General features: G+C 39.9%; 1 protein-coding gene across 1 annotated transcript; it reads left to right on the plus strand.

Moving 5' to 3' along the window:
* Window positions 1-936: 936 nt before the first annotated feature.
* On the plus strand, window positions 937-65,236 carry BARD1 (BRCA1 associated RING domain 1). The gene is made up of 11 exons (XM_037163572.2): window positions 937-1,209; window positions 12,608-12,664; window positions 17,724-17,872; window positions 27,458-28,419; window positions 37,268-37,348; window positions 38,989-39,161; window positions 46,613-46,721; window positions 53,037-53,169; window positions 53,687-53,779; window positions 61,915-62,012; window positions 62,994-65,236. The coding sequence occupies exons 1-11, from the start codon at window positions 1,067-1,069 to the stop codon at window positions 63,324-63,326; spliced, it is 2,331 nt and encodes a 776-aa protein (XP_037019467.2). The 5' UTR covers window positions 937-1,066; the 3' UTR covers window positions 63,327-65,236.
* The last annotated feature ends 68,315 nt before the right edge of the window (window positions 65,237-133,551 follow it).

Raw genomic sequence — 133,551 nt, forward strand, 5'->3', positions numbered from 1 at the left:
GGCTCTGCAAGACATGGCTTAACAAAATTCATAATCAAGGATTAACTTCTTGGCTACATTTGAGTTAAAAAATTTTTTTTTTGCTTAGTTTAAGGTGTTATCATAGGTCAGTCCAAATACCCTGTGAGATTTTATTTAGTTCAATTTATTTTGCATCTATGAACCAAGTATTTATTTGCAAATGTTTTAGATGGTTACAGTGTAGCCTGAAGCTTGGAGGGGACGTGTGTGGACACAGGTAGGCTATGGGAACAGGCCAGGCGAGGATGATACGATTGGGTCTGTTGTAGAGTGAAGATGGAGAGAAGTCCTAGATTTGACAGTAAGTTAAGCGGGGAAAAATTGCAAGGACTTTGGCAATGAATTGGATGTGAAGGGTGGAGTCCTTCTTATCCAATAAGATATCTTATCTTAATAACATCTTATTAAATGTTATCTGTAAACTACGGCCATCAGTGAAAGATCCTCAAGAGGGTAGACACATTCTTTGACAGACAAAAAGCCGGGGTAGGGTGGAGAAAAAGGTTACTTTCTTAGGAATAGAGAGAGTGGCACTTTCAGTGTTAGGAGCATAACTTTTCCAAGCTCAACAGTAGCTGAAACAGCATTCCTTACAGGTAACGTTCAGCTAAACGTTTCTCAGTTTGTAATTTTTCATCGGTGAAGTTCAGTTGAGGGTGCCAACACTGCTCCAGGAACGCAGGAAAGCAAGGGCTTTTTCATTGCCACAATCTTATTCATTTATTTATTTTTGCCTTTATCCCTCCGGGAGAGAGAGGGCGTCCCCTGAGCCAGCCTTCTTTCCCCGTCCCAGAGGCCCCGCCCACCGAGCCTTACCATTTGCAGTCGCGGCCCCGCCCCCCCGGCCCCGCGCGCCTGGAATTTGGCGGGTTTCCTGCCCCTGCCCCGCCCACACCGCGCGCCCCGCCCCCAGGCGTCCTGCGGATTCCGACGCGGGAATCGCTGGTGTCAGGGGTCGGGGTCACAGGCCAGCGGCGTCTCGGTCGTTGCCCAGGTCCGCTCAGCTTCCCGCTGTCCGAAGAGGTTTTCCTGCGAAGGCAGGGCGATGCCGGAGAACCGGCAGCTGAGGGTCCGCTCCGGGAACCAGCTTCGCCCCGCGTCCACCATGGAGCCGGCGGCTGGCGGGGATTGGGCCCACAGCCGCGCCGCGCTCGACCGGCTGGAGAAGCTGCTGCGCTGCTCGCGTTGGTGAGGATGGATCCTTGAGGGGGCTGCCGCGAGGGCAGCGGCGTGGCGGGGGTCTCCCCAGTGTTGGGGGTGGTGGTGAATCTCTCCAAACCTCCGCTTTCCTACTTCCGTTCCCGTCCCGCAGTCGCGTAGACGAGCGGAGTTTGTACCTGCCGAGGCATCTGGTGTGAGTTCCATACCCTGGCTCTCATTCACGTTTCTATGTGGCGTTGTGCCCTTATTTATTTATTTATTTATTTTTGGCAGCAAACCCAACAAAGATGGTAGTTCTCAAACTTTAGCGGGCGACTGAATCGCCTGAAGCCGTGGTTAGACTTGCGTCTCCCTGGCCCCGCCTCCCGCTCTTGAATCCGCAGGGCTCGGGTGGGGCTAAGGCGGGGCTAAGGTTTCCGCACATCTGTCAGTGTAGTCCTGACGAGCTAATTCCAGGATCTGGCGCGAAGTTTGAAACCGCTGTCACTCTTTACTGAGCTGGCGTCTTTGATCTTTTCTCCACAGCAGCTTTTTTTTGGGGGGGGGGCAGGGAGGGAGTCAGTTTTGGGGACTCTTGCTGAAGATGGCGGTGTGATGAATACTGACATTCTAGTTGTCACTCAATTTCAAATTTCCCTGATTTGGTCAAAAGACTGGCTTGGGGCTCCAGCTCTTACAGATGCTACTTACTATCCTTTTGTGCTTTTTATTTGCCTTCATGCTGTTACATCAGGTGAGTCCTCTTAGTCCAAGGTTTTGATTCCATCTGAGGACATCATTTTCATGGTTGGTACCCCTTGTTTCTCCTTTTCCAGTAGGTCTTCCTGGTATAGAAACTAGGAAGGCTTATAAAACCCAAGAAGGGCTGGTCTCACTTTTCATTTCTTCCAAAAGCATTTATTGAGCACCTGCTATGTGCACAGCCCAGGATTTCAGCGTCAGTGTTGCTGTGGCAGGTTTTCTCTCTTTGTAGCTCTCCCAACCATATTTCCTTTTCAGATTTTATTATTGTTATTATTCTTGCCTCTGACTTCCAACTTGCAGAATTAAGTTATACATAGAGAATAAATAATGCAGCAGCTTTTTCTTTAAACATGAAAAGCTCTTAATTGTCAGAGTTTTGCACTTATATTTTAAGACCTTTGACGAGCATGGTATGGTTGCACTCCTTAGAAAAGTGGCACTTTTGCTACAGTGAGTGTATGACGATATCCTGAATTGTATGTGTTTTCCCCTCGCACAGGGGTTATCCAACAGAGAATAAGTTTAGAGCTGGCCTCTGCTGGTTGCTATAAAAGGAGCAATTTTGGTCATACCCGCATCGCCAGTTTAAGAGAAGTTGGACATTCAGATGATACATTTCTGTATGGGAGGCACTAGGGCAGCAACATGGTGTTTCTCTTGGACTGTGCAGTCAGGCTGCCTGATTTCAGGTTCCAGCTTTGACACTGTGGAATGGCCCCAGTCATTCAACTTCTCTGTGCCTCTGTATCCCCATCTGAGTGATGGAAGTGCTCGTTAGTAAGTTTTCAAAAAGTTACTGAGCACCTACAAAGAGCCAGGCATGTTCCAGGCATTTGGTACTCATTAGTGAACAGAGTGGGAAAATAACTCCAACCTTTATTAAGGTAAAATTCTATGAGAGGGAAGCACCAAATGAAATTACACATGTAAAATGTTAAGTGTGGTGGTTGTCAGAGAATAAGTGATAAGTAAGAGGTATCTTAAAGCATAATCTGCTTGCTGAATGGTTCGGGGGAAACGAGAGGTGACATATGAATGAATAATCTATAGGTTGTCCTGAAATCTAATAAAGCCAGTTTTACTTTTTATCCCCTAGCAAATATTTTTCCAGTTTTTAACAGAAGTGAGTAGACAATAAGAACCACAGGACTGAAAGTAGACATCAGTAGCTAGGCCTGGATTTTCAGTACAACTCATCCCTTCATTGGAGAATGATGCTGAACTCCAGTGATTAAAAAAGAAAAGTTAATATCTGAACCACTGATGGATTGACTAAATCTCAACAATTTCTTTGCGTGCATATTTTAACATGGGGCTCTTCAAACTTTTTCTGTAAAGGGTCATATAGTAAATATGTTAGGTTTTGCTGGCAACAGTCTCTTATTCTTTCATTTGTTTTTTACAACTGTGAAGAACATAAAAACGTAAAACATTTTTAGCTCAAGGGCTGTACAAAAACAGCCTACTGGCTTGATTCGGCACTTCAGCAATGTTTTGTCAAACTCTGTTTTAACAGAAGTTTAAAAATAGTTTTTGGGTTTGATATTAAATGATTTTGTGTTCCTCCCTTGGTATCGCTGCATGCTTGGCGCTGCCTCTAGCGAATAAAGCCTGATCGGCTGCTTCTTACCCATAGGGAAAAAACACATTCTTTTCACCTATGCCTTTGCCTAGTAGCTGCATGACAGCATTTACTCAAAAGGAGCAACTCAAGATGGTCTGCATCTAACTTTTGCCACCCACCATTTGAAGCAATGTTATATTATTAGAAATTGCATGTCAGTGTGTCCTTTTACAGAGTTTCAAAGCTCTGCCCTGTGGGCCAGTGATTACCCCATTACCCTCACATTCAGCTTGCAGCAAGCATCATTTGCTGGTGAGGGTAGATTGGCTACATTACAGAGCATCCTTTCTTAACCTTTAGCATAAGTATGGCTCCAAGGTGAAGCTGATTAAATTGTTCAGATGCAACATTTGTGTTAGGTCCACGCCTCACAACCAGACAGAAGAAGCTATTTAAAGATTTGGAAAAATGAGACAGGAAGTCTGTATCATTTGAGAGGCTGGCAGAAAGCAGAGTAGTATGTTCCTGAAAGAAGCAGGAAATGATAATAGGAGCTGCAGTGCAAAAGCTCAGGTGTCCTATGGTACTGTTTTGTGAATTAAAATAGGAACCTTGACATTTATTGTTGGGATGGGTTGGCACGTATGGTAATTTTAGCTTGGAGTTCTAGCACCTTTTAAATCAACTTGTAGTAAAATCAAAAAGTAATCTTGTAATTTTCAGGATACATGATTTTATTTTTCTGAATTATCTCTTGTCATTTACTAGGCGATCAGGTTTTGAGGTAGCATAATTTAGTTGTTAAGAGCATGGGTTTTGAACCTTGGGTTCAAATCCTTAGTGATGTCAGACAGATTAGTTCTTTGTTTACTTCTTTTTCATCATCACCAAAATGAATTAGTAGTTTGTACTGCATAAGGTGGTTGTGGGAATTAAATGAGTCAATACCTATGAGGTACTTAGAGTAATGCCTATTAGGTTCTAAGAGCCCTAGGAGTGTGTAAAGTAGAGGATAGATTTCCTGACTCCAGCAGTCAGTTTTTGCCTTTTCAGGAGTTCCCATAGTTCGGAGGCGATTCTATAGGCTCCTGATCCTTAAGTGAGGTAATTATCCCTTTCATTTTGCTCTGGTGCTGGTTATTTATTAGGGCAAGAAACAATCACTGAAGCACTGTATTAATGAGGATATGGTGAGACATTTTCTACTCTTAAGGAGCATATGCTTAATAATACTAAGGGACAAAATGTTTACACAGTTTGGGGGAAATTATGATGGAGGCCAAGGGGATGCCAAGTGGAGAGAGACAGTGGAGGAAAGAGACAGTGGAGGAAAGTTTCATGGGCTTCTGAATTGGACCTTGGGTAGATTTTTATAAACAGTCAAGTAGGGGATTATTAGCAAATAATATGCTAAAAAGAATTGTAGAATAAAAATGAAGCGAGTCACGTGGGGAGAGAATTAAGGCAGGGTCAAATCACAGAGTGATTAGTAGCCTAACGGACTGTTCATTTGGGTCAGATGCAGGCACACCTTCGCTTCACAGATGTTGCATTTCTTTACAAATCGAAGGCAAGACAAGACCCCCTCCCCCCCAACATCAGCGAAAAGATTACGACTCGATTCATTATGATAGTCAGTTTATTGAGGTGGTCTGGGACCAAACCTGCAACACCTTGCAGGGGTATGCCTGTTGCTTCTTTCAAGGAGAGCATCTCATGTCGCCTTCCTGAGACTTAGTGTCATTCTCTGTAAAATGAGGAAGGTGGGTAAATTGATTTTTGAGGCTCCCTCCAGTTCCCAGATCCCAGAATTATTAGGTTTATTGAATGCTGTTTAAAATTTTTTATTGACATTTAACATACATACAGAAAAGGGCACGCATCATTGGTGTTCAGTATGTATCATATAGCCCTTCAAATTGTGGGATTAATTTACTTAATTTTGGGATTCTTTGATTGAGGCCTCATCTGCACATAGGTGGTAATTGAAGTCATTCTTTTGGAAGTGGGCAGGGAAGATAGTATAAAGACAGGTACCTAGGTCTGAGCCTTGAAGCTCAACATTTAAACATCAGGTGGGGTGGGTGAAGTCCAGCAGTTACTTAATGTACTCTTTTGCTTGGAAGAAAAGGGAATAGAAAACAGAGTAACCAAAACTGTTTGAGCTGGGGTATACATAATATTCTCTGTGGCTTATGTATCTGTCTCACTTGGCAGATTCTGTTACAATTAGTCATTAATAGAGAGAATTCTGTTGTCTCTTTGATTTTTGGGATATTCGACACATTGAGTTATTTAGTAGTTACTGACGCTGAACAATTAGGAGTGTTTTCTTATTTTCTCCATGTGATTTGCTTGAACATGGCATATTAAAACTATCACAGGTGGGCACAGGTAACCAGGTTCTTGGTGATCGGGACAAAGATTTGAACCGAACACCCAGAGTTTATAGCAGAGAACATGGTAACAGGCCAACTCCAAGCAGAGATTGACCTCAAGGGCTGAAAGGACTCTATTCTTACAGGGTGGATCCTTCCTGGCTAGTTTTGGCAGGCTTTTACTGTGACAGGTAGTTGTAAAGCTACTGCACATGTGGTCTCCCTTGGTTTTCCTGGATTGGCTGCCAGGGCAGGGGGTCCCACAGTGTTACCTAGTTGACCCCTTCTTCTCCTGGGGTCCCCCTGTACTAGGTTCACCTTTCCCTTCACCAGAGAATTACAGGTCTCTGTGTTAGAGACTGGTAAAAAGGAAAGGGATTATTTATTCCAGTTATTCAGACCTAAGAGTAATGACTTAATGTCTTCATCAAAATCCCAAAGTCCCTTAAAACATCCACAAACATACACAGTCCTTCTTTCCCTCCTTTGCCCAGTCCAAGGTACCGCATCTCAGGAAAAGAAATAGAAAGCTGTGTGGTGGTTCTCTGCTAAAGCTGCATGATGATTCTTCTCATGACTGTGGAGGTGGGGGGAATCCCCTCACTCTGGCCAAAGCCCCATGGATTTCTCTGCTAAAGCTACATGGTGATTCTCCGTCACATGGCTGCGAGAGTCCCTAGTCTGGCCAAAATTGCATGGTTCTCTCTTCAATGGCTCCCAGGTCTGCGTTTAAATCTCTGTGCCAGTCTTCCTTTGCAGTTCCATTTCCAACTCCTCCCACAATCGGCTACACCCGCTAGGACTCCCATATCCTCCCAGCTTTACTGGGCTGCCTTAGTGAGTCTGGGCAGGTGTGGCCCCATGGTTTGGAGCCAATCATCTCCAAGCTCTCACACAGGTGCTGTAACAAGGGCTGGGGAGTTGCCTCCTAGTTACATCTTGAGTGGAAGTCAGTCTATTCTCCCTGGCTCAAAGCATGGCCACAGCTATTTAACATATCTATGAAACCAATTAAAGGGTATAGATCTGTTAAATGACCATTCTAGAGGTTAGCTGCAAAACCATTGCTATGCAAAAAGCTCAATGGCCCTGCCCCATGTATCCCATCCCCCCAGCTCAGACTTGTGGGGGTGAGGACATCTCATGTTTTTAATATTTCCTGGACACCCTGAGTTTTGAACCCCATTACAAATCCTTCTTTTGGGGGCCCCCAGGGTGTGCCCTCCTACATAACTGTACAGAATAGAATGTTTCCAGGTCATTATCCATACACCTTTCCTGTTAATAACTGTTTATTCTCATAAACATAAACACAGCAAATTGTTTAAGTGGCTTGGAGAACCTGTTCATCTGGGTGTTAAATATGCTGTTCCACTTTAAAAATACCTTGGGGATTTTCTGAACTACAAGAGCACTGTGGTAGCTGTCTGGCCCAGTATTAAACAGCAGTCAGTATTTCATGGAAGCTTAGGGAGCCATTCAGTTAGGAAATAAGTCCGCCTTGTAATTGCAACTTAATTGACTTTCCTGTTTTTCTTTGCAAAGAAAATTTTATATCTAATAGGACCTTTGAAAAAAATAGTTTATTCTTACTATTAGTTGATCCCTAAGTTATAATCCTCTCACTTCACTATCTTTTCAAACCAACTACATGTAAAGTAACAGAAGTATGACTGCAGATGGGAATTTTTAAGGTACAGAAATCCTGTTACCATGCAAATGCCTTTTCTTATTTTTCTGGATTTCTTTCTTTCTAATAGATGATATTCTTCTTGATATATATGTATATCAAGCAAAAAAATAGGTGAAGGATCAAATGGAGTTGTTAATATACAAGGGTGGGCAAAAGTAGGTTTACAGTCTCGAGTGACATTCTTTTGAGTTAATAAAGCTGTTGTAAGGATAACTTGCAATGGCTGTCCTATGAACAACTGTCAACCTACTTTTGCCCACCCCACATATGCATTTGTGTGTATAGTCTTCCATTTGGTTCTTTCACTTTATTGAAATCCTGCTGTTCACATAGCACCATGCTAGGTAGGTAACACTGTGTTGAGGAAACTCAGAAAAAAGGAAAGTCAAGGTATCCTGTATGGAGGACTGCAGTCTGTTTTGAGACTGAAAAACAGGGGGAATCAGGCAGATCAAAGAGAGAACAGTCTGGGACTTCCAAGGAGAAGTAGGCAATTCACAGGCAGATGAAAAAGAGCAAACGGGTAAACAAATTCTGGGCCACCCAGAAGAGATGGGAAACAGGAGGAAGTTAAATAAAAGAGGGTTTGCTAGATTTCTTTCTGTCTGCCACATCGAATTTATATTATGATGGTAGGGTGATGCTTCCTTTCTTTAAGCAGGTTTTTCTATCTGACTTCCTTCACGCAGGTGAGGAGGAGAGTCAAAGGTTCTGAGTCTTTTGTTACTTAAGAACCAGCTTAAAATCAATATCCCACAAGGCATATGGTTCCCCTCAAGCTCTTTCATTAACATTCCTTTGAAGATGGCTCTCCCCTTTCCAGCTTTGGCTATACCACTTCTCCTTAGTCCTTCCCCCAATACACAGGCAAGTACTGTTCAGTCATTCTCCCAGTGTCTTTTCACACCTCTTTAACAGCAACAAAAAATATGTTGTGGTTCATACAGTAATAGGTGCAACTGATCAGTTTTTCATAGATGTTTAGATTTATTGCTAATTACACTGTAGCATTTTATAGGGTGGAGGGTACGAGCTATATAGATAAGTGGTGACAGTCATCGTAGGAAGGAAATTTAAGTTTAGAAACAGAAGAATTAATGCATTGAGTCAGATATTGTCAGAGAAAGCCAGAGAATGCTGTAGGCTTTATCCTGGGGGTAGGCTGACATTGATAGATAGGAAAAGAAGTAGCTTAAGAAGTGCTGAAATAGGGAGATAAATAAGATAATTAAAACTCAGTGGAAGGAAAGGTTTCAGGAAAGAATGGGATGTAAATGTTTTTGCGCAGAGATGACGAGGATTGGAAATGCTTTGGAGAGCGGTTTCAACAGTGGGAAGTTAGGGCTAGCAAGGTGAGGAGAGGAACTTAGCCAGTAAAGAATTATCGGCTCCCCTTTTAAAGAATTATCTGTTCAAGGAAGTGGAGAGCTGGGGCAGAAGGTAGAGTGGGAGGCATGGTCAAAAAATTTTTTTTTAGGTTGAAGGAGAGATTATCTGTGTATGTTTAGATGCAGATGGGAGAAGGTGACTATAATGAGAATAGAATACTTTAGGAGCCAGAGAAATTATGGGCTCTAGGGACAACTAGAACAGCTCATTTTAAGAAGGAAGATGACTGAAGGAGATCTTTTCATCTCTACCTGGAAGGAAGGGTAAGATTATGGGTGAAGAGGCAGAAATGAGTCTAGGTGGTGAAAAGCTCATACCATTTGGCTCCAGTTAGGTTAACAGATTTAGGAGCATGGAGATTATTTTGAATATCTATCCATTTGTTTTTTTTTTAACTCACAGTAGATCTAATATATCACTTTGATAGAGGTACAAAAGTAAAGAAGCTACCACATAAATTTATAGAGATATATTTGTATCATTCTGTTTATGATCATTTTTCATACATAGCCTGAGAGCTGGTGAAGAGGGAGTGGACTATGGGGCCCATGTAGCATCATAGATTTGCATACCTGAGTGTCCAAGGGGCTATGGAAGTAGGGTGGTGGTAAACGTGCCTCTGAAGTATTGGGTTGGCTAAAAAGTTTGTTAAGTTTTTTTTGGTAAGATGGCTGTAGTAGCACTAGTTGTCTTTAACTTCATTTGAAATGATTTTGTTGGAGTGTTTTGTGTCAGCTGTCGTAACAGGGTGCATTTAAAAAAACTTGGTGAATTTTTGCGTAGCCATTTTAAAAACTTTGAAGAAAATACGCAACGTTTTGAGCATACTATGCTTTATTATTTCAATAAAGGTAAAAATGCAAGTGAAACATAAAAAAAGGTATGTGCAGTATATGGAGAAGGTGCTGTGATTGAACCAGTCAAAAGTGGTTAGAAATTTTCTGCAGGAGATTTCTTGCTGGACAATCTTGCTGGACAATGCTTCACAGATGGATAGACCAGTTGAAGTGGGGGGTGATCAAATTGATACATTAATTGAGAAGTCAATTAATTATACCACATGGGAGATAGCCAACATATTCAAAATACCCAAATCGATAGTTATTGGTGAAAATGAAAAATGTGCCTTTGATTTTATGTAAAAAAAACGTACAGACTTTTTGGCCAACTCTAGTTTACTCTGTGGTCTAGGCTGGCTGTAGGGTTCAAGAAGCTAGAGAGTTGAATGGAGTTCTTTCCTGGTAGAGTGCAACCTGAAGGTGGAGATTTGGTCAGGGTGATGGAATCGAAGAGCTAGAGGATACTGTCCTGGGAGGATGTGAGATCGCAGAGGCAGAGCTTCTAACGAAGTAGAATTCAACACACTTGATTGGGAGATGGAGTAGGTTAGGTCAAAATGCACAAAAATTAAAGCAGCAGCATACACATTGTGTTACTGGTGAAAATGAGTTCTTTCGTAGTTCCAAGAGAAAAGAGTTTCAAAGGACACAGGTGTGGAAAAGTTTAAAGGTGGTGGCAAGATTTTATTGGGGTTAGGGGAAGTAACAGACTCTTTGGGACGCAGTGGTCGCGCAGGCTCTAGGCCCTGAAGCTTTCCTTAAGCCTTGTATTTTCTTGGGCTCAGTAATGAGTATGGTGCCATTCAGCTACCCGATCCAACGTCCTGATTATTCCTGGGTTCTGCGCCCTGTATCCAATCTGGTTATTTTTCTGGTTTTGCTCAGGCTAGGCTCCGCCCCTTTGTGTTGCCATTTTGATCTTTACTGCCTTGTCCAAAAGTAGAAACATCTCCCCGTGCGCCATCTTGACTTTTGACCACAGGTCATTTTCTGTTACGTCATCTGGATTCTACTGCGCATGTGCCAGCAGAGGAATTTGCCCTTCTCCCACCGATGCCCAGTACAAGGCCAGGCCAGCATTGCCCTTGGGGAGATTTCCTGACTGTTCTGTGGATTAAATTCCCTTCTTGATTAAATCCCCTCGTCCTGAGCAGTCCCCTGGAGTGTATGAACGAGTTTCTAAATGCCATAGCATTCAAGTAAGCTTAATGGAATGCTGTCTTAATATCTGATTCAGCGTCCCAGTTTATTAAGTTTAATATCTGATTTCCTTTGCTCTCTCCCTTATTAATAATTATCTAATTACCTATGCTAACAATTGTACTAGAAATCGTCTTAATTGCCAGAATTACAAAATTGTGTGGTAATGACCTCACAAGTCATTACCACTGTATTCCATGTGGCATGATAGAAAAATCAGATATTGTGAGTTTTTAAAAAGTAATGGGTTTTATAATGTCAGTAAGCACCATTTTTGGTAACTTCTGTTTTGTTTTTGAAAATTTTTTATCCTTATCCCATAACATTTTTTCACTGCTTTTTTTTTTTTTTTTGAAAGAGAAAGAAACGTCAGTGTGAGGGAAACATTTATTGGTTGCTTTCTTGTACATGCCCTGACCAGGACGGAACCCACAACCTCTGTATGTGCCCTGACTGGGAATTGAACCTACAACCTTTTTGTTTATGGTGCAACACTCCAACTAACTGAGCCATACAGTCCAGGACTGCATAATGTATTTTTAGCACTCTTTCTGAAAGCCGAATTTCACTTTTAAGTTTCAGTCTATTAAAATGTTCAATGTGATATATTTGGTCTTATAAGAAATGTTAAAATTGTTTTTATTGATATGTGGTATGTCTAAGTTAACCATTGTTTTTATTGCTGTGTGGTAATTGAATAATAATGGTGTAAATATCTAAAGATCTTAGGATTAGCATAGTAAACCAAGTACAAAAAAACTGTTATCCTTTAAAATCTTCTGTTTGCTCTTGCTATGTTATGCCCTCGGAATATAATGACTGGGTGTGTGTTCATTAGTGCCATTACCTTCTTAGGATTATCAGTTACACCCAGTCTTTCAGTGGACAGCACTGGGAATTGTGTTTCTGTCTCACTTCGCACAGTGCTGTGGGTCTCATTCAGTCTGCAGAGTGATTGTCAGCCTGATGTTTCCTGTTAGCTCTTGCTTGAGAATAAAACAGTTGACTTCCTGTGAACTGAAAGAATGGCTGTATTTTTGACAAGGTGCCTATAAAAGTAGGGGGCTACTTAACAATAGACAGAATCAATGTTTTGTTATGGGTTCTTACACAGAAGGTGATCAGATGACCTGATTTTCCTGGGACAGGTCTGATTAGACCTGCTCCAGCTTCCTATTCAGTTATCACTCCTCTTCACTCTCAGAAATGCTGTCACTTGGAAGATACATTATATGGTCATTCAGCTCAGGGTCTCATTTTGAAATTTAGGATTTACATTTTGAATCATTAGGTGGAGATGTATCTTAGTAAGAAGCAGCCTGTGGTTGGTTTTGCCTATTGAAAGAAGTTTGAAATGGTTGAATAAAGCTACTGCTTTCTATGACTTTCCCTCTATAATGTTATTAAAAGTGTTACAATTTGTACAGAATTTGGTAGTCAGTATTTGAATTCAGCTGGTATGATACAATATTTACCCAGGATGGATACATCCTTAATATCTTCTGCTTTGAGAAAAGAAAGAAATATGGTAGTGTTAGGCCTTGGATTTAGGAAATGTTGGGTATAAATGTTCATCTATCAGTGACTAAGTTTTGGTTGTTTTCCTTTCTTCAAACAGCAACAATATTCTGAGAGAGCCTGTGTGTTTAGGAGGATGTGAGCACATCTTCTGTAGGTGAGTAGTTATGGCTTGATATATGTTATATTGATACATACGTAGCAACAATGATTTCTTACTAGTAACAGTCATGTAATCATATTGATAATATTTCTTATATTTGTGTCACTGCCTTAGACTGCAAAGTAACTTACTGTACATTATCTCATTTTGACCCTTATAATTGTCTTAATTTACAAATGAGAAAAATCAAAGCTTAAAGAGGATGAGTTGATCAAAGTTATAAAGTTTAATAAGCAACTTTGCTATATATATTTTTAATATTTTATTTATTTATTTTTGGAGAGAGGGGAAGGGAAGGAGAAAGAGTGGGAGAAACATCAATGTGTGGTTGCCTCTCTTGAGTCCCCTGCTGGGAACTGGCCTGCAACCCAGGCATGTGCCCTGACTGGGAATCGAACCGCGATACTCTGGTTCGCAGGCCCGCGCTCAATCCACTGAGCTACGCCAGCCAGGGCCTTTTTATTTTTTATTTTTTTAAACTTTGCTATATTTATTATGTAATTCAGATATGTCTCTCTCTCTCTTTTTTTTTTTTTTGTTCCAGTTAGTTTTGAGTGTAGACTTTCCAAATTACAGTTGCTGTGTTAGTTCCCTAGGGCTGCCATAACAAAGCATCAAAAACTGGGCAGCTTAGAACAGCAGAAATTTATTGTGTCTCCTTCCTGGATGCTAGAAATCTTGAGAGCAAGGTGTCAGCAGGGTTTGTTCTTCTGAGGGCTGTGAGGGAGACTTTGTTCTGCTCGTGTTTCCTGCTTTCTGGGGCAGAAGCCGGCTTCTGGCAGTCTTTGGCATTCCTTGGCTTGTGGACGCATCACTGTGGTCTTAGCCTTCATGTTCACATGGTGTTCTCCCGTGTGCATGTTTGTTTCTACGTTTCCCCTCTTCATAAATATACCAGTTGTATTGGATTAGGGCTCACCCTGCTGGTCTCATCTTAACATGACTCTCTGCAAAGACCCAATTTTCAAATAAGATCACACTCATAGGTGCTAGAAGTAAAATGTTTTGGGGGACACAATTGAAGCTACAACAGTTATTGTGAAATTATATCCATGTAGTAATATGAAAGCTGTGGCTCATAGACTAGAACATGAGATTTTCATTTCATTCTGTTTCTTATTCAGGAGAAGTCAGTTTAAGGACTGAAAGTCTTAGTTTAATTGTCTTTGAACAGGGTTAATATAACCTCCTTTCAGTCAGTCTTTTCATTAGTTCAAGTTATGACTGAATTTCTCTGGCATGAGTAAACTGCAATGTGAAGTTTAAGCACACAGGAAAACAATTGACTATGTGACATAAGTTGGTTGGGGTGGTGGGGGAAGCAGCTATGCTTGGGATCCCAATTTTGTTTCTAGGAACAGTTCTGTTACATGGGGGATCTCTGGCAGGAGGATGAGGTAGGGAATAGTACCTGTCACCTACCCGGTACCTCCATTTGGATGATGAAAGGGATTTCAGATTTGATACATTCGGAGCAGATCTGTTGACCATCCCTGTAAGCAGTCCCTGCCTCAGTGATCTCTGTAGTAGTGAGTGCCCTGCTGACGCAGAGTTGGTCAAGACAGAAACCGCGAGTCGTGTCTGATTGCTCTTTTCTGCCTTACCCCGCATCTGCACGTTCTGTCAGTTGCACCCCGAATCTTGAATTTCTCACTTCTCTTTCTCTCTGTTTACTACTGTTTACACTTTGGTCCAAGCCATCATCATAGTATCTCTCCACAAACTATTGTTATAAGTTCATAACTGGTTCCCTTCCCCACTTTCCTCTTACTTGTCAGTGATCTTTTAAAAATGTAAATCACATCCATACCCATTGTCCTCCTTAAGACCTTTCAACCGCTTCCTATTGTGATTAGAATGAAATCCAAACTCCGCACTAAGGTCCACAAAACCCTGGACAAGACCTAGTTTCTGCCCGCCTCTTGGACTGCACTTCTGTCTGGCTCACCTGTTCCAGCCATGTCCTTTAAGTTCCTGTGACAGCAAACTCACTCCTGCCCCAGGACTTTTGCACATGCTATTTCTTTTACCTGGAATGTACTTTCATTAAATTTGGGTGAGGCTAACTTCATCAGTTACAATGTCACGTTTTCCAAAAGGCCTCCCCTTATGAAAGGATACCTGCTCTGTTTCCACTCTGTAGCAAGCAGATTTCATTGTTTCAGCTGATGCACTCCCTGTGACAACACTGCTGGAACACAACAGACTGTTACAAGATTACATATAAAGTGTGTGTGTTACTAAGGGGGTGGTGAGAGATCCATAACAATGTTTAATTGGATTCTAAAGGGGTCTGAGACTTAAAATGGCCAATGAAAGGTTAAGAGAGTCAGGAGAACACCTTAGAAGAGAAAATGGTCATCTCTAGATGACAAATGTAGGAAAGAAACAATTCAGTACAGTTGTGGTTCATTTTGATTCTTTGATGCCAAGAATTAGGTAGCTGTTTGTATTTTTTGCAGATTTGGAGTTGTATAAAACTGATGAACAATGTCATAAATACCTTGCAGTTTAAAAGATTTTTTTTTATATATTCCAGTCCAGCTGAAACATACAAGTCAAGGAAGGTGCTTTTCGGAGAGGTGCAGCTTTTTTTATCATTGAAAGTGTTGTGTAGCTTCAAGTTAACTATATGCCAACTCCTTATAAAAGTAGTACACTACTTAATCACTTTGAGAAATAAGTCACTTAAGGCATAGCAGGGGTTTCAGACATTTTGGTTTCACACCACTTTATAGTCTTAAAAATTAAGGACCCTAAAGTGCTTGTGAGAGTTTGTGTGTGTGTGTGTGTGTGTATTTACCATATAAAACAGGTTTTAAAAATACTAAATCATTTAAAAACAACAATAATAAGCCCATTGCATACTAACACAAATAACACTTTTTAAGTAAAAATAACTTTTACAAAACAAAGAAAAAATAGTGAGAGGAATGGCACTATTTTACAGTTTTGTAGATTCTCATATCTGCTTATATGTTTAGTCTGTTGTGATACCTAGTTTTGATTGAACTGTGAAGAAAATCTGATCTTACATGTATCTGTTTTTGGAAAAAGTATAATAAGATAATCTGAATATTCTCCTTTGGTACTTATATCACTTCTTGGCAAGTGAGAGTTTCTTAAATTTGTAACAGTGTGGAATCTAAAACCATGTCAATGGGTTTCTTATTCTGTTAAATTCCATTGGTTTAATGCTGTACTTGGAATGATTCTTTTATCCAAGCATGATTTTATGATATCGCACATTGGTCATTTGGGAAATACTGGCTCACCCAGTGACACAGGTTTACTGAGAAATGACACGTCCCCAGAACGCTGGGTTAGTGTGTATAAAAATTTGAGAACAGTTATGAGATGGACATTATATTGTAGAATAGATGAAATAGACAGGTCTGGGTGCTGGTGTGCTGCTGGGTAGGTCTTTAACTGGGTCTCATTTTCTTAATCCAAAAATAAGATAACATTTTTATTAATTATTGATTGTTTTTTAGAGCTAGGGAGAGACACATCGATTTTGTTGTTCCATTTAGATGCATTTATTGGTGAAATTTTTTTTGTCTTTATATTTTATTTTAGAGAGAGGGGTAGGGAGGGAGGAAGAGGGAGAGAAACAGTGATGTGAAAGAGACATTGATTGGTTGCCTTCCCTACACACCCTGATTGGGAATGAACTCACTACCCAGGCATGTGCCCCGAACAGGAATCAAACTTGTAACCTTTTGGTTTGTGGAATGACACCCAACAAACTGAGCAACACTGGCTGGTGCCATTGGTTGATTCTTGCGTGTGCCCTGACCAGGGATTGAGTCTGCATTTTTGGTTTATCAGGATGACACTCCAACCAACTGACCTACCTGGCCAGAGTGGTAATGGTTTTTGATGAGTGGATTTGACTGTTTTTCACTAGTGTTCCTCAAATAATTAAATACTACACAACATTTGACTTAAATCTTCTGAGGAATTAGTTTACATACTTTATATGATCAGGTTCCAGGTGAAGAGTTCTTAACTCTGAGCAAACAAACTCAAAAAAGTTTCTTTAAAGAAAGGAATTTTACATGTATTGTACCCAGTGATCTGGACGGCCTCTGCCAGCCCCAGTATAGTTTATAGATTCACTGGACAACATCGTTGAGTTACTTTGATTCAGAAATCATGCTAGGATCTAGGGATACAAAGATTAGAGATGCCATAGGCGGTTTCTAAAGGGAGCTCATGTTGTAAGAATCCTCTGCACTAAATGAGTAGGACACATGCAAAGCAATAGAGTGTTTGGGGGAAATGAGGCTTTTCTGGCCATTGCATTAAGCAGTCCTGCTAGAGCCTGTCTGGTGAGGCTGAGGAAAGTGGATCTATGGGTTTCTTGTTTTGGAATTCACAGATAGGCTTCAGAGGAGGTTGTGACCCTCCCTTCCCCTCACCTTTTTTTACAAGAACTTGTGTGTGTCTTCATCAGATTTGCAAAGGGTTTTAACCTGCATAGTTAGGAAAACCCTTCTAATTATGAGACTAACTCCTGGGTAGATAATCCAAGGGAATTTAATTGAATCTACGGTCATAGAAGTACTTGAAAGAACCAAAGATCTTTTCTCAAAAACTACTAAGCTTTTAGACACTTGTCCAAAAACAAAACAAAAAAAATTCCTTTTCCTGTGGTAATTGTAGGTAGTTCATGAAGCACAGTGTTAAGGTTAAGGATAGGGAGGTTGAGATGCATGGCTGTTATTTATTAAGTTGTAAATATGTTTTTTTATGTCTTCTTCTGTGCTCTTGCCCTTTAGAAGTTTTAGATTTATTTGCAGGGAAAAGTTATGCAGACTAATAACATCTGGCTACATAGTCTCTTCTTTGCAAATAACCTGAGCAACATTAGATTTTGTGTGTGTATCACACTAAAAAACACTATAAAAAATGTTTGTAATTGCCCATTGTTAGAACAACCTTTTCTTCATTTACTTCTGCTTCAAACACTGTTTATACTTACTTTTTAGAATTCAGATTCTGCTGATTGCGTTGATAATTATACCATGTATTGTTAATCTTTTTTAAGTGACTGTGTGAGTGACTGCTTCGGAACCACGTGTCCAGTGTGTAGTACCCCAGCCTGGATACAGGATGTGAAGATAAACAGACAGTTGGACAACATTATTCAGCTTTGTAGTAAGCTTCGCAATTTGCTACATGAGAATGAGCTTTCAGGTGAGAAATTTCAACTGTCTCTTAGTTACGTAACTGATGAATTCGTATTGATTGTGTAAAATGTGTAAAGATGTATCAGGAATTCTGAATGACATATTTCAGTTTTTCAGATTTATAGTGTTTGGAATCATTTTGAGTGACACATGCCTTCCATACAATTAAGTCTGATTCCCATTTTCATAGACAAGAAACCAAGGTTCGGAGGTCAAATGATCTTGCTAAGGTCACACACAGTCAGCACCAAGAGCAGGAGGACCAGAGCCCACGTTTCCACTGGTGGCCCAGAGACTTTCTCACCACCTGCACTGCCTGCCTTTTCAGTTGTGACAATTTTTGTGTAATGTACATAGAGAATAATGATTTTGTCCTTATTTAGTGATTTTGCCCTAAACTCACGTAAATGCACTTTTACAAGAGAGAATACACCTTCTTCCATGGCGCACGCTTTGAAAGAGCAAAAATCTAATATTTATCTTTTTTTATTTAAATGGGGGTTAATGTTTTCCAAATTGTTCTTAGACTCTGCATATTAACTGTGTGTCTTCCTATTGTGCTTTCTGCTGAGAACTAATTAGCTGTGGAACATAAAGTGTTTTGAAGCTTTATAATTAGATTTTGGAATTGTCCTTTTATTGACCAGATCACGTCAATTTAACTTGTGTTTCTATGTAGGAGAACCGTTTCTTGACTGGCTGGAAGCCACTAATGATTGGTATAGTGCATATAAAAGGGCTGGACTTCTGTTTTAAAATCTTTTGATCTTAGTTTTCCAATATGGTATCAACTGTTAAAGGATTAAGTGATTGGAGAAAATGAAGACATAAGTGGAACCCTTTGTCTTATTCACCACATCCATATTTTTAAGAAGAATTAAAATCATAATTATCTATAAAAAGTTTTCATCTACTTATCTAATTATTATATTAGACTCCATTCTGTTATGATAAAATTGCTATAGTGCTAGAAGTTTTACTGATTTTCAGATGGAATTATACACATACACATTTTTAAAAGTACTTACCTTTTTGAAAAAAATACTGTTTTGTAAATCTCATTAGAGCACAATGAGGAAAAGTTTTATTATTAAGTTCATCTGTTCCTTTCTTTCTTACTCAGAGACAGTGCTAATAGTGTTTATTTCCTAATGAAGGAGATTACTGTGTGATCTGGTCCCCGCCCCCTCCCTGTCACATTGATTAAAGCACCAGGTGTTAATCAAGGGTCCCTGCATCTTTGGCAGTGATGGGGGTGGAGGGGGAGGGTCAGTGAACCTCTTGAGTTAATTGTACAACACGAAAGATGCTCATGTCTCCGTGACAGTGGTTTTCATGATATCCTTACAGATGATGTGCGGTCTGTTAGGAATGTTGGCGAAATGAGGGAATTTGGGGTGTTTCTGCGAGATTTGTGTCCTGTCAGGATGTTAGGACTGGATTCTTCTCCAGTTGCTGTGCAGTGATTATTAGTGGTAATATAGTGGTACTAGCTTGCTAGCGCTCCCAGAGCGAAGGAGCACACCATAAACTGGGTGGCTGAAACAATAGAAAGTCTTATCTCACAGTTCTGCAGGCTAGAGTCCACAGTCAAGATGTTGGTGAGGCTGCTTCCTTCAGGGTCTGTGAGGGCTGAGTGTGTTCCAGGCCTCTCTCCCCACCTGGTGGATGGTGGTGTTGCTGTTCGCCTGGCATTCTCCTTGTCCTGTTTGGGTCAGATTTCCACTTCTAAAAAGGACACTGTTCATACTGCATCAGAATCCCTCCCTGCTCATCTCACTGATTACATCTATAATGACCCTGTTTCCAAAGAGGGTCACATCCCGAGGTGCTGTGGGTGGGACTCCTATGTATGAATTTTAGGAAGGACACAGTTTAAACCATAACAAGTCATGTGACATTTGTAATGGTGAAAGAAGGGAAGTGGAGTAGTTCTTGATGAGTAGTAAATTGTGGCGGACTGAGGCACCTGGTAGGTGCCGTGGGTGCAAAGAAGAATAAGGTGGATGACTTCTCCAGAAATTTTACTGTAGTCAGTGAGGTTTGAATCCTCATTATGGTGTTGAAATGCCTCAATATTTCATCATCAAAAAATTTTTTAGGAAAATTATTGTTTGGAACAAGTCTTCGTATGGGATCAGAGGCCCTTTAGAATGCCATCTTTCTCATCTAAGAGTAAAGATGGAGTTTGGGGAGAGAATTCTGGTGATTCACTTTGTGGCTATTTTGTATTTGTTTTCCTTATTATATAATAAGCAATTACTTTATCCCTTAGCAGACTGGAGTAGTGCTGGCCTTAAAACATTAATTTTTTTTAAATTTTATTTATTTATCTTTAGAGGGGAAGGGAAGGAGAGAGGGAGAAAAACCTCAATGTATGGTTGCCTTTCATGCATCCCCTGCTGGGAACTGGCCTGCAGGGAACCAGCCAGCAACCCCGGTATGTGCCCTGACTGGGAATCGAACCTCGATTGTCTAGTTCGCAGGCCCGCGCTCAACCCACTGAGCTACACCAGCCAGGGCAAAACATTAATTATTTTAAGATGATTTGAAATGTCACAGTTTGGATAATATATAATCAGAATTTCCGGAGCTGGGAGGTTATCTTTAATCCCTTTATTCTGTAGTTGAGGGAATTGAGGACCTAGGTTAAGCAAAGTTCTCAGTTGTACGAGTTAGTGTCTTGCTTTTTGTTTGTCTTTTAGCACGTTGCTTTTGTGAGAAGTGTCGGTGCTCATTATGTTTACTGAATTGAGTTGGAGAAGAAGTAGCAGTGCTAAGATTTCATTCATAGCCCAGAGACTAAATGTAATTAAAACAAAACAGTTTTAAAACAGATTCTTAGGTTTTGACAGTTCACTTTATAATGGTAAGATCCTCCTTTGCTACTTTCACAGAAGTTGAGAAATGTAAGTTCTATCTACAATATAAATTTTTAATCCAGATCTCATTGCCATGGTGCAGAGCTCTTCCTACTCACTGTGAATTGCATTGTCAGCAGCGTTTTCTCCCAGTGTGCCTCCAGACAAACTGGCCTGGAAGGACGTTTGAGATTTTTGAAAGTGTTTCTGTATAGTTTACCTATTCAATATATTTTATGTGGTACCTTTATGTTAGTTTATCCAGCAAGTACTTCTAAAACAAGTGATATAAGGTGAATGAGTAGAGAGAAATAATAGTTGGATCAAATAATGGTTGACCTCCTTTATAATGAGGAAACTGGAGATGATCTCATAAAATAAAGGTATTAGATTAAGTGATTCCTAAGGTCTAGCTCCAGAATTGTATGATTAAATAGTCAAGTGTTGAAGATGAATTGAGAGCAATGGTTAGACATCCCCCATTTCAGTATTTTTTTAAAGCTGTAGTTCACAATTTATCTTCCAAGTGAACCATGTTATTTCCATTTACTATAAAATATGTAATTACTGTAATTAAGGTGGATAATTAGGAAGAACTTGTCAAGTCATGGACATAGTATGTGGTATATACAGGAGATAAAGAAGCCTGATTTACAGTAATACTTTCTAAAATGAGCTTCTAAATAGTTGCACAGATTTCCCTCGGTTCAGTGTGTTTTAAAAGGAAGAGACGGTCATAAATTTTCCTGACAACCATTTATGGATAATTTTGCCGTATTCTTTATAACATAATTTGCTTTCTTCTATTGGAGTTAAATTTAAGTTTTTATTTTCTCTTGGCTCCATCATATTAAATCAGACCTTGCAGGTGCTGGTCAAGTTCTGCAAAATATATGTTGGTGTTGCTGACATTAAAAAAATTGTGATTATGCTTTCATTGAATCACAGTTTTATTTTCTGGTTTGAGGGAGAGATGCTGGTCTTTCTGTGGCGAATTATATAGTGTTTCACATATGCTGTGACTTTTATAATAGGTGAAGATGAGCATTTGAATAGCTGTGTTGCTTTTATTATTATTATTTTTTTAGATAGAACTGAGCACTTCTTAGCTTACAGAATAATCATTCTTCAGTGAGGGCGTTAATGTTGCACAGATGGTAGCAAAGTACTTTCCTTTGATTTTTTTTAATAGGGGGCTAGTTTGTCAAAGAGATTTCTCAACTTCTGTTGTGAAACCTATAATGGAGGATAATTTGAAAGGCACACAATGTACATCATTATACTCCTTTGATGTAGATTAATGATAGCTAAATCACATTTCTAATTGCCTCCCTTTTCTATAGTTTATTATTCAATTTTAAGAATAAACTTGGCTAAGCAGCTCCTTGGCAACATGTGCACCTCTGATCCTGGACAGTCTGTGGAGCACTACGAAATGTTTCAGCTCAGAGAACCGAGTCCCCTTAGATGCCATCATTGTGGAATTGACTATGGAGAGGAAGGACCAGTGTTTTTCCTCCTGAATTGAATATGGTAATTTACCATGCTTACAAGCACTCACCCATTAAAACTGTTGTAGCTGTTAATAGTGTGGTTTACTTCCAACAGTGGGGGTGGTTTTGCTTTTTATAGTCTTAGCTGAGATGTGCTGTGTAAAATTCAGAATTTACAACATGTTTGTTGTTGTGGCCCTTGCTTAGTTAGGACAATATGTACAATTAAAATATTCTTGACTACATTTAGTATTATTGGATGACTAGTGAAATTACTGTGTACCTATAAATTGTGTGGATATATGCTGTTGACTGCTTTTTAAGAAATATGTACACCTGAGTGAAATTTTAGATTGAATGTGTTGCTGCTACTTACAAGCCTTAAATTTTTGTTAAACACCTAATTCTGTATTTTCTAAGTTTTATAAGATCAAGGACTTCAGTATTTGACTTTTTGGTTGAAAATATCATTATCTATATTGAAATTAAAAAAAATTGTAAATAAAAAAAATACAAATTTTTACAGACTACCAGAGGATAAACCTTTAGTCTTTATAACCCTCAGTCTTTCTTAAAACGTAATCCTGGTAACATTTCATTTCGACCTTTCCTCTAGACTTGAGATTATATCAGAAATGACTTAGTTTGAAATCTACTTACCACTGCAAAGGGAGACCTTGTTGAATTTAGACATTAAATCTCTGTGTGAGTTGATGTACCTCATTCTGTTTGTTATGATTTGCAGGAGTTGAAGGTCAGCTACGACATCAAAGGATGTGGAAGGGTCGGTCCTTCTTCAGACACACACTTGCTTTCCCCGGGTTTATCAGTTACCACTGTCTTCCCAGTGCAGTTCTTCCATTTTTCCCCCAGGAGTAAGGGACGACTCCTTCGGAGTGGAGTGCAGTTTGACTGAATTCCTTTGCTAGGCAGGGTCATGTCTTCGTAATTTTTGCTGAGATAAATAATAATTTTTTGTTTTTCAAAATGCACTATTTTTTCTTTTTTTTAAACCTGTCTAAAGTACTGTCTTGGCAGATCTATTTATAACGATAGTACTTTTATACTCAAGAAACATGAGGTAGAAGAATAGAAGATTCGATTTTGAGCTTTAGAGAAGTTTTGAGATTTTACTTTACTAACTTTCTAGTGTGTTATTAACTTTGAATGGATAAAATAATAAAACAGTGTTTGGTGTGAAGAAAAAAGTCTGTGTAACACCTTGGTCATGTAAGACATGCATATTTCCTGAACAGTGGGTGTTGCCAGTCCTTAGGGGTAAGACCCCAGGGCTTTCTTCTTACAGTGACTTAATTTTAGAACTTGGTTCGTTAAAATGTTTCCTTAGATCCTGTAATGTAAGAAAAGCTTCACACAAACTTCTTTGCATCTTGAATAGGGAGTAACCTCTGAGGAGAAAAACAAAACGTAATTCAGGTACTGAATTTTGTCGTATGTAATTTAGTGCTTCCTTGTATTATGCACACCCATGATTTGGGCCCAGACTTTCAGGAAGAAACTTTATTTTTAATTTTTTAATTCAGTTCTTTATTTGCTTATATTTAGACACTTGTTTTTTGTATTATAAAGGAATGCTAGCATTTATTTTTGAACATATTATGGTATGAGAAATTTTACTGTAACATAATTACAAAACACAAGAACAGATACATATTATAGTACAAGGAATTTTGTGTTACAAATACAAATAATTACAAAACACAAGAACAGATACAAGGTATTTCAGGTTGTACTCATGTATAATGCGCATCTTTTTCCTTCAAAAATGTGGGCAAAGAATGTGCATTGCACATGGCGAAAATACGGGTAGTTTCCTTTTTTCTTTTTCGTTTTTCTTTCTTTCTTTCTTTCTTTTTTTAAAGCATAGAGCACAGAAAACATGTCCTCAGTGTCCCAGTGAGGGAGACTGTTATGACATTGTTCATGTGGAGCCCGTGACATTACTGGTCAGTCACCGTTCAACCTGCAAGGTGGTGTGCTGGTGGCTCCCCTGCCTTTCCAGGTTTTGCTTCTGCGCCTGAAACGGCCTTTTGATACCCAGTTACTGTGGAGAGAGGAGCGCTGGGTTGTGAGTTAGGAGACTCCCGTCCACCTCCCACTTTCAGTTTTCATCCCTCATCTTTAAACCAACAGAATTGGACGAGTGATTCTTAAGATAACTTTTAGCCCTTGAAGTGAATTCTAACCTCCCTTGTATAAATACTCATCCCGATTTAAGGAAGGATATAAAATAATTTATTTATCAGTTCTCCGAATATTAAGTATATGTTCACCACTGTGCTCGTGGCCTGGGTTGGTTTTACCTGTCTGTAAGGGGAGAATTTGAAGGAATATTTTTAAAAGCAAAATGTATGAGCTTAGAGGCAAAAACAAAGTAGAAGAACTTGAAAGGGTCACTTGTTGGAATGAACGTGGAGTGCTGGTGGGACAGTTCTCTCGCCGGCGGTTTCTTGAGCATCTGTTAATGGGCAAGACTGGTAGGTCTAAAATACGGTGCATACAGAGATTTTAACGCGCAGTGCAGGCAAGGAGAACTCACTTCTGTGCGTCTCCTCAGCTCTTGCACTGCCACGCCACGGCACCGCTTCACTGCGGACACCAGGTGTGGGCTTTAACACACAGTGAGCCATTCAGTGACACCAGCCGGTGTCCTGTAGTTTGACTCAATTTGGACCCCGTCCACCTCGAGATGGCATCAGATCTCACAGACTGTCCTCCCCCTGACCCCACAACCTTCTTGGGCTGATTAATTTGCTAGAGTAACTCACAGAGCTCAGGAAAATACTGTACTTACTCCATAACTGGCTCATTACAAACGGATTTGATTTGGGCAGAACCAGATGGAAGAGATGCACAGGACGAGGTGCATGGGGAGGGGTGTAGAGCTTCCATGGCCTCTCCGGGCACATCACTCTCCCAGCACCTTCACCTGTTCACCAGCTCGGGAGCTCTGAGCACATCCTTTAGGTTTTTGTAGAGGCTTTCACACATCGGTGCCATTGGTTAAATCATTGGCCATTGGTGATTGACTCAACCTCTAGCTGCTCTCCCCTCTCGGAGGTCAGGGGGTGGGACTGAAAGTTCTTGCCCTCTGATTGTGGTTGCTTCCTCTTACCCCAGTTTTGTTTTCATTTGTTTAATTTATGTAATAAATATATGAGAACATTCTTTTTTTTGGTAGCTGATAACACATGGTATAGAGTGTATAGGGTAAACGTGAAAAAATTTCTCTCTACGGTTTTCCCTTAACCAGAAAGCATAGGTTCCTTTCTTTTTCAGAAGGACTGTTTTTGTCGTTTAACCATCTCATTTTATTTTCTGAATTTATGGAAAACTTGAATATAAATGCAATAGAATTTTTAAAATATAAATGGGATTTTGCCACACTTAGACAGACATGTCTTCAAAGTCTTCACATGTTAGTTAATTATGTAACAGCTAAGAGTTTGTAGTATAAATGCCCCATCGTTAACTCACCCAGCTGATGAACGCTGACTTTTTTCCTCATTTATGCTACTACAAACATCACCATGATTAACATTCTTACACATCTCTGGCAGGCACATGCATGAATATTTTGTATGTTTTATAAGATAGATTACTAGAGGTGAAATTCCTTTGTGAAAGGGTATACACATTTAAAATTTGCAAATATTTTATCATATTTTCTTTGAAATACCTGGATTTGATTTGCAAATTTTTTAGCAGGTTTGCGTCTTTGATCATAAGTGACAAAGGTCTCAATGTGGGTTCTTTCACATGCAGTGAGCTTGGGAAATTGAATGTTTTTGTAATAAGCAGAAATTGGCTTACTTTCCTGTCCCCCGTTCCGCCCCCTCCCCGCAAGGAGATACTACCACACCTGTTGTAGTTGCTTGCTGCAGACACTCCTGAGAAGTGGCCTGGATGAGGAGCAGGCAGGGCCCCGCCTCCTTGGTACTCCATGTGAGGATGTGCAGGGATGGTCAGGGCCCTGGCAGGGCCTCTCTCTGGTCACCTGTATCGATGTTCTCTGGGTGCATTCAGTGGTGTAAGCCAGACACATGGATATCACCCTTGTCACCTCCTTCCCCTTGTGTTCTTTTATCACCAAATCCTGTGAATTTTAGCTCCTAAATATTTTTCAATAATTCTACTTTTTTTTCCTATCACCACCTCCCTAGTCTCTTATCTTTTACTTATGCCTCTTAACATTTGACCTCTTAACATTTATTCTTGCGTCTACTCTTGCCTTCTTCCGGTCTGTTTTCCTACACTCGAGCCAAGAGGGATCTTTTAAAAACACAGAGGTAGTCTTGCCACCTGACTTAATTTAAGTAAGACGTTTTACTCGTTTTCTGTTGCTCTTAGCATAGGTATCGAAGTCTTTAACATTGCCAGCAGGCCTTTTCATGGCCTGGTTATAGCCCATTTTTATAGTCTCATCATTATACCACTTTATTCCTTGGTCTCTGCAAGGCAGGTATACTGGCTGTGGTTAGTTCCTTAAATATTTAAACATATTGTAAGCCCTACTGCATCTTTAAACGTTTTATCATCTTTCCTTGCCTCTTAGTTTAGTTAATAGTCTTTTAGATTATGTGTCTGGTACTTTTTACCGTATCTACTGCTACAATCCTTGCTAAAGCCACTAGGATCTTAATCTTGGATGATAGCCATGTAATGGTCACTGCGTGCCCTCCCCCTTTCCTTTTCTAGAGTTCTTCCTTTGCGTAACAGCCAGAGTGATCATTTATTCTGAAGTGGAAAGCCTTCTTTCCCTTCCCTGAATTGAGGCTCAGTGAGATGCAGCTTGCTTTACCTGAATTGTAAGCTCTCACTCATTTATTCAGCAAACTTATTGAGCATATGTACCGGACACTATATGCACTGGGTCTTTGGCAGAGGAGGGATGTAAATATTTGCCTTTAGAGAGCTTGTATTTCGATGGGAAGGGAGAGACAAGACACAAAAAACGTAAGTACGAGTGAAATAAGTAGGAGGGGAGGATTTGTAAGTTTAATCGGGAGGTTAGGCATAAGGGATAGTCTTAAAAAAAAAGACATTTGAGCAATGACCAAAAGTTGGTGAGAGAATGAGCCATGCAGTTGTTTGGGGACGAGTTTTCTAGTAAAAGATGTAATACATTTTAGGAAAACCATAGACAAAATTTGGGGGGAGCTCAAGATGAGAGAGATTAAGTTCATGTAACAGATTTCTTTCCCTTTTTTCTACCAGATTTAAAAGAAGATACATCCAGGAAAAGTTTATTTAATGATGCAGAAAGTAAGAAGAATTCGATAAAAATGTGGTTTAGTCCACGAAGTAAGAAGGTCAGATATGTTGTAAGTAAAGTTTCAGTGCGAACTGAACCTCAAAAGATAAATGATGAAAATGCTCAGCAGGCCTCCGCATATGAATATGTTTCTGCAAGTCCTCCAGTGGATGTATCTGTGAGGGCTAAGAAGTCTGCCACAAGATCTGGAAAAAGACAGAAAAAGAGAATTTTAACCAAAATCAACCAAGAATGGAATTTAGAGGCAGACAGAAAAGATGGTGAACTTGACTCCAAAGGGGAATCTAAGGAAAAGCTGGTATCTTTCTGTATGCAACCAACCATTATTGCCAGTCCTCAGAGAAACGGTGAAATAGACTTACTAGCCAGTGGCTCTGTAGTGGAAGACGAATGTTTTGGGAATTTAACCGAAGTCTCTTTACCGCTGGCTGAGCATATAGAGTCTCCAGAAATTGAGAGCAGGGATGAAGTAGCAACTCCTGAGAAGAGTCCCTGTGAGAATGACCTTGCACCTAAGAAATCCGTGCCCAGAGGTCATAAAGGAAAACGGCGTCGAGGGAGACCGTCCAGTCCCGTGTCTAAGAGATGCAGGAGCAGCACTGCCAGCGCCAGAGGAGGTGCTGTGAAGCAGACGGTGCTCTCAGGAAACATGCCGACTCCTGGCTCTTCCTTGCCTCCTCCAAGGAAACGGAGAGCTGGTGATGCAGCAAGGCGGAAAACCAGTGACGCGCTGGAGGAGTCCATCAGCTCCTCGCCGGGCACGCCGCCTTCCACGCTGAACAGTGCAGGTCACGGACGGATGCTGTCCAGCCCCTCGGCCATGAAGCTGCTGCCTGGTAGTAACCTTACGGCTGTGAAGAGAAATCATAAGGGGGAGACTTTGCTCCATATTGCTTCAATTAAGGTAGGAAGCTTACTTTGAAGTACAGTTTCAGAAAGAGACCAGGTATTAAACAGTGCCTTTGGTGTTTGTGAAAAATGAGACCAGTTTACTAGGATAATTAATCCACCACAGGTGCGATAGCCTTAAAGCGTGAACAAGAAGTAAAATTCGTAGGGACAACATGCCCGTCTCAGTGACAGCAGTGGCCCCTGGGCTCCAGGAACATGATCTCGCAGCAGAAAACCCGTGTTTTAATATTTTAGCCTCTACTCTGGGAAGTGCTTTCATTTTTGTCTGTTCCATAATGGTTTTGTTCAGTTTTCACCATATCGTTTTATGAATGTAGATAATTGCCAAGTTACTGCTGGAAACATGTCTAGGAAAAGAGTTAGGGGCATTGTGAGAGGTGGCAAGCTTCTGTCAACTTGACACTCCTGGGGGCCACTGGCGGAATTCGCGAGGTTGAAAGATGTGAGCGGTGACCGGCTGCGGCACTGGGCTGTGAGAAATGGCTCCTGTGGCTGCTCACCACAAAGGAGCTTCTCTGTGCCCCGCGGCCGGCAGTTCCTTTTACTGGCCCGGTCACTGAAGCTCAATATCTTTATCGGTTCAGCATCTGGGGTGCGGCAGTGCTCCTTCTGTGGGACCCGGCTGGTTTGGGGAGTGGGAGGGGCTTGGACTTTGAAACTGACCCAGGTGCTGCAGGTGTAGGGAGCAGTCGGTGCCATAGCTTCACAGACTGTTAGAAAATGTGACCTGGCAGAGTTTAGTGCCAAAGTAAAGTAGGTTTGGGGATCTTCCTCTACATTCTTGGGGCAATCCTTGGGTCTTTGGTATGGATGGGGAACTTGGGAAGTCTGGAAGGAACCAACCCCTTCATGAGGTTGGGGACGTAAAACCTGTAGGATGGACGTGGAGTGGACGTCCATCGAGTCCAGGGAACCCGGTGTTTTTGTGTGGAGAAGGGGAAGAGCACAAAAGGGAATTTCTCCCAACTGTTAGTGTTTTGTTACTTTCCTTGCTTTAACTTCCAATAAATGATGGATGTAGAATACTCTGTATCTGATGCACGTAGGGGGAGAACCTGAAGTGTGACCACGTGTTCAGAATTACATGTCCTTTGGACAACTTGAATTTTCAGTTAGCTCTAGTTACATTTTTATTTTTGCAAAGCATATTTAAAGAAACTCAGCCTATATATATTTTTGTCTTTGTTATAATATTTATATGCATACTATATACACACGAGCTGTTATAAATCTTAACATTATAATGTTATTAATGCTTCATAGACATAAGTAGCCGGCATACTAATAATTATTTTCTGTCCATTTTTCTGAATAATACATAAGAACGTGGCTGCTTTCGTTTTTACACTTTGCTTTCTGAGAATTACTCTCAGACCACCAGGTAAGCATCCACTTAACACTGGCAGAGAGTTTTCTTTTAACCGTAAGAATAATTCATCTTCGTGAATAAGGGTCTCTAGGACCTAGGGCCTGGGCCATGGTTTGGCAAACTGTTGCCAAAAAGAGCAATTAGAGTAAATGTTTCCAGCTTCTCAGGTCAACTCTAACGACTGTTTGACTCGGCTGCGGGTGCAAGAGCAGCCAACGGACACAACGTTAAACTGATAAAACTTTACCTACAAAATCAAGTGCCTGGCCCGCAGGCCACGGTTTGCCTTCCCTTGGCTGAGGTCATGGAAAAAAGCAACTATAGAATCTTAAAACAGGAAAAACAGTGGCATGAGGCTGCTTGTGAATTTTCTCTACAGATCGTTTCATACAAGTTTCGTCAGGTTGTTATGCTACTGAGGGTCTTGCCAGCAGTTGTTAGAGTTGCCTATTTTGATTCTCTTACTTTTTAAAAAATATTTTATTTATGTTTAGAGGGGAAGGGAAGGAGAGAGGGAGAGAAATGTCAATGTGTGGTTGCCTTTTGTGCATCCCCTGCTGGGAACTGGCCTGCAACCCAGGCACGTGCCCTGACTGGGGATCGAACCGAGGTTGTTTGGTTCGCAGGCCCGCACTCAATCCACTGAGCTACACCAGCCAGGGCACTTAATCAAATGCCCTTATTGTCATTATTTGGTGGATTCTGATACAGTACACTTACGAAAAACTTAATTGATTTTTTTTAACTGACCATGTCTGATTGAATTTTATTTTTTAAAATTTTAAATATATTTTATTAATTATGCCATTACAGTTGTTCTGTTCCCCCCTTCATTCCCCTCCACCCTGCACACCCCCTCCCCCACCATTCCCCCCTTTAGTTTATGACCACATGTCTCAAGTTCTTTAGATTCTATATTTCCCCTACTATTCATGCCCTCCCCTTTATCTATTTCCTACCTACCATCTATGCTACTTATTTTCTGTACCTTCTCCCCCCTTCTCCTCCTCCCACTCCCCTGTTGCTAACCCTCCATGTGATCTTCATTTCTATGGTTCTGCTCCTGATCTAGCTGTCCTCTTAGTTTGCTTTTGTTTTAGGTGTGGTTCTTAATAACTGTGAGTTTGCTGTCCTTTTCACTGTTCATCTTTTTTATCTTCTTTTTCTTAGGTAAGTCCCTTTAACATTTCATATAATAAGGGCTTGGTGATGATGAACTTCTTGAATTTGATAAACTTAATAGATTTTTATTGCTTTAAATCACTATTTAACAACACTGTCTCTTTAAAAAATTTGTTATGAGTTGAATGTACACTCCTCATCCACCTTGATTTTAATAGAACAAATACTTGAAAGAAACTTGGTGGGTTTATTTGTGTATTTTTCTTTTTATAAATAATATTTATTTCATTTTTACCCTAATTTTTTTACTTGAAGGTGAATATGAATAATTTGTACTAGGAAACCGAATATTGCAGTTCTGCCATTTTAATTCATGATTTTCACCCGACTTGAGAAAAGGATTAGAGGGGACTCTGAAGTTAAAACTACTGTAAAATGAACAGGGAAAGGGGACAGAGCTTCTGCAGCTGAGTAATGAATGTAGATTTGATGACCTTTCAGACAGCCAAAGCAAATAAGGGGAAGTACCAGGGTTTTTGCTGTCAAAGGTAGATTTTTGTCGTCGTTGTTTATGGCTGTTATTTTTCCTTAAAGTGTCTCGGCAGCCTGGTGTTTTTCCACATTTCCACTGTCCCCTCAGATTGGAAGAGGCACAGTCACATGGTGCACTGGAGGGCAGAGGACCCTGCAGCAGTCTGCGTGTCCCCTCGGGCTAGGCAGCTCCCTTTGCCGCAGTGACCTTTACAGAATGATCTCTGACCTTGGAACCATTGTTGACTAAACTTATCAGTGTCTTGATTCAAACCTACCTCTAGGCATCTTTGTTGGCCACACCTTTCCAATAGCTACCACCCCAGTGGAAGCTACTTGGCTTTTCTTGCCTTGACCACCCGTGTTGATTTCCTTTTGGCTGTCACAACAAATTCCTGCAAACTTAGTGACTTAAAATGGACAAAATTGTTTTCTTAGGTCAGAAATCTGATATGGGTCTTACCAGGCTGAAGTCAGTTGGTCAGCTGTGTAACTTTCTGGAGGCTCCATGCGAGAGTCCATTGTTTATTTGATTTGTTCCAAGGAACTGCATGTTCCCTGTGGTTTTAAGATCGAGATCCTATTTTCTTCTTGTAGCTAAGGAGCTTTCTTAGGTTCTGGAGACTGTCACAGCTCCTTTGTGCCTCTCTCTCTTCCTCTGTCTTCAAAGCCAGCAACAGAGAGTGGAGTCCTGGCATCATCTTCCTGGCCTAGCCAGGAAATGTACTCTGCCTTTGCAGACTCCCATGGTGACACCCGGCCACCCTGACAGTGCAGGAGAACCTCTCCTTTGTAGGATCAGGACCCTTCATCTCACTGCGAAGTCCCTTTGGTCATGTAAGGTAACATGCAAGTTCTGGGGATTGGGCCATAGACAGTTTTTTTTTGGGGGGGGGATGGTCATTATTCCAACCACACCACAAAGCATTTTCTTGCCCCGCTTATTTGCATTCAGCCCTGTGTTTGACAGCCATGGTAATCTGCCTGAGTTAGAACTTGTCGTTTCTCTGCTGCCCACCAGTCACTCCCTGGCCCACTTGAAATGAAATCCACAGGCCTTTTCATGTCTGCACAGCACTGTGAGCCCTCCTTCTTTGGGTTTCTGTTCAACTGCCACTCCTACAGAGAGACCTTTTCTACCTTCTCTAAAATAGCAGCCCTTGCCAAACCCTCAGCTTGTTTTGTCTTTCTCCCTGTAACTATTATTTCCTGACAGTATTGTAGATTTCTTTGTTTTCTCTCTTTAGAGAACAGGAATTCTCTTTGTTCATTTTTACATCTTCAGCATCTAGAACACTGCCTGGCACATAATAGGATGATATTTGTTGAATAAATGAGTGAATTTTCCACTCAGCCACCATCTGAACCCCATCTGCTGTCACACTGAACTTTAACCTTTTCAATTATTCAGAAGCATTCAGCACTTTCATGTGTTCTTTTCTCTGCCTCTTACGGCCCTCTGCAGCCTTCTCTTTTCTGTCCTGGTCTGTTGTACCTCAAAGCTGAGCTCACATCTTAAGTTTTTTCCTTCCAGAATTCCCAGCATTAGTTTCTTCTCCATGGGGACATTATTTTGTGTGCGCTTACATTCACTTAGCTTGCTGATTATAATGTGACTCTTCAATTAAATTTTGTGGTTATCCAGTATATATTCTTCACTTAAAATTTAATTTCAGAATATGAATAACAACTTCATGTTTCAGAAATGAAAACTGAAGGACTTACATTGGAAAGCCCCACTTCCATTTCTGCCCCAGCCAGTACTGCCGACAAGTCCTTCCTGCTAACGCCCTTTCTTATCTTCTCGAGTATGTTTTGTGAATTTATGCAGATAAGCAGATGGCTCCATATTAGTACACACTTTAGTACATATTTATGCTAGCATAGCTTTCCATGAGTTTTCATTATTTAACCTATTTCCTTACTGATGGATGCCCGTTTTTCTTTCTTTTGCTTTTATAAACAATACAATCTTTGTATTGTATTGCAATCTTTGTATTGTAAGCATTCTTTGTTTCATATGTGAGCAGGTATGTCTTTACGGTAAATTGCTGGAAGTGGGTCTTCTGGATTAATATAAAACACCTGTTATCTTATTTACCATGGCAATGGAAGGATCTTAGGAAACATCCAAATTGCCTAAATATTCAGGCTGCCAGAATGTAGGTTGATCTTCAACAGGTGCTGTCTGGACTGTCAGTTCTCGTGTCCTTTTCCCCTCAGGGTCATGGGTACACAGGCCAGCTGGGTAGTTTTTAGTTTGGGGGATATTCAGCATCACTTGAATGAAACCTGCACAGGACTGTTCTTAAATATCTTGACTGTACTTTTATTTTGTTACACTCTAGGGGTGTTGTGAACATTCTCCTTTAACCAGAACAAAAGTTGAGGACTGTTAGGCTCTTATTCCATATGTTTCTCTTGGAGTGTGCATGTTACCTATGGTTAAAATGCTACTAAGAATATATTATAAATGAGAGATTTTATGAGAAAGCATTATGACTAAGTAGAAACTAAGATATATACTCTATTCTTCTGATTTAATGAAAAAATACCTCAGTATTTGACATTTCTCTACACATAAAGAAAATTTTGATTTGTTACTCAATTATGTCACCTTTGCTGGAGAATTTGTAGGTGCTGGGAAAAGCCTCCCAAAGTTCTCTAGTATAGATACTTAAAATGGTAATGATCACTCACAATTCGTGTCACGGAAGTGGATGTATTATGAAGTACAAGAAAGGCTTGAAGTTGACATGTCATATGATGTATTTACTATGCAGACATAACAGAATATTTTGAAGGCAACTTACAAGGCATGATGTGCTTAACATGACCAAGGCGACGAGGCTCTCCTGGGTGGAGAGGAAATCCTTGGTGAGGAGCTTCCTTCAGGGTCTGACTTTGTAATGCATTAGACTTTAAGGCAGTCATGTTGCATTGTGTGTGCAGTTGCATTATTGTGCGTCCTCCATACTAGCTTCCTGAAACAGCAGTGAAGGACTCAAAAGCAAACCGGCATCTGTGATACTTTCAAGATTTGAATTTCTAGAACACCTCTGGAGTCAGTACCCATTTTCCTCTCTGTCACCCTCTACCTTTGTAACACCAGGAACTGATGTTATCAAGACTGGTTGTCAGAATCATCTGTGGAATATTTTATTTGGTAAACTCTGGTTCGGGAAAGGTTTAATATATTTTAGAGTTCCATTCCAGATGACTAGATTTTCTTTTTAATGACATTTAGTTGTTAAAAGAAGTTTTAGGTACTTGGTCAGTTCATGTATGTGGAAAGCTTAGCCATTTGGGGTAACTTATTATTATTACTATTGCACTTAACCGTAATGTCCTATACTACTTTTATAAAGATGTTAATTAGTAGTATTTTGGAATAGTAATAGCTAACCTTTATAATATGGACAAAGTTTTGTTTGTGTGTGTGTTTGTTTTTAGAATGTTGACTTATTTGATAGCGTGTGCAAGAATGTGTGAAGAGTCCTTTGAAGGAAAGGTTAGCAGTAGGAAAATTCAAGGAGCCACACATACTTCCTTATTTTCAGCCTTTAAGGTGTTACTTCAAAATATCAAATTCATATAAAATTTCTTATAAGCCTTGGTAAATACTTTCCTCAGATGACTTTTTGCTGTGGTTTTTTAAAAAATCTCAATTTGTTTTTAAGTTGTGACTAGCGTAAAAGTGAGTGCTTATTACTCAGAAAATATTCTATTACAGAAGAAAGTAATTTAAAGAAATCAGAAGCAGAAGTTAATTTATTTCCTGGAAACTGCATATTGGTTCAAGCTTACCCAGTTACTGTGGACCCTATGTAATTACCGTAATTTTGTGTATGTGCATGACATTAAATTTACATAAAGGAGAAGGGTGAAAATATGACAGACTTTTAAGTGCTAGGGAAGAGAAAGCAGGTTGGGTATTAAAAGCAGTTTGCAAGTCAGCTGTACAGTTCAGGGCAGTCTAGGGGCGCACTGCTCACAAAAGACACCTCTAACACTAAGAAGAGGTTACAGGAAGGAACGGTACTGCTGTCTAGCAGCCTTATGGGACATTCTTCTCTCAGTCTCTGAATTGTCACGATGTTCCTGTGGGACTCTTCCCATGTGATCTTCCATTCCACAGTCGTGTTTACATTATTTTGTAGGCTTCTTTATGTGAATATGGTTTAATGACGGCCATGTAATTATGGAACTTTTTTTAGAAGGATTTTTGTCCACCTGTGTTTACTTTCATGTCAAAGGTTGGGAATGTGTATGGTTATGGCTGTTCATCTGCCCCTAATTGTTTTAAAAAATTTGTATTTTGACAGGTTTTTCTGAGCTCATTTAGAATTGAATTGAATATTAAAGCTAAAGTTGCTAAATACATGTTAACTTGCACAAGAAATACAGAATTTGCACCCCTCAAGAACTATGGAAAATGCTTCTTATTTGACCTGCTGTAGCATTTGATTTGGAGCATACCATCTTTATTTTGTAGGCACATTGAATACTCGAGGTCATTTTGTTAATTAGGAACATAGAAAAATGTATGTTGCACGTGGGTTTGTTTTTTAGAGAACTAAGCAAGCTACTGTTTTAGGATATTCTGTGTTTGAGCCCTGGCTGGTGGCTTGGTTGGTCGGAGTGTCGTTCCCTACACCCAAAGGGTGTAGGTCCACTCCTCCGTTAGGGCCCTGTGTCCAGGTTGCTTGGGTCCCGTTGGGGCGCGTGTAGGAGGCAGCCACTTGGTGTTGCTCACATTCTGTTCCTCCCTCCCTTCGCCTCTCCCTTCCTCGTTCTCTAAAATCAGTAAACATATCCTCGAGTGAGGATTTTTAAAAAGTTAGAAACTAATAATACTGTATTAAGAGCTCTTAATGACTCAACATTATCAACCTATAGAGGATAAAAACGCACTTCAGAAGAGTATCAGGGCTGGGAGTGGGAGAGGAGAGAGTTCATTCTCCCCAAGGAAGTGCTTCACAAGACACAACATTGTTGTAGACAACTTGTCAAATAGAACTTTTAACGTTTATTTTTCAGAGAAATCTCTATTAGTTACTTTTGGAGAAAATAAGCCTTGCTTCTACCTAGAAATATATCTTAGAGTAAATAAGGTGAATAAAAGCTAAATTAGGGTTTTAAGATTAAGGCAACAGTTTTTGGCAGTTTTAACTCGTTTCACTGAGCAGTCTTCATCCTTCACTTTAATTTTGTTTTCGACAATACTCAGAAACCATTTTCATGTATGCTCAAAGAGGATGTATTTTACAAATGAAAAGACTTTAAAAACTGTATTATGATCAGGTGATCTGTGGCTAGTGTGCTTTATTTGGTATTTTGAAATGAATTTCAGTAAGGGTTGTTCATTGCAGAGATTTTTGTACTCTGTTCAGGGATGAACCATCTGAGTTCCAGGACTTGGTACCTCAAAACAGTTAATTCATACAAAACTTACCGTTATTAACTCATGAACAGTAAGCATGAGAGAAAAAGATTTATTTTATCTTAAAGAAGCAGAATCTTTAAAAAAAAAAACCACTAAACAGCCCTGACTGGTGTAGCTCAGTGGATTGAGTGCGGGCCTAGGAACCAAACAACCATGGTTCAATTCCCAGTCTCAGGGCACAGGCCTGGGTTGCAGGCCAGTTCCCAGCAGGAGACACACAAGAGGCAACCATACATTGATATCTCTCTCCCTCTCTCCTTCCCTTCCCCTCTAAAGATAAATAAATAAAATAAAACAACCCACAAAACATCTCATTATTTTATTATTCTCCTTGATGATTTTCAATTTTTCTCTTTTTTGTTCTTATACTAGGGTGACATACCTTCTGTTGCATACCTCTTGCAAAATGGAAGCGACCCGAATGTTAAAGACCACGCTGGATGGACGCCATTGGTAGTTTTCTGTTTGTTTGTGTTTTATTCCCCTTCTGTTTATGTGTTACAGTTGTGATAGTTTATAGTTATGTAGTTATCTATGTATCTATGTAACTATGTAGTTATTCTCTGCCATGTATACACTCTTTTTAATCTGAAAATTGGATTTTCACCAAGTAAGAGAAAATAATTATTTTTCATGTAGCTCATCAGTTGTGGTAGGCACGAAGTGAAGTACCTTTTGTGACTGCCTTTAGATTTCAGAAACCCATTGTACCACACCCTACTGCTGAGTTTAGCAAAAGTGTGGAGCGGTAACTGCTGCGACCAACATCGGGCTTTATTCTGCAGTATTGTGTGTAATCGGAAACATTTCGTGGACCAGAGAGGTCAGAGGAACTGGGTGGGATAGGAATGTATCACAAGGCAGTGAGTGATTCGTACCGAGGGTCTGCCTCAGCCTCACTCATGCCCTATCCAATTCCAAATATGTAGAGGCAGTGATACTTTGCTTCATTAATCATTTTTAGAAGTCTTTGCTTATTATTGCTAATACGCAGCATGAAGAATAGTCTGGAAAAAGAATGGCACAAATACATGGGGACAAGTGCTGTATGGGCAAGTTACATTAGGAGAGTAAGCATGTGACTTGAATACAGCCTTAGATGTGTCAACAAGTAAGTGGATGCCTTTATCCTGGGAACTGCAAACTCACGGGAATTGGGGGATCCTCATTAGGCCAGGAGCAAAAAAGCTGTAAAGTGACTTCTCTTTGCCAAGTTTAAGCTGGGAGGGTTTGGGATCAGTCTTTGTTGTTTGGACTCTATGACCTGGCTAACCTTTTCAAAGTTGTTTTTCTTTTTTAAGCTACTAAGGCAAAATGTAGTAAAAGCTGGCGAGTGATTTAGAGGACCTGATGCCTAATTTGGATTCTTTTCTCCTAGAAATAAGATCTGTAGATGCTTTGTACATATCACCTATTGTGAATTGAATAGCACAGCATGCCGGAGACTTGTCAGATTATAGCAAAGGGGCGTTCTTAGCGTCATTAGACAAAGAAAGACTTGCACGTGAGATATCTTTGAACATTCCATAGTTACCGGCCATGCCATTCATTCCGTAAGCCCTTTTGAGGATCTGTTCCATGTATTTCTGTCATCATTGACACCAGGCACACAGTAATCTGTGTATGTGCGGGAACACCACCTACCTCACGGCCATCCACCCGATTTAGCAAATTCTATTCAGCCTTGGAGAATTTCAAATTTTATGCATGATTTGGTGTTTAAATACTTTCTGAGTTTTTCTTTCTTGTTTTAAATTTCTTATTGTAGAATAATTTAGGAGCTACAATAGGTTTAAAGCTACATTTTCTTCTAAAAAAAAGAGCTCTTGACCTAAAGCTCAAATGAAAGACATCTTTTTCGATGAATTGCATAGATCTTAATCATGATGTATCTTATCACAAAGATTATTAATAGTGGCTTTGACTTTGTCAACAACTTATGGCCTGTACAAGTATTTAGGTTAAAGAACCAATGTACTGACTGTGGCTCTTACTCGTTTTTATAAAGTGTGGTTTTATAGTACATTTAGCTTTTTTTATTACGATGATATCCATTGCTCTTCCTCATCACTCTTTTCTTTTTTAAAAATCAGCACGAAGCCTGCAGTCATGGGCACCTGAAGGTGGTGGAGCTGTTACTGCAGCACAAGGCGCTGGTGAACACCACTGGGTATCAGAATGACTCCCCGCTCCACGATGCGGTTAAGAACGGGCACGTGGATGTAGTCAAGCTGCTACTGTCCTATGGAGCTTCCCGGAACGCTGTGTGAGTAGTGCGTCGCGGAGACTTTTGTTCATTGACGTGAGTTCCTAGATCAAGGTCTGGGATGAAGCAAAGAGTTTATTATCCAGTTGATGGCTCACTTCTCCTTCAGAACTAATGTTAGATGTGACCTTTAAATTCTGGATTTACAACCAGCATTCTTGCCCTTTTCATTCATGATACGTATTTGAGGGAAATATGCTCTTTTTATTCAGAAATAGTTATACAATTTATTTTGGAAGCTTTGACTTTCTGTACAAATTTAGCTTTTATATTCTTTAGATTGATGAATACTTTTTAATAAGAAGCATAGAAATAACTACTTTATATTTTTTTCCTAATACTTCTGAGTTGTTTTAAATATTCCATTCCTCTTCTGCTTTTTCTGCATATTTAGAATAACAACAGTTAAAATATGTAAGAATTCAGATGTTAGGCAAGGGCAGTCAAATTATTTCTTTTTCACATCATTCAGATGAAGCTCTGGGTCAATTGCTTCGTGGGCAGCGATGTGTTCGTGGGTCTTGGCTGCTGCATTTTAAAGTGTTATTGTAAAGATTGTCAAGCAAGTGCTGTATGTGGGTTTTATATCTTTAATCTATAACTTGGTTCATGTCTCCTTACATATTATTTTAATCTTTTCAGATAATGAGGTAGTTGAAGTGAAAATACAAGGATCATATCTCTGTGTCCCCATTGCTTCTGTAGGTTTGAGAGGAAGATGCAAAAGGTCAGGCTTGCTCTGGTTACAGAAGCAAATAAATATAAAATGCAGAGTTCCTAGGCTGTAATTTTTATAGTTAACCATATAACACAAATTAATTACGCAGGGATGTATTATACCTTGGTGCTGTTAGTTTCCGTAAGTGTGTTTAATATTCGTGTCATATGTGAAAAGATAATTGGGGCAAAGTCAGGAGATAAATATTCTTAAAAATCTTTCTTTTTGCTTTGCACACACGTTATATTAGATCCATATACAGATACAGACCTAACAGATAAGAACCTCTTGTGGGTGTAGCAAGTGATTTGATAAAACAAATGGTTGCTTGGGTCAGGTGAAATAGAATGGTTTCTATTCTTGGGTTGTTAAATCAGCCATGACTACTTTAATGAATGGGGCACTGGTCAGGGCATTAGGGAATCGAGCTTTTATTTGTGACTCTGTTACTGACTTTATAGCCTCAGGCAGGTTAATTTCTGTGCCTTTGTGTCCTCACCTATAAAACATGGGTGCTGTCTGTTACTTTTCTGTTTCTTCAGAGCATAGTGAGGATTAATGAGCCAAAACACAGAACCTGCCTTGAGGCTTGCACACCACAAGTCTTCACTGCACTGTGAAGCTTGTTAATACACAAGGTGTGGGCAGGAGACAGTGCACCTGCTTTCGCAGGTGCCCTCTCGGGTGGATGTGTTGGTTTCAGTAGGTTTACCTGGTGAAGTGGCAGATAATGAGAAAAAGATTCTTGTGTTCCATACTTCTTTGTTGTATGGGAATATTTCTGTTGATACCTGTTCAAAACTCCCCCGGCTGGCTGTCCTTCCTCCTCACTACCTCCTTTAAACAAACCCCGGTGGCCAGAGTGAACCTGAGACAAGGGCTGCCAGTCCATCAGAGCCATGCTGAGTGAATGCACAATATCAGAGGCTGCTTTTTTTAAAAAAAACAGATATGTAGTTTAGGATTTGGTTCTTCGGTCTGCCATTAGCAAAGTTTTCCTTGGAAGGATGTAGAATTCTTAATTTGAAAATGTTATATGGACCACTGGCCCTTTCAGTTGCCTTACCTTATTTTAAAAAAATGAATCTGCTACAGCAGAGATAAGTTGTTTTATAGCTTTAAAAAAAGTGTTGCTCTTTTGAATTTCTGTGCTTTTTCCTGCTTCACAAGCCAAGCCACTTGAAAGATTAAAACCTATGTGCTGCGATTTCATGGTTGTTCATAAAGGATTTCACTCATGGACAGTCTCCTGCCAGTTGCAAGAGACTTAACATTAGTGAAATGCCTTGTTGCTTATGTGTGTTTGGGATTGAGTGGTGTGTTTGTGCCAAGTTCAGGTTTAAATTTGTCCATCTTTCCCTTCTGCCTTTCAGTAGTGGTCCAGCTCATCACAGGCACAGTTAGTTGTAGGCAAGGACCTAGTATGACACTCTTGAGGGGAAAGGATGTTAAAGGGTTATACTGTATTCCGAATACCAATTTTTTCCTCAGTCTTAGTGACCAAAAAGAGCCCTAGTGAAGAAAAGTTTTCCAGGGACATGTAGTACATACTCTGTCTTTATACTTATACTATACAAATTATCATTGTAAAGCACCCGTGAAGTATATTATGAAGTTGGGGAAAGTGAAGAGGGTCAACACTACACATGTAACTTAATCTTTCAGACATGCAAACCTACCTGGTCATGTTCATGGCTAGCAGTTACTGAGTTTTCAGCTTTCACTATCTGCTAGGCACTGATTTACATGCTTTTTGGTATATAAATTCATTTGGTCCTCACAACAATCCTATAAAGTAGGTTGTATTATTGTTCCCATTTTACAGACAAAGACACAGACAGAATAGGTTAAGTAACTCTTTTCAAGAGTCACACAGCTACGCATTGGCAGAGCTGGGATCTAAATTCAGGCCGTCTGATTCTATGGCCCCGGCTCGTAACGCTTTGTTGATGCCATTCGTCCGTGTGGGGAGCTCGGTGCTCAGGGGGTTTTTTTGCCCTTTGGATAAAGTTCAACTCCAACACCACTCTTTTTTTTCTTTCTTAATCTGACCACAGCTTACATTTCCAGAACACCCCCTTTCCCCTGTGCCTTCTGCCTCTCTCTTCCTCTCCTTCTCTCTCCCTCCCTCCCTCCCTCCCTCTCTTCCCTCTCTCTCCCTCTCTCTCTCTCCCTCCCGCCTCTTTTCTTTGTCTGTCTTTCTTGCTGTTCTCTGTTTCTTTTTTCAGTGTTCTAATTCCCATATTAGCTTCAAGGCCTTTGCACACACTTTCTTCTCTCCTGGGATACTTGTATCCTACTTCTCTACCCCCTTCTTTTCAGTCTCCTTTCATGTCTCAGAAGTTTTACCAGACTTTTTAAGTCCTTCCTATTTATTTCCCCTGCTTTGTCTCACTGAGCTCTGTGAGGACAGAAACTGCCTTTCATCTCGTTCGTTCTTTAGTGAGTGAAACAGTTCTTAGAGGTACTTGTAGAGTAAATATTTGCCAAGCTGGTTACCAAATGATATTTGTAACTCCCCCTATGTGTATATATATGTACTCATTCTGTGTGTTTTAAATAAATACTAATTAAATGATTATTGATAGTCCGGGCATATGTGTGTTATATATATTAACATATACAGTCATTTTTACATAGAACCTATTGACCTCTGTCAGTAGCGATGATTCTCTAATACTTCATAGCAGCATTTGACAGCAAAAACAGTAACTTAGAAACATGTAGGTCTTCTGCCAGGATTTTAACATAGGTTTAAAATCTTCAATCATTATCATTAAAAGTTTTACATGAAATATATTTTCAGAGTTACAATGAAAAATCACAGCTAAAGGAATAGAGCAGGAATACATCAGTGGGGAAAACTGGTAAAGTTTCAGGTGTACTGTATTGTGAAGAAACAGGGAGAAAGCTATCTTTTTGGTTAGTAATTGTGTAAAGTATTTCTGTAACCAGAAGAATATAATTTTTAGGACTTAGTATAGATAAAGCACATTTTCTTTCTTTCTTTTTTTTTTTTTTAGATAAAATATCTGTTCAAATCATTTGCCAATTTTTTTAAAGGATTTTATTTATTTATCTTTAGAGGGGAAGGAGAGAGGGAGAGAAAGAGAAACATCAATGTATGGTTGCCTCTAGTGCTTCCCCTGCTGGGAAATGGCCTGCAAGGAACTGGCCTGCAACCCAGGCATGTGGCCTGACTGGGAATTGAACCGAGATCCTCTGGTTCGCAGGCCTGTGCTCAATCCACTGAGCTACACCAGCCAGGGCTATAAAGCACATTTTCTATGTAATCATTTGGACTTCACTGAATTGTAAGAGGCTTCCTATGATAGGGCATTAAGAGCACTGAGTTGTAAAAAGTGGTGCATGTGACAGGTGTTCATACACTGTTCTGCACGACAGGCGAATTCCTCAGTGAAGATGCTGAACACAGCCTTCGTTCAGTGGGTGTTTCGTTGGTCCATAGAGCTTAACGAATGCTGTGCTTTCTGTGTTCACAGCCACAGCTGCTTTTGTCTTCAGTGTCCGTCGCTTTGTGCCTGATTATTCCACCAGTTTTCCACGTCGTATTTGGTCCTGCGCAGGAACATGCAGTGATTAGACCCTCCAGCCTTAGAGGCTTTCTTCCATTAATTCCATTCATTTCAACAGTCCTGCTGAAATGGTTATACCCTCCACAGGTCCTTCACATTCATCCACCAAATTCCAGTTTCTAGTCTAGGGTTCAAGGCCATTTTGTTTGCTAATTTGTATTCTTTACCTTCTTTGGAATCCATCTCATTTCACCTCATTACTTGTCCTTTGGTTTAAACTTGATCAGTTTTATACTTATCTGTTGAATGAGCATTTGTCCTCAGCAAAGATTACAGCAAGGATAGTATTTTCTAAGTTTTATGTATCTCCCCAAAACACCTAGTGTACATGGTAAGGCTTTAGGTTAAAGTATGCCAGAAAATAGAGAATGTGTTATATTTACGAATATAAAAAACAAACAGTGCATAAGGTCCCCTGGTAACCTTTTCCCTTGAGATTCCTGATGTTTACCCTGAGTCCATGGTGTTGTGGCAGCATATCTAGGGGGAAAACTCCCTTATGCAATAATGGACAATAACTGATACATCACTGCCTTCAGTTAATGAGCAATCACATTGATGGTCCACTGTGCATGTGTCATGTGACTTGACCTCCATATATTAGCTATATTTAAAAAATAAATTTAATTACAGTTTTTTAAACTGATTTTTTGCACAAAGTCTGTAAGCAAAGTATTAGTCCATTCAAATATATCATTATGTGAAAAAAAAGTTTTATGACTTTTTTTGTATCCCCATTATAAAGGATAAATCCTGCATGGGCCTTGTCTTCCTTTGCTTTGGGTTTCTGGAGGTGCCACTTCAGTCTTGTGTCTAATTGCAAATTTTAGTGGTCCACGACACGGCAGAAACATGAGGAGATTTCATAGGCTCCATCGCCCATGGTGCGGGGCTGAGGTTTAACCGGTCGTCTTCCAGAGGGGAGCATCTGTAACCTGCCATCCTCCAGTTCATTAAGAGCACAGGGGACTGGGTTCTAGTGCATTGTGTGCACATGGAAGCCGCCCCTAATCTAAGCAGAGAGACCGTGAGTTTGAAGGCCTGATGAGATAGTAAGCTTTGTGTGGTGAGGACAGTAAATGTAAATCAGAATCCTGCTAGTCATTTTATGAAGCAGTTCTTCAGACAATAAAAGCGCCTTATAAGACCATTGTTCTACTTTAAAGTCCTCTCTAGCTGTTGCTCATGGTAAGTACTGGGAAGTACTTTCATTAACTTTTTTTTTGTTATAGTGGACTTCATTTGTATTCGTGCAACGTAAGTATGCTACAGTTACTATGCCTTGAAGTGCATGTGATTGGGCTCTTATATTTTATTTCTTTGATGTGTAAAATCTATATTTCTCTTTGTTAAAAATTCATTAATGTATATAGTGTTTTTATGGCATGTAGTGCGACTTTTTTCTTTTTAATTCATTTCTGCACATGGTGGGTTAAGACATAGAATGTCTTGGTTTTTTAACTCTCTGATTTCTATTTTTGAATTGTCATACTTACAGAGTATGTCTGTGAAGAAATTGTGTATTTGGTGTATGAGCATGATAATTTAGGGAAAGAAATTGAGAAATATTAAGTACAGTGATGAGATCAGCTATGTCTGAAGTAAGTTGAGATTGTTCTGACTATGTGGGAATTTACTAAGACCCAGGTTCCAGGATGATGGCTCGGGCCAAGGCTGTAAATCAGACAGCTGAAATATAACCGGTTGTAGTATACCTTGTCTGGGAAAAAAAGACTGTTGCCAGAGAGAGGTTACGCATTACTGGACCCGAGCATAAAGGGGAATCCAGGGACAGAAATTTATCAGTGTTTACCCAGCACTGTCCCAGGAAGAAGTGGAGAACAGGACCTGATAATCATGAATGGCAGTCATTAGAGAAACATTTGCTGTGGGTCATTTTTTTTTTTCACTCCACTAGCTTTCCTTTTGTGTTACCATAACAGCTTTTCTCCAAGGTTACTAATGACCTTGTCCCTAAACTCAGTAGATGCTTCTGTCTCTTGCCCAGGTGTCTCATCTGTACGCCCTCCATGCGGCGGCAGAGGTGGTACCTTCCTCCTCCCACTTCCCCTAATGTTTCACTCTTTCCTTCCAGATCTTTTCTTATGCATTCAGTACAGTTGTAAAAACTGGTATTATTCCAAGTTTATCATTGTGTATCCTTTTTCACACATTGCATTTTCATGTGAACTTTAGTGGCCATTACAGGGATATACCATAATCTTAAAAACCATGAAAGATTATGAAAGAAGTGCCCATTTTAGAAAACTTTCTGCCATTGTGTAGTACATTAAAATAATTTTGGAACCATGTGTAAGGAAGTGGAGCAGTAGAAAAGGGTTGTGTAGTTTTTACATTTTACTGATGAATGAAAGACTAATGACGGGCAATAATGAACACTACTGTAATGAACAAGGAAGACACAAGAGTAAGCCAAGTCCAGTGGAACCTTCTCTGTTTTCTCATCAATGAAATAGCAGGGTTGTACTCTGTCTCTAAAGTCTCCTCCAGTGTAATATTCTGTGACTTGTGAATTAGCACAGGGTGAGAAGTCTATATCAGCTTGTTCTCAGAACTGTTCTGGTTTGTTCCTGAGGGCTGTGATTACTACAAATTATAGTGTACATACATGTCAAAGTTCATTTAAAAAATCTCCTGTTTGCTACTCTATTAAATTGTCATGTGGCATTAACTTTCCTTGTAGTGGATCCAAGTACTTGTCTTGTGAACTTATCTAGTTTCTGTATTTGTTTATATAGGTCACAGAGCCTATAATTGCACAGTAAATGACTTATTTGCATTTAAAATATCACATATAGTGATTAATGCTTATAAAGCTATACTGTAAAATGTGAATATGAACACAGTGTGAAAAAATTCATGTGTAAATAACAATATATTCCATTAAAAATATACCCTGTAATGGTCCAGTGTCAAATTAAAATTTCACCTTTTTTCCCTCTGAATTCAGCAGCTTGTGATACTTGATCCTTATGCTTCGTGTGAATTCTGAGTCATTTATTTTAGTAAATTAATATTAAGGAAGTTGAAAAAATTATTTTGCTAGTGCATCTATTTAGTTAGGAACCAAGTCACATATTTTATTTACTTAAACCCATATGTACTTTTTCTACCAGTAACATATTTGGTCTGCGACCTGTGGACTGTACCGAGAGTGAAATTGTGAAATCGCTGTTGCTGCTACCAGAGAAGAATGAATCATCATCAACTAGCCATTGCTCAGTAGTAAGTATGGATTTACCTTTGTGAAATTTATATCTTTTTATTGAAATTGGTTATGAAAGGAGCATAATGGAAAAATTTCCAGTTAGCAAATTGCTTTTATTCACTGAACAGTTGTTGAGTTCTTTCTGTGTGTAGTTATTGTGAATTTGAAGACAATTGGAATAAATGTATCAACAAGTATTTATTGGGGTCCCCCCATATATTAGGCAACATTCATGCACAATAAATATGAAAGATAGCAACTCCTATTCTCAAAGAGGTTACATGCTAGTGAGAGAGAGGAAACAGACTGTAAATTTGTAAGCTAATGTAAATAATTCCAGGAACTTACAGATGAGTGGTGTGACGGAGACTTTGTAGAGTGTAATTCAGTAGAACTAGTGGGCTCCAGAAGAGACACCGCTTTTTATTAAGGTGATTGAGGAGTGCTTCTGAAGAACTGATGTTTGATTTGACACCTGCATGATGAGAGGAGGCAGCCGGTGGATACCAGAGGACAGGTGTTCCAAGCAGAAAGAGCGGCAAGTGAACAGGCCCCTCCGTGGATGAGTTTGTCATGTTTGAAGGTTAGAGAGAAGGTCATTATTACTGGCAACCAGTGAGTGTCTAGGAGTAATGAAAAAACACTGAAAGGCTCTAAAGCAAAGAAGTGACATGACTTAATTTATGCTTTAGAAAGGTCACTCTAACTGCTTTGTAAGAGAGACTGGGGTGGGGGCACAAATGGAGATTACTGATGACTTTTATTGTGCAGGGTAGAGATGCCATGATGACTTGAGTTAAGGTAGCATTGGAAGTTAGGGGAAGTAATGAGGTCTGGTATATATTTTTGAGTGAATGCCAGCAAAATTTTCTGATGGATTATTGATCAAGTGCGGGGAAAGAGTAGAATTGGCATGACTATAGCAATGGAGTAGTTGGGTGTTACTATTTGCTGCTGTGGAGAAGTGTTTAACAGGCAGTTGGAGATGTGAGCCTGAGCTTAGAGAGATAAGAGCTAAAGTGCAGAGAATGCCTGTTCCTTAGAAATCTATAGTTTAGTGGGGAATACAGATGTAAAAATATTTATTACACATGCACTAAATTCATAATAGAAACCATACAGTGTACGGTAGAACCAGGCAGAAGAAAGAAGCTACTAACTTCAGGAGGAATCGGGTTGCTTCATAGAGACGGTGGCACAGAACATGTCTAAGACCTCTGTGAAGCCTTTAAAGGTTAAAGGCTTTAGTGAGGTATCTGATAGAATTCTGTTGGTGTAAAGAATTTTTACAACTCAATAACACAAAAAAACCCAATTTGTTAAAAAAATGGGCAGAGAATCTTAATAGACAGTTTTCCAAAGAGTAATACATGTGGCCAACAGACATGAGAAGATGCTCAGTGTCAGTAATCATTGGGGAAATGCAAATCAGAACTACAGTGAGAATCACACCTGTTAGAATGGCTGTTATCAAGAAGACAAGAAGTAAGTGTTGGTGAAGATGTGGAGAAAAGGGAGCACTTTACCCACTGTTAGTAGGAATGTAAATTGGTACAGCCACTATGGAAAATAGTATGGAGGTTTCTCAAAAATTAAAAACAGAACTGTCATACGATCCAGCAATTCTGCTTCTGGGTATTTATCTGAAGAAAACAAAAACACTAACTTGAAAAGCTATATATCCACACCCTGCATTCATTGCAGCATTATTTATGACATCCAAGCTGTGGAAGCAACCTAAATGTTCATTGGTGGACGGGGCTGGACATTGAGGGTACTATGCTAAGTGAAATAGATAGAGAAAGACAATACTAATACTGTATGATCTCACTTAATGTGGAATCTAAAAGCAGCAAACAAAAATCTCCTACAACCATGTCCTCCAGGATACGGAGAACAGATTGAAAGGGGTTCAGAGAGATTGTAGAAGTTTCCATCACAAGAAAAGAAAGTTTGTAACTTTGTATGGTGATGGATGTTAACTACACTTATTGCGGTGATCATTTTATGTCGAATCATTATGTTGTACACCTGAAGCTAATACAATGTTATATGTCAGTCATATCTTAATTAAAAAAAAAAGAATGTTATTAGCTGTAAATAGCAGAAAACTTTCATTCAAATGCTTAAAGATAATCTCAATATAGGGTAGCTTTCCACTTGGTTAGTTCAGCAGTTAAGTGGCTGCACCCAAAACCCAAATTCTTACTGTCTAAACTTGGCCATCCTCAGCCTCATCCCCACTGATCTCCCCCTAGTGGTCATAGAGTGATTGCAACGCTCAAAGAAGGGTGAAAACCTCTCCCAGAGCCTTCTAGTGAATTTCCCTTATGTCTCTCCGGTCACACAGTTGGTTTTGACACACATCATGGTGGAAGATTGGGATGTTTATAATGTGTAGGAAGTGAGGAATGGATGTTGAGCGGACAACCAGTGTTGCCCACTGCAGTCAGATATATAGGTAAGGATGTCAGTCCCAATATAAAGAACAGCAGCTGAGAGAGACAAGGAAGCATAAAGGCCCTTGGAAATTTGAGAAACTAGAGTTGAGTGTGAGGGGAGCATATGGTGTGTTAAAGAGGAATTGACAGTGAAGAGCTAGGTTGGGATCAGGTTGTGAAAGGCCTTCAGTTCCCCCATGAGGAATTTAGACTTGATTTCCCTGGTTAATGGGGCACTCTTAGTACTTTCTTATTGGACTGGGACAAGACTGAGGCTGGTTGGCAGGAGGCCATTGTGGTGGAGCCCAGGTGTGCCGTGTCAGGGCAGAAGTACAGGTGGGGGTGTGTGATGGGGAGGCTAAGAGGGTTTTAGGGAGAGATGGATGGTGGACTCACTTTATTTAGCAACTGCTCAGATGGGGGAAATGAGAGAAAGGGATATGTGGACACCTAGGACCATTAAGAGAAACTTCTTCTCTAGTAAGGGCAGTGGTAATGAACTAGAAGAGACCCTAGAAATTAGGTTAATTTCCTCATTTTAGAAATGAGAAAGTTGAGACCTAGAAAGGTTGTGATCTACCCAGGGTTAATCAGCCATAAAAACATTTTTTTTAAAATGGATCAGTTAGAACACAAATTATTGAAATCTTAGGTCAGTATTCATTCATTCTAAGCATACTTAACAACTCTAAATTGGCACTTATTTTATTCATTTGAACTTGAACTCTTCTGGCAGAACATAGCATAACTAAGTTGTCATTTGCCAACATCCCTTTTATGTAAAAGCTGGAGAAAGATTATTTTAAATGTGTCAAAATAAAGATATCTTTATGGTATTCTTGGAATCTGAGGCTATTAATGCCGTTCAGAAAAGAGCAGAGTGATTATCCTCCTACCAATTCAACTATCCAGGTACTGTTGTGTCTTTATTAAATGTAGAAAACCTGTGCTCTTTGCATGTCACATGGACATAACCGGTGGATATCATTATTTATTATCTTGATGGGAACTACTTGACAAAGGAAAGAAAAACGAATGATAACAAATTCTAAGTTGAAGGGGTTTTTCTTTATGAGATATCTTAAAATCAGATCTCTGGGATTGGCCTTCCTCCACTCACTCCCAGACTCCACTCAGTCTTTTTCAGTCACATGGGCTTCTTGCTGTTTTTTGAATCCACCAAACATGCCCCACTTGAGGTCCTTAGAGCCAGCTCTTGGCTCTGCCGGGAATAAATGTGAGGAAGCAGATGTCCACATGGCCCCTTACTCTCCAGATCTGACTTCACTGCAGTCCCACCAAAGAGATCCCTGCGCTACAGTATACTGACTAGCATCTTGCAGTGCTGCTTACCTGGTGTTATTTTTATTTCATTGGTTTTCTTCTTCCCCAGCGAGAATATAAACCATCTGAGGGTAGGCACTTGCCTCTTCTGTCTACAGTAGCCCCTTCTCCGTAGTCCCAGCACTGAGAACAGTGCCTGACAAGGAGCGGGTGCTCAGGAGTGTATGTTGAATGGATGAGTGACTACGGAGGGTCCTTCCTAACCTGCGCTTGCCCCTGAAACAAGCGCCAGTGCTTGGGGGCTGAGTCTGCCATCCTTCAAACCAGGGACCTTTAAGCTATCAGGAGGTGTCCTGCAGAAGGGAAGGGATGAGGTGTGGGTGGCATTTGAGTTCCTCTACTTCCCATTTAGAAATTTTAAAGCACTTTTGAATTAGAGAAGCATTCTTTAAGCCAAAGACTTAAAAAGCTGCTCGCTGTGTTCATTTTGTGACTTCTCTGCCCATGATCCCTTTTATCAGCATGTTTATCTTTTTTCTTTCATAGGGTTTTTAAACCCTATTCTTGATACTCATTAAGAATAACTAATTCATCTAAGCAATCATTTCATATCAAATTATCCTTTAAATAAGACTTTAATGCTAGTGTACATAGTATGTAATTGCTATAAAATCAGGGTATTGAACCAGTTGAGATGGTTTTTAAATGTCTTTTGAACCTCGTGGTTCTGAGACTTCTGCTTATTCAACCAGATGTCCCTTACTCCCCTCCCTTCCCCCTGCTCCCCGTCAGACATGGAACCTTGGCAGAGGTTGGATTTATGTTGTTTGTTTTTTAAAAATAGTATTTCTTAACTGAGGAAAATTAGTGCCAGTTTCTGTTTTTTTAGTTCAGATTTAGAGATTGTGATAGCAAAAGGCTTGACCCACTTTGGTGTTCTCCTTGGGTTGGTAGAAATAGTATCATCCTGCATTTAAAATTGATATATTTTCACTCTTATATTTTGTGTAGAAAACTAATGTACCTGAAGTGGAGTTATATAACTTGAGAAGTAATATGTTCCAGTTAGAGCTATTTTATGGCACTTATTTGTATAACTGACAAGAATTATTGAAATACTGTTTTTTAAAATATAACCATCATGTAGTAATTGAACAACCCATAAAGTACACTAGTGTTAACAATGTTTAGTGTAGACAATATTTACACTAAACATCTAACAGTGTTTAGATGTTAAGTGTACATCGTGTTACTCAATGAACAGGAAAGATACGTGGGCGGAGGTGTGGCGTAAATTGGTGTGCACAGTACGTCCCGTGAAAGCATCCTTGTAGCTCGAGCTTAGAGCAGTAAAAGTAATGGAACATTGCAGTTTAAAAAACTTTTATGAAAAATTTAAAAAATGTCTTGTATATATACTTAACACACAGTAGACTCTCATTTAATGTATTTCTAGTGAATGAATTATTGAGATCAATCCATTTATGGATGTAGCCAACAACTTAGATGTGGTATTTTAAGGCATCAGACCAGATAAATGGTCACCACTCTGATAGGTGAAGCGAATAGATAAATGCCTGCTTCCAGGAATCTGCTTGCTGAACTGTTTCACTCCAGTTCTTCAGAGCTTCAGGGTCCCGGTGTCCAGCACACTTACATACTCACACATGGAGGAGGGCCGCTGCGTCTTGTATTTGAAAATCAGTGCAGTGCTATGTTTGGCTTTTTGTTCTTTAGTACAGTTGATTTACCTTTCCCCTCTTCTTTTTGCTCAGTCTTTGTTGTTTGTTTGTTTTTATCAGGAGCTTTCAGCTAACTCTCATTCCAGTTCCGCTTATTAAACATCTGTTGGCTACTACTGGGTACACTATCCTGTTTTTTCTTTTGAATCTTCCATTTCTAATCTCTAATGCTACCCATTGATGACCAATGTATTTTGTCTTTTTTTTTTTGTTCTGTGGTACAGTTCTAAGTCTTTCTATTGAATTGAAAATGCTAGTCCTTGTTCATAGAGCACTTCTTTCCTTTTCATGAGCTGCATTGACTTACTACTGTGGAGAATCTGATATAACTTTTGTATTCTTTTGTTTATTTTCATTTTCTGTTTCAGTGTTAAAAATTTGTTTCTGTCTTTGAGATCACTCTGTTCAGGAAATCTTTGTGTTTTTTGATTTTTCACATAATCTCAGTTTAAATAGACCAAGTTCGAGTTCAACTCTACTAAAGTAAGTTAGCGGACGGGAGATAAGGAATTGATCATTTTAACTGGCTATTTTGGGTTACTTAAAAAAAAAGGCTTATTAATGACAGAATGAAGTTGCAAAACCCCAAAGAGACCCAATTTAGAATCAAGGAAACAAGGTGGCTTGGGTATAAGGAGCTATCCCAAGTAACGTTTTAATTGGGGGCAGTAAAGAAATAGGAAAATAATTATTTAAATAAGTTGATCATTAAGGTTTTGAGTGATGATTCAGTAGAAATTGTTGGGAGTTAGTAGGTAGGGTAAGCTAAGGAATGAAATTCAGGCTTACATCAAGCAAAGGTCAGTTTAATATCCTTCTCTAGTCTTTCAATGTTTTAACACTGGTATTTCTTTTTTGTTAACAGGTGAGTGCTGGTCAGCGTAGAGATGGACCCTGTGTACTCATAGGCAGTGGGCTTTCTTCAGAACAACAGAAAAAGCTCAGTGACCTTGCAACAGTTCTTAAGGTTAAAAAATGTGCTGAGTTTGACAGTACAGGTGAGGATTATTTATTTTTGGTGGGAAAATATTTAAAATAGGTAATTCCTTTGTAGAACTCCATTGGGAAGTGGCTGTATACTTTGAATCTTATAATCTAAAGTATTTCTATAGTTATAAACTACTTACAGCCTTAATTTGATTAGGAAATGTAAAGTTTAAAGCTTTGCCCTTAGTTTAGGATGGAACTATATTGTAGAAGAGCAAATTTATGACTTTGCTAGTGACAAATAAATTTTAGTGCATATAATGCTTTCATTCCTCAGTTTCAATTTGAAAATAAAGGAAAAAATGATTTATGCTAATGTGGTTTTAAGATATTTGTTTTATGATCTGTTTTTTTTGTAGTTGTGCTTAGGCTAGAGAATGATACTAAAAGAAGTTTTATACCTGAGTATAAAAATTGTTTTTGAAGAAAATTCATATAAAGTGTAGACTGGTTATAAAATAGCAGACTAGTTAGAGAATTATTTTGGTTCACATCTCTGTTTCTTCTGCTGCTTTTTTTGTGTCCTAGTAACTCACGTCATTGTTCCTGGTGACACAGTTCAGAGCACCCTCAAATGTATGCTTGGGATTCTCAGTGGATGCTGGGTCCTGAAGTTTGAGTGTAAGTGTTGGGTTAGGGAGAGTCACGAAACGGAGTGAGTAAACTAACTTCCTTTTTTATACTTCACCATTGCCGAGAATTATTTCAAGAATTTATACCAAATTTCTTATCCGGAGTTACACTTCATTTTTCAAAAGCTTGTCATATTAATGGTATCATTTTGATATTCTTGGTAAATGGTGACATATTTGTTCTGGTTTTAAAGTCTTTTTCTATAATACTAACTACTTTAATAAAGCATAAATGGATTATGTTGTAGACTTTTAAGCCCAAGCAGTTCATATCGGTGTTAAATGATACGTTTACCTTTAATAGATGCATATTTTAAATAACACTGCTGTGGAACGAAAGTAGTTTATTGCTTTCCCTCTGTGATGTCTGAGAACTTATGTGAACACCCTTTTGCCTTCTTAGCTAATGTGGTGCATTCTAGGAAGCTGCTGGGAAAGCCTGACAGCTTGTACCACCTGGCTGGGGGCAGCTGTACCGCTGCGGTCCAAATCTCTGCTGAACACATATCCCCATCACCTGCTTCTGGGTCGTGGTCAGCCAGCGCCCCCGTGGGAGCTGCCTTCCACCTTCCCTGCTCTTGTCTGCTTTCTTAACCTTGATTCCCCTGGGGCTTAAAGACAAATAGGAAGAAAACTCACACAGGATTGTCTTCTACTCTTCAGCAGCAAAAGCATCTACTTTGTTACAGTGGCTAAAATAGGACAATGGATTGATTTTTTTTATTAACTAATGGTTTAAAACAGTAAGGGTAGAGACAGAGAGGAGGCTGACAGCTCTTGGGGGCAGGGTGGTGGGAGTTAGGGGTGGAGAGATCGAGGAAAAAGGACTCATGGACGTGGACAGCAGTGTGTGAACCGTGAGGGAGGGGAGTATAAGGGGAACATATGGTAATGGGAAAAAATACAGTGGAAAATAATAAGAATGGTGATGGAAAAGGAATCATAGGAGGAATCTTACGATGATACAGTTTACTATCTTTGATCTTACTAGTGTTTACCTTTTACAAGGCCACACGTGTAGTTAAATGATAAATCTACGTACACACGCACCACACCTCACACACACACAACACGGGTACACATATAACTGAATCTGCTACGTGGAGTGCATCGATGTGAAGTTCTCGCTTTGGGCATTGTGCTGTAATAGCATAAGATGTTAACATGGGCCCCTAGAGGAAGGTGCATGGGACTTCCCTGTATATTTCTTTGCAAATTCCTGTGAAATCTATAACTGTTTCAAATTAAACAGTTAAAGAAAAAGGAAGAGTGCGTATTTTTAATGAAACTTTTTAAGAAGCAAATAATGGATCAGAATTAGTGTTTTAAAACTTCATTTTATGGCTTTGTGCTGTGAAGGCTTATGGTAGAAATGCTTGATTTATTATTAAGATACTCTTAATTTAATCTGTCTTTTGAAGTTGACTTGGTTTGTAAAATTGTTTCCTTTTAGCAGTTGGTATTCATTTCCCTTTTAAGTGTACCTGTCCCCCGTCTCGGGATGCTAGTTCCCACGATGTGTTCCTGTCCAGCCAGGTGGCTGTGAGCAGCAGAGCACTTCCTCTCTTCTTTCTCACCGGGCTCTGTTGTTAGTCTGTCCCGGTCATGATGAGCTCGAAAAGTATGATAAGCAATTTGATAAGCAGCAAGTATGATAACCGTTTATGTCAGAAAAAAAGTTTTCCTTTCTGTCTCACTCTTATTTTTGCAGCTTTTCCCTTTCATATCTGTGGCAGGTCTTACTGGGTCTCAGTGTTTAAAAAACTGATTTAAAATGGTTTCATGATTTTAGATGCTTCTGTACTGAATCTGTGTGAGAAATGTTGCCAGTTGGTTATAGGAAGGAATGGATTTTCATAATAATAAGGTCTCAATAATAAAGAAACCATGTGGGGTTTCCAATATTATGGCATTTACCACTTAATTTTGAGTGTATAGTTCTTCTGAATGTGATGAACTTGCATTTGGTTACGTGTACAGGCTACATGATTCATGTCCATAAAATCTGCCTTCTTTAAGAAATGGACATTTTTGTCAATTTAATGGTTTGGCCATGTCATTTTTATAGAATCACCGATGGACTCAAGCTGACTTAATAGTGTGCTATTTGGTGATTCTCACAGTAGTGAATAACATATTCTAGTATCAGTGGTTCTTTTAGGATAAAGGGTGGATAGAATCTCCCATTGAAGTTCATATCCCCATATTTTCTAATATAGAGTCCAAAGAGAAATTAACATCCTTTGATCTAATAAATTCTGAGAATTTACCCTAAGCAAGTAAAACCAATAAAAGAGAAAGACTATTTCTGTTGTTATTTCTTAATAGCAAGAAGTAGGGAGAATAAACCCAAATATGAGAGAATTAAGAAAAGTTTGAAATGTTTAAAGACATTCTCTGAAAAAACTTAAATTTTTGTATGACTAAGACTGTAGTATTATAAAAACAGGGTTGTTTTAGTTTTAAAATATATAGAACAATTATATCTTTACTTTAAAAATATATAAATGGCCCTAGCTGGTGTAGCTCAGTGGATGGAGCACGGGCCTGCGAATCAAAGGATCTCGGTTTGATTCCCAGTCAGGGCACATGCCTGGGTTGCAGGCCAGTTCCCAGCAGGGGATGCACAGGAGGCAACTATACATTGATATTTCTCTCCCTCTCTCTTTTCCTTCCTCTCTAAAGATAAATAAATAATACATATGTATATACACATATATATGTATATGTATATAAATGTGTGAATGCATACAGCAAAGAAATAGTCAAAAGAAATGGTGGATTAATAAGTAGGTACCTGTTTATTTATAACAGTGTAAGAAACGGTGCCTGTTCAATGAAGTGCAAGTTGTTTAGAAGGCAGTTCAACTTCTCAAATTCTGATAAGGATAACTTTTTCATAGTCTTTTCCAGACAGTAGTCGGGCAGGGCAGTGGGTGCGCCCGTCTCGGTCAGGGGACTTGGACCCCGTGTGTGTGTCTCTTCCATCCGACGGCCAGGTCAGTGGTACCTGTGGTACCTGCCCTGCACACCTAGCAAATGCAAATGCATCTTGATACGTGGTTGTCCTAATGAAGAGACACTCTTCCATAAATATTTGAACTGTAAAGATATGACTGAAAAAGAATACCAAGTATGAGTTTTTTAAATTATTTTTTTGTTTTGTTTTTCCCTCATCATGTACCTCCCTCTGCATGCCCCTTCCACTCCCACCCACCCCTGCAGTCGTCTGCCATGAACGTCGAAGTTATTTTATTAAGAACATTTTCGGACATTAGATCCAGTTTGGTCTTTAACCACATCTGTAAAGAGAATGATTTTTATATTATTACTCATAAATTGTTTTAGAATTGCTATCTAAGTTTTTCCTTAAAAAATTCTATGATACAGTAATATATTTTGTGATGGAATTTGACCTGTTTCTTATATGCATTAAGTAAAACCAGCACAATATACTATCATATGAAGACATACGTTTTTATATATCAATATGTTTATAATTAGAATGCTGGCTTCAACGTATCCAGAAATGACCAGTTGTTAAATGGTATTTATGTAGAATCACGAAATCTAATGGCCTGTGACAGTTCTCTGTGATGTCCCAAATCTGGATGTCTGTGCTGGCGTGATGAGAGCATTTAGCTTTTATTTCCCCTTTTAGCCTTTATTTCATTGTTCTTTCATTCTTTACTATGGAATTTCACAATAATGTGTTTATTTCCTCTTTCTGTTGCCACCCAGTTATTCAGAAATTGATGTGAATGTAAGTTGTTTTTTTCATTTTCTTTTGTCATGGGTTTAATATATTTCCTCTAGTGATTTTCTTTTTTCTAAAGTTCAGTGATATCACATCCTGTTTAACTAAAAAGCCTAAAAGTGAAGCATTTAAAAATAAGTTCTTTTGTTTTTATAATATCAGTGTTGTTTTTTAATAGAGGGAAATTCTTCAATTTTTTTCTAATATGCTGTTGTTTTAAGTTACATAAGTGCCTAGTGTAGATCTAATGACCTTTATGAAGACTTTTCCTTTGGACACAGAGTGATGTTTGATTCCATTTTAATTGTTTTTTGGGACATTTGGTGTTAACTGGGAGTGGTACTTAATTGTGATTTTTGGTGCTGTTTCAGCTCCAAAACTAGATGTTTATGATGGTACGAGTGGAGCATTTAGCTTTCATTTTACTGCTTACAGTAGCTGCAGAAGAATAACACTTCATTAAAACATGGGTTCATTTATTGCTCTAGCTTTTGAAAGAAGTGAGCAAGTTCTGTGGCCTGCCATGGTGGGTAATTTCCCCCTTGGTACGTTTAGCAGATCTTCATGCTGAAGCTTTATTATGGCTTCCTTGTGTTCTATAATCATTTGTGTGTAGCAGTGGATTCAGGAACCTCCCTTTTCCTACTTCATCCCATTTGTATGATTCTTTTTCTCTTCTAAAATGACAAAAAGCTACCAAGCTTAATACAGATCCATGAAGGTCATCGCTTGTTCATGCAGCTAAAATGAAAACACACACCTGTAGTTATATAGGTGTTTATGAGGTAGGGGGTAGAGTAGTTATTGGAGATTTAGAATAAAGAAATGCCTTTCAGTATAGTACAAAGTTCTTTGAAAAAAAATTATTGTAACCCAGAATCTATGAGCTGCTTTAGTATGCAAAGATTCCAGGTTTTGCTGAAGTAGCCAGAGCTACCTTAATGACTTTGAGTTAATAACTTCAAGTTAAGCAGTACTTTGGGAATGGGGCTACTTACCCATATATAAAAAAAAAGTAATACAATCAGGCCAAAGGAAAGCTTACCTGAAATGGTAGACATGATCAGGAATACATCTGGGCTAAAAGAATCTCTTACTTTAATAAGATAAGTAATTCCTCTATTTCTGCACAATGATAGCTTCAGTCAAAATCTTAAAATATAATAAAATGTAAAAAGTAAGGAAGGATATAAAGCATAGTTTTATAAGGATAGTGACACATTTTAAGGTGTATACGTTCTGGCATATGCAGAAATCTGTGTTTACATAAATAGCGTAACTTATTCATGTAAAGTGACTTCAGTTTGGAAATTAATAGCTGAGAAAGCTAACAGGTGGTTGGTCTTGCACATGCTTCCTTCTCCCAAAAAGAATAAGAGTATCTTTGTGCTCAGCTATTTTAGTGGCAGATAATGGAAGAAAAAGGACTTTGTTAAGTACATATGATGACTGTATTTTGGTTAAATTTTAAAAAGTATCTATCGAACAGTGACCTATTTTAAGATATTGATATATGTTACAGTATATATACATCATCCTTTAGATGAGTTTCTGAGTAATGAGTTTCTGAGTAGGAATATTGGGAAAATTCTGGCATTTAACACGGAAATTAGGCTTAAGTATTCTTGTTGCAGGTTAACTTTTATTGGGTAAATAAAACCTTAAAATATTAATCTGTTATTTAGGCAGGTTCATTAGATAATGTTTTGGCTGGGAGATTCTTCCATTTCCTTGATGATGTTAATGTATTGACATTTAAATTGCTGAAAGTTTATTTGAAAGTATTTCATTCTTGTTTTTTTACTCATTTAGTCAGTACAGTTTACCTCGAGAGGTTCACAAAGCGTTGATGTGAATTCGTAATTATCAGAGAAGTCTACTGTGCAGCAGGTCTTCATTATGAAACTCCTGGGGTTCAGATTGGAGTGGCCACTCTGGCAGTGGTTAGGAAATGAAGGCACTGCATGGCCCCACTGGCGACAGAACCCAGTGCATGTTCTCCCCCTTCTCCAAGGGAGCCAGCAGTTTTCGGTTTTTGCCATTTCATATACTCTGGCTAATCTCTTAAAAATTAGGATCCTCCTATTACTCGTATATTAACTAATTATGTGATTTATTGTAAGAGGGTCACAATATATTAAATCTGAGTAGGGAATGCCTTGCATTTACTAAGATGTTTGTTAAAAAATAATAAAGAATAAAGATTACAAAATAATACGTGTCTTCAAACTGTGTGGATATGTGAGTTCTCATTTCACTTGTCATGGAGAAAGTTGCTTAGATCTTTTAGGACTTAGGTTTCCTTTCCTAAGAAAGGAAGAGGCTGATTAGATGCAGCATCAAGGAGTTCCAGCATGGCAAAGGACCAAAGAAGATGACTTGTGTGGTTATGTCCAGCATACCCACTTTATTTTTGTCTTTAAATATGATTTGCGCTTTCCTGTTCATTGCCGTCTCCGCAGCTTCCTACCAGTTTACACCAGGTTCCTCACAGCTGTGTGGAATCAAATCTTTGCAGACATGACACTTGCAGCCCTTGGACTAGCTGTCACCCCAGCCTTTAAGAGATTCTTCGTATTTCCTATGTTATGACAGCAGTTCTAATGGAGCACTTTGTTTTCAGGGGGAAAACACGCTATATTTGCTTATTTAGTTGGTACTTGGTGGCCTAGAGAGCTGGCACATTGTTACTCAGAATAAGAGAATTTCGGAGGAAGGCATTCTTTTTTTTTTTTATGGATACTTCCAGAGTTTCTTTATTCATATATAGAGAAATACTAATAAGTAGATTTCTTTTTTATTTTCCCCTATTTTTTTCAAAAAGTATCACATTTTATATTTTTCAGCACCTAGATTTTTCACTTAAGAGGAAGGCATTCTTCATGCAGCTCAGTAGTGGCTGCCCTTCTGGCTCCTGCCGTCTCATTTCCCCGATGCCGAGCTTACCTTGTGCTTGTGCCAGTTAAAGCTGCATCCTTTTGAGGTACTGAAGTCAGCACATTACCAGGATGGACAGACACCATTTTTGTACGCTTTTTGGACAGTGAATAAAACAATAATGGCTAAGAAGCATAAACATAGCCCGTTGATCTGCTTCTGTAGTTAGACAGTAGCCATTCACTTCCCTCTGTGAACACCGTAGGAGCGCTCAGTGTTGAATCCTTGGCTTTACTGGCTGGCCTATTGACCTGTTCGTTGTCTAAAGATTCTGTCATGAGTGCTCCACAGGTATCATTAGGAAAGGAGGTTTAGACGGGGCTCCGCGCTGGAGGTAAAAAGTAGAAGTAATAGTTTCCGTGTAAAATAATGAGTTTGAAGTAAGTTGGTGATTTAGCCAGACTGCTGATGCTTTGGGGGGTTAGTGTTTACTGTGAAAACAGTACATGATGTAATGTGAACACACTGTTGCTAGTAGGGTACTTTGACCTAGTCACAAATTCTGTGAGTGAATGATTATTAAAAATTATAATATTTGTAAAATATAATTTTTACTACACAAAAAACAGTCATTTTCATAGAACCATGATGTTTATGATAAATTAATGAGAAGAATAGGATTTAGAATAGGATTCAGCATAGCTAACTTGGCCAACTATGATTCTTGTGCTAAGAAATTAAGTGTCACGGGGCAGGGAGTTACAGGTAAGCCAAGTTGGTTTAGTGTGGAACATGCATATGCATTAACAGCCCCAAGTCAAGAAAAAATTCAGTCTCCTGACAAAGCTCTGCTTTTGGAGAGAATGGAGTGTTGAGTTTCTAAAACCTCCTTGTGTGTTCAGCAGCACCTTTGAACATCTCAACTGAAGCACCAAGTCGTTGCTGGAGTGGTGATTTCACTGTGTACCTGTCAAACCCCAAACACGTCTCGGGGTCTGCTTATTGGTGATTTTAACCAGTATTGTGGAGCCCCTGTTCGGCCAGCTGAACTTGGGGCAGTGGACCAGAAACACTTCATGTCAGATTGCGTGTAGTCTAACAGGAGATTAGACATGACTGTGAAAACAAGCATGCAGATGATCACCATTGAAGTTCAGATAGATCACTGTGGGCTCAGCTAAACCAGGGACTGTTTACTCACCTTCATTTTGATAATTTAGGTTCGTATTTGTGAAACGCTGTATTGGTTTTGGTTTTCAGCAAGGAAACACTTTTGTTAGTGTTCAGTACTACTTCATTGCTCAGTCCTCTGAAGAAGAGATTTCTTATGTTTTCTTACATATGAAAAGCTCATTTTATTACATTTGTTTTGGCATAAAGTTTCTATTTAGAAACACTACTCATGAAGAAGAAAAAACAGGTGAATTGCTTACTTTCAATGAGAAAGAAGTAATGCTCACTTGACATTTATTTTGCTTTTTTTTTGTCAGGGGTGAACGCTTGTCTACAAAGCAGAGAATGGGAGCAGGAAGAGAAGTTTGAGGTTCCTGGAGGACCCCAGAGAAGCAGGATCAACAGAGAACAGCTGGTATTTCTCTTTTTTGCTACTTTCATTGTTCTTATTCTGTCTGAATATTATTATCACCATCAGGAAAAACTTCCCTTCAGTGAGTACAGGTGACTGATTAAAATTTTAATTGTACTTATTTCAAACACTTGGTTCTGAGAGATGATCACGATAAGCAGTAAATTCCAGAAGGTGATAATTTCATACCGTTAATGTATTTTTGGCATCTTGAACATTCCCATAAACCTTTCAGAATCTGAGGTGAGTCGTAGTTGCAGGAAGTAACTTGAAAGAAGACTGACAGCTGCTGCTCGGATTTAGTTACCACATGTCTTTACTGCCACAGATTGCAGTTGTGATGGATAACAGTCCATTGTCTTGCTGATGTACATTAGAAATGACAAATTTTCATGCAAGGGGGGTCCGAAACTTTCCATTCATAAAGCACACAGGAGTGTGTTTCATAGGTAATTGGACCCTTAGCCGTGGCTTCATAATGTACTGTGCCCCAAGGAATATGCCTCTGACCACTACAGGCCACACGGCCACTCGGTGGCCCTGACGACCTCCGGCTGGTACTGGCCAGTGTCCTTAATGTGGGCGCACAGGACTAGATGATGGTCCGCAGAGAAGGTGCGACTCCTGCCATCTGAGCCCGTCTCCCTGAAGCATATGTCATATACACAGCAGTCCTGGACCTTCAAGTCCTGTTAAATGTGAATATACCTTCTGACAAAAGAAGTTTGATGAACAGTTCTGGGGTTTTTTTTTGTTTGTTTGTTTTATGCAAAACACCCCTAAAATCTGAGGAGAGTGAAAAGTACCAGAGGTGGTTGAATGGGGAAGTTTAGTACACTTCGTTCCCGCACCTCTTTAACTGCGTAACTGCTCATGACCATAATTCTAATTCCCTCATTTGTATGCAGTGTTCTAAAATATTTTGATCTGCTTTTCACAGGTTTTTTGTAATCTTTTTTTATTTTTAAAAAATTTTTATTTTAGTTGCCAAAGCTGTTTGATGGATGCTACTTCTATTTTGGAGGAATCTTCAAACACCATCCAAAGGACAACCTCATTAAACTCGTCACTGCAGCTGGGGGCCAGATCCTCAATAGGAAGCCCAAACCTGACAGTGACGTGACTCAGAGCATCAACACAGTCGCTTACCACGCCAACCCAGACTCCGATCAGCGCTTCTGCACACAGTATATCATCTACGAGGATCTGTCTAATCATCGCCCAGAGAGGGTCCGGCAGGGCAAAGTGTGGATGGCTCCTTCTAGCTGGTTTATAGACTCTGTGATGTCCTTTGAGCTGCTCCCTCTTGACAGTTAAATACTGCACCAGAGGAGCCTTTCTGATTGAACCTCTGTTCACTGTTTTGATCATTTGCATTTCGATAGACAGACTCATTCATGTATTCTTTCCTGGAATTAAAAATATCTTATGTCAGATTAGGAATTTATTCTGTGTTTACCATTTAAATACTGAGTTTGCATTGAAGGATTTTCTTTTTAAAACTGACATATATTTTGATTCATCATGTCTTTCTACTCAAATTATCAGCTATCAAAGATTAATGAGAGGGTATTGGAATTATTGCTTGATGTACAAGTGGTATCATTAATGCCTCAGCTTTGTAATGTTTTTTGATGAAATAATCTCTACTTGCCACCAGCAAAAATACTTGTCATCCTTTAGTAAACAAAGAATATTATCAAATAACTTATTGTGGGTTTATCGTAATGAAAATAGAGTACCTGGCCTACATGTGTTACCATAGGTATTAAATTCTTCTCTTGTCTACAGTTGTATTTCATTTTACATTGTTTAGTTTTATATTATTTACTTGGATGTCTCCACCTGCGTTTTTATGTCTTATTATTAGGAAATCATGATTGGAACCTTAACATTGTTTTTTGGTTGTAAAAATCAACATTGGTTCGTGGCACATTTTTATCATATACTATTGCTTATTGTGAACTCTCAGTGTGCTGCTGTGTTTACATACATGAATACATACTTCAGGCATTTTCTCTTAACATATTTTAGTGTCTATATTTCTTAAAGGGTCTCATCAGACTCGCAAATTGTCAATAAAATGTTGGTAAATTAGGAGGCAGTCTTTTCTGGTAGACTTTTTGCTACCTATTGCTAAAACAACTTTTTATGGGTTTTAATTTCTTCCTTCATAAAGGTTTTTTTGTTTTGTTTTTAATTTGTAGATTTCTCTGGAGGCAGAAGTTGGGGATTACTTGATTTAGAACAGATTGTATCCAGCTGATACAAAAGGCCGTAACAGTAAGTTTAGAGGGAGGCGAGGGAAGGACGTGCTCAGAACCTCGGGGCAGTGGGCGGGGCACCACCTGAGGGCAGGGAGGGTCCTGGGGCAGCGGCGGCGGAGTGTTCCCCGGCAGATTCCGTCCTTTAAAAACAGTTTTAAAGAAGTCTTAGAAATGGACTGTTCTTCTGAGAGTGAGGACGTGGGCAGGAAGACTCCGTGAGACCTGTCGGTATGGTTACTCCGGGGCCAAAGAGCACAGTGGGATGACCCCTGGCAGAGAGTGCACAGTCTAAAATTAACGGGCATTTCAGCATCTGTTCATCTGAAAGTTTGAGATTCTGCTGGTTCAAAATAAATTTTACTTTAATTTCTCCTTAGATGTGTTACTTTTCCATATCAAGAAATGTATTACAGTAATATACTGCTGACCCTGACCTTCAGGGGCGAATTAACGCTGAGATACTTTCCAGCGGGTAATGTGTTTGTCCCACATTTCATTCTGATGGAGAATGATGAACACCATAGCACCAAGCACGTCCGAGGGGTTAGCTAACGTCTGGGCAAAATGCAAGACTCTGGGATCGGGGCTGTTGTTTTTGATTTATACCTGACTTTTCATCACTTTCTATGAGCTCATTGGTCACATTCCTAGACAGGTCTGTGTCTGTTCCCCTGATCCGAGTCCCTGTTTGGAAGAACACCTTTGGGGGTGTTGCTCGCTTTCATTTATTCCTTTTCTTGGCCTGTCCCCCTCCCTCTTTGTCACATTTTGTGCTCCACTGTTGAGCAGCTTTATTTTGGGTTATTTTAAGTATGTATTTTGACAGCAGTTGATTGATGTCAAGCCCTTGAAACTTGTACTTTATGCATATATACTTGTAATTATTTTCATTTTTCAATCATAGATTCAAGCTTGCTTTTATTTACTAAAACCATTAAAAGTTATTTGTATTTCAGTGTCTTCTACAGAAGTGTTTTATTCTGTGCTCCTGAAGAACGAGACTCAGAAAGACCTGGAGGACTCTTTCAACTGATAAAAACTTACCTTTTTTTAGCTCTAATGCCTTTTAATTATTTTTGGATAGAACTATTTCTAACGTATATGAGATACATTATTTATTACCTTAAATCATTTTTTTTCTGAATACAGTGTAACCGTGATAGTTTGGAGTCGTCATTGCATACAGTTTTGTAGATAAGGGTCACCATTTATTTGATCTGTCTTGCTTTCTTTTGAGCCTGCGTTGTGAAGGTTGCAATTGTGACCTCTCCATAGACGATGGTTATGTTTCGGGAGGTTTGGAGTTTCCTGTAGGAATGAGATGCATCCCATTCCTGTGGGCTGGGGGTGGGGCGGGTCACATTATACACTAGCTGTCACTGCTTCTGGGTTGGTGCAGAAAAAGTCAGCTTTGTGCTCAAGTTCGTGGACCTTTTCACAGTCACAAATGTCTGTTTTGTTCTCTAATCAAAACACATTAAATGGCAGGAAATAATGCTTATTTAATAACCAGAAGCTATTACTTTGATGATGGACCAAAGTATACATTGTAAATTTAATGTATTAGGGGGTGACCCTAAAAAAAACAGAATTATCTTCTGGAGGGCGGGCCCCTTGTAGTGCAGACTTTCTCCCCCTAGGTGAGGAAGTGTTCTAGGAACTCATCAGTGTAGCGGCTGGTGTTGTGAGAGGCTACATTCAGCTTCATTGAACTTTTTTTTTTGAAGACGATGCTTTTGCCGATTGCATATGGGTGATTTACAAGTGCACCTACCCACACCACACTGAGTGTTAAAAATGGACCTGTTCCCCACCCTCCCTGTTTGCCTCATCTCACCCCCAGCAACTCTTGGTTCCCCAAATGAAAAAGTCCTCAAAGGGAAACATTCTGCTGATGTGGAAGAGCTGAAACCAAAAAAGGCAGAAGCACTAAAAGGCATCAAAACTGACGAGTTCAAACACCTTTGAGCAGTGGGGAAAACGTCACAACAGGTGTATTGTATGAAATGGAGGGTACCTTGAAGGTGTCTGAAGTTTAAACATGTAAGAATACCTACACAGTTTTTTATAATAAGTTCTGAGTTTTTTGGAGTCCCGCCCTTGTCCAAGGTCTTTCGTATCCATCCATGTCATATGAAAAAGATTTATTGAAGAAGATACAGGGTTCAAGGAACAATGTTCGTGGGACATGGATGGCTCGGTCCTCTTCAGCATAGGCACCTGCAGACCCCACACAGTTCTGGAGTCGTCAGCAACCGCAGCGCGATGTTCCTTCTGCTCTGGGAGCGGAAGCTGCGGAATGAATTTTGCCACAGCACGTTTCCTGCAAAGGTCCTGTGTCAAAATCTTGGACCGAGTCGTTTTGGAATCCCCAGATCAGCTTCTAGTTTCTGTGCCGTCAGTCTCAGATCTTTGCTGATTGCAGTCCATCCACACACAGCATTCTCAGATGTTCTGCTTTCACAGGCCTTCCAGAATGTGGACCGCTTTCAATAGATTCCTGACCGGTTTTGAAGTGTTTTTGCCACACTTTTTTAAGAAAGATTTTACTTATTTATCTTTAGAGAGGGGAAGGGAGGGAGAAGGGAACACCAATGTGTGGTTGCCTCTTGCATGCCTCTTACTGGCAATCTGGCCTGCAACCCAGGCACATGCCCAGACTGGGAATCGAACCGGCAATCCTTTCATTCACAGGCTGGCACTCAGTCCACTGAGCCACACCAGCCAGGTGTGCCACACTTTTATTTGCACTGCACTCATTGCATTGTCCCTTAAAGCTGTGTGAATCATCTGAATGGTTTTCATGGAGGAATGTTCAAGCTTAATGCATAATTAGATGCAGATTCATTGCTCTACTCGCTCAGTCATTTGCAGTGTGACACCCACATAGTGCACACTGACTAGCACAGTGAAGTCGTCATTGTTCACACATGCACATTCCAGTCCACTCTCCCTGGCTGCCAGGTTACATTGATGTTGCACAAACCATTCTCATTACCAATGGCTGGACTTTTTCCAGACAAACTTTGTGTGTCTTATTAGTTAACTCTTTTTAAAGATAAGCACATCAAAGCAAAACTGAGCAACTGTTTAATTTCTTTCAGTCACCTGGTACTGTATATTTGGCATACTCATGAGTTAGCATTGTTAATTTTTGTGGAGCTTTCTAAGGCATAGGGTGTACCTTTTGATACCTGGGAATTTCTATTGAGTGGTACTGTCAGAGAAGTGGGGCAGACACGATTATTCCAACTGACCTGGCTTAACCCTGTGGAGGTCACTGTGTGGACAGATACATTTGTTACCAGTATGTGCTGAAACGGAGGGGAGGGGATTTTAAATGGCAAATTTGCATTTATTATATTTATGTGATGCATGACTTTTTATTTTCAGTTCCAGTCTAGAAATTATTAAACAAGTATAAAAACAAAATTCTTTGAAATAATGGAAACATAGATACTGTTAAAAATACAATGTCATTAACAATCAGAATCTTCAGAATTCTTCAGAATCAGAATAGTTGGCTTTGCACAGTGTAGCAGTCAATATTGTTATGCTCAAGACATAACACTTCACAACACTTGCAAAAATGTGTTGCTAAGTGACTCGTTTTGGATGCATAGCACCTAACGCATCTTTTCCTGCTTGTTGAGGGAGCCTTATTCACCTCATTAGGATTTTCTTCAATTTGGGTTAGTCACATACAAACGCGTAGCTAATCATGACCTTGAACCTATGCACCCGATCTATGTAACAATATTTAAGAAGAGAGTTTGTATCTCTCAGATCAGCCACGACCTCCACAGGGGTAAAGGGTTGGTAACTAGCTGTCTAGCCCGGAAGCAGGTTCCTTTGGCCCTGGTGCCTGGTGTGCCTGCGCAGGCCATCCTGAGGTCAGCAAACCTACCATCAGGCTTGGAGATTGAATTAAAGACAGGATGGGCACAGCTCCTGTACAGGCTTTGAAGTCAGTGGGCTTGTTGGCCATCTCTTCACTAGTTTATAAAATGAAGAGCCATAGCTATAAAGTGGGGAAACTGCTGTCCATCTCACATGGGCATAAAGATGAACAAAAGCACCAAGCACCTTGCAGACACTCAGAGGATCACCTTCCAATACCTCTGTGAACACGCTGGATCGGAGATGTTTCTAAAAGCAGCTCAGTACAAGTGGCTTCTGGTAGCGTGGCCCATCTTTGTTCTGAATAGTCCTGCCCGACTGCTGGCCGTCCTCTGGTTCTCCCGTGACTGATAGACTTCGCAACCACCAGGAACTGGCCTTGCTGGCTGATTCTCACCTCTGCCTTTTATCTCCACCTGTGAGTGAAGTTGCCTCATCTATGGAGCTGGCCTGCCTGTTTAGTTACAACTTTGTTTAACTTTAGTCTCCTGAGTGCACTTACTCTGGTTACCAAGACTGCTTAGAGGTCTAGGTTAGAAAGTATGGGCCAGACTTGGCGCTGTGTCACGAGCCCTTTGGCCACTTCAGACCTGCTGTACAACTTTGGGATAACCTGACTTTACATATTTATTGAAAAATAGAGGCTGATCATTTCTACGTTTAGTCCATAATTTGTGAGACTTATTTTCATTGTCAATACTACAATTATGCCAAAATAATTCCTATATTTCTGTTGAACAAATAATGTTACCAAAACATTTTGCCATCAGTGAAATATAAAAGCCTTTTCCTAGATTTTACCAATATAGCTATCTTCAAATTTATAAATAACTCTGCTTACAGAAGTATCACATAATTACTGTAGAAGATTTGCAGAGTACAGAAACACAGGGAAGAAAATAACCTCAAAGTCCTGGAATCATAAAGCGACTAATTGCTTTGTCTGGCCTTAAGAGTGTGAAACACGTTGAATGCTACTGAAGGGCATGTGTGCCTCAGTTCTCCACAGTCCCCACTACTCCTTACTGTATAGCCCCTTCTCCTTTGTTTATTTACTTGGGCCTTGGAAATAGTTAAGCCACAAGACTTGCAAAAATATTAACATTGCAAAAACAACTATTAACATTCTTATCTTTTTTCTACTCAAGCACACACAGCTTTTATAACTAAGAAGTAAACCCTGAATAAACTTTTACTGCATAATTTCTCATGTAATTAAATATTTTTATCCATAATTTTCAGTAGTTGCATCCTATCAACAACGTGTTTATTTAGTCAAATCCCTGCTAGTGAATATTTGGATTATTTCTATTATAGATAAAGCTACATAAGCATAGTTCATTACAGCATTTATAATTGCCAAGATGGGGAAGTAGCCCAAGTGTCCATCAGTAAATGATTGGATAAAACTATGGGACATTTACACAATGGAGTACAACTTGGCCTTACAAAATAAGATTTTGCCCTTTGCAACAGCATGGATGGACCTGGAGAACATGACGCCAAGTGAAATAAGCCAGTCAGAGAAGACAAACGCCATGTGATTTCACTCGTATGTGGAACCTAATGAACAAACAACTAATAAGCGGCATAGAGACAGACCCAGATGGAGAGCAGGCAGCCAGCGACGGGGGTGGGAGGGAGGTGGGGGTGGGAGAAATGGGGCAAAAAGGAGAAAGGCCTCATGGGTACAGACAACAGTGTGGTCATTGTGGGGGGCAGTATAAGGAGACTATGGTAATGAGAAAAACAAAAAATGAAAGCAAAAAGCATATAGTAAATTTCGAGTGGGAGATTTTCTTTAAAATGTAATGCTATGTCACCATCTGTCATTAACATTTTTGTAAAATGCAGGGCACGGCATATACATTTAAATGAAGACATAGTTATGCTTAAAATATAAAAATCACAAAATGAGCCTTAATTGATTGCTGTGATTTTCATGAGTTGATGAGACTACAGGTAAGGTTTAAAACATTCCAGATCTCAGGGGTTAGAAACAAACACAGGAAAGTGGGGGTAGGGCTGCGGGTGGAAGGAGTCCTAGGCCTTTGGTAGAGTTGCCAGAGGCTGTTTTGCCTGTGGGGAGATACCGTGCTAAGGTGGGGAACAGGTCCAGATGACTCTACATCACACAGGTTCTTACTGGCGGGGCCTGGATTAAACACACGTGTTCGTTTTGAGCCTCACCCAACCTCAGGCCAACTTGTATTCCATTGTGTAAATGTCCCATAGTTTTATCCAATCGTTTACTGATGGACACTTGGGCTACTTCCCTATCTTGGCAATTATAAATAATGCTGTAATGAACTATGCTTATGTAGCTCTCAGGGGACGTTGCATCTTTAAGTAAATGGAAGTATTTGCCATTCCAGACACTGAGACCTGATTTCCATTTGAATGGACTGAGGGGCTGGCCCAGGACATCTAGAAGGGAGATGGCATTGATCCCACCTGTGCCGGACCCCCCCCCCCCCCGCCGACCTCTGCTTCAGCAGACTTCACTCATTACTTCACCTGTGTTTGAGACCAAAAAGGGTCCTACATTTTTTTATTGTCTCAACCCTTGTCCCCAGTAGCCACAACCTAGTGGTCAAGTCGATATAGCTGATGGATGGGTTTGCTATCATTAAACTGAGCCATGCTTAAAAAACCTAAGTAATCTTTATGTTTGTTGCTGCCCCCAGAGCATAGAAGTTTACCAGAAGTATAAACATGTTTCAGTCAATAATTGTAGCTCAGAACAGAATGATTCTGAGCTGGGAGGACATGCCTTCCTGGGGGGCTGAATAGTTAAAAAAACAAAAAAAGCTCAAAGAGAGGGAGAAGGAATAGGATGGAGGAATATAATTTGAAAGTTTTCTAGATGATTTTTATGCCTGTACTTCCCCCCATGGCAAGGCACTACTTTGGTGTCATTTATTGTCGAAAACTCACTTGTGCCATGGTTGTACCAGGTAGAAATTGTATTTCTGATTTAGGTGCCTGCTGTAACGCAGTGTGCATTTGACTAAATGTTAATCGTATGTGATGTACCCACCGAATCTGGGTACCCAGACACATATCGCTGAAGCTAAGGCATGTGCGTTTGCTATAGAATATGGTGATTGATGTGCCATTACTATTCTCATTGTGGTAACCATTGCCTTTTTCTGCTGAGGTCCTGGTAGTAAATTCCGATTATTTTTCTGGGCTGCGGATGTGGTGGTTAACAAGTATGAGGTTGGGTTTACTTTAAAAGGGAATTAAGACAGTCTGAAGAATTGTGTTGGCCTTTCTTTTCCATATATATGACAGAAGAGCCAAATCTTCTTGTGAAAAAGGCATTTGGTTTTTCCAGTAAGTATCCTCATATTTATAAAAGGCTATGCAGAGATTCCCCAGCAATTATACATAGGCATTTTATCCTTTTCTTTTTAAAAAACACTTCTCTAGATTTACATTTTCAAAGGAGGTTGTACAAGAGTCTGCTGTGATCGCTCACTGATTTGTCCATTGGTTCGTTAAATATTTATTGGGAAGCTCCTGGCTGTCAGGTGATGGTGTTCGCAGGGAGCAACCAAGGTAGGTAACTCATGGCCACAGCCCGTGAGGTGCTGTGAGGTGCTCGGGCTCTACTGGGAGAGCCCAACAAGTAAGCAGGTGATTGCACAGGTATTGTTTTGGGCAAGGCAGGTTCCTGACAGCGGGTCAGGGCATCCTCCGGAAGGCTGCCTCGCCACACAGGACGCACTCGGCAGAGGAATCAAGCAGTGTTTGCTCTGGACACATTCAGGTTATTTTTGAAATGGCATCTAGGATTCATTTTTAGGACCAGAGGACCAGGTAGGTTAATATTTACCTTGATACTCACTAAACATTTTCTGATTCCTTTTGAGTGCTAGATACTTTTAGGTGTGTGTGTGTGGGGGGGGTATGTGTACAAGAATGACATTTTATTAATAGTTTACTAGACGGTTTTTCTTTAATTAGGAAGTCAAGTCAGAAATAGGAAATGCAGCTTGCTTGAGCCATGAATAGGAAATGAGTGTTTTTGCTTTCAATGTTTAATTTGTATAGTTAGCAAATTTAATTTTATCTACTGTTTTTAAATATGCATTTTTTTAATCTCCGTGCTGTATTTTTTAAAAATAAATTCAGATGTAATTATTAGAAGGGAGAGGTATTTTAATGTAAGAAAGGTTTTTTAAATGACTTGCTGGCATTTTAAACATTTCCATATTGTAGCGAAGTAACTTGTGTACCTAGTTTAAAAAGTCAAATGGTGATGGAGGGAGACTTGACTTGGGGTGGTGAACGCACAATACAATATACAGATGACGTGTTATAGAATTGTACACTTGAAACTATACAATTTTATTAAGCAATGTTTCCCCAATATTCAATCAAAATGAAAAAAAGTCAAGTGGTGCTAAAAGATTTAGATTAAAAAGCATCAGTTGCCTGTACTTCTTTCTGTCTCTACTCAAAAGCAATCACTTGTGCTCTGTTGGTAGTTTACTTCATTTGCCTTCTACCTAAGTAGGTATGTGTGTACTGTGCTCTTTGGATCCATCCATCTTTGGCATCTATTGACTTCCTGTTACGATCATGGATCATTTTGGCACCGCGAGATCCCTTCTTTCCTCTGCCCCTTTTCCCAATAGGTGATGTAAATGTTTTTTTTCAGGCTTTTCACTATGAGGACTATGGAAATAGTGTCCATCAGAGTTATTTGAATGATTGCAGTTTCTTTTTTGTACACCTTTTCATTTTTCTTGAATTTTTATGAGTTTTAAAAAATCTATATCTACACTTTTGAACCTATGTCTACATCTTCCACTGCTCTCTGACATCTCTGAAAAGGTCTTGCCATCTCGTTTTTCTCCAAGACAGATCCGTTTGGGCAGCACACTAGCTCCAGGTCTTCCTGGAATCGCCCTCCGGCGGGCCCTCTGCCTCCCTGCTGCAGCGTGGGACACGTGCCAGTGCGCCCGCGACCCCGTTCCCCCCCAGACCCTGCCAGACCCCCTTGCTTTTCTTTGCTGCCAGAGTCCCTGTTGTCTGCTCTACAGCTGTATTTTAATGGGCCATATCCTTCAGGAGCCTCAGGAGAAAGACTACAAACTGTAACTGTTTTGTCTGAAAAATGTTTTTGTTCTGCCATCACCCCCGACTTGGGCTTGGTAAATACTTCCTAGTTAGCAAAATGGGGTTTTCCCCTCAAAGTGGGGTTTTCAGGAATCAGTTGGCTTCCTCCCTGGCTGTGTCCCCTCTGCAGGCACTTGGTTTTGACCTTGCTCCTCTCTACGAAGCCATGTTCACCCATTATATGTTGCGTTGAGGGTTGCATCCGGTTTTTCAGTGTAGTTCTCAGGCAGAGAAAGGGGCTGGCAGTGAAGCATTGCCTTAAACATAGGTACTCATTCTTCTGAAACCAGAAGTTCCTACCTTCTGTGCATAGTTAATAAAACATCTGCTGCTTTGCATTATTTCTGCCACTTAGAAATAATCAGGCACACCCTTGTCTAAAATCATGTAATGTGGTCCTTTGAAAGTAATAAAGTTGGACAAAATAAGGCAGGTTAGTCACGTGGGGCTTGGGGGAACTGCTAACCAAACTTAGTAAATAGTTTTTTTTTCTAAATGAGATTTGAACCCTTGAATGAGGATTTTATTGTTATTTTTATTTTTTAAAAGATTTTTTTTTTAATTTAGAGGGGAAGGAGGGAAAAAGAGGGAGATAAATGTCAACATGAGGGACAAGCATCAGTCAATCCATGTGCCTGACCAGAGGGAACCCATGACCCAGACGTGTGCCCTGACCAGGGATAGATCTGGTGACCTTTCACTTTGCAGAACAGCACCCAGCCAACTGAGCCGCACCAGTCAGGGCTGCGTGATGATTTTTTTAAATGAAGGTATAGCATTCTTTTAAAAAAATATTTTATTTATTTTTAGAGAGAGGGGAAGGGAAGGAGAAAGAGTGGGAGAGAAACATCATGTGTGGTTGCCTCTCATGTGTCCCCTACTGGGGACCTGGCCTGCAACCCAGGCATGTGCCCTGACTGGGAATCGAACCGGCCACCCTTTGCTTCATAGGCCCACACTCAATCCACTGAGCTACACCAGCCAGAGCTGAATGATGCTTATAAATGACTGAACCCTTACCTACCCAGAAAAAAACCACTGAGTTGATCTGCAGTCTTCTTCCTATAACATATCAGTACATTCACAGTGAATTATTCAGCAGACTCTTTTTTCTTCAGGTCGTACTGTTGAGATTTAGAGAAGTAAAGGCAGCGCTCAGGGGAGATCGGCAAAGGTGCAAATGCAAGTCTTCCGGTGTAGGGGGGTGTGATGGGGATGTTAAAGAGCCATCATTAAAAAAGAGCTCTCATCATTAAAACGATGCTACAGAAAGATCAGGACACCTGATGATGACCAATCAGATATTTTGGGGGCGGAAGATCTAGTAGAAAGCCAGTCAGTTTCCTGTGGTTGAGGAAAGAGGGGGAAAGAGCAAACACACTGAAGTATGTAGAATAATTGTTTTACCTTTTTATGTCACACTATAATTTCTTAAGGATTGGCATGTAAGCCAAGCCTCTTCACTGAAAGATAAGCTTTCAGGTTTTGTGGCTTTTCATCTGTAAGAAAATAGTCGTCTAGTTTTCAGTTTACCTCTTCGGTTGTGAGAGTTAGGGGTGGTAAACCACTGAGCTTGTTCTGGGTGGTAAGTGATCTAGACAAATGTATCCGGGTGGTTACTGCTGGGGCATCTGTAAATGTTACATAGTAACTTTTGAAGGAAATGAACTAGTAAAACAAGAAAGGAATTAACTGGACCCGTCCTTGGAGGACTCACCCCACTGAAGTTGTCAGCGTGTGCTGAGTGGCAGGAAACTGAATTAGAGTCTTGGTCCTGAGCCATTTCCTCCTTTTGTTTTGAACCTTTTCCAAAATTTTATTCCTTCATAAATCTCTTCTATTTGTAGGTGAGTATCAGGATCACTAAAAGCAGCTTACTGCTTGTTAAACATGTTACACCACACGCCCGCTAAAAGGCTACAGAGTCGGACCTCAGCGCTTAGCGCTTTCCCATCCTGAGTCTCACCTTTTCCTTTCTTCTCCATTTTATACTTGGGTGTGTGCTTCTCGCCAGTTCTGTCCCCAGATGGTTCCAGTAGGTGCTCCCTGAGTACAAAGACTTCCGTCTCCATCTCTGCCTTCTGTCTTGAACAGAAGACTGATGGCATTGTCTTTGGCCTACCTTTTTCTTTTTAAGTTCTGCTAAACTTCCGTTCACGTAGCTATCGCCCTTCTGCTTTGCTCTGTGTTTCTGCTCCTCCCTGGCCGTCCAATAGCAGGCAGTGCCAGGAGATCTGAGCTCAGATGCTCTCTGTGTTTTTTTTTCTAGCTTTGTCAGAATGGTCTACTTTTACAAAGCCATCAGAAGTTCACCCAATCCAGTGAATGGAACACTAATTGTTTTTCATTTACCCTTTAAGTATTTGTTTTCTTTCTCTCCCTGCCCTCCATCCCTGCAACCCCAAACACACAAATTGGGCTTTTACTTCAATCTTTACTCAGTGTAGCTATCAAAAAGTTACTAAAATGTTCATTCCCAGTTACTGGTGAAAGCCAATGATCCTTTAGCTGTTACTATTTGTTTTTTTTATTTATTTACTTTTAGAGAGGGGGGGAGGGAAGGAGAAAGAGAGGGAGAGAAACATCCGTATGTGGTGGCCAGTGTGTGGTTGCCCACCCCAGGCATGTGCCAGACTAGGAATTGAACCAGCAACTCTCCAGTTCTCAGGCCGGTGCTTGATCCACTAAGCCACACCAGCCAGGGCTGGCTGCTATTATTTAAAAAACAAACAAACAAACAAACAAACAAACAAATCCTGTAACCTAATTTCTACAAGCTCTTTAAAGCTAGGACTGCATAGTGAATGCAGCAGTGACTGTGGCAGTGAATGCTTTCTTGTTGCAGGCCTACCATGATCAGACACAGTTTTCACTGGTTAATGATACATGTTTCCTAATTCTTGCCACAACCTCATTTCCTCATCACTGGGCTTGGAGAGTTGAAGTAGCTGGCGCAGAGTCGAACACTTAGTTTTAGTCCTGCCGAGAGTTGAGTTCAGACAGTGTGACTCAAGAGCCCACACCATCCTGAACCCACAAATGACTCCAGAGAGCTTTGGTGTCAAGAATCAGCCCCCAGAGCTGACTGAAGTGACAAGTCTAAAGGGAATGACCTCTGAAAAGCAGTGTGATGGAGGCAACATGCCATACTGGTTAATAACGGGCTAACTTGAAGTTATAAAAGGTAAGAATGATTGGGGCAGGTAACTTTGAGTCTGGTACTGTTTTCCTCCTCTGTAAAATGGGGACAATGATGTATCAATGGCTCATGACGATGCAATGAGAACATGTAATGTGCTTGGCATACATCGAGGAGCATATACCTGGGGCCAAGCTGAGCAATAGGTCAGTCACATGGACCTGAAAGGCCAAGGCCTACAGTGGGTGGGGGGTTGGGTTACGTTTCTCTAATGTAACATGGAATCTCGAGGCAAGCAGTCCAAGACTGGTGCAGCGGGCCCCTTTCTGCACCTTGCAGCTCTGTTACAACGTGTTCACTAAAGCTCTGGCCAGCATGTCTGCATTTTAAATTAAAAGGAGAGAGCAGAAGAGCTCCCGGATCTATCAGCCACACCCCAAATCTGCTTTCTGGGTCTTCTTGGCCAGAAAGCCACAGGATCCTCCCATCGGCAAAGTGTTGACTCTAACAACAATAAAAATGGAACTGCTGGTGAGGAAGAAGGGACTACCATGTATGTGTGTGTGTGTGTGCGCTTGTCCTTGGTGACTACACGTGTAGTACGGTCTGGAGGAGCAGCAGAAAGAACAAACTAGCATGAAGCTAGGCAGGAGCTGGAGAAGCCACGGCTGTGGCCTGCGGTGCACCTGAGCGGGAGCAGCCTCCTGAGGCCGGAGGGACCAGGCTGGGAGGGAATGAGATGTTCCTGCTAGGCAGGAAGAATGAGCTTGACCCCTGCAAAAGAACGGCATGCGAATCTGAATACATTGATTGATTGCCTCTCACATGTTGCATGCCCCCAACTAGAGACCTGGCCTGCAACCGAGGCATGTGCCCTGACTGGGAATTGAACTGGTGACCTTTTGGTTTGCAGGCCAGTGCTCAATCCACTGAGCCACACCAGTCAGGGCTGGCATGCAAGTCTGTATGTACACATACATATTCATATTCAGGCCTTAAGAAATTAGGAAGTTACCTTAATTGGGTCAAGCCTCTATTTGGGGCTTTAACTCCATGGGGATTAAGTACTTGCTCCCTTATCCTCTGTCCTTGGCCAACCTTCTCATAAATGGTTGTACTCCAGACAATAATGAATGTGGTTTTCTTCCTCAGCCTATCCCCACTCCCAGGGGGAATGCAAACCCAGACCACAACACCAGACCACTTAAGAGATAAAGGGCTAATAGCATTGTTTTCGCTATAGAAGACAAGAGGTCTATGAGGATGATAAGCTTCTCCGGGTGGACTTGGGCCACTCGGGCCATCACAGGGGACCTGTCGTGTCTGGGTTTAATCTGCTTTCAAATCCACTTGTTATGACAAAGGCAAATCGAGTCGCTTTCAGAAGCAAAGCCATTTTGCTCTGAGAGCCAGGTGAGCTGGGTGGGGACCCCTCATCTCATCTGCTGTCCACGACAGCCAGCAGCCCCGGTGTGGAGGGGCCCCCTGAGGTCTCACTGATAAGAGCTTGTGGGGAATACACTGGTGCGGGGACCTCAGACTCTGACCACTGAGTGTCTGTGAGGGCCGTTCCAGAGTTTCTGTCTGGGAGAGGTGCGGTTTGCTGACCTAAACAGTTCTTCGAGGGCGTTCAGACGTTTGCTCTCACGGTGGTCAAGGAGACTGTGGTCAGCAGTGGGGCTAAAACGTGCAGTGGCCCCTGGATGGGAACAGCACAGGGTGCCTGGCAAAGTGCTCAGGTGACGAGGAACTTTGTGTTTCTGCTCTGGCAGCTGGAAGTCACCTCCTGGGTAGTTAAACCACCTCTCCAGAGAAACCAGGCTCATATAAAAGACACACCTCAAATTACGTTTTGACTTTATTTCTTTCATCTCCCCTTGCCTACAACAATAGTGTGATTAATCTGTCAGTTGTTTAGAGTAGGCTATTTTTTAATTTGGCTTATTAAGAGATATTACCCTGTATGCTATTGGCTTATGAAATCATTATAATTCCCATAGCAAACCTGTGTCAAATAAATGGCTGGCAAAGACAAAATCAGTCCTGAGTAGAACTTTGCTACCTTCCAAGGCAAAGCAAAACAAAATAAATACATACTTTTTCTCAGCCATGTAATTAATGGATTAAATGAAAGAATCTTCACAAGTTTCAAAGCGAGATGGATGAAACCAAGAAAAAGACAACCCACTGAGGGACAATGTCCAGGTTCACTGCCAATGGTGAATTTCTTATAATGTTGGGGAATGGTCTAGCTGAAGAAGAGAACTGTGAGTTTCCCTATCTTCCTTAAAATATGAAGGTAATATGATCTTAATATGCCTGTGTTTGAGAGAGGAAAGTGGCCTGTGCACATTTCTTTCGCCTTGGATCTGATAAAATTTATTTTTACCCTTCCATGGAATAGGCCAGTCTTAGAGAAGATTCTTGCATTTTTAGGTACAATGCACCAGTAATCAAAGAAGGCAGAAAAGAGGCAAAATCTGTCTTGTCTAGTACTAAAGAAACATAAAAACTTTGGAGATGTATTTGAGTGCCGAACCGTCTTCAGAACTAGAAAGGAAGACTTGAGCTGTGAGTGTTGCAGGTTGGAGCCGCCACGGCCCTCAGGGGAAGCTGGGCGTATTTCTGCCCTGCAGTTATGAGTGGAGCCCGTCTCACTGTGGCGTTGAGGGAGTTTGCTGGCTTCAGCAGCTGGGTTTCTGCTATTATAATGATAAGAGCTGATGCAATCATACTGAAGCTTCTGATATTTATGTAGATGTACTCTCTGTGGCTTGAAGGATTCTGCTTTACCCAACTAATTTCAAATCACTGCTAGGCATGATTAGGCCAGTACAAGGTTTCTCAATTTCTTGGAGCTTTGCTACATATTTCTGCCACATAAAAGTCAAGGCTTTATTAAATTAAATCACCATCTCCTGATAATGAGAAATGTGACTGCAACTCATATCAGAGCACCTGCTCATATCCAAGACTTAAGATGTCAAGCATTTCTATCTCAGAGCAAATTCAAGTATTTCTGAAATAGGGTTCAATATAATATTTTGCTAAATAATGCTTTATTTTCTATATTAAGAACAGCATTGAAATCCTCAGTTTTTAAAAATATACTTTATTGATTATGCCTTACAATTGTCCCATTTCCCCCTCTTTTATTCCCCTCCACCCTGCGCACCCCCTCCCACCCACATTCTCCCCTTTAGTTCATGTCCATGGGTCATACATATAAGAGCTTTGGCTTCTACCTTTCCTATACTATTCTTATCCTTTCCCTGTCTATTTTCTACCTACCATTTACACTACTTACTCTCTGTACCTTTTTTCCCTCTCTCCTCCTCCGACTCTGCCATTGATAACCCTCCATGTGATGTCTATTTCTGTGATTCTGTTCCCATTCCAGTTGTTTGATTAGTTTGTTTTTATTTTTAAGGTTGGTTGTTAATAGCTGTAGGTTTGTTGTCCTTTTACTGTTCATATTTTTTAATCTTCTTTTTCTTAGATAAATCCCTTTAACATTTCAGATAATAATGGCTTGGTGATGATGAACTCCTTTAACTTGACCTTATCTGGGAAGCACTTTATCTGTCCTTCCATTCTAAATGAAAGCTTTGCTGGATAGAGTAATCTTGGATGTAGGTCTTTGGATTTCATGACTTGGAATACTTCTTTTCAGCTCCTTCTTGCCTGTATGGTCTCTTTTGAAAAATCAGCTGACAGTCTGATGGGAACTCCTTTGTAGGTGACTGTCCCCTTATCTCTTGCTGCTTCTAGGATTCTCTCCTTGATTTTAATCTTGGCTAATATAATTATGATGTGCCTCGGTGTGTTCCTCCTTGGGTCCAACTTCTTTGGGACTCTCTGGGCTTCCTGAAAGTGTATTTCCTTTGCCAGATTGGGGAAGTTCTCCATTATTTTTCTCAAATAAGTTTTCAATTTCTTGTTCTTCCTCTCCTTCTGGCACTCCTATGATTTGGATGTTGGGGTGTTTGAAGATGTCCTGGAGATTCCTAAGCCTCTCATTTTTTTTTGAATTCTTGTTTCTTCCTTCTGTTTTGGTTGAATGTTTCTTTCTTCCTTCTGCTCCAAACCATTGATTAGAGTCCTGGTTTCCTTCCCGTCACTGTTGGTTCCCTATAGATTTTTCTTTATTTCACATACTGTAACCTTCCCTGCTGCCTGGGTCTTTTTTATGCTGTTGAAGTACCCAGTGAGTTCCTGGAGCATCCTGATAACCAGTGTTTTGAACTCTGCATCTGATAGGTTGGTTATTTCTTTGTTGCTTACTGTATTTTTTCCGGAGCTTTAATCTGTTCTTTCATTTGGGCCATTTTTTTGTCTTGGTGCACCTGTTACGTAGTAAGGGGTGGGGCCTCAGGTGTTCACCAGGGTGGGGCAACCCACGTCGCTGCATTGTGACACAGTATGTGGGCCAGGGGTCTGAGAGGGGACAGTGCTGCTTGCTCCACTCTCTCTCAGATTTCAGTCATTTCCCCCACTACCCACAAGCAAACTGGGCCCTTCTGGTGCTGATTCTTGGGTAGGTGGGCTTGTGTATGTTCTGGGACACTGGGGGTCTCTCCAACAAACTCTCCTGTGAGGCTGGGAGTTTCTCCCACTGCCTCAACCCCACAGGTGTTTTCAGTCAGAGGCTTTGAGGCTTTATTTCCTGACACAGGAGCTCTGGGTCACATAGTGTGTCTCACTCCCCACATGTTCCTCCCAGATTATCTGCATGGGAATGTGGAACCACCAGGCTGCCCAACTGTGCCCTTCCTACTGGCCTAAATGAATGTTTCTTCTTTAACACCTTGGTTGTCGAACTTCCATACAGTTCGATTTTTATCAGTTCTGGTTGTTTTTTGTTTTTAAATTTGTTGTTGTCTTTTTCTTGGTTGTGCGAGGAGACATAGTGTGTTTACCTACGCCTCCATCTTGGCCAGAAGTCCCCGAATTTTCTTTTTAAATAACATTTCCTTTGGCTTATCACCAACAATGGTGACTCTGAAATCAGGATTTAGTCAGCAACATTTTTGGTTCACAAGGCAGAATAGCTTCCATCTCACTCTTTTGTAGCAGTGTTGGTTTTTCAGAAGAGGTGGTGGTAATGTGTTTGTTTGTTTTTTCTGAGTAAACTAGGCACATGTGAGTTGGAGGATGCACAGCAAGAAAAATATGTTCTTCTGATGTGCTGTTTGTCAAAGGCTTTTTTTGGACAATAACCATACTTTATGTCTCTGTCCTTCGCAATGTTCTGTAATTTCTAATACGACATAAAGTAAATTTACACTTCCCTTTTTAAGCCAGCAGTTGTAGGTTCTGCAATCAATCCGTCAAGTGAAACTATATTTGTGGTCTGCAGCAGCCTGATAGGGCAGCAGACACATGAGACAAGCAGTTGAGTTCCTGCACTGAGGTCCCACTGCACCATTGACCGTCTACCTGGACAAGGCCTTTCAGAGTCTCGTTTTCTTAGCCCGTATAAAAAAAAATAATTTTTGACTATCCTGGCAGGTTGCTTTGAACATCAAGTAATAAAGCATGTGTAAATTAAGTTCTCCATCGATATAAGGAATTATAATTTAGGAGGCTTATGACACCAAACTAGCCTGTCTAAATTTAGGGCTTATTCTATCAAAGAAAAAAATTGCCAATATATGTACTTGACCAAGGCTGACAGTTATTGGCTGTCAGGAGAAATGGGAGGAGTTACTGACCTGAAATAGGTCTAATATTTTAGAGATGGGTAGCATCTCCAGAAGCTCTCTGGCTCCAAGAAAGAGATTTGCAATAATTTAATATTGTCAAAATATTAACAACCTGTTTAAATTTGAACTATTTTTATGCTTTGTAGTCAAAGATAAATAAATATACTATATTCTTTAAAATATGGAATACTTTCATTATATACCAAGATTACAACTATTATGTAGTTTGGATAACAATTTAGATTATTTATTATCCTTCCTTCATATGACTTTAGGTTGAGAATTAGTTCTTAAAGAAGGTTATTTACATTCTTAAGAATATATTCTTAGAAGAAAATGTTTTATTTCTAACACATGTAATTTTTTTAGCCTCACAATATATAAAAATATTTCTCTGAGATATTCCTCATAATTACCTTCAGTGCTGTAGGAGAATCATAAATTGCAATCAAGATTAATCTTTACATTAGATTCTCAGTCATGCATAAATTCAATGTCATCTTCAAGAATTAGAAAGGGGGTCTTCAATGGCCCAGACTATTAAGTTTTCAAAGTAACACATGAGAGGAATCTAAAAGCTTTAGGTAGCCTGAAATTTGTACTTTACAGTGTTGTAAAAATAAGTGAAGTTGAAATTTGGCTCTGAACTTAAAAACTTGCTAAACTCTACATGATATTACAGGAAATATTTTCTGAAACGTATCAGAAATCAAAGGTCAATTTCATATGACAATAAAATCACATTACTAAAAGCATTTTCTTTTTCCATCCTTTTTTCTTGTTTATTATTGAAAGAAAGCATTTCATCAGTAAATGTCATTCTCCTTAAAATGCTCAAAATATTTTCCAAGTCTTACTGAGATTTTTACACTGCTTATCAAAAAGTTTCCACCCTTTACACCCCATTTACTTTTGACATTATAAATATCTGTCTCTTGAAAAGCATCATTTCCTTAATAAACATTTATACGATGACCAGGTATACTACCAGTCATGGGTGTGTAGATTTGAAGATGAGGAAACATAGTCCTGGATTCATGAGGATAAACTAGCTTTGGTTTAACAAGTTGAAGAATCCTTCTAAATCTAGATCAGATGAAAATTGGTGATTTATCAACTGATCTAACATGAGTGTGTATGTGTGTGTGTGTGTGTGAGAGAGAGAGAGAGAGTTACATATTACCACATACAAAAATTTTAGTGGCTTAAAAATGTATCATACTTTATGAACCTGTGGCTTGATTGGATTCACCGGGTGGTTCTCTATATGGTATCAGCTGGGACTGCAGGTGTCTAGATTGGACTGGTTGGGTCATTCATTATGGTCTCAGTCACATGGCCAGCAGTTGGTATTAGCTCCATGACGCCCTTTGTATCTTGGTTCTCCACATGGCTTCTCAACTTAGACTTGCCTTAGACTTCTAAAAATATGCCAACCTGCTTCAAAAAGAGAGCAAAAATGAGAGAGAGAGAGAGAGAGAGAGAGAGAGAGAGGAAAACTCCTGGAAAAGGACACTAGAGTGGTGATCGTCTGGGTAGGGGGTGGGAGGAGGTGGAGAAGGATCAAGAGGGGATAAACGGTGATGGACAGAGATCTGACTTGGGGTGGTGAACACACAACACAGTGTACAGATGATACATTGTAAAAAGAAAGAGAGAGCAGTATTTCAGTCAGTGAAGAAAGAAACTGCAAATGTCTCGAGGCAGCTTCAGAAGTTGTACAGTGTCAGTGTGTTGCCTTCTATTGCGTGAAGCATATCACAGGGCCAGCCCAGGTCCAGGGAGGGGAAATGGAAGCCGCTCTGCAGTGGGAGGAAGGACTGAAGAATTCACAGCCTGGTGGGGGATGGGGGGGATGTCTCCATGTTGGTGAAAGTATTATGGCATCCTAAAAATTGTTTCAGATTCTGCCATTATGTAGATGATTACTTGCTTTTTCTAAATGACATTCCTCCTTGCTCAGTGATTCAAAATAATTTATTGTAGAACACCATGACTTGATCTGGTACACACCTTTGGAAAAATATATGTTTGTAAAATGGCAGCAGAATAATTACCATCGACACATAAAAACAGAAGAGAACACTTAAACTGTTTATGCTAGTTGGTTAGTCTTGGTGGGCTGATAGAAACTTTGTTATGGCATCCAATTAATTTGCATCGCCTGAGGAAGAGGAGAAGAGAGAAGGGAAGATGGGGGAACTCAATCAAATGAAAGAGTGGATTTCCTCTGTCTCCTTCAGTTTGGATGTGTGGTAGAGAGCATGAAAACATACACTTCTGAAAAACATAATAAAACTAAGTAGAAAACAAGAAAATAGAATACCCTTTTCAACAACAATGACAACAAAAGAAACTATAAACATTTTCAGTAATAAACTTAGCAAAATGCACAAGATTTTTAAATAGAAATATTTTTAAAAACTAAGTTAATGAAAGTAGATTTTACATCAAGAGATACCGTGTATTCTAGGATAAGATTGTGTGACATAGTAAAGACTTCATTTCTCCCACAAATTAATCTTATACTTAATGCCATTCCAGTTAGAATTTTAAGGATGTTTTTATGAAACTCAAGAAACTGGCTTTCTAAAATTTATATGAAAACATAAAAGCCCATGAATAAACACAAACTTTTTAAGAACAAAAATTGAGGATCTTTTAATTTTTTGAAGTTTTCAATTACAGTGACATAATTTAATTTTTAAAACCGAGGGGGAAGAGAGAGGGACCCCTGGGGGGGCCCGTGCAATATTGTATTAATTTTAGGTGTACAGCATAGTGATTTGCCATTTTTAGACCTAACAAAGTGATCATCCTGATAGGTCGAGTGCCTATGTAATACCATATGTGGTTAGTTCAAGGTTATTCACTCTATTCCCTATGCTGTACTTTGCATACCCATACCTATTTTACCTATTTTAATAATGGCAATTTGTCCTTCTTAGTCTCTTTCACCTTTTTCACCCATCTCCCAAATTCTCCTCCTGACTGGTGAGTAACAATGTGTACTCTGTATATGTGAGTTTATTTCTGTTTTGTTTGTTCATTTACTTTGTTAGATTCCACATATAAGTAAAACCACTTGGTATGTGCCTTTCTCTGTCTGACTTATTTCACTTAGCACAATACCCTCCATGACCATTCATGTTGTTGCAAGTGGTAAGGTTTTATTTTTTTATGGCTGAGTAATATTCCATTGTACTATGCACCAAATTGTCTTTATTCATTTGCCCATGATGGACACTTTGGTTACTTCCATGTCTTGGCTGTTGTAAATAATGCTGCAGTGAGCATAGGGGCACACATACATTTTTGAATTAGTGTTTTAGATTTCTTCAGATAAATACCCAGAAGTGGAATTGCTGGGTCATATGGTAGTTTCATTTCAATTTTTTGAGGAACTGCCATACTTTTCCGTATTGACTATACCAATTTACAATCCAACAATTCATGAAGGTTCTCTTTTGACTGTCTGTATGTCCTCTTTGGAGAAATGTCTATTCAGGTCCTTTGCCTACTTTTTAATCAGATTGTTGTTTTGTGTGTGTGTATGTGTTAAGTTGTATAAGTTACTTGTATATTTTGAATATTAAACCCTTATCAGATATATCACTGGCAAATATCTCCCATTCAGTGGGTTGTCCTTTCATGTGGTTGATGGTTTCTTTTCTTGTGTAAAAAGTTTTTAGTTTGATATAGTCCCATTTGTTTACTTTTTCTTTTGTTTCTCTTGCCTGGGGAGACATATCCAAAAAATATTGTTAAGGGTGCTGTCAAAGAGTTTACTATATACATTTTCTTCTAGAAGCTTTATGATTTTAGTTCTTGCATTTAAGTTTTTAATCCATTTTGAGTTTATTCTTGTGTATTGTTTCATAAAATGGTCTAGTTTCATTTTTTTGCATGCATCTGTCCCATTTTCCCAACACTGTTTATTAAAGAGACTGTCTTTACCCACTGTACATTCGTGACTTCTTTGTCACACATTAGTTGGCCATATAGGTTGGCCATGCAGTTTCTTTCATTTATAATGCCATGAGAATTCATGACTAGAATTCTCACAATCTTCTATTTTGGTATGATTTTCTTGGACTCAAAAATCAAAAACCAAACGATTGCCATTAAAAATGATCAGATTTGGCATGTACTTTCGAATTTTTTGAAACTCTCAAAATATTAATGGCAGATTCCCTGTGTTTATTTAGGAAATAAAAAAAAACATATAGGAAAGAAACTGGGCTCTCTGTTCTGCTCCATTGATCTGTGTTTCTGGTTTTACGGTTTTCCATTGCAGTCATTGACAGAAAAGTCTGTTTTCTAAAAACTATTCTTAATAAAAATGTTGATCTAATCATGGCACTAAAGATCAGGCAATTTTGTCTTCTCTGGCCTACACATCTTCCCTTTTCACCGCCTTTAGCATAGTGTCCAACAGGAATCGAAGAGCCACTCGAGTGTGAGGTCACGCCAAGTCTGTATCTTCTCCTGACGACACTGCCGTCACCTTGCACTTGGAAACTTGGGTGTTGACTGACACGTGTGCCCAGAACCTCTTCTGTTGAAAGCCCATTGGCACACAACTGTTTTGGGAATGGTGAGGTGATAGATTTATTTCCAAATAGGAAATAAACACAGGGAATCTGCCATTAATATTTTGAGAGTTTCAAAAAATTTGAAAGTACATGCCAAATCTGATCATTTTTAATGGCAATTGTTTGGTTTTTGATTTTTGAGTCCAAGAAAATCATACCAAAATAGAAGATTGTGAGAATTCTAGTCATGAATTCTCATGGCATTATAAATGAAAAAAACTGCACACAGCTTCTGAATTATACTCCTTTTTTGGGATAGTTACACATAAAGAGGAGGCTGAGGACCAAACATACAGAGAGAAGACACCCAGAAACATGTCAGGGAGCTAGTTCCTGCTTTCGGAGTCCTTTCAGTACCTTCCTACTCCCCCGCTCTCACCTCCGTCTTGATGGAATCCTGAGAAAGCACTGAGGTCTGTAGCTTTCTCACTGCATCTTGTGATGGAGATCTGGACTCTGTAAAGACCGATAACACAAGTAATAGAATTATTCTGCCTAAAAATAGTCCCTTATTTTGCCCTTGAGTATCTGTAACTTTTGAGTAAAAAGTGATACTATTAACACATCTTAAATGACTTCCAAAGACACTGAATATCTGAATGATGATCAAATTATTTTTAAGAAAATCCTCAATAGCAGCTTTAGTGTTTATTTTTCAAACATCAAATAACATGTATACATGTATGTATATACATACATTTGTACATATACATACATGTTATGTAGTTGCTAAATAAATATTTCTTAAATATATGAATAAATCAATAAAATCTATTTTTTAGAACTAACATGAACTTTGCTATTGATTAGAAAGCAAGACTGATAATATGATTATATTAGTCTGTTTGTAAAATGCCAGCTTTTGATTGACAGTTTAATGTGCTAATTATTAATATTTAAGTGTATATTCCTGATTAAGGTATTTCAGATATTAATCCCCTGGGGTACAGAAATGAGTTAGGAACAATGAACATACACATACATGCCATACCATCTATGTTGAAGTATTTTATTTTGTTTTATGTATTTTTAGCAGGAAGAAATCACCAAATTTAATACATACGTACATAAGGGAACCCCACAAAAATGAGTCAGAAGCCCACATGCAGCGGAGGTTACCAAGGTGAAATATTTTAAAGAAAAGTACAGACAACAGACAATACAGAAAAGTTTAAAATTGTCCCTCCTAGCCCTAATTCTTATTCTCTTAATCCTCTTCTCCATAATTATCATTACTTTTTCTTTATCAGTCCATGAATATGCAAATTATATGCATGTCTAATCCTCCTTTTTGTCCCACAAGGGATTACATATTATATATACTAAAATGCATCTTTCTAATTTTATATTCCCATATTTTGCCATATGTGATGCACACCCATGTCTTTGGACCAAACTTTTATGAAAAAAATCTTTCGTTTTAAGTTTCTAATTTAATTATTTATTTATTTATATTTACCTACTTTTTTGTATTATAAAGGAACTTCAGCATTTATTCTTGGTCACATTATGGTACAAGAAATTTTATGTAACAAATAATTACAAAACACAAGAACAGATACAATCTCAGGAACTACCCACATATGATGTGCATCCTTCTTTTCCCTAAAAAATTTGGGTCCCCAAAGTGCTCATTATGCATGGGAAAACACGGTAACTATATCTGTTAAGGAGAGTTTCAAAAACCACCTCATTGTTTTAAAACTTGCTCTGTATTTCCATGAATAGATCTATCATAATTTATCTTAAATGTCTCCTGTTGATGAGCGTGTAGTTTACCCCCGTTGTTTTCAGTGACAAATAGAGCTCCTACCAAAGGGCCACGTGCCACCCGTGCCATGTGTGTGTCACTGCATTGGTGCCATTGCAATGCCCTGCCTCAGGCTCTGTCATCCAGTTGCACCAAAGCAGCAATAAAAACGTGCCTGAAACCCGGCAATGAACGAGTAAGCCTTCAATACAATAGCCCTTTATTGCTGCATAGTAATTGCACCTTTCCAGTTCATATTATTATAATAAGGAATTTCAGGCACACGAATTACGCCCAGGCTTTAACCCTGCTTTGTCATACACCCTGCTTCTTCTCAATGGGCTGTGTGTAATAATATGCGGCGTTACTATGGTAAAAGTCCTTTTAATTAAAAAAGAAATTATGTCTTTGCACTTCTTTGGTCTCTGGATTATAAAGAAGGAAACTTGAAACGTGAAGCCTTTTGGCGGGGGTACGTGTGCAGAAAAAGGAGGGCGGCTTACAAAAATAAAGAGCCAGGATCTTGTTTGCATTTTCCTCAAATTTTTTTTCCTGCTCTGTAACTCTTTAAATGAGCTGTTCGAGTTCACAAGAGAATTGCATTTCTCTTGTTTTATTTTCTCACTAAGTTGTCTTGGCAGGCTAAGCTGACAGAGGAAACTTTTGTTTGCAATCCTAAACTACACAACGACCTCGTGTTAGAATTAGGGCATCAAGCTTTCCTGGAGAATATGAGGCATGGATATTTTTTCCTTTGGTTAAAAAATATCTGACTCTACCAAAGAAAGCCTGTAGGTCACAAAGTCCTGCAAATACTTTTCTTATACACCAATTGACATTTTTGCATATTGAAGGAATTCTCACTGGAAGCCTAAAGACATTATTAAAGCAAAGCAAAAGCTTGCATTTTGTAGTGTAAAGATTCTACATTGATTCAGGAGAGCCTGGATGTGCAATAATTCTAAGCTACTCACAATACAAGGTCTTTGTGTATGATGTTGGAAATTTGGTTTTCTTAAGGCTTTGATCTTTAATTGGTTATTCCTTATCAACCCCTGGAGGGTTTCCCACCACCACAGAACAGGTTTACACCCGATGATCTTATAAATAAATCTTTTGCTAAGAGGAAGGGGAGACAGAGAACCTTTTCTCTGGGAGATAATCTGGATTCTGAGTGGAGGCAAATCGTAGCAAAGGAGAGGAATGTAGGATGGCTGCCAACATGAGAGAGGACAGCCAGCGACCCAGATTTTCTGGGAAGCCAATGGAGCCACAGACCTGTGGGACAACATGGGGACAGTGCAGGACCCGCCTGTGTAGACGTCCACTTGCATTGCCCTAGGGTTTGTGCTAGACTGATCTGACCAACACTGTGTTGTCCAAATACTTGGAATGCGCAGCACAGCCTCTTGCCTGATAGACAGCTGTACGACAGTGACAACTACAACAAAAAACTGACAGCAGACCATTGTTATTATTGAACATTTGTAGAATGTCAACAGCACACTAGTTGCTGTGAAAAATGAGGAATAGGATACTGAGGGATCGTGCTGTCCGGTAAACGGCGGCAGCCAGAGCATGTAGGCTGTCTTTGTGAAAGAGACCGGACAAATGTGCTGAATTCAGCGCATTTTCCCCCTCCTCACTCTCTCAGCATTCTTCCTGGATATCTCATATCCCCACAGCTCGGTGGTTCCCAAACTCGGCTATCTGTTGGAATTATCCAGGAAGCTTTAAAAAATTAACACTGTTGTCTGTCCTCACCTTCAAAGGCACTGAAGTAATAGATCTAGAAATCAGGATGTTTAAAAGCCTCTAAGTATTCTATGCAGCTCAGGTTGTGAACCACTGTGTTGACTTTGTTGTTGTTTTGATGCCATTTTTAATTGTTTAATCAGTTGCCCTTGATAGCACTACATTTGAAACAAACTTGGTCCTTATTTCTCATTTTTCCTCTGTCCTCTTTGTGCTATAAAAAATTTTACCTTTATTAAGCAATCTTTCTTATGCTCTAAGTATCAGTGGAAGGGGTTTTTTGCTCCTCTCTCACATGGCATGTGCATTTTACCTGGAATCTTCTAGAGATAACATCTTATTCCATATCCAAAGCTGTGCTCTAATTGTGCCTATGTTAAGTGACATGTTTCACAATAAATCTCTGCTCAGCTTGTGAATCCCTTCCCAGCCCATAGTCTATTTGCTTGGAGCAGGTACATGAAAGGACCTCCATGAAGGTCTCCATGCTGTGCTTCCCAAGCAGCTTCAGGCACTTGTTTCTGATCACAGGGACGTCCTTTCTTTACCCATCTCCGTTCCACAGACCTAGAGCCCAGACTGGGTTACATTGGCTCCCTTTGATCTTTTTTCTCTAGCTTCTAATGAGCATATTTGATCATTTGTAGGTGCTGGCATGCCATACTAGGAGTAGCTATTAGGCTGGAACATGGGCATCCTAAGACAATCTACGTACCGAATGTAGACTTAGGTCTAACTCCCACATTTCTGGAGTAGGCTGGTATAATAGTTACTACTGCTGCGTAACAAATTATCCCCAACTTAGCCGCTGAAAACACAAGCATTTATTATTATCACACTGAGTTTCTGGGGGTCAAAGTGGCTTGGCTGAGTGGTTCTGTCTCAATATCTCTCATGAGGTTGTAGTTAAATTTATCATCTGAAAGATTGGCTGAGGCTGGAGGGTCCTCACTCATGTGGCTGTTGGCAGGCCACAGTTTCTTGCTGGCTGTTGGTCATTAGCCTCAGTTCTTCACCACACGGGCTTCTCTGTAGGGGTGGTCATGACATGGTAGTTGGCTTAACCCAGAGCGGGCATCAGACAGAGGGAGAAAAGAGAGACCCAAACATAAACTGAGTGCTTTTTAAGTTAATCTTGAAAAATAAAATATTTAAAGTAAAAAAATTATAGATTGGTAGGTACACAATAGTCATGGGGATGTTAGTACAACATAAGAAATATAGTGAATAATATTGTAGTATAATGCCAGGTGGGTACTGGAAATATCAGGGGGAATACTTTTTAAGGTATATGATTATTTAACCACCACTATGGTATACACCTAAAGCTGATACAAAATAATATTGAGTATAAACCATAATTTTACAAATTGTAAAGAAATAAAAATTAACATGAAATTAATCTTAAAGGTGACATACTATAATTCCTGCTGTATTTTATTGCTCATGAGACCCACCCTGTACAGTACGGGAAAGGGTATATAAGGCTGTCAGTACAAGGAGGATGGATCATTGGGGACCATCTTAGACTCTGGCTACCACAAATGGGCTCTACCAAGCACAAGAAGTGTTGCATGAAATTTTTTGAGATTTAACACCTACTCTGATCGAGCATTCTACCTAGTTGTGTAATTGTACCAGTCCCAACCGACTACAGGTGCAAGTCACTACTTTCACAACTAGGCATTTCTTAATGGCTCTCCAGTATCCACAGAACCCATTCACTTTGATAGAAATGTACAAGGTGCTTAGTTTCAGCAGCAGGCTTTTCCTCAGTGATCAATGGACAATGTTTAATGTTCATCACCTCTTTCTGTTTTGGTTTGTTTGAAGTATTAACAAACACCTTATGCTTTGTATCAAACCGTTACCTACATCTTGGCTTCTGAATCTTTCTTATAGTTCTACTGTACTATTTGCAACTCTAATCTACCATCTGAAGTGGATCATAACTTGCCAGGGATTATGCTTGGAAAGGAAATTTATTGATTATCCAAGAGATCGGGATGACATCCTGAAGCCGGGATTTGGTCCCTCTAAAGAGCATGATATTTTTGAGTAACAAAGGATTGTTGAGAACTTGAACTCATACCATAGGGACTTTTTTTGGTGTTCTATCAGTTAGTTTTTAAACCTTTTGTAAGAACAACTTTAATAAGGCATAACAAACAAATAACGATCAGTACCTATTTAAAAGTACACGTATCAGTTTTGACACGTGTTCCTACCTATGAAATGATTGCCAAAAATCATGATAGTAAGTAAATGTATCCACCACCGCTGAAAGTTTCGGAGAGGTCTTTCGTAATCCCTTTCTCACATCCTCCCTCGTCAACTCTCTCCATCCCTCAGCAACCACTGATTTTCTTCCTGTCATTATAGATTAGTTTACATTTTCTGCCCCCAAGTTTCTCAACCTCAGCAGGATCGACATTTTGGGCCAGATAATTCCTTGTTGTTGACTGCCGTCACGGGCCTGGAGGGAGGTTTATCAGTAGCACCGGTCTCTACCCTCTAGATACTCGCCCCACACCTGCCCCAGGGGAACGACCCAGAATGCTACCAGGCCTTGCCAAACGTTCCCCAGGGAGCAGAAGTGGCTCTTGCTGAGAACCGCTGTTCTACAGTTTTATATAAATAGAGTCATATGCTGTACATTCTTTCTGGTCTGGCCTCATTCCCTCAGCAGGATTATTTTGAGACTCATCCTATAGAGATCCTTCTCACCAGGCTAGTGCGAAAAAACTCAGAGTGAATGTTTTATTGTCAAAGTCGGTAATAAACAATATTCGACAGTGAATGAGTCAAGGTCTTAGGTTCTGATTCCTGCATTTTTACTTATTAGTCGTTCTGTATTGATGATATAGAAATGTTTTTCTGAGGGTTGTGTCTAAGTTATGTTATGTTAAAGTTAATATTTACATTCATCTTCCAGGGCCTATAAAAATATAAGTATTTGTGTATCAAATAATCTACTCTGTATTATATAATTTAAATATTTTTAATAGAGTGCTTGCATTCATAGGGTGTTTTATGTAGACACAGAAATTAGTTTGTTTTCAAAGAGTCTACAAGAGATTGCAGTTAAATGAAACTATTGACATATAGAAACATGGATGAGGTCCAGAGGTGGAGGAAAAATGAAAGAGTAGTGAATTCATTCAGAGAAGCATTAGCACGAAGAAGATTCCCTGGAGTAGGTAAAATCTGGGCTAGATTCTGAAAGATGCAATGGGTGTTAGTGGGTGACATTGGAGAAAGGAATTCCATTAACATGATGAGGCATAGAATAGCAGGTGTATTTGGGAACTGTGACGATTTTAGCACTGCTGTTGTATAAGACAGAAGAGCAGATCCCAGTGGTGGAATATAAGCAACAAGCAAGAGTCAGCCAAGAAGGAAACATTTTATCTTATTGATGTGTTTGGACTTTATAAACGGTGGGAAGCTAGTGAAGTGTTATAAGCAAGAAATACAAACTGGCTAGTGTTTTGGTGCCAGTGTGGAGAATTAATTTAAATGCCTGTTCTCATTGCTGAAGTCTAGGGATTTTTATTTCATCAATATTTTATTGTTTCATTGTCATAAATTAACATCAATTTGTGCAATTATGTTTCATTACTAAATGGCAAAAAAAGGACTTCTTAAAAGAAGGATGTAATTCCTTAGCACAATTTCAGTTTAGAGGGCCAGATAAATATATAAAAAGTTCCCTTTTTTAGATGGGGCTTTCATTCAGTAATGACGGTTTGCAACTACTCTCTGCCCCCATTAAAATATTAAAAGTCCCCCTTGGCTGAAGGGCGATGGAGAGCACAACACACGATATGCAAAGTGTCCCCCAACTTGCTGACCAACGGGACACCCTGTCCTCTAGGGAGGGTGAAGGGACAAGTCACCCTTTAGAAATGGGACGCACAGCCTATTCTGTGCAGAAGAGGAACACAGGAGTCATAAGCCACAAAACTCTGTGCATGGTTCCAACACAATAAAATTCTCAGCTAACAAAGATCCTTAGTATTTTACCCTCCTGAATGGATATTGGGGCTTCTATATAAATCTACAGTGTCAGGATGGCAAAGGGAGAAAAATTGGGACAACTGGAATAGCATAAAAATGCAATAAAGAAAAGTGGAAAAAATCTACAATGTTCTTTTTTCCTGGACAAATGCTATGACCCTTTATAGATCTTAAGTGTCTTCTTGTACAATCTTGTGATCACTTTCAGATGTTATTGATACCCTTTTGATATGGTCTTGTGTAGTTTGCTAAGGTGCAAGTACATATGCCACCCTTTCATTTCCTATTGAATGTCATGAGATCTCATTTTCCATAAGTACATGTCCTGCCCTGATGACTACAAGTGAATCTCGGAGGGTCTTAGGCGGTGCTCATGTACCAGCCGAAGGCTGTCTTGAAGACGTGTTAGGGAACTGGATGCCATGCTCCCTTCTTTCAGTTCCTCTTACTTCCTGCAGGAAAGTGCTTATAGAGTCCTGTTTTCATAGTCTGAGCCTGGATTGATTTTTCTACACAGTGCTGACTTAGCCTGTCTCATGTGGGGCCCTTCAATCTCCTGGGATGGAAACCTGGATATTGAAAAAGTTAAACAACAACAAGGAGGCAAAGTAGAGTAAGAGAAGAACTCTGGGTATGCAGGAATGAAACCGAGCCAGGCCAGGCTCCTAGGCTTGCTGAGGGATGTTCCTGAAAATCTGATGTTTCCAAGTCAGTCTCACAGTAAATTCTTAGGGCGGGGGTCAAGATGCATTATTCCTTTACATCTGATGAGTACATACACACAGACTCTACAACAAGCAGGCGGAGAGGAGGCCATGAGGATGTAAAAATTGCCCCAAGAAAATGCAAAAGTGAGTTTTTATGCCTAGTAGAATCTCACTCTGGGATAGGAGTAGGTGGTGTCTGTGCCTCTTACCCCCCCTAGGGAACTTGGGAGACCTGAGCAGCTCTCTCTTCATCCAGGAGCATGCAATTTCTGTCTCTATGAAATCCTGAATATGTTCTTTGAGAAGACTTCTCAAGCCTCCAACTGCGATGATCACCACTTTCCACAAATCACATATGTGTTGAAACACATGTGCACATGTCATATGAAATCAATAGGAAGAAATAGTACTCTAGGAAATCAGAAAAGACAAGGGAGTACAAACGAGAAAACATGATAAATGTCTCCACATAGTAAATGGGCCGTGACGAGCTAGAAAGATTAAAGGTGATTTTCAGTAGAAGAACCAGGACCGGAAAGCAGGTGCGTGGTCAAGACAGGGAAGACTGCCATATACTGAAAAATTTAAGCTAGTCACAGGTGGCTTTTTAGCATGGGAGGCATTCACATGGAGACCTAGTGACATCCTCTTAGGTCACAACAGAGGCTTTCCAACCGAGGCGGACTAGATATGTTCTATGGCCCTTGGAAATGTCGCATTGTAGAATTCAGACAATACACTAAGCTCAATGTCAAGACTGTGAACTATGATTTTCATACAAAGTTTTTTGTATCATTGCAGACGTCAAGGCACTAGTCATTTTTGTTTGCAAAATGTTTTTCCTCTGTGACTGTTGTTATTTTTTGTGTCCAGAAGCTATTTTAATTTGTTCTTCCACTTTTTATTTGTTCATTTATCATTTATCCGATAAATATTATTGAGATTCTCATCTGCACTAGGTACTGCGCTAAGGACCCAAAGATGACGAAGACACTACACTTGCCTTGTCCTCAGGAAAATGCGAGCCTGTCCTCAGTGGCTACCAAATTCGGAGCTTTACTTTTAAATGTGTGATGGTTTTAGATTCCTATTGGTTGTTTAAGCCCTTAAAATATGTTACACATCCAATCTGATATATTGCAAGCAAGGGTGAACTTAATGTCTGAAGAATTAAATGAGAAGGTATTTGAGAGATATCATTCAGTGCCATATTTAAATACTTTCTTCTTGACCATCCCTGGGTGTTAAAACTTGCCTATGGTCCACGCTTAAGCACAAGACCTCCAGCTTCAGACGGCAAGTTTCACATCATGTTTCCTCTGCTTATGAACTGTGAACCTTGGCTACCCGATTCTTCTGTATTCTGACATTTTCATCTGGAAAAGGGAGTTATAATAGAATCCACCTATGAGGGTTCTAATGCACAACAGAAATCATGGTTGAAACTGCTTACCACAGGGCTCTACCCACAGCAATTACTCAATAAAAATCAGGTATTATTGCAGGCCCTGGAGCGAGGCTCTCCTCTGGGCTTATTTCTACTTTAGCACTTACTGCACGGAATTTCAGTAACTCCTGTTACTTGTTTACATGTCTGTTTCCCCTCACTGAACTAGAGATTTCTAAAAGCCATGACCGTGCCTTACTCTTCACTATATCTTAATGTCACAATGCTTCCCACTGTCGTTCATATGAAGACAAACACTGACAAATATTAATCTTTAGTGACCCACCAGGGAAATGAGAAAAGCTGATCTGGCTGGAGGCGACCCGCCTGCGGGCTCCAATGACTCGAGGCTCTGCCCGTCTTTCCTGAGGGCTAAGAGCATCAGTCTCTTGGGGCAAAAGCTACTGCAGCAGCCGGCTGAGAAAGCTCTGGCCTCATTAAGTGCCTGTCACAGTGGTAAGCAAGAAACAGTTTAGTAAGTATCCTGGTGATTCATATATATATATAGAAAAGCCTCTTAATTCCCAGCTCCATTCATGTGCTTTAGAATCTTATTCTGCTATCTGCTTTTTGAATGTAAATACTTTATCCTAAAATCTTGAGTTTCCCTCCAAAATCCTTCCCAGGAAATATGATGCCTTGGAGCTTCCAAGGTGGTTTAGGTCTTCATTTGCTACTTAATTACCAATTACTGGCATGTACACACCAATTGTATATTGTATCACCAGGAACAAGATATAAGAATATATAATATCTAGGTGCACATTTCTATTTACTTTAGCTTAAAATTTCATGATAATTGTCAAGGGAAGATGCTTATTTTACCTACTTCTCTGTAGTCCACGGAGAGGGGTTTTTCTTAAATCTTTTAAGCCTCTTCCCTCCACAATTGGTTCTTGTCTTAGAGGTAGAGTGGGCTGATTGCTTGGTGGGTGAAAGGCATTGATTTACAACTTTCTCTTGGGTGGAGCCAGTATAACACTGGGCTGGCCAAAATGCTCATTATGATTTTTCCCGAAGGCGGCTCTAGCAGTGCTTAGTTGTCTTCAACTTCATTCAAAATAATTTTGTTAGATTTTATCATAACAGCTGTCATATCAAGGTGCATTTTAAAAAACTTACCGAAATTGGTGCATTTTTGTGCAGCCATTTTTAACACTGAAGATGGAAGAAGATATGCAACATTTTTAGTGTTTTATGCTTTATTATTTCAAGAAAGGTAAAAAGGCAACTGAAATGCAAAAACCGAGATTTGTGTCATGTATGGAGAAGGTGTTGTGATTGATCGAACAAGTCAAAAGGGGTTTGCTAAGTTCCTTGGTACTATTGACATTTTGGCCAAATAGTTCTTTTCTGTGAGGCTGTCTTATGCATTAGAAGATGTTTAGCAGCACCCCTGGCCTCTATCCACTAGAAGACAATAGTGGGAGATAGCCGACATACTCAAAATATTCAAATCAATGAAATAATTGGTGAAAATGAAAAATGTGCCTTTTATTTTATGAAAAAATCTAAATGGACTTTTGGGGCAGCCCAGTAGAAGTTCTTAGGCCTTGGAGGATTCCATCTCCTGTCATCCTTGTCCCCCCGAACAGGGCCCGACACTGGTCCCCTGGCAGCATGCGCACTCCTGGACTCAAACTTTTTCTTGGGCAGACTGTTTCAAGAAATAAACCAGGGTCGGGGAAGGCCGGTCAAGGTGATTGAGCAGGTCAATTTGGCTCTCACTGTAAGGCATTTGCTCTAAGATGGCTGTATCAGAAGTCAGGTTGACAGATGGCTTCCACCTATCTGATTCCTGTGTCTATATCTCAATGGGTTTTCGATTCAGGCAGAAAAGAGAATTGTCATTTATCAGGCCTTTTAAAATGCCGACAATGGTCAATTGCTATTTGTTATGCAAAGAGGATTTTGAAAAACTCCTCAAAATAGATGTTATACATACAGATGAGTAAAAATTCAAGCCATACAGACGAATAAGGTAAAATGTAAATTTCTCTTTCCTTCCCCTTGTCCTTCCTCACAAAGTTACCCACTATTAACATTTCTATGGCTCTTCAGAGAAAAAGCACATATGCTTACATAGGATTTTATGGGCTTTAGAAAATGTATACAACACTTGGGATTAGGCAAAAAAATTTAGACATAACATCAAAAGTACAGTAATTAAAGAGAATATCGAAGAGTTGTACTTCAAAATGAAAACCTTTTTTTTCTTGCCCTATCTGGTGTGGCTCGGTTTTGGCTGAGCATCATCACACAGAGTGAAAGGTCACCAGTTCAATTTGCAGTCCGGGCACCTGCCTGGATTGCAGGTTCAGTTCCTGGTCAGGGCGTGCACAAGAGGCAATTGATCAATATTTCTCTCTAATGTCGATATTTCTCTCCCTCTCTTGATCTTTCCCTTCCCTTCTCTGTAAAAACTAAATAAATAAAATTAAAAAAAAACATTAAAACCCTTTTTACTTCAAAGGATAGCATCAAGATAGTGAAAAGACACCTCGCAGAATGGAAAAAAATGTTTGCATGTCATGTATTTGAGTAGGGATTAGTATTCAAAATATATGAATAGTTCTTTTAACTCAACAATAAAAGACAACCCAATTGAAAAATGGGCAAAGGCTATGAATAGACATTTCTCCAAAGAAAATCTATGAATGGCTAATAAGCACATGAAAAGATGCTCAACATCATTAGTCATTTGGAAAATGCAAATTGAAACCAAAATGAGATGCCGTTTTATCCTCAGTAGTATGGCTGTAATAAAAAACCTGGACAATAACAAATGGTGGTGAGAAGGTAGAGAAATTGGAATCCTCACATGTTGCTGGTGGGAATGTAACAATGCGACCACTTTGAAAAACAGTCTGATAGTTCCTCAAAACATTAAACATAGAGTTTCCATATGGCACAGCAATTGAGTTCCTAGGTATATACTCAAGGGAAATGAAAATGTTTGTCTACAAAAAAGTCTACACCAATGCTCATAGAAGCATTATTCATAATAGCTAAAAGGTAGAAATAACCGAAATGTCCACCTACTGACAAGTGGGTAAATAAAATGTGGTAAATCCATACAACAGAATATGATGGGGTCATAAAAATGAATGCAGTACCGATATACACTACAGCATGGATGAACCTTGAAAGCATGCTAAGTGAAAGAATCGGGTTACAAAAGACCAGTGAGTGTGTGACTTCTCCAATATCTGATGTTCAGGTAGGCAGCTCCACAGAAACAGAGAGCACTTTAGAGGTTACCTGGGAGTGGAGGGAGGGGGAATGGTGAGCGACAGTTAATGAGCACAGAGATTTCTTCAGGGGGGTTATAATGAGATACTCTATACTTAGATTTTGGTGGTAGGTGCACAACTCTGTAAATGGGCTTAAAATCATGAAATTGTACACTTTAAATAGTTAAGCTTATGTATGCAAAGGACATCTCAAAAAAGTTGTTGGAGACAAAAATGATGAATACACAATGACACTATGTGCACTGCCATCCCCTTCACTTAACACGTCTTCGGGTGGGTTTTTGTTGTTGTTTTTCCCACATCAGAACACACAAAGCTGCCTATGTTTTTAAATTGTTATGCAATATCCAAATTATAGGTTATTTGATTGTGTCCTATAATTTGAATTTATATCACAGAGTTTCCTGACGTTAGAAAGACCCTTGTTCTTGGGCTATCCATATCCTACAAATGAGTATCATTAGGGGACGGGAAGCATTTAGAATGGATAGAGCAGAACGTGAGGGAAAAGAGGTGAATGGGTTTTGTTTCTGTTGATGAGGCTGGGAGAAGTGGGAAAGGCAGAGGGCAGAGGACAGTGGCAGCGTGGTCACTGCTCCCTGAGCACCTTTCCTTATCTCTCTCATGCTGTTCCGGATATTAGAAGTGGACCACCGAGCCTGCCCCTAATATGATGAACTTCTTTAGAGTAAACTCAATGCACCTGTGTGGCTGACGGTTTTGCTTTTTGATTGTATCTGCTTTGCACTTCTTTGTGGAAGTCTCTAGGTCTTTAATATTTTATATCTTATTTTAATATTTTTGCCTTCTATCTCTGGCCTGTGAGTTTATTTTTATTCATAGTTAAATCCTTGAAGGAGGTAATTATTCTTTTATAAATATTTACAAATACATTGTGCTGTTGGTTTCTAATAAGTCCTTTTATCAGGCTAATGATATTTCTTCTATTTTTTGATGAATATTTTTTCTAAAAAGTTAGGAATGAATGTAGAGTTTTATCTGATTTGTGGGGACAACTATTATCATGGTCGTATATATATTTATTTTTTCTACTTTAATTTGTTCATGTGGTGAATTGCATTAATGCAGTTCCTAATCTATTTTCAATCATTCATTTGACATTCATTTCACACATATTTATTCAGTTCCTTCTACATGGCAGATGCTGTTCTGAGCACCAGTAATACAGTAATAAGCAAAACAGACATTATTCTTTAAAAACACTGCTAAATACAATCTGCTAACATTTAATATTTTTGCATTTAGATTTTAGAATCTATCTCAAGAAATATTGAAATATACACACAAAGGTCTATGATAAAAGATGATTATTACAACATTGTTTATAAATGTTAGCCTTTCTGTCCATAGGTGAATGAGTTAGTGTCTCCAAAGTATAGAATAATATATAGTAGTTTAAAAGAACCAGGTAGCCCAGTACACACAAACATGCAGTGTCATGTGCATGCAGTATCATGCACATGTAGTACCATGCATGTGTAATGCCACACAAGTGGTGTTATGCACATGTAATATTATACATGTAGTGCCACATAAATGTGGTATCATGTGCATGTAGTGTCATGTTTGTGTAGTGTCATGTCATTTGTGTAAAGATGCAAAAAACCCCACCCCCTCTGTGTTTTCATACTTCATAGACATAAAGACTATGAAAGGATAGGAAACAAACTAGTAATAGTGAATTCCTTTGGTATATAGGGTGAGGGGTGGAAACCATGAGGACTGATTTTTATTTTTTAATGTACAACTTTTGTAGGGCCTAATTTTATTATTATTATTTTTACAACAGGTATGTATTATTGTTGTAACTACAAAAGGAGAAAAATTAATGGCAGCTCTTAAAGACTCGAAGAAGGATGTTCAAGAACATTTTGAATACGACATCTTGGATAACAGAACCATCATAGTTAGTTTTAAGCAGAATGGGGTTTTACTATGCATGAGATGGCTTATGTTATCATTGGAAAAGCCGAAGAAGCAGGTGGTAGGAGGAATTTCCATAAACGACTCTTGGCCCCAGGATTACAATGCCTCCGTTGTGATCAGGACATGGCCGCCATGCTGCCAGCAGCTGCAGAGTCAGCAAGCTGAGGCCAGGGGGCTGCAGAACCACACAGCTTCTGCTATGAATTGCTGTGATTTGCACCGCACAGCCTGCCTTCCTTTTAAATTCCAGCTGGGCATGATGAGGGCCTCTCATTGGCACAACCCAAGTCTCATGTGAAACCCTAGCTGCAAAGGAGTCTAACAATATAATTTTCAGTTTTCCAAACACAACAGGATGGGAAGATGTCCTGGAAGGAGGCTGGAATAGATATCAAACAGGCAAGCCAGGCACAGTATCTGCCACAATGAACAATTGCACACTGCTTTTCAAATACAGTCAATGGCTCTTTTCCCACAAAAGCTGGAAAGATCATTAATTTGCTGGCAAAATTCTTTCTTGCATTATATAATAAATATATATTTATGTTATAGAAACATGAGAAAATAAGCAAGCACAGATAAGGAAAAGATAAATAAAAATCATCTGAAATCTCACCATCCGATGTTAATATTTCCTGACCTTTCAAACACCTACACACCTAACCCCCGCATATGCACTTGAAAAAATAAGATTATATCACACATCGACAAAATCTGTTTTGAATGTGCAGCAAAGCTTTATACAATGTTTAAAAAGTAGAGTTAATTAAAAATCATAAAACACGTATTGACCTAATAACTTAATTTAACAAAGTCATTGAAGTAGGAGACACTGAGTTCAAAAATGAAATTAACTTTTAAATCACTTTCATCAAGTCAAAAATAGTCAAGACCTTTTCTTTACTTTTCTTGAACTCTAATTTCCTACTCAAGATTTGTTTTTAATTAACTATTTAAACATTTTTGAAAAACATTTCTTAATATCTCTTCTTTAAATGTAGTCCTGAAAGTCTGTACACTGGACTTAAAACAATGGAAAAAACTACCTAGTCTTTAACATGACCCACATCAATCAATCCACATGACCCACGACGGATATCAAACCTCCCAGCACCTTTGTTTACTCATCTGTAGAGGGAAGAGGTTGAACTAGACTCTTTCTTGGGCCCAGATCTGTGAGACTGAACACTCTATGGAGACATTTCCATCTTTAGGTGAAAGATTCCATCTGCAGAACCCTGGCTTTCATTTCCAGGCCTGTTTTTCCTGGGCGAGGTGACCTTGAACTGCTGGACTTCTGTTTTTGTGAATCTGAGCACTGAGATTAAAGCAGTTCCTATTTACTTCCTGAAGTTTGACGAGGGCTGCCAGCTCCCTCACAGAAAATGTCCTGTATACATATTACAACTAATTACAGTAAGAACGGTAATGTGCTCCAAGAGATAGCTAAGCAGAGTTCTTTCATTTCATTGTAGATTTTCATCTTGAGTTCACTCTGGGAGATGTAAAAGCAATGATGACAAAAATTGTAAGATAACAAAGGAGCACAGGAATTTCATGCACATAATGAATGAATTATATAACTACTCCAAATAAAAAGTTTATCCAGCAATACAGATTACTCTATCTGTAAATCTATTAATCTAGTGACTTACATTCCATGTATCTACATATATTTAGAAAACTTTATACAAATTAAATGTGTATATCTCTGGGGATGGAATTAAAGTGATTTTCTGAATTTTCCAAGTTATTCATTAGGTTAAATTATTCATATTTAGTGAGCAGATGTTATTCTTATATCTAGAAAAAATACAATCCAGGTTTTTGTTTTGAATTTAAGTTTTAATGACAGTGGTACTTAGCTGCATATATTGTGAAGCTAAAGCAGGTAGATGGAATAACAAGGGAAGAAAGAAAATACACCTGTTAAGCTATTCTTCCTGAAAAGGAGAGAGCTGGTGAGAGTTCCAAGATCCTTGGAGTCATTCAATGACCCTAACCTCTCACATGTCCGCTGACCTTAACCTTCACACATAGTTTTAGATTTATATGCAGGAATCAATGTTATCCTGCTCTAAACCCTCCCTTGTCTTCCTCAGGTTACATTTCCCCATCTTTTACTAGGTGAAGAATTTGACTCATTCACTCTCTCCCTCATCATTCAGCTGTCACTTAACTCTCTCCTGTTGAGTAGGGAGGGAGGGGTGCATGGTGACACAGAGGCTTTCTGCCATGTCACTGATGTCACCAGGACTATTTCAATAGGCTCTCTTCCTCACTGTCCTCAGTCCCGCCCCCTAACCCACGTTACACTCCTCCTTCCCACTGTGTTCTGGAGCACAGATCTGATGTTTATACTCCCTTGCTCAGTAATCACACGCGCACCCCTAGTATAGGAAAATAAACGAAACCAAAAAGCCTTCCAAGTCTTGGTGTAGACTTTCGAGGCCTCCCTTGTCTGTGCCCCAACCTGTCTGAGCAACCTATTCCTTCTCTTCCTGCTGCAGTCCCTTCCTTTCCTGCCCTTTGCCTCTGCCTGGGCCAGTTCTTTGGACTTCCCTTCTCCATTGCCTCCACATCCGTGTCATTTAGGACTCAGCTTAAACCTCTGGGAAGCTGTTTCAATTTCCTTCCCTGAAAAACTCTGTATGCTCCTCTCAGCTCATGTAACAGTTGGTCCCTTTTTCTCTTGGGCACCTTCCACGGTAGTCATGTGTGCTCTCTGGGAGCTCAGCCATGAAAGTCTACCTAGCTTTGATCTCAGTATTTTCCATGGTAGGCTTGTAATAAATACGTTATTGAAGGACCGGATCCAACACGGTTTCTGGGTTAGATCCCACCAGGGTAGCTATACAGTGGATACCTAGTGCGTTTTTGAAAGAAAAAATTAACTTCCCCAGGCCACAGAAGCACCATTTTGTGCACGAGGGCTGCAACTTATTAAATGATCCTCTACCAGACTCAGCTATTTTCTTGAAGACAAGTTGCCCATATTTACCACTGCACTGTCTTTTGGGGGGATTGTGAGCTCTTCTTGGTTCTAGCCTCTCAGTCCACATGGATGTGTCTGAAACTGAAAAATGGTAAAGTAGTTTATCCTGGCTTTTGAAATCATAGACAATGGATAAATTTTAACCTTCTTATCCTATTTGGCCCCTACCCCTACTTTGTCTTTTGTTTCCTTTTTTTAAAAATAATATTTATTTATTTATTTATTTATTTATTTATTTATTTATTTATTTATCTTTAGAGGGGAAGGAGAGGGGGAGAGAAACATCAATGTATGGTTGCCTCTAGTGTGTCCCCTGCTGGGAACTGGCCTGCAGGGAACTGGCTTGCAACCCAGGAATGTGCCCTGACTGGGAGTTGAACCGCAATCCTCTGGTTCGCAGACCTGCGCTTCCTTTTTTTTTTAATGTTTAGAACTTATTTATTTATTTACTTTTAGAGAGAGAGGATGGGAGGGAGAAAGGGAGGGAGAGAAACATTGATGTGCAAGAGACACATCCATCAGTTGCCTCTCGCATGCTCCCAACAGGGGACTTGACCTGCAACGCAGGCGTGGGCCGTGACTGGGAATTGAACTGATGACCCTTTGGTTCACAGGCTGGCACTCAGTGCACTGAGCCACACCAGCCAGGGCTCTGCTTTGTCTCTTGCCCCTCAGATTTATTCATTTATACTTTTCTTTCTCATACAGGATGGCTCAAGGCTATTTTTCAGATCCCATTGGGATAGCTGCCAACTTCTGTTCATGACAACCTGTGAGTGCTTGGCCACCAGGGGGAGTTGGTGAGACAGAGACAGGGGAGACTATTTTTCGGAGACAGTTATGTTTTGGTAAGACTGGAGGACACACGATTGCCTTCCCCCAGGATAATGTAAGCCATTCACCTCCATCCAGTGCGGATACCCTGAGCTGATGAAGGAAACCCAAAACAACAGGTGACCACGAAATGACCAACATCACATTTCTCCACTGGGCAGCATGCAGTTTCAAAATAGAAGGAAAGCTCAGGTAGGGATCATAACGTGACAGCTCTTGAACAGCAAGGTTTATAATCTGAGAGTTGGACTTGATACATATAGTATGTGACATCGTTCACTCTTAGATGATTTTGCTTAGTTATCCTTAGTCTGATAAGTTCTAGTGTTCCTAATCGAGTTGGATTTATAAACTGAAGAGTGGTAATTAAGTCTGTGGATAATGGTGACTGAGCCAGAGACGTGCTGTTCTTGAATACCTTTTCTGGACAGCCTGGTAGTCTTTCCCTAACAGGCCTTTGATCGTATCACCATGACAACTTTAAATCACAACAGCAGATGTAATAGGGAGAGAAGTGGCATTGATGGGGGCACGGTGACATGGTATAAGGTTGTTTGTTCTGGTTATACCGGTGACAAATTTCTGAGATATGCTCATAAATATTTATAATGACAAATTTCAAGGGAATTACTCTGTGATTGATTTCATTAAAATAATATTTAAATTTTTTTGGACAAAATATGCAACTGATGTCAAATTGTTTTTAAACAATTAACACTGGATACTCTGAAAAAAAAACACTCATTTTTTTTTCTCCTAATCAACAATCATGTAACTGTAAAAAAAATGAGAAAGCAGAGAAAAGCACACAAAAGAAAATATTTCAGGAATATGTTAGTATTATTCCCTTTATTACTAAATTTCAGTAGAAACTCAAAAAACTATGAATAATACAGTAGGTTTCATGTACCCTACATTCGAAAGTGAGATGTGGACCACTTAAGCAGGATGCACCGTGAGATGCAGAAATCTATCAGCAGCTTTAGCCCAGGACCTTCCACGAGAAGGGCACAGGAGATTGGGTTGCCCTCCCTCACCCTGACCAGGAGAGACACGAGATATCAGAAGATCTGTTTGGAAGGCTTGACATCGGTCCCCAGGAGTCTGGTGAGCTCAAAACTGGGGTCTGATTCCTTCTAGGAGAAATCCTAAGAGAATGACCAGAAAAAGAGGGAGGGAGCTGTACTTTTGTTGAAGGTGGGACAAAGGTATTTCTTTGTTGTGGACCTGATGCTGACCCCATTGAAAGGAGCAGTCTGGGATTAATATTAAAATCGGCTTTGTTAGAATAGTATATGAAGGGGCAGTATGACCGCAACCTGGATGTGGAGTGTTGAAAGTCCAGGGGCAGAGGGAATGTGAGAAGTATGTCACAACGCTTCGCAGAAGCGTTGAGGGTGTGAAAGGGAGCAGTGACCGGAGATGCCCAGAAATAAGTCTCCGCGGACCTTACAAAAGATCCCTGTAAAAGAAACAGTCACTTCCAAAGGCACTTCCTGAGAGCACTAACACCAGATTACAGGTGAGTCACTGGAGAAACACCTTCCCCGCCCCTGTAGCTCTCATCACCCTCCGCTGTCAACCAGCCCTGAAAGGTCCCCGGTTTCGGTCAGCAAGCTATGGAGGATGCGGAGAGAGGAGCTGGCTGTCATGTGTCTTCAGCTGTTCAGTGTCTGGTCTGAACAAGCATGTGGGCCCCTTCATGGGTAACAAAATACGTACATTGGATAAGAATTGGGAGTTTAATATTATACTTGACATGGTATTCTTAGATCAAATCGGACTTTTTCCCCATCTAGAGAGGCTATTCCTTTATTACCTAAGGGTCACCAGGGAAGATTTGGGGACTTCTGTGAAATTTCATCTAAGAGGCAAATTCATAGAGTGGATTTGTAGAAGGAATACTGAAAAAAACAAAAACCAGAAAAACATGCTTGGTTTCTGCTTGCTGTTATGATAACAATCAGCCTGAGATAACAACCCCTCACAGGAACCAGTTCATGTTAGTTTGTTTCTTTGTAGTTTTTTTTTTCTTTGCAGATACACATTTTTAAAAAACAAGATTGGGATCACATTATGTTGGTTACAGTGTATGTTTCCCATCTATTTTCCCTAATTCTCTCCTAAAGTCCTCTTAAAGATTCAGACGACAACAGCAAAAGCCTTTTAAAAAATTGGGGTGAATCTGGAAGAGGTAAAGCAATTTAATGCTATTAATTTTCTGCAAAGGTCAAGGCAGCTGTGTAACTGTAGAAGGACGGTCATTAAGGACCGTGACAGGGCCTGCAAGTCAGTTAGTCTTGCTTGCTGCATTTTGTCGACAGGAGGGAGGCACCGTGGCATATGAAGGCTTTACACTCCATTTCAGTCCCACGCAGAACTCGGGGCATGTGAGTCCCTGGTCTGTCCGCTTCAGCGAGACTCATCAGTCTCTGCTGAAGTGTCGGAAACTCCTAGTAATTGTAGCAAGACAATAATCGGGGGACTCTTTCATTAATTATGTGTTTTCCCGGCTGGTGATTTTATTTCTGGGATGTTTTGTTTTCCTTGTGTAGACTTCATGCCCCTGGGGCAGGGGCCACATTCTTTATTTTGTCTTGTCTTGCGCTATTGCCTAACACACACTGCAAAGTAACTGAAGAAGTGGATTTGATACACTTAGTTAGGATTCATCTACTAAGACTGACAAAGCCCCACCAGTGGTTTTCAGCCTTCTGTCTTTCAAAGATAATATGCTCCAAAGTTTCACATTTTTTCGCATCTCCTCCCATCAGGGGAATGTGGGCAAAGGATTCATGACACTTTGTAAATGAAAATGCCAGATATTAAAAATATTCATGATCAGAAGGGATCACCCTTTCAGCTAAGGTGTTACTGAGAAATATTGGCAAAGTTGCTTTTTTTAATCACAGTTCCAAGTTGACAGCCTATGATAAGCTTGTTTTAGTTGGTTTCCACATTTTTTACAAAGTTGAATTAACTGACAAAATGCACAAATCAGGAGAAAATGTTAAGATAAAATAAAAGAAAAAGAGCTGTCGATGCAAGGGCTGTATTCCTTCATGGCGCCATACAGTTTAGTAGTTATTTTGCTTTTGGCTAGGGTGTGCCCATTCCGTACTGTTACAGTCTCCACCACTCCCTAGTGTGTTACTGACTCTGGGGCAGTATGTTATTGATCATTTGACCTTGCTTGTGTCTATACACAGTCTATTGCAATACAGTCATTGGCATCATTGCGTAGTGCTGCTTGTGAATCCTTAAGGCAATGAGTTCACCAAGGAGTTTATTTTCAAAGAAATATCTGGGAAGAGCAGGACCAGTAAAATGGCATTGGTCTGGTCAAGAGGGCATAAAGTATATGAGGCAAAGTGGAATCACTCATGTCAACCAAAATGGCTGTTAGTCAGCCATGACACTTTTGTCCAAGAGGGAAACTACTTAAGTCAGAGCAGACACGTCTGGCAAGGAGACACACCTAAGATATCTGCACACGTGATCACAACAGCTGTGTCTGCAGAGCGGGACCACCCAGAGATATGCTCCTTGGGAAAGTCCACACCTGCCAGCAGTGGTGCCAAGACACTTATTAACCCTCCCCGAAGGGTGGAGTTCACCACGTTCACAGTAAAATGGGGACGGGCTCCAGACCACTGCTGAGATAGCCAAGCTGCACACACCAGAGTGCCGCTCCATGCCATGCTGCTCTCCCTTGGCATTGGCCACCAGAGGCTCTGCCCTGCTGGACTGAGGACTTCATCTGCCCTGCTGCCCACTTGGCTCCAGAGGTCTTTCCTTGCAAGATGTTGACAGTGCCCTTGGGCTGTCTCCCAGATCTGCAGACTGAGATTCTGGGACTGGGGCTTCTTAGCCGCCATTGATTGCTGTGTGTATGTGCGTGTGTGTGTTATATTTCTCTTACATTGTTAGAGTGTGAGTAGGATATCAGTGTGTGTCATGTTCTACTCTGAGTGGCTGTGCATTCAATAAAACTGAGTGAACAGCAGAGTTACTGTGTGTGACTCTTGTCTGTTCCTTGGTGCCAGGCTGCTCAGCAGGCAGTGAGCCGAGCAATAGCCCTGCTGACTTACAAAAAGACTGTCATGAGCCTGCACTCATGACAGTATCGGAAAAGGATTTGAAAATAAGAAACACAACAAATACGTTTAAAGCTTTTTATTGATAAAACAAGGACAGACTCCATATTGGAGCAATAACACTGTTGGCAAGCCCTGAAAGCACATGGCTTCCTACACTGCTGTAACTGAGCGAAGATGAGTACCTCCAGATTCTCGTTAGAACCCATGCAGAAAGAGGCACCTGCCTGTTTGTCTGGATGACAAATGATGCTAAGCTCTACTTAAGTCATTGCTTATTTAAGTCGTTGAAATTCTGTATTTCTTTTCAAATCCCAGCTGTCAGCAGGACCATTTATCTTTATAAGGACTTAATGAAAGCTAATCCCTCACTCCCAGGACCCTGAAAATTACAACACCATCAGCTGCTTATTCTGCCAGTTTAACTTTTCATGAGGAAGTGTAGACATTACTTCAGATGTTTCTTAGTCTCATTTAGATTTTAGAGGTGAAGTTCTCTTTCAGACTTTGCCAATCTTTTCCATCTCCAGTGCCTTCTAGCTCAGTAAGTGACATCCATCTATTCTGTTGTTCAAGTCAGATGCCAGGGAGTCACCCTCTATGGTTTTCTTACTCCCACCAATCACATCCAATCCTGCTGACTCTATCTTTTCAATACCCTTGACTCACTTGCTTTGTTTCCTAAAAAATTGTCACTCTCCTGGTGCAAGCTACCACTCTTTCTAGAAGGACTTTGTTCCCCTGCCATGTCTCTTTCCCTTCTCTGGACAAGTCTACAAGGAGATGGTGGCTCTCCATTACTTGCAGGACAAAGTCCATGAAAATTGCTGTCTCTTTAAGACTCTTCCTCTTCCACGAAAGCTGGGATCTCCATTGTCTTTCCAGAATCCCTGACCTTTATTCCTCTTCTACACCCCTCCCTCGAGGACCTCATGAGAGCTGGGGTACTCTCACCCCACATTTTCTTTCATGTCTACTTTAATCTTAAACCTCCTTCCTCAGCCAGCCCTTCTCCGTACTTGTGGGCACTCTCATAGCATCCTGTAATTTTCTTTTGGACACAACTATCACATTTAAATTTATTTGTTCAATATCTTGTTCTTCAGGAGGCTATAAGGCTCATGATTCTATTTGTCTTATTTCACAGTTGTAATTCCAATGCTTTGCACAGGGTCTGGTACTTGCTTAGTGCTCAGTGCATGATAGAAACTAAACATGAAGCCGTGAGGCTTAGTCTACATGAAAAATATGTATGAGAGGTGACAACCCTGGGCAAATTGGTTATTCGGCAGTGAAAAATCATGCAGTTTTATTACAGGAGTCAAGCAGAAAAGTCATAAAATGCAGAAAAATAAAGATAACGAAACCACTCCAAGGCTTCCCTTCAAGATAAACAAGAACTGTGAATAAATATTTTTGTGTAAATCTTTCTCATGTTTATTTTATACATATATACAAATTTAGATAGAGGTTGATAATCCGATTTTTTTCACTTAGCATATTATGAAACTATTCCTATGCCCGTAAATATTCTTTCAAGCACCATTTTAAAGCCCATGCTATGCATGTTTCATAATTGAGGCGTTCTTGCCCCTCACAGAATTTTTAGATGGCTCATGTTTTTGTTCCAACTTTTATTTATACCTTAAGTGTTTGCGTGTTAAGTGGCGTGGCGCGCTCTCAGCTTTGGGATGGAGAAGCTCAGCCGCAGAGCGGGGAAGAGCACGGGCTCCGTGACCAGATTCTCGAATTGGATTAGGATTCCATCGCCGATCAGTCATGTGACTTTGAACGTGGTAACCTCTGGGTGCTTTGCTGTCCTCCTCTATAAAAGGCGGCCCAATGGGAAGTCAGGCATTCTGTAGTTCTTGCTCAGACCATTTCAACAGACTCCTTTTCCTGCTGTCCTTCAACCCTCCCAGTACAATTTACAGCCTCCTTTCTGTTGGCTCTTGGAGCACAGCACAAGTATTTTCACTGTGTTGTTCAAGAGTCACCAGGGTGGGAAAACTCTGCAGGCCCCTGGGCTGAGTCTGTAGGGCTTCCTGTCGCTATGCTCCCTCTGCCTCCGCCATCTTAGTCTTGGTTCCTCTCTTGCTCTTCACCTTGGCGCTCGTCAGTGCCTTGGCTTGGGCTGCTCTTCCCTACTTCCACTTCTCTGCATCCTTACAATTAAGGAAATGTTAAAGGGACTTAGCTAAGAAAAAGAAGATAAAAAAGATGAATAGTGAAAGGACAGCAAACTCACACTTACTAACAACCACACCTAAAACAAAAGCAATCTTAGAGGACAGCTAGATCAGGAGCAGAACCACAGAAATGGAGATCACATGGAAGGTTAGCAACAGGGGAGTGGGAGGAGGAGAAGGGGGAAGAAGGTACAGAAAATAAGTAGTATAGACGGTAGGTAGAAAATAGACAGGGGGAGGGCAAGAATAGTATGGGAAATATAGAATCTAAAGAACTTGTGACACATGGACATAAACTAAAGGGGGGGAATGGTGGGAGGGAGTGTGCAGGGTGGAGGGGAATGAAGGGGGGGAATGGGACAACTGTAATGGCATAATCAATAAAATATAGTAAAAAGAAAAAAAAACAATTAAGGACTCAGGTCAAACTTCCAGGAATGAGAATGCAGAATGGTGCAGCCACTGGGGAAAGCAGTATGGACTTACCTCCACAAATTAAACAAGGAACTGCCTTATGACCCATTGTTCTCACTTCTGTGTTCAGTGTTATTTACAATAGCCAAGATTTGGAAGCAGCCCCAAGTGCCCATTAGTAGGTGAATGCATGAAAAAGCTTTGGTACATTTACATGATGCCATACTATTGGGTCATAAAAAAGAAGGAAATCCTACCTTCGTGACAGCATGGATGGATCTGGAAAGTATTATGTTAAGTGAAATAAGCCATTCAGAGAAAGACAAGCACCATAAGATTTTACTCATATGCAGAATCTAATATGTAGGAAAACAAACTACCATATTTTGCTATGTATAATGCGCATGTTTTGTCCACATTTTTGAGGAAAAAATAGGGATGTGCATTATCCATGGATAGTACTAATTCGGTATCTATATAAATGTTCTTCATTCTTTTTTCATGCTTATGCATCAAAAGTGTAAGTCTAGAAAGCAATAATGATGTCTGTCATGCAAAACAATGCCCTGGAATATGATAATCAGTTTTGTTTTGAAATAGAAATAAAAATTGAATTAAAAAATAAAAATAAAATATTTTTTTTCCTGAAAGTTTGGGTCAAAAACGTGGGTGCACATTATCCACAGGAATGCACTATATGGGGCAAAGTACAATAATGAACAAAATAGAGACAGACTCATAGATACAGAAAACGAACTGCAGAACTGTCAGGGGGTGGGGGTGGAGAGGCCAGGTGAAAAATGTGACGGGGTTAAGCAAAAAACCCCCCAGAACAAAAAACCCTCCGACACAGACGACAGTATGGTGGTCACCAGAGGGAAAGGGCGTGAGGGGAGGTGGAGGAGTGTGACGGGGATCAGTGGAGACGGAAGGAGACTTGACTTCGGGTGGCGAACACACACACGTGACACACACACTTCTAGGAAGCTCAGTGTTCTTAATTCCTTTGTCTTGAAGTTCCCTCTTCCTTTCTCTGCATGCTTGTAACAATTGATCTCTTCTGCTCTTTGGTCTCTTAGGGTTTTTTGTTACGATTTGGTTATTTGTAATTTCGAGTGTGACTTCGAGTGGTTCAGCACGCAGTGACAGGAACACGTCTGTCTCTGATCAGGTGTGGCGCTCACTGCAGATACACGCCTTGGTAGGCAACAAGTGAATATGTGCTAAATTAACGGATGGCTTCTAAAGGGCTTGGGGACTGGATCCCACTGTGCTTCAGAAGAAAACGAACTTTTCCCGCCCACAGTGTTTATCCCATGTGGCTATGGTGAGTATTAGGCAATTACACAGGCAAAGTGCTTTTACTGAATTTAGTTCTGTATTATATGAAGTCCTCATTTTCTACACCCACTATTTTTTCTCAAATACTCTTCACCAATGGATTAAAAATCCCAGTCTTTTCCAAAAAGGATGCCTAGCAGCCTTTTCCCTTCCTTATAAAGGACGCAGAGCACTTTCTTATAAATAGGTGCAGTGGCTGTTTCCTTGACCTTCCTCATTTCCCTTTCACTATCGCCTTGGCTGCTATTTGGCTGCAGTACCTGTCAGTGCATAGGAAAAGGTGAGCGGGAGGACAGATTCATGAGTCTGGCGGTTCACTTTTACTGGAGAAACTCAGCTGAAGGGTGGCTGCCCGGGGTTTTGGTTGTCACCAACCACAGACCTTTAAGGTCAGGGAGCGGGCAGCGAAGGAAATTGGCGTGTCTTTTTGCCTTAATTCATGCTGCCTGTGTTTCATGAGGCAAAGCCTGGACTGATTTTCCTGGGTCCTGCGTGATCATCAGTATCTCAGCGCACCTGCCTCAGTCAGGGTGGAGACCACGCAGATTCTGGCTCGGGACTATCCAATCATCCTAATGGTCGGTGTTACTTGTGAACACTGAGTTGAAGTGGGAAGAAGCGGGAAGGGCTTTTCAGGTGCTGCTAGGCAGAGGTCTCCGTCAACTAGAAGTTATGGAGAGCAGAGGGTTTTAATGTTGCTTACGGCGGAAAGTCCGTGTGTTAGCGGTTGTAGCCTGTGTCACTGCAGCCACAGCTTGTAGCGCTGTTCAGAGGCCAGAGTCAGAGCAACAGCTTGTGCATCTCCCGGGGCAGATGGCATCCCGCTGACTCCACGGCATTTGGAAAAATACCCAAATAATTTCCACATGGTGTAGCTTCGATTAGGGTGAAAATGAGCCTGGTCAGTTGCATTTTGGAGCAGGAGTCTCCTTCAGTTTCGTCAGTTTGGTCGTCAGGTAGCAAAAGCCAATAGGGGATAAAGGAGAGAGAGAGTTTCAGGCTTGAAAGTCAGACTCTTAGGTCAAGTTCACCAAGCTTTCAGAAGCTCTGCTTTTGGAATTCAAAAGATTAATGCAGAAATTGGGATTTTTCTGAGAACTCAAACATAGAAGTGCAGGGAGTGATGCTTTTTTTTTTTTAAATCAGACCCGCATTGTTTTACATAAAGAGAATGAAGAGAGAACACATAGTAATTTAGTATTAAGGAGTCTGGATTGACATTGTCTTAATTATCATAAGCCCTAAAACTTGCTTTTTGCTGTACTTGTTAGTGCCATCAAACATACATAAATTTCTCATGGCATAAATATTTCTCAAATATTATCATATGGGCTAATTAATGGTACTGGGTTAAAAATTTTAAAATCAAGCAATCAAGAGAAACAAGGATTTTGACATTTTTGCTTTACAATGAAGGTTTGAAACTAGTACTTTAACCATTAACTGGTTCATGATTTCGAAGCAATCAGAAAGCATGAATGACTATGAAAAGGGTGTGGAAGTAACACAATGAGGTCAGTCAGTGTCATTTAAGCACATCATTAAAAGAGCAAACGTATGAATGTGGCTTGGTGATTTCTCTTTTTTTTCACTTTTTAAAAATTTAATTATTTTTCAAGTACAGTTTTCTGTCTTTTACTCCCATCCCAGCCCACCCCCCGTGTTCCCCACCTCCCTCCCATTTTCACCCGCCTTAGCTGTTGTCCACGTATCCTTTATACTAGTTCCTTTAAATCCCTCCCCCTTTTCCCCTGAAATTTCCTCCCCTTACCCCTCTGGTCGCTGTCCCCTTGTTCTCTGTTTCAGTGTCTTTGTTTTTATTTTGCTTGCTTGTTTGTTTTGTTGTTCAGCTTCCTGTTAAAGGTGAGATCATATGGTATTTGTCTTTCAACACCTGGCTTATTTCACTCAGCATAACGCTTTCCAGTTTCATCCATGCTGTAAGGACTTGGGAAATTCTCGAAGTACTTCTCTGTCAATCCAGAGCTCTGTTGTCACCCCCCTCGACTCCCCACCCAGCTGTGTTGTTATTGAAACAAGTGAACAGAGGCCAGAGGGGTGGCAGCAGACAGTCCGAGCATCGTGTCTACCTGAGGTGTGAGAGGCATCTACACGGTGCTATGTCCTGAGCCTCCGGTGGCCTTGCCTGGCACACATGGCCGGGGCAAAGGCCCCCAGCTACTCCTGCTGCTGGGGCTTGCTCCTCGGGCCTCGGGATGTGATGGGCAAATCCCGTGTGGCCCTGATTTTGGAATCTTTGCTAGTACCTCTGGTTTGCATCTGGATTTCCGTGGAAGTGGCCAGCACTCACCCCAGTGGGGGACTGTGCCATCTGCTCTACCCCCCTTTGCAGTGCTGATAAAAATGGAGATTCTTAGTCTGTACCCCAGACCCACAAAATGAGGACCTCTGGCAGTGAGATACAGGGGGCAGCAGAAGTGGAGGCCCTGATTTTGGGGGAAAAAATTTAAAACCCAGGAAAGTAAAATAATTTATCAAACATACATATATACTCTCCAAAAGAACTAACAGACATGATGTTATCATTTTTGTTTTGAGTTTTTCGTAAAAGGCCATACTGCAGACATAATTGAAGCTCCTGTTATTTTTCTCTCTGGACTCACCCGCTGCCCCTTCTTAGCTGTGACCGCGGGCAGGAATATGGTGGATATGTCTCAGCTATGTGTGCATGTTTCCATGTGAGATTTCCGTCTTAGCATTCTTTGGGAAATTTAAATACAGGGTCTGGCACAAATAACGCCCCTTTTATTACATAATCTCTTACTACAAAATCATAAACATGTAATTTTGTAACATAACAATATCATGCTCAAGCCCACAATGGGACATTTTAGGTAACGTGTTCCAATGGCCGTCTATCTCGTGTGGGACATTCACTTACACTACCAGCCACACTCAAGCGAGCCTGACTTCTGATGGACCCTGTGTTTTTCCAAATTCCAAATCTTGAAAAAAATATCCATTGAGAAAATGGCCTCTTGCAGGAATGAAAGCTCGGTGATTGATACAGTGATGTTTCTAGTTGGAAGGAATCAATTCACACCAAGTTGAAGGTAGAAAACACTGGCAAGTGGAGTTGAAGGTCATGTTTGTCAGTCCCTTCAGGAACCAGGCCAAGCATGTGTAGGGCAGGCTTGGTAACTGTGTAACCAGATTGTCTCTCTTGGGACCCTGTTCATGTCATGAGCGAGCGCATGGTTCTGTCAGCTGCTAAGGGTGAGTCATTCTTGCAAATGAAATAAATATTTATATTTATACAGATAGTATACTTTAGACAAATCTTAAGAGTAGTGTTCCAAGAAATAACAAGTTTTGGAAGCAGATTCAGTCCTTTAACTGACGATCTTGGCACATGACTCTGTGTTTTCATACTGCCAGGAGATTCAAACATTACATTATTTGAATCCTGCCTAATAATGTCCGTTGACATTTTCCAATGGTTAAATACTTGTCATAAATTACAGTTCATTGTGAAGCAGATGAGATATTTTCCTTAGAAACAAAGGAAATTAGTTCACATTTGGCAACATGGGCCCTAACCTCAGGGTGGCTAGAGCCCCTGGAGTGGGGGGTTTCCCTTCCCTCAGGTCAGACCCCAACAATACTCCAGGGGGGTAGTGTCCTTAATTAGTTTCTCCTGAGGGCAGGCTTTATTAAGAAGACCTTAGTGTTCTGCTGGATTTCAAAATGGTTTCTTGTTCCCTTTCTTTGCTGGATGCCTGAGGGGACTTTTCTCCCATATTTACTGAATATTCACTGTGAACATGAGCTCAAACTCCTCGAGGTAAATCTCCCAATGTTGTGGGAGCTCCCATCTCCACCCCCATGACTTGCCTGCACTGAATCTCCAGCAGCCGGTCAATTCCAGTTCAAGGTTTCCTTCTGGGAGCTGCTTCCTGGGTCCCTCTTCTTGACCATCTCTGCTCTGCTAAGCCACAGCTCCCTGAGGTCATTCGACTGCCTGAGTTCATTCGCCTGTTTGTCTCTCCTACCTGAGGTGTGTCCTCCCCTCTCTGATGAGCCAAGAAGCATTGTTGATTTTTCAGTCTGTTCATCTTTTCACTTGTTTGGGCAAAGCAGTGACTTCTAAGCTCCTTAGGTGGTCATCTGGAAACCCACCCTTCCTAGTCCTTTGTTAGTGGACTTTGGTTTACAATTCTCTACTTTAAGAAATAATGTTCCAATGAGCATCCTCATGTAGGTCTCCCAAATGATACTTAGGTACATATAAGTAGAAGTCATACCTCTGGCTTAGAAAATACTATGTTGTCAACTCTATTAGATTGTACCAAACTGTTTTCAAAGGTTTAACCAGATTACACACTCAGAAGCTGTGCTTGAGTGCTATTGACCCGTTTTTCAGCAACACCTGATATCACCTGATATTCTAAGTGAAATGGTATCTTATTGCTGTTTTAATATTATCACATGATACTGATTTAAAAAATGAAGATGTTAAAGTAAAACAAAGTTTAACAACTTAAAGTCATAGACCTAGCAGAGATTCTTGGATCATAAAAAAAGAAAAATTTTGCTAAAATAAAAAAATGTGCTTTTTTATAATTCTTTCAAGTATGACTTTCCAGAGGTAGTCAACACATTAAGAAAAGGCAGTTGACCAAAAATAATCCGGCTTTCGGAAAATTTCAACTCAAAGTAGACTTTTGAGAATACGAACATAGCATCATTAAAAAAAAAAACAAAGCTGCCGGGCTAGATAAAGGGCTGGACCGCGCATCTGAGGTCGCCCCGGGGTGACCGCCGAGTGGACGGACAGCGTGACCTGTCGGGGACTCAGTTTTCACCCTGTGAGATGAGGGAGTGGGCCAAAGGATTTTTTAAATGAAGCTTTAGGTTTTTCATCTACTTTGGAAGACGGATTAAAGCTGAGCATCTTTGATTAAAAGGTGGGGGGGCCTGCTCAGCCTTTCCTCCTTCCTCCATGCCATCGGCACCCCCTTTGTGGAAGCGGCTCAGAGAAGGACAGTTTAAAATCTGCTGGACACCATGGCCTCCCGGACGTCTTCCCAGCACCAATAGGAAGCCACAGTGCATACAGGTGTTCTCAGAAATGGTCCCAGGTGGTTAAATACAAGCGTTCTCTCAACGTGTGCCTGCTTTTATCCATCCCCTTGTTGGGCCACGAGTCAGTCTTGCATCCTTCAAACACCTGACCCAATTTAACAAAACTGATGATGCTGGTGTTTGTCACGTCGTTAGCTTTGTATTCACGCTGGTAAAATCTGTGGGACAAATGTTCTGGATTAACGGACCCACGCGAGATGCGTTTTCACACACAAGAATCCATTCTCTGTATTTAAACACTGGATAGCACTTCTTGCCCAGCCAGTTACAGCTGTAATGACTAACCCCAAAATGTAGTACATGAAATTACAGAAATACTTTAGTACCATTTATGATAGTTGGTTTCTAGTCTTTTGGTGAAAACTAAATGGCTTCTCCTTTAACTACTTATTAAGCAGGGACATCAAAATGGATTCAAGGAAGCCAATTAGAATATATTTTGCTTTTGTGGGGTGGGGGCAATTTTCTTTCAGCTTATACTCTTTCCTTATGAGAACAAATCAGTTAATATTTTACATAGAGAGATCTTTTGCATTTTTAATATTCAATTCCCAGCAAAATGCTCCTTGATGCAGTAGAAAGCTTAAAATAATTAGTCCCTTGGATTTGATAAGCATTCATGTGATTAAACCCAGTGATCAACACGCAAGCACACGTATTTAATAACTGGTATCTGAAGTATTATGGAACAGGAAAGAGTATATGTGAAAATGAAGGGAAAAATTAACCTGGGATTTAAGACTAAGCAACACGATGAATAATTTATTGCCTTTGGAGTTATTTATTTATTTTTGAATTCATGAGAGCATAACAAATTAAGCCACTGAACTATTTCCCTCTGCTAAGGGAAAGAAGTAACCGCAGCCAGTAATGTATCCCATCACTTTAACCCAATGGGACCTGGACTGGAAGTGCTTGAATTTCCTAAAGCCAAGGTTGAGTGTTTACTCAGTGGCAATGGCGAACTCAGACTGGGCAACTGGATACAGATTGGTACCGTAGGAGTCTTCCTGTGTTTACGGGAAAACAAGAGATAGGATAATAATGAGAAAGAACAACAGTTGCTTTCCCCAGAAATTTAGATGCTTGCATATTGGCTGTTTTCAGTGTTAAAGGTGACTCTCTCATAGGAAAGATAAACAAGGAGAAAGAAAGGAGATGAAGAAAACAATACACTAAACAGAGGAGAGACTTAAAGAAGAAAATAAAAGTATCACTAACATAAGGATAAAAAGTAGAGAGAACACTACTTAGCAGATGAGTGTGGGATTCTAAGGATCCGAGAATTTCTTGAACAAGTGTCCTCTTGTTTTGAATACTTAAAAAAGCCGAATCATCATTTTATTTCTGCTCTGGGACCTTCTTAAGGTTTATGAAATATATTGTTTTACATTAGAAAAAAGTTAACAGCATAAACATTAAACAATTGGGGAGTAATTAAAATATTTTATAGCTCAGCCATATGCTAAAATGTGCCCATTAAAATTACATCCAAAGAGCTGGTAAGAATTATTTTTAAAAAAGTTAATGTTCTGGGAAATGCTCAGGAGACTACAGAATGGAGTAGGAAATATAGAAAATATATTCACAGTTTTACAAGAAAATGCATATTTACATATATAAAAAGAACAGTCAAGGAATAAACCACAATTCATTTCTCAATTGGTAAATATAGACATTATAAAAATAGACTAGCTGTGTCCTCTGCCCATTACTTTGTTCTTTTGTGATAAAAACCTTTGTACGATGTTTCTTTCCTTTTCCTTTTTCTCCCTTAATTCCATGTCCGTACCACAGTACCTCTTGTCCAATAGATTATTTACTGAACTTGGCAATGTATTATCATGAGTTTAAGACAGCATACATTTAAATGAGGAAAATGGTATTAATTTCTTGCCCAGGTACTGGGTTGTTTTAATCAGGGGGTTATGAACTTTGTCCAGATTAGTGCTTACAAGCGCAGGCCCTGGAGTCCCAAAGCCTGGGTTTAGATCCAGTCCAATACTTAGCTGTTTGGCCAGGGACATGTGGCTTTACCTCTCGACTGGGACTCAATTATTTATGGGCATATTGGAGTCATTGAAAGAAATGAGGTGATCCTTGTAAGAGTACTGAAAATAGTGCCTGACGCATTGTAAATGCTTAATACATGTTGGCAGTGTTTTTATTACTATGAAAACAAAAGATATGTAAATTTAGAATAACTTGAGTGTATTAAAATTAGTTTAGGAGGAAGGCTAGGCCAAGGAGCACAATGATTTTTAATGAGAAGCTTTAAGGGGCTAGAAGTTCATTGTCACAAATATTTTAAGCATGTGACATGTCATTGTTACTTGTAAAGATTTTATAAAACAGTAGGTTCATGTAATCCCAATATACAATTTTTTCTATTATCTGTCTATCTCCCTCTATCAGTTCACCCATCGACCCACTTGTTCAACTGCAGAGAGAGCTACCAAGAGTGATTTTAGTGCTGGTTATTTTTGAGTGGTATGATTTAAGTTATTAGCTGCCTTATTCCTCATACTTTCCTATCATTGTTGAGTATTTTATGAATGTAATATTTTGTAAAAACCATAAAGGTATTTAAATCTCAACCCATCCTCTGTTACAATACCTATAAGTCTAATTTTATGAAAACAGAATTAACAAAATTATGTTGCATCTGTCACCTATAGGTAAGGAAGTAATACCATTGAATATGTACTACTATCTTTTCATGATACAGAGTAGAAGTAGAATAAATTTAACAGAGAATTTGTAATTAGGACAGATCGGATTTTCACACATTTTTAAATGCCTCATTTTGCATAGGAAAAGAAACATGCCTTATATTCTGGAGGGTTCAAGCAAAAATGTCCTAATTGCATATGGTTTTACAGAGAGTCTATTACAAAAAGATACTCATGTCAGAAATAATTATTTGGAATAATTTTCATGCTATTTAAAAAATTTATGTATAGATTTTTGAGAGAGAGAGAGAGAGAAACATTGATCCACCAGTCCACCCACCTATGCACTCACTGGCTGCCTCCTGCAGGTACCCCGACCCAGAATCAAACCTGAAACCTTGGTGCATGGGAGAGACACTTGAACCAACTGAACCGCCTGGCCAGGGCTATTTTTTTTAAAATATTTTATTTATTTATCTTTAGAGGGGAAGGGAAGGAGAGAGGGAGAGAAACATCAATGTATAGTTGCTTTTCGTGCGTCCCCTGCTGGGAACTGGCCTGCAGGGAACTGGTCTGCAACCCAGGCATGTGCCCTGACTGGGAATCGAACCGCGATTGTCTGGTTCGCAGGCCCGCGCTCAATCCACTGAGCTACACCAGCCAGGGCTGGCCAGGGCTATTTTTATGCTATTTCTAACACTAATAGTGTTTTTACTACAAGTGAGAAGGAACCACCTCATAAATCCCGAGTAACATAGGACAACTCTGTACAACTGCCCCAGTATCGAGTCTCCTTTCTGTGAACACAGAAAGGATTGACGGCTCCCGCTACTCGCCATGGCAGATGCTATGGTCAGCGCCCAGATTCCCATCCAGGACTGCAGTCCTCAGAGCCCAGCTGCTCAGCAAGAAGGGTTTGCTTTTTGCTCAAAAGAGCTGCTTCAAAAAGTCATGTCCCTTCCTTGGGGGCAGTCAGATGTGTCTTGGGTTCCCTTCCTATTATTCCTACATTCTCAAAAAGTTGGTGATCTCGAGGATGCTGGGAAGATGGCGACGGAGTAAGATGGAACTGATACTAGCTCTGTACTCATGGGTGAAAATCCTGGCAGATCTATAGAGAAACAGCACAATAAACCATCGGTTACCCAGCATTTATGAAATTAAAAGACCAGAGATTGTGACCGACACTGAAACACCAGACGGTGGCAGAGTCAGCTACTGGAGCTGGGTCTCACACGGCCCCTGTGCTGCCGCCAGAGCAACAGGCCTGGGAGCCGAGGAGTCAGGTACGGAAGCCGGACACTCCAAGCCCCTGTGACGGTCCTGGGAGACAGAGGAGTCAGGAACCGGAGCGGGGACACCCTTGTGCCAATGCCATAGCTACCGGCCTGGGCAACGGAAGGGTCAGTTGCAGGAGCTGGGACACCAAAGGCCCCTGTGACGCCACCATAGAGACAGGCCTGGACCCTGAGGAGCCAGCTACGGGAGCCCGGACGTTCGCGCACTGCCATAGCAACGGGACTGGACGCCAGGGAGTCAGGTACGGAAGCTGGGACTCTCCAAACCCCTGTGACGCAGCAGAGGAGCCAGCTACGGGAGCCGGGAAGCGCTCAAATCCTGTGCCGCTGCCATAGCGACGGGACTGGACCCTGGGGAGTCAGGTACGGAAGCCTGGACACTCCAAACCCCTGAGATGGCCCTGGGTGGCAGAGGATCCATCTACGGGAACTGGGACTGTCTCAGCCCCTGTTCTGCTGCCATACGATGGGACTGGACACTGGGGAATCAGGTACGGGAGTTGGGACTTTCTAAGCCTCTGTGCCACTGCCATAGAGACAGGACTAGACGCCGGGGAGTCAGGTATGGAAACCGGGACACTCCAAGCCCCTGTGACGGCCCTGGGCGGCAGAGAGAGCCAGAAACGGGAGCCGGGACATTCCCAGCCTCTGTGCCACTGCCGTAGTAACGGGCCTGGGTGCTTGAGGAGGTGGCTACTAGAGCCAGGACATTCAGCAGTGGTAGGGGACCAACGCAGGGACCAGCGCGAGGACCAGCGTGAGTGTAGGTGGAGACTAAGAACATCAAGAAACTTCAAGGAGTCTGCACCACTGAACTTCACAAGGATCATACCACAGAAGTTTACACCATAAAACCAGTGTTTCAGAATAGATCAATTTTGGAAGCAGAGACTAACAAGAAGAGTCTCAAACAATGGGAAGACAAAGAAACAATCCCCAAATGAAAGAAAAAGCAGAAACTTCAGAAAGAATGTTAGATGAAATAGACGCTGATCAACTATCAGACAGTGAATTCAAAGCACTGGTTATTACGAAGTTCAAAGAGCTCACAGTGAACTACCAGAAACTACAGGGGAACTATAATGATCTCTCTGCAAACTACAGCAACATCAAAAAGGAAATGGAAATTATCAGCAAGAGACAAGAGGAAATGAAGAATACAATATCCGAATTGAAGTACACAGTAGAAAGTTTCCAAAGTAGGATAGATGAAGTGGAGGATAGGATTAGTGAGTTGGAGGACAAGGTAGAAAGCATCTCACAGAAAGAGCAAGAAAATGAAAAGAGGCTCAGAAAGAATGAAGAGGGATTAAGAGAAATGCAAGACAATATGAAACGTAATAATATCCGAATAATAGGAATACCAGAAGGAGAAGAAGAACAAGGGATAGAAAACGTATTTGAACGAGTAATGAGAGAAAATTTTCCTAATTTGATAAGAGAAAAAGTCTCACAAATCCAGGAATCACAGAGAGTCCCAACCAAGAGGAACCCAAGGAGGCCCACTTCAAGACACATCATCATCAAAATGGCAAAATTCCAAGACAAAGAGAGAATCTTAAAGGCAGCAAGGGAGAAAAAAGAAATAACATACAAGGGAGCCCCAATAAGGTTAGCTACCGACTTCTCAATGGAAACACTTCAAGCAAGAAGAGAATGGCAAGAAATATTTCAAGTAATGAGAACCAGAGGCCTACAACCAAGGCTACTTTACCCAGCAAGGCTCTCAATCAAGATAGATGGCCAAATAAAGAGCTTCCAAGACAAAAGAAGTCTAAAAGAATATGCCTCCACCAAACCAGCTCTACAAGAAATACTAAAAGGACTGCTTTAAGGGAAGGAGGGAGACAGAGAGGATAAGAGGGAGACAGAGAGGAACACAGGTACAAAAATGGCAATGAATAAGTACCTATCAATAATAACCTTAAACGTAAATGGATTAAATTCTCCAATCAAAAGACACAGAATAGCTCAATAGATAAGAAAGCATGACCCATACATATGCTGCCTACAAGAGACTCACCTCAGGACAAAAGACCATCACAGACTAAAAGTGAAAGGCTGGAAACAAGTTTTCCAAGCAAACGGACAAGAAAAAAAGCTGGGGTAGCAATTCTCAGATCAGACAAAATAGACTTCAAAAAAAAAGGCTATAAAGAGAGACCCAGAAGGTCATTTCATTATACTCAAGGGAAGAATCCACCAAGAAGACATTAACATTGTAAACATATATGCACCAAACATAGGGGCACCCAAATATATCAAGAAAATCTTAGAGGACTTCAAGAAAGATATTGACAGCAACACAATCATAGTAGGGGATTTGAACACCCCACTATCAAAAATGGACAGATCTTCCAAACAAATTATCAACAAAGATATTGTGGCATTAAACAACACCCTAGATGAAATGGACTTAACTGATATACATAGAGCCTTCATCCCAAAGAAGCTAAATACACATTCTTTTCAAATGCACATGGAACATTTTCAAAGATAGACCACATGATAGGACACAAAACGAGCCTCAAAAAATTCAAGAAAATTGAAATCATACCAAGCATCTTCTCTGACCACAAGGGACTGAAATTAGAAACAAACCCCAAAGAAAAAAACCCAAAGCACCCAAAAACATGGAGACTGAATGGTATGCTATTAAACAACGAATGGGTCAAGAATGAAATTAGGGAAGAAATCAAAAAGTTTTTGGAAACAAATGAAAATGATCTCACAACAACCCAAAACTTATGGGACACAGCGAAGGCAGTCCTGAGAGGAAAGTCTATAGCAATACAGGCCTACCTAAAGAAAATAGAAACATTTCAAACAAACAACCTAACCCTATGCCTGCAAGAACTCGAGGAACAACAACAAAGACAGCCCAGAGCAAGCAGAAGGAAGGAAATAACCAAGATTAGAGCAGAATTAAATGACATAGAAACTAAAAGCACAATTTTAAGGATCAGTGAATCCAGGAGTTGGTTCTTTGAGAAGATAAACAAAATAGACAAGCCTTTAAGTAGGCTCATCAAGAAAAGAAGAGAGAGGACACAAATAAACACAATCAGAAGTGAAAAAGGAGAGATTACAACTGATACCACAGAAATAGAAGGGATTGTAAGAAATTACTATGAAGAACTGTATGCCAAGAAATTTGAAAACCTGGGGGAAATGGACACATTTCTAGAAAAATACAATCTTCCAAAACTCAGTGAAAAGGAAGCAGAAAATCTAAATACACCAATAACAGCAAAAGAAATTGAAGCAGTAATAAAAAAACTCCCATCACACAAAAGCCCCGGACCAGATGGTTTCACAGGAGAATTCTATAAAGCATTTAAGGAAGAGCTAACCCCTATTCTCCACAGACTATTTCAAAAAATCCAGAAGGATGGAAAACTCCCAAATTCTTTTTATGAAGCCAGCATCATCTTAATTCCAAAACCAGATAGAGACACAACAAAGAAAGAAAACTTCAGGCCAATATCGCTGATGAACATAGATGCTAAAGTCCTCAACAAAATATTGGCAAATCGCATCCAACAATATATCAAAAAGATCATACACCATGATTAAGTAGGATTCATCCCAGGGATGCAAGGATGGTTCAATATTCGCAAATCAGTAAATGTAATACATCACATAAACAAAAGCAAAGACAAAAATCACATGATCATATCAATAGATGCGGAAAAAGCTTTCGATAAGGTACAACACCCATTTATGATAAAAACACTCAGCAAAGTGGGAATACAGGGAGCATTTCTCAAAATAATAAAGGCCATATATGAGAGACCTACAGCCAATATCATACTCAATGGGAAAAAACTAAAAGCTTTTCCACTAAGATCAGGAACAAGACAAGGTTGTCCACTTTCACCACTTCTATTTAATATAGTATTGGAAGTTTTAGCCACAGCGATCAGGCAAGAAAAGGAAATAAAAGGCATCCAAATAGGAAAGGAGGAAGCAAAACTGTCACTGTTTGCAGATGACATGATAGTGTACATGGAAAATCCTATAGACTCTACCCCAAAACTGCTCAAACTAATTAATGAGTTTGGCAAAACAGCTGGTTACAAAGTCAATATCCAGAAATCAAAGGCATTTTTGTATACCAACAGTGAATCAGCAGAAGCAGAAATAAAGAGAAAAATCCCATTTGATATAGCAAAAAGAAAAATAAAATATCTGGGAATAAACCTAACTAAGGAGGTTAAAAACCTGTATGCAGAAAACTACACAGCCCTGAAGAACGAAATCAAGGAAGACACAAACAAATGGAAACATATACCTTGTTCATGGATTGGAAGAATTAACATCATCAAAATGTCCATACTACCCAAAGCAATATACAGATTCAATGCAATACCTATTAAAGTACCAGTGGCATATTTCACAGACATAGAACAAACACTTCAGAAATTTATATGGAACCATAAACAAGCCCAAATAGCAGCTGCTCTCTTGAGAAAGAAGAACAAAGTAGGGGGGATCACAATACCTGATATCAAACTGTATTACAAGGCCACTGTAATCAAAACAGCCTGGTACTGGCATAAAAACAGGCACATAGACCAATGGAACAGAACAGAGAGCCCAGAAATCAACCCAACTCTCTACAGTCAATTAATATTCGACAAAGGGGGCAGTAACATAAAATGGAGTAAAGATAGCCTCTTCAACAAATGGTGTTGGGAGAACTGGACAGCTACATGCAAAAAAATGAAACTTGAGCACCACTTACACCATACACCAAAATAAATTCAAGGTGGATAAAAGACTTAAATGTAAGTCATAACACCATTAAAGTCCTAGAGGAGAACATTGGCAAGAAAATCTCAGATATTTCACGCAGCAACTTCTTTACTGATATGTCCCCTAGAGTAAGGAATGTAAAGGAAAGAATAAACAAATGGGATCTCATCAAAATAAAAAGCTTCTGCATGGCTAAAGAAAACAGTATTAAATTAGCAAGACAACCAACTGTATGGGAAAACATATTTGCCAATGATACCTCAGACAAAGGTTTAATCTCTAAAATATACAAAGAACTTACACGACTCCACTCTAAGAAGACACCCAACCCAATTAGAAAATGGGAAAAGGACTTGAGCAAACACTTCTCCAAGGAGGACATACAGAACATTCAGAGACACATGAAGAGATGCTCAATATCATTAGCTATCAGAGAGATGCAAATTAAAACCACAATGAGATACCACTTTACACCAGTCAGGATGGCTATCATAAACAAAGCAACAAACAACAAATGTTGGAGGGGTTGTGGGGAAAAGGGGACCTTAGTTCACTGTTGGTGGGAGTGCAGACTGGTACAACCATTATGGAAAACAGTATGGAATTTTCTCAGAAAAATAAAAATCAACCTGCCTTTTGACCCAGCAATTCCACTGCTGGGATTATATCCTAAGAATCCTAAAACATCAATATCAAAGAACCTATGCACCACAATGTTCATAGCAGCACAATTTACAATAGCCAAGAGTTGGAAGCAACCTAGGTGCCCATCAGTAAATGAATGGATCAAAAAATTGTGGTACATATACACAATGGAATTCTATGCTGCAGAGAGAAAGAAGGACCTACTACCCTTTGCAACAACATGGATGGAACTGGAAAGCATTATGCTGAGTGAAATAAGCCAGGGGTTGAAAGACAAATACCATATGATCTCACCTTTAACAGGAAGCTAAACAACAAAACAAACAAGCAAGCAGAAAAAACAAACAAACAAAAAACAAAGACACTGAAATAGAGAACAAGGGATAGTGACCAGAGGGGAGAAGGAAGGGAAGTTAAGGGGAAAATGGGGGGAGGGATTTGGAGGAACAAATAGGAAGGACACAGGGACGAGAACTAAGGGGGGTGGAAATGGGAGGGAGGTGGGGAGCAAGGGGCGGGGGAGGCTGGGATGGGAAAAATAGACAAAAAACTGTATTTGAAAAATAACTAAATAAAATTAAAAAAAATTTGGTGATCTCAATAGTACTAAATGGCACACTTGAAAACTTATTTCTTGATTTAATGGCTTAACGTAACATGTGTATACTAACTGCTAGAATAACTGAGGAATTTGGTGTAAATATGCTATCAATCACTCACTTCTGGATTTTTAAAATTATGTCATTCTTTTTAGATCTTCTAATTATTACTCTAAAGTTGTAAATTACATATCTAAAATTGTTTTTTGAACCATTAATTTTAAGTAGTATCTATTCATGTAAAATTAGGAAATTGCATTCCTACACTCTCTGCCACTGTTTTTCACCCCCTCTGGTCAATTATTCCATGAATTTTACAGAGGAGATGTGTGTGAGGATGTGCACTTATACACATATTTATGAAAATGTACCATATGCATGTGCATAGATGTGCATGTGTACATGTACCATATGCATGTGCATAGATGTGCAGATACATATAAACATACATTTTTTCTTTTTAATATATATGTGTGTATAGAATTTTGGATCTGCCCATAGGTTAAGCATAAAATTAAAACATTGAACATAATATAATATTTAATGATTGTGTAAATTTTACTCATTGCAGTGCTAAACCAAAAAATACATAATTAGATCCAGAGAGAAGGAAATATAATGCCATGTCACTAAACTTGTACCATTTAAAGGAGAATATTGTCCGTGTTAAGATACATTGATTCTTCCTTCATTTATTCAATAGTGGGCTTTATATTTAGACTGACTTTCTCATAGAGCTTTTTAATTTATCCTCAGAATTTTTAAATACCATGTTTTAGTTTTATGGGACTCTTGCATAAAACTAAACTCTTTGCAGTATTGGGTTTGTTTCACTGTTAGATCCCATTTGTTTTTCTTGGGTTTCTTTTCTCACTTTGCTGAAACATAATTGTAAGTACTATTTCAGAAAGGGTCTTGGGAGATAAGCATACTGAGTCCTCACATGTTTGAAACTGCAACTATTTTGTCCACACTTTGCTTGATAGTTGTGCTAGTCACAAAACTCTAAGTTCAGATCATTTTTCCTCAGACATTTGAAGGGATTAATCACTTTCTCTTAGAATTCAGTGTTTATGTTGATGTCAATCTGATGATTCTTCTTTTTACTATCAGCTTCTACCACCTGTGCCAACTTAGAGAGCTTTCTTTTTCATCTTAAACTTCAAAACTTTCACCTCAAACAGCCAAGTGTGAGGTTTTTATCATTCACTCTTCTTGACATTAGGTGACTTTTTCAACCAAAAATACATTTTTAAGGTAATTTCTCTTCCTTCATCTCTTTAATTTTCTCTGTATCATCTTCATGGAATGCCTCACAGACAGATGTTGTGCCTTTTGGATCAAGTTTCTGTGTGCTTTAATTTTTCTCTGCTTCATCATTTTGTCTTTTAGCTTTAAATCCTGACTGATTTATCTTTGGTTATCTTTCAGATGTCTAACTTGGTCTTCAGCCACATCTATTCTAAGATTCAATGTCTCTAGTGAATTTTATATTTTGGTAAATATATATAATTTCCAGTAATGCATTCTTCTCAGATTTTTTAAAATTACAATCTGCCCGTGTGTATTTTATGGATGTAATAATAATCCTCCCCATTATCTTGCTGATGGTTACAGATTAGAATGGAATTAAAATGAGAATGGAAACAAGTTATTTCTGATTTTTGTATCAGTTTTGTTTCCCCCGACATTCTTCTGTTGGTTCATCATGCTTGACAAGATGAGGTGAATTTGTGCAGATGCCCTGTGTAGGCTTTCTGTGCTATTGAAGACATCTTTTCTTTAAAAGACCTCCTCCTTGAATAGGAGGCTGTGTTGGTTTAAATATGGCTGCAGTTTTGGGGGTTCCCTGCATCGATGGGGGAGCGTTCTTGTCTCTGCCCATTGATTCTGGGTAAATTCTCTGTTTTAGTAAGAATATACAGAGGAAGTGAGGCTTCTGAGACAAAGCCTCAACAACTCCTACTTCCATGGCTTGTCTCTTGAAAAAACTAGTTCTTGGATCTAACCACCCTGCTTAGAGAAAGCCCAAACACCCCACAGAGAGGAACTAAAGCCCTTGACTGACAGCCCAGAGCCAACCCTCAGCCAGGAGCCAGCACTAAGGGGCCAGCTACGTGAGTGCATCCTCTTGGAAGAGAATACTTTAGCCCCTTGAACTGTCCCACTGATTTTGTGTGGAGCACAGATGAGCTGCTTCCATCAATCCTGCCCTAATGGCTAATTCATAAGGAAAGCAAATGCTTATTGCTGTCTATTCGCTAAGTTTGGGGGGTTGTACAACCATAGATAACTGGAACAGAGGCTGGGGACAGAGTCTGAAAGTGGGCAAGTTCTGCTGACGGAGGAGTTTGCTTTCAAGGTGTATGGGTTCGGAGCAGCATGGTAAGGTGAAGACTGAGGAACAGTATGCTGAGTGAATTGAGCAAGACACCAAAGAGTGAATACTATAGAATTCCACTTAAATAAATTTGCAGAATGGACAAAATTTATAGTGATAGCAATCAGATCAGTAGTTGGCTGGGTAGATAATGGAAGGATTGACTGTGAAAGTTATGGAAAACTTAATGGTGAAAATGTTCTATATCTTGATTAGGATGGTGGTTATGAAAGTATCTGTCAAGACTCATCAAACTGTTCTGATGCATTTTATTGAATGTAAAGCATACTTTTATTAGTTTCATTTAAAAAAATATGATCACTTTTCTCCTATATCATATATATGTGATGGCTCCATGCTTCTTAAAAATTTTAACTATGTCCAAATTCTTTTCCCTGGGATTCTAGGCTCTCCATGATCTGGCAAATGCATTCTCTGTGGCAATGCCTAATTCATCCTATGTTCATGCTTACCAGACTAATCTTTCTGGATTCCATAGTCTGACTTATCTTTCTCTTTCTGAGCTATTACAAGTTGCTTGGACCATTATCATAAAATGCATATTGGTATGTCTTATGCTTTAATTACATGTGTAAATGTCTTCCTCACCAGACATAACTTCCTGGAGCACTGGAAGTTTTTCTTGTTCAGCTTGTAATTCCAACAGCTCCTTGTCTATAGTAAATGCTCAACAGATGTTTGTTAAATTAAAATCTCAACAATTAAAAAAATATATGGATTTAGGCCCTGGCTGGTGTGGTTCAGTGGATTGAGTGCCAGCCTATGAACCGGGTCTCCAGTTCTATTCTCGGTCAGTGCACATACCTGGGTTGCAGGCCAACCCCCAGTAGGGGACATGCTAGAGGCAAACACACATTGATGTTTTTCCTCCCTCTCTTTCTCCCTCCCTTACCCTCTCTCTGGAAACGAATAGATAAAATCTTTAAAAAAATATGGATTTAGGATAAAGTCGATTGCTATTCATTATATTCTGCTTTTGTATAGCCATTATTTTTTCGTGGTATTTCAAATTAGCTTTGTTTTCATCTTGTCATATGACTTCCTTGTCATATACATCCCCATTTACTCTTCTCAAGAGCTTTATTTTATTGGCACTCATCTTTTAGTTCTGGAAACTTTCATAAAACTGTATGTCTCTCTGGTATATACCGGGCTGGTTTATTTTGGGTCTGCTGGACTTCGGCTATTTGGGGACTTCCTATCTCTCCTGCCATCTGCTGTGCATGTTAACACTGAGAAGGCTGCCCCCTCTGCCCTGTTCCACTAATTATCCTTTCTTCACATTCCTCTCATCTACAGGCTGCCTCCTTTCTCATTTTCTTTGCTGTTATGAGTTCATATTTTAAAATGTTCACATACTAATATTTTCAGTGCTATAAAGAGATGAGGAAAGCATGAGTGAAATCGATTCTTTTTAATAGAAAGTTCACCATAATATAGGGGGTATTGCAATTTCGTACAGTTACACAATGTTTTGTTATTGTGTTATTTTTGAAAACCACTTGTTTCTTTGGGGCTTTTCTTACTTATCTATAAAATGATTGAGGTGGACAAGATGAATGTGAAAATATTATCTGAGGTCTAACATTCTCATGCATTGAAATCTTATTTCAGGTTTAACAGTCTACTGCATTGGGATTCTGAGCAGAAAAAGACTTATTTTTCCAATAGTGAGAATTATTTGTTTGTGCACACCTACCATAACATGCAACTACTACGGAGAGAAAATAATGATAAAGGTTTCTATAAATTTTATTTTTCAACTACAGTTTGAAATCACCTAGTATTAGTTTCAGGTGTACAACGTAGCGGTTAGACAATTGTAGGCTTCACAAAGGGTTCCCTCCAATGTTTCAAGTACTCATCTGGCACCACACATAGTTATCACACTATTATTGGCTATATCCTTGTGACTGTTTTTTTTTCAATTATGGCAGTACACCTGGATCCCTTTACCTTTTCTTTCGAGCCCCTCCTACCCGTCAACTCCCCTCCCCTCCGGCAAACATCAGTCCGTTCTCTGTATCTGTAAGCCTGTAAGAGTGATGCAGATGTAAGTAAACTTACATATACTCTAGAAATGAGCCCTCTTAGTAGTTTTTGAATGAGATAGGATATCTTGTCTTTTTCCATAGAAAATTGTTGTGTTTATTTTGCACAGAGATCTGATCTTCTTTCAAGAAGCTAAGAAACTGTCTCTCTTATTCCAAAATGACCCAATAGGTGCTGTGGTGGCTCTAACGTGTATGAATAAATAGCTTTTTAAGAATGACTTATTTACAGTGTACCAAATAGGGTCATTTTAACTGTTGTTCATTAAAATTCTTACAAATAAACACAAGTAGTAACATAAAAACCTATCATCCTGAACATTGTGTCCCATGTTATTTATCAGTAATTACCTTTATTCTCCCATTTTCTCTAAATTACCAAAGACAGGTACCACTAAAAAAGAAATGGGGAAAACTACACTCATTCGTGGGGAGCTCTGATCACGGCAGGTGGAATGCAGTTTCTCTTCATGCGGGTTGTGTTTCTGTGGGAACTTACTGCGGGGGCGACTTCTCCGCGAGTCCC

Source organism: Artibeus jamaicensis, unplaced genomic scaffold (genome assembly GCF_021234435.1).
Source record: "Artibeus jamaicensis isolate MK-2021 breed Jamaican fruit bat unplaced genomic scaffold, CSHL_Jam_final contig_1015, whole genome shotgun sequence".
In the NCBI taxonomy this organism is placed as follows: Eukaryota; Metazoa; Chordata; class Mammalia; order Chiroptera; family Phyllostomidae; genus Artibeus; species Artibeus jamaicensis.

Coding starts and splice junctions, on each gene's coding strand:
- BARD1 (XM_037163572.2), top strand. CDS start 1,067: ATGCCGGAGAACCGGCAGCTGAGGGTCCGCTCCGGGAACCAGCTTCGC. Junction 53,170..53,686: donor TGCTGAGTTTGACAGTACAG/GTGAGGATTATT, acceptor TTTGTGTCCTAG/TAACTCACGTCATTGTTCCT. Junction 53,780..61,914: donor CTGGGTCCTGAAGTTTGAGT/GTAAGTGTTGGG, acceptor TTTTTTTGTCAG/GGGTGAACGCTTGTCTACAA.